A 144179-nucleotide genomic window follows, 5' to 3' on the forward strand; every position below is an offset into this window, starting at 1 on the left:
GAATCAGACACACATGTCTGCAAACTAACCACTTCTAGAAAACAGATATAATGAATTTGCGCACTAATGAGGATTCTCTGAGGAGAGCTAACCCGACCTAATGAACGCATACATCCTTAACAATAGCAAAAATACTGCACATAGGGAGGAGGTTGGGGTGGTGGTGGTAGCTGTGGCAGCAGACACAGTTGCCAGGAGCACATTAGCAGACTAACAGCAAGAAATGTCTGGTTATAATGGCCACGTAGCACACGTGCATGCATTTGATTGGATGTTATTAGTCAGCTGGTAGCTAAGCAGCTGATGAATGAGCCGATGATTGTGAAGGATGAATGAAGCGGTTGATGCCAAGCTAAGGAAGGCGAGCCCCCGCAATGTGACTGTGTAAACAGATTTATGTCCCCACAACATGAGCAATACACACACAGGCGCACACACACACACACATAACACACAGCCCCTGTTCCTTCAGCTCCACCATCTCTGACCCACATGTCTGCCCTCTTCTGTCCCTGCAGATTCTGGAGGATTAATGTCTTTTTCTCACTGATGACGGCACAGCAGCTTAATGTCAATCTGCCTCTAAACTCACAGACACATCCCCCCCACCACACACACACACACACACACACACACACACACACACACACACACACACACACACACACACACACACACACACACACACACACACACATACCTCCATAGTCCATAGTCCACTGTCCCTGTCTCACTTTAACAAATCAATGAGTCATTATTGGGGGTTGCTTAAATGAGTACAGATGGCAAAAATAAAAATGCACTTCTAATAATTAATCTATCTACTGAGGTTATTGGCATGTTGGTCAATAAATGTGACTCAAAGTTTTCTTTCGCCATATAGCAAGATCTCTTGGTTTCAAAACTGACTTTCAAGAACATCCTGGAACAAAAAAATCTCTCCTCCCACTGATATTTCAAGGCACTCCCAACATGAGCAGGTACAAACCTCTCACCACAGTTTCGTGATATTAGGCCAGCACTTACAGAATGTGTTGGGACACACACTATTGGCTTAGTATCAAGGTTGCGAGAGCTCAGCCCTGATGTAGTTTAGTTTGGACCTTGTCCATTGCCCACGTAGTGCGCTCTATCATCTGTGACTCAGTCATTCATGGGCATTACTAAAGTGTGCATCATTTCAGACAAAGCCATGCTCTAATCTTGGAGTAATATGCTGCAAAAGTCAGTGTGTGAAATCTAAATCTAAAGAAATGAAGACTTTGAACTGTGAATGGCAGTTTTATGAATACATTTTCCTTACTGTAAATTCTAGGTTGCGCATCCATTGACATGTTTTTTCACCTACATATATATATTGTGTACTGGACATTCATCATGTTACCTTTCCTCTGAGAGCTAATTTATAGTTGTGCATGAAGGTGTCACACCAGTTATAGCAGCCACTGCACCTGTGCCGTGGGTGGGTGGGTGGGGTGTGCCTCTTCAAAAATACAACTACACGCTGGTGCTATGCAGCTATGGAGACAACATGGAGACCATACAAACTGAGATTGGTCAAGTTGGGCTGCTTGTTTTACTCCTTTCTGATGCCAGTAAAGAGCGTTGATGGTGAAGACAACATTAAGGAAGATGAAGAAAGACTCTTTTTAGTAATACACATCTAAAAAAAAAAAAAAACATCTCCACAGCAAACCTTATGCTTCTCCTAAAATAGAAGAAAAGAAGAGGAAGAAAAGAGTTCCACTCTGGTGTAACTCCAGTTTAGTACGTGCACAGCTGACTGTCGCTCTATAACAGTGTGAATGAAAGAATTTGAACACAGTTGAGGGAGGAGGTGATGTAATTAAAGCATGGTACAGACTGATGTTTCACAATACATCCGTTTGGTGTTGCAGGAGAGTTATCAGTCAGTGAAATCTGATGCTGAATTACACATCAAAAACGACCAGGGTACTTACCTTCAACCGTAAAAACAGCTTTCTCCATGAAGATTGTGTGTAGTTTATGTTGTCATGAATTTCATTTCATTGTTGTTGCTGTCTTTATTTTATTTCTGTATTTAGTTATGTCTTTTTTAGAAAACTGAGACTGGCAGCCAGATATTCTTGAGAGAATCTTATATTATCAAAATGCTGACTGACAGACCCATAATATTGCTGCCGATTGGCAATCAAACCAAAATGAGCCTTTCTGCAGCAGCGCCTGCGACACTGACTAAATTAGCCAGGTGTGTACGTGATCTCGTATACCCTCTGTGCTTTACTCCTTACTTTAATGGCCACATGATCATGAAGTCATGAAATGCTTTTCCATCAGGGCATCTATACTAATATACCTCCCTCCTGTGATGGGTGGATACTCATACAGATCAATTCGTCCTTTTTCTCACCCTGTCATCTGACCTGTTTCAGTACTGACAATCTGGATCACAGCTGGGCTTCTCCTGTCAGATATTGTCCGTTACGTGTCTTTCCTCCTCGGCCCCTCCCCGCATCGCTTCAGCCCTCCCACCCCACCCACAGACCAGCCTTATCAAGAAGCAGCGGCTCTTTGTAATCAAGGCAGTGGGTTATCCTGATAAAATTAGTCCCTCATTCATTTTATCTGATAGCCGTGTGGGAAGGAAAGGGGGGAGTAATGCCTTCTGCAGTGAGGGATGTGTAACCTTCGTTTCCTCTAAAACAACCCAACTCTTCCCTGAGTCAGTTGGTTGAGGTGGCAGCCTGGGGAGTTACAGCCAATATGAGGAGTAAAAATGAAAGAAAAAAAAGAAATTGAGAGTCAAACCTCCCACATCCTTCTCCCCCTCTGTCACTGATTGGGGGAAGTTAGATGGAGATAGACAACGTATGAGTCACCGGCCAAGCCCCTACCTCAGCTCCTTTGAGAGATTGTTAAAGACTGGTATAGAAAGAGGAAATGTCAAAGCCCAGCTGATTGTCTGTATGCCCGATAAACACACAGCCAGTTCAGTGTACACAACCACCATGATTACACACGTACAAACACAGGAACAATGGGCGACAATATTTTAACTGGTTTTTAATTGATTTTAATTATGTCACTTTTGTCATGCACATGCGTGTGCAGGTCTTAAATAAAAAAAAAAAAAAATGGCGGCACACACTGTCAGCTGAGAGGAAAACTCCACCCAAAAACAGCTTTAGGTGAAGTACCTTCTTTCTTTCCATGTTTCTTCTTTTCCATGTCTCTTCTAGGAGGGAACTGAGCAAATGTAAATATGATGTCACATAAAGATGATGGCAGGGCAGCTACAGTGACGTCTGACGCTGACATCGTCAGCGTCAAAAAGCCTGGAGCCTCAAGCAGAGATAAGGAGCACCACACCAGATTTGTTCTGTAGTTTTCAGCCCTCAGTTTTCATCACTTAAGTCAGTGTGTCAGACTTCATGCTGCTCCCTTTTTATTAAGTTGTACAGTGAAAATCATTTGGCGCAAGATGACCCGAAATTTGAAAGCATGCTGTATTTCCCAATCAATGAACTTGGCTGACTCAGCATGTACAGTGCAATAAATGTCATATCAGAGCTATGAGTTCCTTGCAGTTTACAGTAAACAAGACTGATGTGTTTGTACTTCAGACATGAATGTGGCCCACCGCCTGCACCGTCCAGCACGGGAATTCTTCAATAAGCTGTTTTTTTTTCTGATACATTTTCTTTTCTTCTGTGCTGTTCTCCTACACATGCTCTGACTGATTGCATTATATAAACAACAATAAAGGGGTAAGACTAGATAAGTTTTATTAACTTCATCCTACACCCTTTCGAACAAGGTATGATTATCTATGTTACTACAGAGCTGTCTCTTTAATTGTTTTGTTCTATTTTTTGCCAAAGCACATTGTATATTTTTTGTTTTTCTTTTAACCTGTTCGAATAAACAAATAAATTGAAAAAAAAATGGAGAGAGGAGTACTGACTATAGATTACAACAAAAACCTATTTTAAGTTGGATACAGTGTGCTCCAAGACAAATAGTGTCATATATATATATATATATGACAAATTAAAGTCGGAGAAATATATGCCCACACCAGGTATGAAGGCCTGGGGGAGAGACATAGCTGAGGTGGAATGGGATGTAATGCGTCTATTTTTATTTACCACCTCTCATCGCTGTTATTATTATTATTTGATTATCGTTATTGACCTTTACCCTTGTGTTTAACAGTTGTTTTATGTTTGTTCATGTTGTTGTATTTGTTTTTTTGTGATAATGTTGCTGGGCTGCCTTCTTGGCCAGGTCACTCTTGAAAAAGGGATTTTAATCTCAATGAGATTTTTTACCTGGTTAAATATATATATATATATATATATATATATATATATATATATATATATATATATATATATATATATATATATATATATAGGATTTGATTTGTCATAGAGCATACCTTACACCAAGAATTGGGCATCAAATGGGACTAGTCCCTGACCCATATTGTTCTTTCTGGCTCCTTTATTCATGTTGTTTGGGAATGTCCAGGGATTTTTGGATTTCTGGGGCAAGGTTGTTAATACCCTCACAGGAGTATTTGGGGTGATATTACCAATGGATCCTGTTGTACATCTTCTAAATGATGATTCTCGTCTTTCCCTCACGGATAAAGCACACAAAATCTGGAAAAGGGGGTTGAGGGGTATGAAAACCAAAAACCTAAAATGTAAATGGCAGTTTGCTGTATTGGGTTTTAGCCTATTTGTTATTGTTCCAATAAAAAATGAATGATTAAAAAAAAAAAAAAAAGATTACGACAAAAACAGCACTCTGAACAGCAAAAAGTGTCTGCAGACATGTGGTTAAATGTGGACTTTACTCCTTTGGGAAGTTTATGGTAGCAAACCAGCTGGGGTTTTACCTTACAATGGGCTTTAACTTCACAATCTAAACACAATAGAGTTGGCAATAGGTTTGTGGCTCATCATGGAGACAAATAGTATGTGACCTTCATGGGAAGCCATGTCACAAACCCTCCCCCGCAGATGCACTGAGATAAGGGATTTTTTTTGTTTGTTTTATTAAAGACCGGAAGTTAAGAGTCACTCCGACACCCTCCCCCCATCTATCTGTCTGTCTGTCAGTCTGTCTCCCACTTACCCTCTCTCTCATCCTCTGTTTTACTTCCATCTCTCATTCTGTTGTTGTCCCCCCTCCATCCCCTTCATCCTCTGCTCTCATCACCTGTGTGGGAGGCACAAAGCCAAATCCACAAATCCACTCAGCTGGAATTAAACTCACTGGGACCTTACAGATTGTACTGCTCCACTTTAATCACACATAACACACACACACACACACACCTGCAGATGGAAAGACCAAGGCAGGGATGGAAAGATGTGATAGATAGGAACGGGTGGAGGCTGGGGAGTGCCCACGTCATAGGAAGTAGGTATAGATATTACTGACACACACACACACACAGCAAACAGAGTATAAACACACACACACGCAAACCGTTATCACTGGAAGCAGGTGCCAGTGTGTCAGAGACATAGAGGAAAAGCATCAGCAGAGCAGACTGTAGTGATTCTGGATACGCAGCAATGACACACACATCACTGGTCCGTTGTTACACTTATGCTGGTACACAGTGATCCCTGAGTCTCATATGTTCAGGAACTAACATTTATTTTGAGATCCAATGACTTTAGTTTGTGTACTTTCTATCAACATCTATATCAGTTTGAGATTTCCTACATTTCCCAGGATACCTTTTGACAACCCAGAGAACAATTGTAAGGCTAATGCTTTCAGTCGGTGGTGAGGGCATGAGCGCATAAATGCTAAAAGCTAGCCGAGTTGTTTACAAACACCAAGTAGTGTCAAGCATTACGTAACATGTGCTGTGGTTACATTTGTACACTGAGTCAGATAGACTGGCCTCATTGACCTCTCCATGATTAATTTATGACTGTTTCATTTCTGTTCATCAGTGTTCAATGCAACTTGTCTCCTAGAATTTACATTTATGCAGTACTAATATTTTTCCCAATTAAAACATGATTGCTGCCTGGTTTATGTTTTTGTTTCCTTACTTGATAGTTCTTAAGTCATTTCTTTGGCCGAAGCCTACAATCACAGGCTTCACTGCTTGCATACTTTCACCTTTGAAACACACACACACAGCTGCAGACACAAACATTCAATTGTCTACAGGAATGTTTTTGAGTTTCCAAGCGAGCGTACTTCCTTAGACAACAAAGGCCGGTTTGCCAGCCAACGGGAAATGCTCAGTTGATGCTGGTGGCTGTTTTGCCTCTTAATAAATTAAGTTTTTCATGAGGTTTTGGCAGCGAACAACGCCTGCAAAGGTAGGGAAGAAGGAAATAATGCATCCAAACACTGACTGGCACTCTTGCAACTACGTTGTGGAGTGAAAGTCCGGGGACTTTCCAAATGTAATGTAACTTTTCCAACATTTAGTGTTTTTTCCTGCATCCATATTGGTGCGTTCAGTAAGCGTGTAGCTCATCATTTTATGCATGACCAAAGGTAAACTATGACACGCAGCCACTGTGACTGGATGACTTCTCCACAGCGACCATGACATGAAAAGTCTTCAGTCTCCCCCATAACCTCTGCATTCATACAACCCAGACATTTTGTTCTTTATGCAGCAGAGCTTGATGTACACATCCATACTAAGAGCATTTCAGGATTTATTCTGCAGGATTCTGAAGTTGATGATCCATTGGCTGACTCACCACCCAAGGATTAAAGTGATATTTATTGCCTCCTCAAAGTAACATTAACACCCTCAGAGAAGCTACATATCCAGTGCTGCCCTCTTGCTTATTTATCTTCTGGCTTCCTTCCTAATTCTCTTCTGTGACCCACTGTACTCAGCGGAAGTGAGGATGGATAACAATATAGTGACATATATGTATATTTATAGACCCTAAAATGAGTTAGAGAGCAAAGCCGGAGAGGAAGGTGCAGTTTACAGAGGCATTGTTGCATATAATGCTGAGGGCGTGTTAGAATAATGCAGCGCAGGCAGACATGTATCCGAATGCTGTGAGTGTGTTCACACTCTCAACTTGATTAATTACTGAGGCTGAGAGGCTGTTGTCAAGTTGCATTTCTGCCCAGATTTTACACATCCTGCTGAAACAGGATGAGGCCATGTGGACCAATTTAGCACAAAAAGACCACATCTGTAGCTTTCCGGGGACACAAAATAAGCAATTATATACAGAACAGTATCTGAAGGGGTTTGATGGCATTGTTGATTGATACCAACGATAACTCACGTCTGGCTGGTGTCATACTATACTTTTTTACACTGTCGACAAATGCCATGAAAAAACAAACAATGTGTGAGTTCATCACTCTTATTTCACTACGTCGTCTGTTGAAACAAGAATTACCCGTCAATTGGCATTTTAAGACACTTTTATTTTCTGTAACCCTTCCCTCAACAGGAATTGAGCTCAGTGCTGTCAGCAGTGTATCAGTTTTGCAACAAATTGGAGTTGCAAAAGTCCGAATAGCCTTCTTGACAAGCCAAAACAGGAAATGACACACTATTTTGTGTGATGATGTTTTACTTCTTCACCACATTTCTGTTAGATCTCCACTGGAAATAAATTCCTCCTCTCTGTGTAAAGGGCAGGGATAAAGCACACAGCGTACTCAGTGCAGTGCTCTGGGCTTATGAGCGGCTGTGACAGGAGGCAGTACACTGTTTCCAGATATGGCTGCGCGTGAGTGTGAAGCGAGTGAAGAGCATAAAATCAGTTTTTTTCTGAGTTGTCATCTGTTATGGTAAATTTCACAGATCTGCATGTGCAATTTGTGTTATTTTAAGAGATGTGATAAATTGGGCTCTTGTATGAAACTCCTCTTCGATAGCCAGCATCTTGTCAACATGAAACGTTGTCTGCATTGTGGAACATCTGGACACGAATGGCAAAATGGGGCAAAAAAAAAAAAAAATCAGACACGTTTGTTGTTCTTTATAGCTTACACGCCACAGAGCAGCATGACAACACCTTGAGCTCCACAGCGAATTCCCACAGCACTCCTACCTCTGCATTATAACCAGGACAAGCCAAATTTATCACCACCTGAGGCCTCAGCTATTTTTATGCAGTGGAAATTTCACTGCAGACCCACAGTGACTTTCTCTTTGGAACAATAACTAGGGGCAGAGAAAGGGTGAACTACCTTCTGTTTAATCTGCCTCACACACACACACACACACACACACACACACACACACACACACACACACACACACACACACACAGAGTCATGTTTCCATCTCTTTCGGGGTCATTACATAGACTTACGTTCATTTCCTGGAGACCATGACCATAACCGCTGCTTGCCTAACCCTTACCCTAGCCTTAACTCAAGTCTTCAACCTAAAACCTAATGATGTACATTGTGGGGACCTTATAAGGAAGGCGAGTCCCTGCAATGTGACTGTTTAAACAGATTTATGTCTCCACAACGTGAGTAATATACGTCCACACACACACACACACACACACACATAAACACACACTCTGTCTCTCTGTTTCTCTCCCTCCTGGACTGTCTTGCCCAAGAATTTGTCTTTCCTCGAAGAGTCATGACATGACGGTGAGCAGTGGGTGGAAATAGGGGGGAGATGAGTCAAGCCTTTGAAGCGTGTGTGTGTGTGTGTGTGTGTGTGTGTGTGTGTTCAGCATGTGTCATCTGGGCCATCATATCATGACTTGAACAGGAATACCAAACATTCCTGTTTCATACTGAACTTGACAGCCATTGGCTGACGGGTGCATTTGATGTGATATGATTCGAATGTGTGGTTACTCACAACGCTGACATTTGATGTTGCTGTCTCTGATCAGACACTGCATGAACAAGAACTGGCATGCCATCAGCAATCCCTGAAATACTTTCTGATTGACTTTATTGAGAATCCCATCAGGGTTACTAATCTTTCTTTGCTGACTTGTTATGAGCTCTATTTGCTTGACTTTCTGCTTGTTTTGTCCACACTAATTCTGTGACTGCTGCTTTTGTCTGCTTCATACAGGTGTTGCCAGATTGGGTGTTTTTTGCCTAGTTGAGCTACTTTGTATTCAGGTGGGTGTTTAAAATTGTTTAGGGCAGGTCGTGACAATGTGGACTTCTTTTTTGTTCATGGGCATTTTCCACCAAAGAAAGTTAGCTATAAATCTGCCCCTCCTCTCACCTGAGGAGGATGATTGAGATTGACAGGGCGCTAAGTTTGGTGAGCTCAGCTTGACATGCACAAACTGATATCTGATGACCATCAAAACCAAAGGTTTTTTTTCCCAGTGATAATTCAATTCCATAAAACACTAAAATAAAGGTAAAGCAAAGTATATAAAATAAATGTAGAACCTTAAAGTGCCAAAGATTTACATTACAAGAGTTGAATAACCCAAACATATTCAAATACGTAAAATGCCACAATTAATTACAAAATATAACCCTAAAGCTAAATGTACCTTCATGTTCCAGTGGGTTTACCATTCAAGACAAACAGCCTCAATGTTCTTCTTGTCAGACTTTGAAGCTGAACTTTTATAAGTGAACTCAAGTGAACGCATTTACTGTCTGTTACCAGCAGCAGTACGTAGCAGAACGTATATTTACTCTGAGAGTACATGTCATAATTTCCCCTTTTTTTTATCAGCAATGGCCACGCCGACTTTGATGTCATGGGACTTTAGTGCTGTGGGGGACATTGCCAGAAATGACTGCTGCTTTTACAATAACTGCAAACTGTTGATTGCAGTTGTCCACTGAAACTCCTTCTTTGAGTCATTTTTGGGACCAGAAAGGCATTCCAGCCTGCTGTACTCAGTGGTCAGCTGAGGTGAGATGAGTAATATGGGCCTTCTTAGGAAACAGCATCATCATCTGGAGGCTCTGTCAGCAAACCAGGAAGCACCTGTGCAGCTGAGGGGGGAGGCGGGGTGAGGGGGTGAGGGAGGGCACATGTCCCAGCGAAGGCGACCTATTGTGTTTTGGTGCTTTTTATAAGTCACATGGAAAAAGGGACATTCTGGACAGGAAGTGACTTGACGCATTCACATACCGCGCTAATGCAGTCTGGCCAAATGTTATTGTCTGTGTACATAAAAAGTCTTGCGGCAGAAGTTACATTCACCACAAAAACAGACACATAAGGGTGGCTTCAACTATTCTGTCAGCAAATAATGTAAACAAGCAGCATGCAGAGGAAATCTTTTATACAAGACTTCAACATAAAATAACCCACATAAACTGTTTAACACTTTCAACTGGATACACGGACATTTTGAGTTTATTATTAGTTTATTAGTGTTTAGTATTTTTTACTGTTTTTGATAGCAAACAACAAGATAAATGAAGACAGCGTGACTTGATATCAAAATACAACAAAGTTACAATGAAGCTCAATAGCAGGAAATATTTGCGACAGCAGGGATGACCTGGTGACATCAGTGACCTTTAAAACGAACTCACAGAGGTCAAAGTAGACCTCAGTTGACAATGAGTATCACATGACTCGTCATTTGAAACCGTGTCTTTTCTAGAGAAAATGAAATTGTTCAGCAGTCATACTGAAATGCTGGGGAAGATTTTATGAAGCTTCTGTGGCTGGATATTGACAACTGCAAGCCGCTTGTCACTCACACATTTAACAATATTTTCTACCCTTTATGACTGCAACTAAGGATTATTTTCATTATTGATTAATGTACCAGTTATTTTCCCTGTTTATAGAACATCAGCAAAAAGTTCCCAGAGCCCAACGTGACATCTGAAAATGTCTTGTTTTGTGCAACCAACACTCCAAAACCCCAAAATTTTCAGACTGACAAAACCAGAAAATGTCCACATTTGAGAGGCTGGAAGCGTTTTGGCATTGTTGCTTTAAACACTGCCATCCAAATAGCTATTATCTGTTGATCAGCTCGATTAATCAACAAATTATTTCTGTTCCACTCTAGCTCAGCTGGAGTCTTGTGAGTCAGAGTCTTGTGTATTTTTCCTCTTTTATCTTGTCTTTATTCACATGTGATGTCTTTGACCTGTTACACTTGAAGACCTCACCACACAGATGACACACTTTGTGAAAACACTCTGTTAGACACAGTCATAGTCGGTACAACAGAGTCCTAATAGCTGACCAGCTGACTACAGGACTCTGTGCAAGCAGGATTGTGGCTGGCTTAAAAAGTGCCAGCCTGCTTCCTAAATATATTAGCGATACCACAGAGCCACTGATACATTGAAGCAATCCTGTTAGAGATGTGTATGAACTCAAACAATTGATGTGACACGGAGAGAGGGAGGAGAGGGAGGGGTGGAAAGAGAGAAAGGGGGAGAGGAAGAAAAAGAGGGAAACAGAAATAAAGCCAGTTGAATACACATCTTGTTTATCTGGCTCATCTGGGTGTACTGTCGTTATTTACAGCTGACACTAACATACCCCATAATGAAATGAGAGCTCGGAAATGGATGGTGGGCCTCCCCACTCATCAGCCATGATGTCACAAGCCCAGATTAGACTGGACCATATGGCACGCTGCCTGCTGTCCTGCTAATCCTCAGCCGCCATCCAGGCATGTCTCCACCCAGTCCCAACCAACCCATCCAATTCATCTCAAATCTATCTATCTATCTATCTATCTATCTATCTATCTATCTATCTATCTATCTATCTATCTATCTATCTATCTATCTATCTGTTGTTCTACCACACATTCATTTGACTGCCTCTTTTTTTTTTTTTTTTTGCTAATCACAGACAGGCAGTTCACCAGGCACATCACCCCAGTCCTTCCTCCACTATTGAATGAGACTGTTTGTGTCCCGAGAGAGGAATCTATTGTTTTGTTTGTTACTGGGGTTTTTTTGGGGGGGAGTCAGGGTTTTATTTTGTCTGCTGTCTGTCCATCTGTGTCTGTTACAGGAGCTGTCACTGCGTCTGTCCCACTGTCTGTCCATTTGTCACATTTCTCTGTCTCTCTCTGTTTTGATCCTGTTATCAATTCCCACGCATCCATGCAGCAGACGCAACATGATGTAACATATATTTGTTGGACTCATTCGACCAAAGAGGCTTTCAGAGCCTGTTGTTTACATTATGCATAGGCTACAGCTGCTGGCTGTGGATTCATATTTACCATACAGACTTGAGTGTAGAGTTGATATATTCATATAAAACTGGGAAAAAGTTAATAAGAATATTTCCCACAGTGTCAAACTATTGCCAAAGATATGATTCTCTCCAGATTGATGCGAATCACTTGTTTTGCTCTTTGGTTGAGAATCTATGAAATGAATAACATCTGTGGACACAATAATAGGACATGGTAGCATTCTTTTCCAAGTATGACAAGGTGTAAATTCACATTTCATGGTATCAGTTGGATTAGGGGCTACAGTTATTCAAATCCAAGCACACACATGCAATACAAAACTTGAACACAGTCCTGAGCTCCGTGTCGGGATTGATTGCACGTCATGTGAGTGCATGCAGTGTGACGTTTAAACCTGTTAATTCATTTGAGGGATTAGGCTTACATGCTGAGGAATATAAAACAGGTTCACTGGGCTATACATGGGGCCAGGCGGAAGTTAGAGGTTGCTCTTGTCAGCTACTTGTTGTCCAGCTCCTGAGCTCTCTTTGTCAAGTCAGTTTTATTTATATAGCCCAGAATTATAAATCACAACTTACACAAGGGGCCTGGCATATCTGAACAACATATACAACACCCTCCGTCCTTAGATCCTTGATAGGGATAAGGACTTTTTTCTCTGAAAAAACATTTAATGGGGAAAAAAGGAAGAAACCTCATTAAGAGGAACAGAGGAGGGGTCCCTGCCCCAGGATGGACGGACATGCTAGAGGTGTTGTGCACAGCAAAAAATCACAATGTATACAAATTTTGATGACAAATTCACAGATAGACTGTGAGAGAGTGAAGAGTATTAAAGTTATTGAACATTATTTATAAGCAGCCTTTACAAAAGTAAAATAAATAAAATGCATTACCTTTGGGGATTTATAGCCAAGTAAGTACAGTACCCACTGATGTGTTTGTTAGCATGAGATATTATATAGCATTTTACATTTACTACTCTATCTCTGGAAATGTTATTTTGGAAGACCTTCGGTATGCCATGTCACATTCTAAGTAATATAACAGAAATATCCTTCTGTATGTTACCTCATGAGTGTGTATATTTAAGTCCATTTGTGTGTTGGTGTCTGGTGTGTTTGTGTGTGTCTTCTGCAGTGTGTGACCATACCCACCTTTTTGTATAAGGGCTAATACAAATTGATGAGTTGATTAACTGAATGGTTAACTAATAATCAATTAATTGTTTTTCTAATTTTGTGAGCAAAATTGCCAACATTCCCTAGATCCCTGTTTAAGATTTGCAGCTTTTCTCTGTTTGATATCATTGAAAATTGGGTTTGGACCGTGAAAATGTGTAAGGGGCATTTTTCACGATGTTCTCATATTTTGTAGACAAAACAAATAATAAATTAGTGTAACTGATAAATACAAGCAATCATCACTGCCCATATTTCATAAATTGGCATTGTATGATATTTCTGGGATACCTACTTTGAAGGAGCTCTGTGCTTGTGTCTCGATCATTCATCAACTAGCCTAATATCTATACTGTGCTTTTTCATGAGGACGTTTGCAATCCTGCTTGTGATGTTTGTGAGCATCTTTTTTTCAAAACTTTGCATCCTTTTACCGGTTAATATGATGCACATTATGTTAGCTGTAATCGTTTTTCTCAAGAAAAAAAAAAAAAAACACTCCAATTTTATGTCCAACAAATAATATTGGCTGAACACAAAGTGGAGCGTGGAAAGGAGAGGACGGGATGGTGCTGCTGGAGGACACACAGTGAGTAATCCTTGAATCCGGCGCTTTGCAGGAGCGGGGTTTATTTACCAGCACCGGGGGGCGGGGTCACAGCTCAGTCATTAGATGTGGGCGGGGTTTTCTGTGGCGGTCACACCTCGCCGGTGTCCATATATGGTTCCTGACGTCACTCGCCGGAGGTTCATTCACATAAAACTGATCGGCCGGAATCCCCTTGGAGGACATGTAGGCACAGACGCGCGCGGGACTCCTCGTTCGCCCGTATCTTCCGTTTAGGAGTAATCCAGTTTTTTCTTTAGGCAATAATAACAACTCCTGGACGTCAAAATGAAAGTGTCCAGCATAGACTGCCGGCGTCTGAAGAAAATCATCAGGAAGGAGTGCGGCAGCTGCCTTATTGTGGATTGCCGACCTTATTTCTCATTCACGAACTCCAATATCAAAGGCTCTGTCAATGTCAATCTCAACTCCGTGGTGGTCCGGAGATCTCGAGGAGGGCCGGTGCCCCTGCAGTTTGTCATCCCGGATGAGAGAGCCCTGTTTCGGCTTCGGGAGGGCAGCATATCGGCTATCGTAGCTCTGGATGACCGGACGTCCCACTGGCAAAAGCTGAAAAAGGACAGTGTAGCACAAATAGTAATAAACACTCTCTCACATCTGGCGAGCGGGGCAAACATCTGTTTCCTGAAAGGTGAGATATTTGGGACTATTTAATCCAGAAAATGAAGATGGTCTACCAGTTTGCCGAGTTGCTCTCTCATAAAATTGACCGCTTTAAAAAACAAAGTGAAAGACAGCCAGCACGGCAATTCACTATTTCACGTTTGAGAAAACTTTTTTATGAGATTGTTTTTTAATCAAACAGTCTTGTTTTAGGATTCAGCTTCAGATAGTTTGTGGTTTCTGTCACCTCCTTGATATGTATTCTACTAAACCAATCTTGTAGTTAAGTAGAATATTAATACTGTGTTATTCATAAATCCTCACAAACTGCGGTCAGTGGGGTCCAAAGAAATGGTTCTCCTCTTCGGCCAATTGTTTTAAGGATTAACTCATATATATATATTTTATCTTCTATGACTTTCTCTATTAATTCAGATGCCGTTATGGCTAAGTCATCTTTCTCCCACTACTCTTCTCGCCTGTCTTGAGAACATTTTTGTCTCACTTCTTTGAGGGACAAATGTCCTGCGTGCGTCAGCGATGAGTCGGTGCGGGAGAAGCGCAGCCAAATTGGTGGTGCACTGGCTGTCATTAATGAAATAACATTAAATCTCCGCAGACCCATTTCTTTTAGCCAGACCTAAATAAGTCTATCGGGTTTGTGATGTGTGGAAACACATCCATTTCCGTCTGTCACCTCTGCGTCCTCAGGATGTTGCTCTAAAAGGATTACCGGTCCTTCAACCGCGGGCTCCTGTAATTAATTACGCGTTTATAATCAGGTTATAAAGGTTATAATCCGGTGCTAAGGCTGTTTCATAAACGCTGCTATTTCACAAGATGTGTGTGTGTGTGTGTGTGTGTGTGTGTGTGTGTGTGTGTGTGTGTGTGTGTGTGTGTGTGTAGAGAGAGAGAGAGAGAGAGAATTATACTAAGCTTATTTATAACAGTATGTACTCATGGTGCTCCCCCTTTCTCAGGAGGATACGAGAACTTCCACTCTCAATACCCTGAACTTTGCACTGAGGTGAAAACCATCGACCAGAGTGGAACTGAAACCGAGAAAAGAGTCAGCAGCCACAGCGAGAAGCTTTCTCACCACAAACCAGATTACGATCAGGTATGGAACACCTTTTACAATAGACCACAGTCCTTCCACTCTCCCAGGCAGGGCACACATCCTTACGCTGCTAGTATTTTATTTTTAACCGTAAAAAAAACAAAAAAAACAAAAAAACACATCCAAGCCCATGCTGACATCAGAGAGACTCATATTTGGCATGAAAAAAAATCTAAACATAGATATTCTCTGACCTTCACTGCTCCCCGGCCATCTCATGTGTTGCTCACAAAAGGGGAGAAGCCAGTCCATGATGCCCAGCTGACATCAAGACAACTCACAGAGAAAAACCCTCTTTCATCTCTGACCTTTCTTCTGTCTCCTCCTCTGCCCAAACAGAAAGCATGTGGCTGCTTCACATTAGAAACCGCGCTCTATTGTGTCTGCAGCTGACATATTGTGGCTTATTTCACTCGCTGTAGAGAATAGGGGAAACGCATTCCTCCAGCTGCGTGCATCTGTGTGCAGCTTATTGGGCTGACAGGTGTCTGGGTGTTGTGGCTTGTACCGACCAATGGTGCATTCTCTCAGGGGTGGGTTATGGGTATGTTAAGGCAGATGCATCAAGGTCAGGGGTCCAGTGTTTGTCTTGTCACCTTGTTGTATAGTCTAGTCCTTGTCAACATTAACTCACGTCCCGTCCCGTCCCCCCTCCCTGTTTCTCCTTCTCAGGGTAAACCTGTAGAGATCCTGCCTTTCCTCTACCTCGGTAGTGCCTACCACGCCTCCAGACAGGACTATCTCAGTGACCTTCAAATCACGGCCTTGCTGAACGTGTCGCGCAGGGACCTGCAGCCGGCCAAGGGCCACTATGACTACAAGTGGATCCCAGTGGAGGACAGCCACATGGCCGACATCAGCTCCCACTTCCAGGAGGCCATAGAGTTTATTGGTGAGTAGAAGCGAATGAACGCCAAGCCTGGCTCTCTGTTCTCTATTTTCTGATTGACGGGGTTTGCACTCAAGGGTTTGAAATCTAAAGTCGCTGCAGGGTGGGCGAGGGGATTAAATACACCACCACCAAGATAGTCTTTCCCTGGAATAACATCAACCTCAGCTTCTGGATATTTATAGTGCAACATCATCCCAAGGAGTCTTAAAAAACTCACCTAAACATAGATGTGTTTATGTTTGCGTCCTCAAATAAGCCCCTTTGTCGATGCCTCTCACCTGCTGCCATTCACAAATAGAGGGCTATAAGAAACCCAGCTGTAATCAGTTTAACTTGATGGCCTGCCTTCAATCCCTCACCGACATATACCAGCCAGCCTGCTTTTCATTCAGGATTTGCTCACTTCCCCCATCCCCTTCCGACCTCCCTCCCTTCCTCCCCCGTCTTAACTTGAAAAGACGCTCCCATGCCGTCATCGCCTCCTAGGCCTAATCTCAACGACTTACTCTGCCGGGTGTGGCCAGCCAGTGTGACAACTGGGTGAGCTGTCCGCGTTTAGTAATGGCTGGGTGGAGGAGGTTAGGGGGCTGACTGACACACACACGTACACACACACACACACACACACACATAGACTCAAACACAGTTGTTTACGATGGCTCGGTGGAGGATAAAAGCTAGCTGACTGACACACAATGAGAAAGCAGAGTTTTTGGTTGCTCAAAGGTGGGAATCATTGATGGACCTGAGGGCAGCAGGTAGGCTAATGTGCTACAGAGGAAGAGAGAGTATGTGGGAGAGGAGAGAGGTGCTGGATAATAGCAGCAGGAGCAAAAGATGTACACAATGTGCTGATTGCTATTTATAGCCAGGCATAACCAAGGACAAAGCTCACCCACCAGCAGCTTGGCTGACCAGCACTAGGTGCCTGCTATTATTTGTATTGTGCATTGTTTGGGGATGCAACTTGCATGTAAGGTGTCTTTTGTGTAAGCCTGTGTATTATTACATAAGGCCCAAAATTGTTCCAGGGGCAGGTTTAGCCTACTTTCGAAGAGGGCCTCCAAAATTCATCAACCATTCCAAGTGATTAGAAATGTGATGCACACAAATCCTCACCAAGCTGCAGCCGGTCCCCAAAACGAAAATCAATCACTAATCAGAAACCCCTCTGACCTGGTGGCTGATGCACAGTCAGAGAGGAGATAATAAATACTATCGACTTCCTGGATGAAAGCAGCTGCTGAAGCGTGTCATGACATCTCCAGCCAGTGAGGGCGCATCACTTGAGGACGGTCATTTAAACACCCACTGCCGCTGTCACTCCTCTTCCCTCTCTTGTTGAATCCTTCTCTCCAGATGGGAAGTTTGTGATTCATTTATGTGATTTATTGAGGATCAGCGCTGTCACAAATCATCATCGTTCCCGATGCAGTGGCTCTTGGGAGCAAACAGAAGTGGCCCTCAGTGTTTCTATCTAATAGAAAGAGAGAGGCACATGTGTGGGTGGAACTGAGCGTCTGTAGGTACATCAAACTTTAATGAGACAGACAGAAAAGGAGACATGTAGGTGTTCGCAGTAGTTCTAAGAATTAACAAAATCTTGAAATGTGTCATGTGTGACACTGAAACAGACGACAGAAAGATTTTTGTGTTGGCATTTGAACCTACAGATAAGCGTGTAGGAGTGCTACAGCACTGAATTAGAGCCATGTCTCTGTATCACAGTGAACTCTGCAGTAGCAACCAGCGCCTCCACAGCGGTGTAGGAGATAGAAAGTCTGATGTACAGCTGCGCTCCGTGACTCACACAAGCCTCACAAGTGTGCGCACAACTGAAACTGGTATAGGATGTGTGTTTATTTCTGGGCCCCTGCAAATGAGGTGCAAGTTGATGTTCCTGTTTGTCCATGATATCCTGCTGCTGTGAGTGTGCGTGAGAGACAGAGAGGAGAGAGAGAGAGAAAGTAGATGTGTTAGAAGTGTTTGCATTAATAAGTGAGTGGGAGTAAGGAGTAGGCAATGATTTTTCATTTATTATTATTCACTGCTTCAAAGCCACTGTTGATTCATTGTAACCTCTCCACCTCATAACTTGACTTAAAGTTATAAATAAATTACAAACACACTCACAAACAAAACAAAACTTGACCTGCATGTGACATGGCCTAAATTATTCTGTAATATTTAAAATGATTGTATGATTTTGTGCAACAGTTTCGCCGTTGATCACAGATCCCGTCTCACCACCGATCATTAACATTTGCTTGTCTACGTCTTGTTCTTCTTCTTCCAGATCACGTGAAGCAATCAGGGGGAAAGGTCCTGGTCCACTGCGAAGCAGGCATCTCACGCTCACCTACCATCTGCATGGCCTACATCATGAGGACGCAGCAGCTGCGGCTGGATGCGGCCTTCGATATCATCAAACAGCGTCGGGCAGTCATCTCCCCCAACTTCAGTTTCATGGGTCAGCTGCTGCAGTTTGAGTCTGAGGTCCTCTCCACAGCCCCGGCTCATGCCACCACACCTGAGCCGGCCACACCCTGCGCCCCAGAGTCTGCGTCCTTTTTTGCCAACGACTTTGCCACAACCTTCAACACCAAAAACTTTGAGCCATCTGTGTTCACCCTCCCTACCTCTTGCCTGCAGACCCCGGTCCACCACCAGTTCAAACTGAGCCCAATAACTGCACTGCCTTAAAATGAACTGTGACTGCTTGTAGTCTTACTTGAAAAAAAAAAATGCTGTCTGTGTGCCTGTTGTTGAAACCAGCAGAGCAGATAGACTGGAGATCAGCAGAAACAGAGAAGAGTTGAGATCACAGTATTCAGCTCATGGGTCTGTGAAATCGATGGACGACAGATATCGATGCTGTTTTCCTGTCTTCTGAACTGCAGTGATCAAACTCAGCACAGTGATAAACTACAATATACATGCCTTAGGTTGATATTGTGATTTATTTGCCTATTCACAAATACAGTCAGGCATTCAAACCTAACTTATTTGAAAATTACAGTCTGTCTGTTTTGTTTTGTTTTTCAATAATGTGGGTGTTATGTGTTTAATAAATGTTTTCACCACAAAAATAAAGTTGTTATCATGCAATCATTGTAATGTTGTGTTTGTAGTGGCAGTTGATGGGTCTAAGTTTAAATGAACTTTTTCAAGTAAGCTAGTGCAGGCCTATTCCTGCAAACATCAAGACAGAGGAAAAAACAAGACCATGCATTGGTAGAGAATAAACTGTGGAAGGATGGGACTAAATAACAGGAGGGGCAACAGTGACACCTGCAGTGACTGAGTTGGCCTTAATGAGTGGATTCAGATCAGCATCTTTGTTTCCATTCATACTCAGCATATTTCTAGTTTCTTGGTCAATGAACTGGTGTAACCCAGTACTACCAAAGAAAATTATGAGTGAAAACTGCTGCATTAGATTTAGGGGGGAACGCCACAGATAAAACATTTCAGTCTAAGTTCCCATTAGAGAGAGTAATATTTTGCTTACTTAATATATAGAGACACAATTAAGCGTTTTGTTTCGTAATTCTCAATTAAAGCAACCTTTGCGACTGAAAGTTACAGCCTCTAAGGTCTCAGTCTGCACTTACTTTGGTATTCGGTCTTTGGCGCCTAGAAGACAGCCATCGAGAACGTACCAAATGTAGAAATAGGGGTGTAAAGAAATAGCAAACGTGTCAAACTTATTGTTTACGTCCAAACATATAGTGACTAAGATGTAAATTATTGGACTTCAACGTGTGGCATGTCTTGTTGTCAAATTCTGTCTAACACATTTCACCACTCATATAATTTAGCAACAATTTTATTGTCACATCCCTGTTTTCACATAATGGTGTGGCCCATTCTATCCCGCCCCCGCCGCCATTTTCCATGTTATTCTCTTCCCTCACGGTGTTTGACCAATTTTGAATGCATCGGTTTGTAATATTTTGTTAAGTTTGGATTATTAAATTCCCGGCTTCTCCAGCTCAGTGGAGGAGGGGGGCTTATTTCCAAATTCAGTCAAGGAGAGGCCCTGCTTAGACAGCCATGTACATCAAACAGGTAAGCTAACGACACCAGACTTATGCATGTTGCCCACTCTCTGTGGCCTAACGTCAATCAGACTGGATATAACGTTATTCCACTGAATGATTATGCCTGCAATACCGAGTTATTTTACCGTCTACCGTTGATTTGATTGCGGAGCTAAGCAAATTCACCCCAAAGACGGTCCAAAGTTATATAGCTAGCTTGCTAATGCTAGCCAAGGCAACCTGGAATTAATTTCGATTGCCCGTCCTCCCTTGCAGGATGCTAAGCTAAAGCTACAATGCTAACTTTATGTGAGCGGATTTGTCGCTAATTTGTTAACGTTGCACAATACCACCTTGCAGTCGATTTCATCACGTGTAAACATGAGCTTTGCTAGCAAAGTGGTTGTTTAATAATTGTCTTATCTAATTAGCAAGCTTACAAACCCGTTAACGTCCTGAATGAAAATTGGTCCTTACAGTCGCCGACAGTAAAGGCCTTATTGTAAGTCGTACCCCGGTTATGATACAGTTGATACTGTTTATGCAGTTTGATTGCAATTTATATGGGAGAGACAGTAATATTATTGCTTTAAAGAAAAGTGACCTGATGCTAATAGTCCCTTCACATGACCACGTCTAGCTACAGTAAGCGGATATTGTTATCCTGAATGGGAAGATGTTTGATGACAATGTGCTCACGGTGGTGTCTGGCTTCATATGTAGGTCATCATCCAGGGGTTCCGAAGTTACAGAGACCAAACGGTGGTAGACCCGTTTAGTCCAAAACACAATGTCATCGGTATGTATGTGCCCACTTCACCTTTTCTCACGTTCTTTTTTTTTTTTTTTTGCACTAATATGTAGATGTAAGGGGGTGTGCTTTGAATGATGGCTCCTACATTGCCTGCTCTGGTGTACCAAAGACTTGCCTCATGTTGGTGTTCATGTTGTGAACTTACATCACCATGTTCTCATTTATTTTTCTATTACAGTCGGAAGAAATGGGTCAGGAAAAAGTAACTTTTTCTACGGTATGTGAGCCTCAGAGAATTTTATCTTACAGCAGTCAAACATTTTCCCCTCCGGTGTGTTTATTGTTGTTCTCTATAACTGTGGCTCCTCTTGGTTTTCTTAGCCATCCAGTTTGTGCTCAGTGATGAGTTCAGTCACCTGCGACCTGAACAGCGCCTGGCCCTGCTCCATGTAAGTGCAGGCCAATGTCACACACATTACACTTCTTGACTACTGTTTTGGAAATGAAAAACCTTTCTGACACAGAAATCTCTTGTGAGATATGCTTATGCTGACAAAAGTAACTTCCTGATTACTGGTGGATTACACATTTTATAGGATTTGTTGCATTTCTGTTAAAAATACAAAGTTTGCATTTATAGAACTCCTTTGGTTGAAATACAGTGGAACATTAGTATTCAAACATTAGTATTATTATTGAGGTGTTTTTTTTTTTTTTTATTGTGCCAAATGATGATAATTCTTCCCCTGTCACTGTAGGAAGGAACTGGTCCTCGTGTCATTTCGGCTTTTGTGGAGATTATATTTGACAACTCTGACAACCGGCTGCCGGTAGGAATTGCAGACATTTCATATTGACCCTTTGACTCAAACTTCAGACACACTGATTGATTCTTTCCAACGTTCAGTAAGCCTCTCTGGTATTTCCGTGTCCTCTCCGTGATATAATACAGTCACAATACAGTCAAAAAGGTGACTGTGTTATATTATGGTACTGCAATAATAAAAGGGATACTCCACTAAAAACACGATTCTACCTCCTTTCACTCTATTAGCAATTTAAGGTAACACATCTTAAGAAAGGAAAATGCTTAAAAAACAAATGTGTTTATTGGCTCCAAATAGGAATGGAAATGAGGTATTGGCCCACATGTGTTTTGGCATCAGCAACCTGCCCTGTAATATAGGTTAACCAGTAAATGTAATGTGATTCATCCAGGAGACCCAAATTAGCACAGCACGCAGCAGAGGAGACTTTCCTGTAACAACAAAATGATGATGAACTTGTGTTGTAGTGTGACATGGAGATAACGTTAGCTCTGGCTATGTGAGACTACATAAAGAGCGATGTGAAAAACAGTTTCCCGCATCCAACCTATTCTTTAATTGACTTCAAATGAGGCTTAAGGTTCGCATAGTTTCTCTTGACTGTCATGTGTTGGTCCACAACTGATGCCACATTAGCTGTGGAATGTGCCAATGGCAAGTTCAACGGGCTAACCAACAACATAAACAGTAAAGCATCATAGAAATGTCAAAACTTACAGGTTCTAAGTTTGAAGTTGTTATCGAGCTGTCCTTGAACTTCAGTTTTGAAATCAATTTTGCTTTGTATTGACCCTCAAAGCACTCTGAAGTAAAATGATTCGCACACACATATAGCCTACAGTTTTCCAGTTGTCGTTGTCGTCATTGAGGAGACCTTTCCATCAAGTTAATCCACTGAGTCTTTGATTCCTTGGATGAGCAGATGAAAGCTTTTGGTTCTTGCAGCCAACAAAAGAGGACTTGGTGTGTGTGTTGCTCAAAATGTTGCCTTGCACATCTTTGTTTCACTGGGGTTGGCTTTATAGTGAGGAAAACAGTGGATATAACTCCACGTCTATCAGTACATGCGTAGCCCTCTACCCTCATGTCATAGTAGCCACAGTAAAGCACATTCAATATGCTTAAACATTCATCACGGAAATGACAATATTGCAAAATCCATGTCGTGACAGAACGTAACACCTGTGACAAAACTGGTGTACTGCCCACCCCTACCACATTGTTGGATGTCCAGTTTAATTTTTTACTGCAGATACTTGACTGATAGTGGACTCCACACTTTTGTGTACAACTCTTGTGCTGAGTCACCATCAAAGTATAACATTTAACTTCCAAATTAGTGATGGAATTGAAAAAGCTTTCAAGATGGGCAACTGAAAAGTGCGCTTCAGTACAGTCAACGCATGTGGAAAAGTACTAGATATGCACCACCTTTAAATCAACTTTTCTCAGCAGCCATAGTCCAGGCTACCACTGGAAGTCGTCCATTATCACTGTATTATGTTATACAGTACATATTGAACTGTCTCCCCAAAATTGCTGATAACTGCTATGACCATTGATTGTAGTCCCTGTGCCTGCAGTACAGACCGTTCTTATTATTCTGAAAATGAAGGCCGGATGTTTGTGCCACTTAAGCAATCCAAAGATTGCTTTCACTGGGTGTGAAACTGTGATCACGCAGCCTGGTAGTACTGTGTCATAACCAGACAATTCTGCTGCTGTGTGTGATTCTCCTCTTGACTAGTGATAAATTTCTCTCCCTCCAGATCGACAAAGAGGAAGTCTCCCTTCGCCGCGTCATTGGCGCAAAGAAAGACCAGTACTTCTTAGACAAGAAGATGGTGACGTAAGTATCGCTGTAGGTCGACTGTCCATGTAATCACAGGAAATAACCAACTCTGTGAATGCTTGTAATCACTTATTTGATGGTCTCTGTGATTGATGCAGTAAGAATGATGTCATGAATCTTCTGGAGAGTGCCGGCTTCTCCCGCAGTAACCCCTACTACATCGTCAAGCAGGGAAAGGTGGGAAAGGAGTGTTTTTCAATTTCACGCTTGTTTAGTACATACTGTCTGTTTTTTAGTGTAGTGCATGGTAGTATTTAAGCTGGGCAGTGAAAAAAGAGTGGTAACTGTCCTCAGCTGGGTGTCTTGGACTGTCGTGTTCAGATCACAACCTGATTAACATCTGTATCTAAACTGTATTTTTTTCAGGCAGGGAAATGTCAGCACTGTATTATATAGCAGATATTCCATCTCACGCATAATTTCAATGTCTCATGCAGATCAACCAAATGGCCACAGCACCGGACTCCCAGCGTCTGAAGCTGCTGAGAGAGGTGGCAGGGACCCGTGTGTATGATGAGCGCAAGGAGGAGAGTATTTCTCTCATGAAGGAGACCGGTAAAACCTTGTTAACATCATTGTTTGAATGAATTATTGTTGTTATGCTACAATCATAACATTTTAAATTAGATAATTATGCTGTATAACATACTATCATTACTCTTCCAATAATGAAGTGCCCTGTTAATTGTGATTTACATTTAAAAAAAAAAAAAAAACAAAAAAAACCCAACCTGACCTTTCTTTTCCTCAGAGGGGAAGCGAGAGAAGATCAATGAGCTGTTGAAGTACATTGAGGAGCGTCTTCACACCCTGGAGGATGAGAAAGAGGAGCTGGCTCAGTACCAGAAATGGGACAAGATGAGAAGGGCCTTGGAGTACACCATCTACAACCAGGAGTTGAATGAAACCCGTGCCAAACTGGATGAGGTAACATACTCAAGAACGAAACAAAGATGGACCATATACATTTGTACATGTTAGACTTTGTGATTGGTGTTTTGGTACCAGGGTTAAGAAGTCATCATACAGGATGTTACATATGCACAATATGACACAGAGTATTGACCTTAATTTGGCCATAACTAGTTAAACAGCATTTTTGATGGTAGCTATACATTTGAAAGTTATGCCTGGTTCAGACAACACGGTTCTAGTCTGATTTTTGAGACGATTCTGTCATCTAGTAACTGGTCCTACTGTGGGAATATACGTATCATTAATTCAGGTCAAACATTAAAGTAGCCTGTTTGATGTGGCCATGAGAAACTCGTTGTTCCTGTCCTGATTGTTATCCTGATGACCCCGCCTCTTGCAATTGCTTTTAATGTTATAGTGCATTGATTGACAGTTGCTTCGGCCGCCTTCCTGAACTCGTGCGTGATCATGAGATAAGACGTGCTGTGAGCAATATGGGATCATACATGTAGTCTGGCCACTCACCCGACCAAGGCACGGCACGGGTTTATGGCACTGTGATCGTGACAGCAAGCTTACATGGTGACCAGTGTGCAGTCTGAACCAGGCCTCAGTTGATGGAGAAATCAGGTCTTTGTTTGAATGCAAATGAATGTAAGAATCCACTAGTCAGTGTGCCCTGTGAACCGAAATTGTAGTTTCCTTGCCTGTTGAGTTCAGCTTCATTACCAGGACTCTTTTTTTTCCTTTTTAAAATACAGCTGTCCTCCAAGAGAGAGACCTGTGGAGACAAATCCAGACAGCTTCGTGATGCTCAGCAAGATGCCCGAGACAAAGTAGAGGTAAAGAATTCCACCTTGGCAAAAAATACAAATATCTGACATTTGAAAATAAACGTTGTTGTCATAGCATGAGCTCTAAAAAGTCACAGTATTTAGTGACTTCTTCAAAATTGCATAAAATTTCAGATGCTCGGTATTTGAGTTTAAAGCAAATAGTAGAACAGTGATTTATGTGTTCTAACTAATTTATGTATTTCTAACACATGAAAAGGAATCCAGATAAATTCCTAATTCATTCAACATATCATCTGTCCTGACAGTATGTGGCCTTGGGAAATAAACTGATCACTGAAGAGAAAGGAATTTGTTGTATTTACACTCCTGTGAATTACAGCTTGCAGCTAGTTTCTTGATTTTGGCTCCCTTTCTGTAGGAGACAGAGCGTGTTGTACGAGAGCTGAAGTCCAAGATCTCTGCCATGAAGGAGGAGAGAGAGCAGCTATCGGCCGAGCGCCAGGAGCAGATCAAGCAGAGGACCAAGCTAGAGTTGAAGGCCAAGGACCTGCAGGACGAGCTGGCAGGCAACAGCGAACAGAGGGTACGGAAGCCTCCCATCTGCGTCACTCTGCACACGTGGTCCTGCACCAGCAACAACCCCCCACCCCACCCCCTCTTCCCCTGCACCATCAGTGTATTTAGAGACGGGTGGTTGTCTTTTTCTCGTTTCACAACACTCTGCTCATAATTGCAAAGAGGGTCACTTGTACACAGCTTCACTAGTATTCAAGTAGTGAATAGGGCGTTTGTGGCCCTCACAGTTCTGCTGATTTGATCTGTGGATTTTTAGAAAAAATCATTGATCAGTTTTGCAGTCCATTAAAAAAAAGACAAATGAGTTTACCAAATCCTTAAAAGCAATATTTTTGGCTTTACGGTAATATAAATCAGGGAATGAAAAGGAAAACCTCACAGTTTCAGCCAGTGTTACTGTTGAATTTCATGCTGATTGACTTCATGAATTCAGCTAATCAAAAAGCACTGGGTTTTCTTCTCATGCTTTGCTAAACAAGTCTAATGTTAGGGTTGATAGTTGTAAATTTGCTGGTCCAACAGTGGGATGAATTGACAAATGGAGGAAGCAGCGGCTTGTGTATCTGTATGGCTTTGTGTGTGTGTGTGTGTGTGTGTGTGTGTGTGTGTGTGTGTGTGTGTGTGTGTGTGTGTGTGTGTGTGTGTGTGTGTGTGTGTGTGTGTGTGTGTGTGTGTGTGTGTGTGTGTGTGTGTGTGTGTGTGCGCGCACGTGTGAGTATGAAGACGATCATCACACCGGCTTCAGTGGCTCAGCCTTTGTATGAACTGTGATGGGTCCCAAGCTGCATGTTGGATTAAGCCCACCTGGCGATGGCTCGTACAGCATCAGCCAAAACTTACTGGAGCAAAATGAAAAGCAAGGGAAGCTGAACTGTGTCACTTGCTGCTGTTGGTTCTGATTTGAGATGGCCTTGACACAAGGGGGGAAGTAGAGGCTTTCATATTTATGGGATGACAACCCACCATCACCACCCACACAGAAAATCTGTCACTGTGCAGGTCTGCTGTTGGGAAGATGCAAGAGCAGACATACATCTTAGATATGAGCATAAAATCTGAAAATACTTTTTAAAATCGGCCCTTCACCGTCTTCCTCTCACAGCAGCTTATCCAGTTTCATCTCCAATTTCTGCATTTTGAAGATTTGTTGTAAAATAGCCTGCTCTTGCTCTTCCAGAAACGCCTGCTGAAGGAGCGTCAGAAGCTGCTGGAGAAAATCGAGGAGAAGCAAAAAGAGCTTCAGGAGACCGAACCCAAATTCAACATGGTGAAGGAGAAAGAGGAGCGGGGCATATCCAGGTATGGATGACTCATTCTCAGCTATAGTCCCTCGAGCAGCCTGTGACCAGGTATAACTTGATGAGTCAGTTTTCACATTTTTAATACATTGTGATAGCGAGAGATCAGGAGGTGGATGCACAGGAGATATTTGTGGATACTCCAGTGTACCTTCATGTAAATGATCAAAGCAGCAGGCATGAAGGGAAGTGAGGAACTATAAATATGTCGCTGCCTGACAAGGCTGTTGGCAGTGCACATGTCAACATGCAGAGTTTGTTGAGAAGTAGCATGAAGATGGCTCAATGATACGGCTTTCTGTGTGAACTTGTGATTGAGCTTAAGACAGTTTATAACTCCCTCCATGGTCACTCCTTGCAGACTGGCGCAGGCCACACAGGAGAGGACAGACTTGTATGCCAAGCAGGGCCGTGGCAGTCAGTTCACCTCCAAGGAAGAGAGGGACAAGTGGATTAAGAAGGAGCTGAAGTCTCTGGACCAGGCCATCAATGATAAGAAGAGGCAGATCGCAGCCATCCACAAAGACCTGGAGGACACAGAAACCAACAAGGAGAAGAACCTCGAGCAGTACAATGTAAGAGAACTCAGAACCCTTATACTGCTGCACCAGTTCCATGAATAAGATGTGGATTTCAGTGGGTTTTCAGGCCCATTTTCAGGATCAGTTTTAGAGGGAGGTACGGTTTAAGAATGGTACCTTTTGTCACACCTGTGGAAACTTTTGATTACTAAATGATTTTTTTGTCATGTAATTCCTGTAAAAGCAGTGCTGCAGTTTTAATCTAATGTCTTGGCAGGTGAGTGTATCTGACCCACTTTGGATTTGTCTCTTTAGAAACTGGATCAAGATCTAAATGAGGTCAAGACCCGCGTTGAGGAACTGGACAAAAAGTATTATGAGGTGAAGAACAGGAAAGACGAGCTGCAGAGTGAAAGAAAGTAAGAGCGTTATCTGTCCCTCTACCCTTCTCTTTACACACTTTGCTGTGAATTTGATTTAAAGTGCAGCCTTGGCTTGTGCTTATGCTTTTTTTTGCATATATAGCACATCACTTGATTTAGATGAATCTCTCCATGAGTCATGCTTCAATCTTGCATTAAGATGGAAGGTTGAATTGTTTACCCTGTCTTAAAGCCAATTTGCTGTTTCCGCTTGGCAACCTTTAGCTACATACCAGAGTATTGTCAGCTGTGAATGTCACCGGGCCTTCTCTGTCCACTTAAACAATGAGGTTTATTTATATAACAGAGGATGGTGTTTTGGGCCTCTGCTGCAAGATACCTTTTTGCATGTAAAAGGTCCTCCAGGGTGGATGAATCGTGTTGTGGGTTAGTGGTGGAAATCTAGTCCAGACAGCTGCTTCTCTGCCTCTTGAAACACAAACATCGTTTCCATTCAAGTCTCTCCTACTACTAATTGAGATGACACAGGCCATGATTTTTTTAATTGAATTACATTAAATTCAGTAACAGGCCCTCATTATCATCACTTAATGAAAAACCGATTTCATGAATATGTTTTTGTTTGTTTCATATTGACTCCATCGTGAACCTTCCAGTTCGCTGTGATCCATTGTTAAGGTGTAATGGGTGAAAAGGCAGCATAATGACAGCTTTGATAGGAAGAACACATCATGCAGAGCCCACAGCTGCAGGCTGTTCTAAAAATATGAATGAATGCAAATATTACCTTAATGGAAACAAGAGGGAGACTGTTTTGGCACTTCTATTGTTTTTATTTATTTAAATTTGATGAATTAGCAAGAATTAAACAAATCAATGTTTCACTTGAGGATCAGTCAAGGGAGTGGATCCTTTTGTAATTCACTTAATGTTGCACATACAGTGAATCTGCAGTGATAGATAAGCCATCTGCTGTTTCTCCTCACTTTAATGGAGAGAAATGCCTCTCCAATATTAAAAACAACTGGAGGTTTCCTGTCTTGTAAGATGTTTGGATTTACCCATCAATTATTTAGATCAAAAAGATTTCTAAAGACATGAACAATTTAGTATCGTGTCCTAGTTTTTGGCTGCTTTTATCAGCGACTATCTCGTTTTTCTGTGAGTATCATGGCTGCTTTTTGGTTTTGGTCTTTCTGGTGACATAAGTGTAACAGTGTGTGATTGTGTGTGTCTGTCCAGCTACCTGTGGCGTGAGGAGAACGCAGAGCAGCAGGCCCTGGCAGCCAAACGAGAGGACCTGGAGAAGAAACAGCAGCTCCTTCGAGCGGCCACTGGCAAGGTCCGTGTCACTGTACATGACTGCGTAATTACTGACTTGCATAACGCAGCGACGGGATACCTAATGCTTTTGTCTCGACACAAGTCAAAGACGTGTTTGTGTGTGTGTGTGAGCATAGAAATCCTAAGAGGATTGAAATTCTTGACAAATCTATGGTGCACACTCCCTCGCCTCCCTTTTCCTCAGGATGACACTCGTAAGCTCGAGGTAGACCTGCCATGCCACACATCTATTAAACCCTCACACATGCACTTGCTAAACTGTACTGTGAGAGAGGAAAATGGCAAGTGAAGATAAATCAAATCCCAAGTGCAAAAGTGCCTCCCTCTCCAAATGAGCCCACCTGAACACAGCGAAGGACTCACTTTGTGACTCAGCCAGTTGTCAGGATAGGTATATGAAATGGAATCATTCATCTTCCTCGCTACTGGCACCTTATCATAGCTCGCTAAATTTACATATGACTCACTCCTCTCTGCCCCATCCGGTACCTGCCAGTCTTTTCTCCTGGCCAGATACATCAGTCAAATATCACTTCTGAATAATGTCTGCTGAGATGAAAGAAGGCTGTTTGTGGCTTCATGGACGAGTATTCTGCATTTATGTTTCTTTCACCGGCCCCTGCTGACTAATCCAGTCTCCAGCCTTTGATGGACTCTATCTATCCTCTCTCACATTTTGTATTTATAGTTTACAGTTCATAGTGTTGTAAAAAATAACTTTCTCTTTCTATACCACCCAATATTGCAGAGGTATATTTGGAGGTAGCAGATGTTGTGCTCAGAAATCCCTCTGTAGCTATGTTCTTCTTTCAGAGAGATCATGCCTGCTTTTGTGGTTTAACAAGTCAATAGTTATAATGAGAATATAATAAGGATTTGGTATGTTTTTAGTTTTGCTGGGTAGTATTAATTGTGGCATTAATATTCTTTATTTTTGTATTTAATAGTATGTAACTTATTTTCCAATTTTAAGTGTTATGAACCGATTTTAGGTGTTTTCATTGAAGTGAGACTTCTTGCTTCTCTTGTGGTCCTTCAGGCTATTCTGAATGGCATCGACAGCATCAACAAAGTCCTTGAGCATTTCCGTCGGAAGGGCATCAACCAGCATGTCATCAATGGTTACCACGGCATCGTCATGAATAACTTCGAGTGTGAGCCAGCCTTTTACACTTGTGTGGAGGTGACTGCTGGTACCAGGTGAGGGCTGCTTTTTATAGTTTCACTACTACGTCCCTGTATTATTTGAAATGAAAATGTCACTGCCAAACATTTGTGACAGGTATGAAAGCTTTGCAACAAAAGACACATAGTTTGATTGAAAAACAATACTGGTTCCACTTCATGCACGCTAATACAAATGTGTCCTGTGATTTGAAAGAATGGGTTGTTGCTCTGGGCTGCATGAAGCCAATAGACAAGTTTCAGTGTTCAGAGTCCTTGAAATATTGAGGCATTTGAACACTTTCTGTGGTCACCTACGAGATTTGTGTCGATCCAAGGAGAAACTTCTGGGGGCTTGTGTTCAATCCATAGCATGGAATTTTAATTCTGTGCTTCACTCAGTGCATCATTGGTTCATAACGACTCAAGCATGTAAGAGTAGTTAGTAGGCAGTTATAATTAATAATGTGAACTTAGTAACGTGATGACAGTACCTAGTTTGTGTTGGCTGTCAAGCTACCTCAGTGTCAAAGTATTGGGTAATACAGGTAGACGGGCATACCATGTAAACAGCTAGAGCTAGAATAAGCAGCTAAGCTGCAACCAACTGTGAGTGGAGCGAGTTATTTCTACGTATAAAGTTTTTGGTCCTATTTTGAGCGTCCTCAACATCAACATCAAAACAAGCCAAATCTCACTTTCTCTTAGTAGTGATGTAGTCCGTATCAGTTACGCACCATGTTACCTTTCTGAAGTGTACCCAGCACAGTCAGTGATGGATGGGTGGGACCCCATATTTATCTTGATGCTTGAAGTTTAATCTCTCTGATCTAATGGGTTGCTGTTGGAAAATAATCATACACCAGACCCTCAGACCCTCCTAGTTGTAACTTGTTTTCTCTTTCCAAGCAAAGTTCTTACATTTTTTACTCTTCACCTGTTTGCATGCCTGAATATTGTGTCGTGTTAACTTGTTCCTTTCTATTATATTTCATCTGCTCTGAATTTTAATGTCAGGAAATCAAAAAGGTGTCTTGTCAATACAGGAACAGATATTGTGTTTATTTTGTACATTGGATGTTTTTGCAGATGTACAGATATTTGTCTTTTGTTTATGATGAGGCGGCCTTGATTTGTAGTTATAGTAATGATATTGCAAACCTGTCCACTCATACGTCTTTATCTGTGCCTGCCTGCCTGCTCCCATGTTTTCCAGATTGTTCTACCACATTGTGGAGACTGATGAAGTCAGCACCAAAATACTGATGGAGTTCAACAAAATGAACCTGCCTGGAGAAGTCACATTCCTGCCCCTGAGCAAGCTGGACGTCAGGGATACCGCCTACCCAGAGACCAACGTAAGGAGCACACATAAATTGCATCTGATACTTTGTAGGTAGTAAATTTAGACCTTGACCACAAATGGGTATAACACGCAACAATTAAAAGAAATGAAAAGGTATCCATGTGTATTAAAACACACCTCTGCTTACTCTTAATCCTCTGTCTTAATTTTCACAGTCATGCAAAATATATATTCCACTCTTCCCCGTCGTACGACGGACAGTTTTTGTGTGGTTGATGAGAGTTAAGTGTTTGCCACTTCGTTCACACCAACATGTTCTTGACCCATAAGGACGCTATCCCCATGATCAGCAAGCTGCGCTACAGCTCCAACTTTGACAAGGCCTTCAAGCATGTGTTTGGAAAGACCCTGATTTGTCGCAGTATGGAAGTTTCCACCCAGCTGGCCAGAGCGTTCACCATGGACTGTATTACTCTGGAGGGTAAGATCACCTGTGATACACAGTATGGATTAACCCTGGGAAACAGAACAGAAATGCGATAATGGGGAAAAAAACTGACTTTTTTTTTTAATTTAATTTTTTCTTTTTAACATTTAGAACATATTGCAATAGATGTAGAAAATATATAGACAACAACTTTAAAAGAGATGCAAAAGCTGTGTGTGGAACCAGCTGAAAACTTATCTCAGAGCAGCACTGAAGACAGACAGCCAGAATCTTTCACCGAATCCAACCAAATAAATCTCGGACCAAGTGATTGAGACGTTTTTTTGAGAGCTTTGCTTTTTAACCTTTAACTGATCAGTGACTTTGTTTTCACTTTGTTTTCCTCCACTGTTTCTCTGATGGCCACCCTGTCTTTACTTCCTCTCCCACTATTTCCACATTTAACTTTGTCAACTAAGGGTTCATTTTGACTGAACCAGAGTTGGCGGTGATTGTTGGAACAATGGAAAAACAAGTTTTATTAAGTTTCTCTCAAGTTTGAATGAAGTGTGTTTTACAATGATAAAATTAGTGATACTGTTAAAGGAGTCTGGTGGCTTTGCAGAGAGCGATAACGGCTGTTTCTGCTTAAGCAAAAAGAATTTCAGTCCCGGGGATCCTGAGATAATGTGCTTCAGTTCACCTGTAACACTGACCTTTGTACACCCTTGTTCAGTTTTTACATATCACAGATTACATTTTTAGAACTGCATGTCATTGAAACTGCAGCATTGTTGAAGCCCTTCATCTCGTTTATGCAGTACATTGTGATGTGACCTCCTAGGTGACCAGGTGAGCCACCGTGGAGCTCTGACAGGAGGCTACTACGACACCAGAAAGTCTCGTCTGGAGCTGCAAAAAGACATGAGGAAGGCTGAGGAGGAGCTGGGCGAGCTGGAGGCCAAGCTCAACGAGAACCTGCGCAGAAACATTGAACATATCCTTTCTGTTAAAACAGATATGGCTTTGTTCAAGAGAATGATGCATCATTGATGCTCACTGGGAACTTTTGGTGCCATGTGGCAGTATGGACAGCTGTGCTGCAGACAGTCTGTGGATGGCTCGTTCCATTGAATGATTTGCTTTGTTTGGGACCAGTTAACCCAAAAGTGAGTCATGCAGCTTCTTTAAAAGCTTCGCCAAATGACCATTTCATCAGAGAGTTTTTTATTCTCTGAGATATATTGATGTGTGAAATGTGTTGAGTCACATATGAATACTTAACAGTTATTTTTTCAGTCTTCATCCCATTCGGTATACAGGAAGTACATAAAATTAGAGCAAATATTTCAAGCCAAAACAAAGAATTTGCCTTTAATTATACTAACCAGGCTTCATCCTCTTTGAAATATTATTATTATTTTCAGAAAGTGTTTTGGTTTCGAGTTTTCTGACATATTTCCTCCTTTGACGTATAAGGTAAGCTTTAGCCTGTTGGTATTCTGCACCCAGTTGTGAAGAATTGAGGAAGTCATTATTTTGTCACCAATTGTGGGGGAAACTGGAAACATCAGATGGGAAAAAAGACAGTAGTCCTGTTGATAAAGAAATATTTTAATTCGTATGCCATCTTGCAAGGGAGCTTTTAACCTGCGAAGGAGCCCTTGGATGAAGTTGCAACACCCCTGAATGCAGGGTGTGACATGCTGCGTCTGTTTTTAAATATGGATTAAATCCATCAGGGTTATGTAGCTACCTCAGCCAGCAGGAGGCCGACTCAGAGACAATGAGAGGGTCTAAGCAGGTCAAGAAGGATTAGTCTATGTTAGGTCATTTTGGTTGGAGCCGTGACTCACCGCTGGACGCCCATGAAGGCAAAACAGGCAGGTCAGAGAGGATTTGTGTGTGCTTGTACAGTATATTTATGGATACGGTCACTTCCGCCCAGGTATGATTATCTGTGTGTTTGCACACCTGTTGATTGTGCGTAGCTTCTCGCTCACAGCCAGTATTGTGTATGCGGTTTAACGTGTGCACCTGGCGATTACGTGTATGTGTGAGTAGGCGGGGGAACGGATGACTGAGCTGATGACATGGCGCTCGTCCTTCACTCCTGCAGCGGTGAGTCAGAGAACGGATCAATTATTTAAAAGCCTCTTGTTGTTCGCTGTCCACCTCTGCCCTGTCGATAAGCGTGAGATTACGAGCACCTCATCCATCCCCCCTCTGTCTATTTTGCCACCAGCACCACGTTGCAGTGGAAGTATACAGATCAGGCAGAAAGTGCACTTGCGTTGTGACGGATCAAAACTGCTACAACTCTCATTGACTTTATGTGAAATAATTATTTTATCTGTAAGAGTCAAAGGAGTAATCAGAGATTAATACAGGGTTAAATCATTTAGTTAAGGAAAGATTGAGGCCTGACGTCAGCTGTTCCCACGAAAGGTATTACCAAATGGTCTTAAACAATCTGTTTTGTCCATCTGCGCTGGGCAACAGGCAGGGAAGTCCTCTGACTTTGGGTAGATCAGATCGATTGACTTCAGTGTTTATTGAGTCCTGTTAAATCTGAAAGGCCCAGAGGAGCACTGTAGTCCTGGAAGATCAATAAGTCTGTCTGCTAAATTAGCCTAATGATGAGTGTGTGCAGCCCTCCTTAATCCTCCACCTTGATATCAGTGATGACACAGTCTTCTGTGGGAGGCCCAGTCACTCTGAGCCCTGACCTTTTTATTTACTGATGAGAGGAGCCTCTGCAAAAACAGTTGGTTTTTTGTTCAATGCTTTTCTGTCCTGTTCTGTACTGAGAGGAAAGAACGCAGTTTCAGCTGTCTGACTATTGCGTAAGGCAATAATACAATGTGCACTCACAATAGGAAAGTGCAGGACAGCAGAGGTAATATGGACAGCTGCAGCCTGGTGAAATCAAGTTGGGAAAACTTAAGTCTGACGTTTCAGTTCAACTTTAAAGTTCCTTCTTATAAATGAGTGCTGAGAGAAAATGCTCATCCCAAATAAAAATGGACGTATACTTCCTTAATCGCTGCCTCCACGCATCAACAATGAGATCGACCAGCTGATGAACCAGATGCAGCAGATTGAGACGCAGCAGAGGAAGTTTAAGGCCTCCAGAGACAGTATTCTGTCTGAGATGAAGATGCTGAAGGAGAAGAGGCAGCAGTCAGAGAAGACATTCATGCCCAAGGTGATCAGATACTGATGCTGTCACAATATCTGAAGTGAAAATTCCATGTTTTACACGATCTGACTAGAGTTCACAATCAGTCTGTGCCGTCCACTCACGTCTGACTCTTTCTTCGTCTCCAGCAACGCAGTCTCCAGAGTCTGGAGGCCAGCCTCCATGCCATGGAGTCCACCAGGGAGTCACTGAAGGCTGAGCTGGGTACAGATCTGCTCTCTCAGCTCAGCCTGGAGGACCAGAGGCGTGTCGACGACCTCAATGATGAGATCCGTCAACTCCAGCAGGTCAGGAGGAAGATTTGACAGTGGTTTATGATCTGTGTCTGTCTCTATGCACAGCATCTGTGTAACTGACAGTCACAGGGATTTCTGTCCCTGGTATAGATTTGTTTAAATTAAGCATAAATAAGAAGATGTTTAGTAACAAGGTGGTCCAGTGCAGTGAGGTACTGCTCACTGAAGTCCCAAGAAGATTCATTAAAAGCCAACCTCAAAAACACTGGTAGTATTAATCTTGAGGACAGTCAGTGCTTTCACCTGCTGCTTGCACAGTTAGAACATATTGATTTGAGAGAAATGATCTGCTATTTTAACACTTATTTTCCAATAAATGTTCTCAGTTGAAATTGTACTTACTTATTTATTTTAGTATATAGGGTCCTGTATTTGTATTGAGATTCAAAATAGATAAAATCCACATTTGTTTGTGAATGCAAGCACTAGATTCAGCCACAGATTTCTGTCCATCCTTATTGTTCGACGTGCATTTAAATGGGGGGTGGGGGGGGTGTCTGTATTTTCCGTTTGTCCCCGCACAGACTGGATCAGACACATTTCAGAATAGCATCGTTAAGGTGAAATAGTGGATGCACACACATCCTTCCCCCTGTTTTTCCGCCTCTTATCGGCACTTCGTTGTTTCTTCGTGCCCCCTCCCTCTTTGCCTCCTGCTCATATATTCATATGACCTGACTGAGATGACAGTAGCAGGCAGCAGCTGTGAGTGGGATGTTCCTGTGATCCAGTGTTTCCTCCTCTTTCTCTTTCACTGCCAGCTGCCCTCAGCTCTCACCTCAATGAACCCTCAGCCATTCTGGGTTGCGCAACAACTCCGCCCCCGCAACATAGAGCCTTTCATGTACCGTTGTGCAGTGTTGGCGGTTGTCAAGTTATATTATTTGCAACATAGCTCTTGGTTAGGAGTTACTGTTAATATGGCATGTGCTCGTATGTAAGTGAATGCACACGTAGGGGTGATTGTGGCAATCAGATACAGTTTTTAGCAATTGTTTAATTAAATGCAGAAGTGCATATTGTCACATTTGAGCAGTCTGGGTGAGACACAGAAGGTGGATATTGTTCTTAGATCTATTATTGCTGCCATTACTCATGTTTCTAGCCGTCTGGTGGTGCCTTTCTGTGTGGCAGATTTCCATGTGATACACAGAACAAGAGAAAACTGAAGAACTTGTAGATATTGAATTACTGGGAATGTACTAATGTTTGTTTGCACACAGACCTCACAGGAGTAACTATTTTACTATATTTTGTGTGTCTCTACACCCACAGGACAACAGGCAGTTGTTGAATGAGAGGATCAAGCTGGAGGGCATCATGACCAGAGTGGAAACATATCTCAATGAGAACTTACGGAAGCGTCTCGACCAAGTGGAGCAGGTACACTGTCCCTTTAAATACCCTAGAAACAGCTTTGCACAAAGAATGTTTTCTTTTTCTGTAATGTAAACTAAGGCTGATGTTTGACTGCTGCGTTGTTCTTTGATGTTAATCCTGACAGTAAATTACACATCATTACTTGCATTACCAGCAAGTTCAAGGTTTTTTGTTTGTTTGCAGCCTCTTAGATAATTCATTCAATGTAATCTGTTGAAATTGTGTGCTGTCGTAAATAGATTCAATGGTTTCATTCATACAAATCAGAAGAGAGGTGTTGAATTTGCATCGGCCTCTTTCATTTAATGTGGCCTAATTTTCTTTGACACAGGAGCTAAATGAGCTGCGAGAGACTGAGGGAGGCACGGTCCTCACAGCCACAACATCTGAGCTGGACGGCATCAACAAACGCGTCAAAGAGACTCTGGCTCGATCAGAAGGTACACACTAAAGCACTAAAGACACAGCTTGTAACCACAAGGTGAACTGTTAAAATCCACACAAACTGGAGAGCAGTTAAAAAAACACACACACACACACACCCCCTTTGTCCTCAGGACCCTTCAACAAATCATAGATCCCAGTTCTTCGAGCAGAGCTCATCAGAAGCCGGCATTGGTTTGTTAGTGGTGGTGGTTGAAATTTGAAACCTTGTATCATGGTCTAGAACAAAGATTGACAGCTGTAGGTAAGATCACTCTGTGAAGGGTTAGTACAGCGTCTGATATAGATTGTTGTGTACCAGTATTTTTTTTAGTTGCTTTTCAGCTGTTACAGATAGATCTGCGTTGGCCTTCGCTGCATCGTGCACTAGAATCCTCTGTGACAAACTTGGTACAAAGCCAGCAGCAACATTTCGGGTCGCTCATCAAGATGTGTGTTGATGACAGACTTTTACATGAATGCTTGAATAAATGCTGGGAAAACATATCAAAATGCATTAAAGAAATTCTTCACAATAGAGACGGATTCAGTGATTTCTGGATCATATAATTCACTTAACTCAGTCAATGCAGTTAATTAACTCATTACGATTAAAGAGCTGAATGGGATATCTTCTCAAGCAACTAACAGAACAAAGCTTGCTGCTATTGTCTGAAACCAGTAATCTTTACAGATTTTTTAACTCAATTGGCAGTTTCTCAATAAATTGAGAAACTGTCTGACTGTCCTCAGCCGGTTGGTGCCACCAGCAGACTGCGAGAACTGCTGTGAAGTGTTTGACTCATGGTTTGGATAATCTGGAGTTCCAGAGTCGGTCTGTCCACACAGTTGTATAAATGTTCTAGTGGCCCCGTGACTAAGATGAGGTTGATTGAATGCAGTTGTCAGAAAGCACTTGTTCCTGAATAGAATTCATTTGCATGGATTCATAGTTAATCATTGTCACTAACTTATTAAAGACACATTCAGAGCATGAGCTTATTTAAGTCTTCATTATGTTCAATCCTTTTCTCTGTGGTCTTTCATTCAGGGAACGTTCTGATTTTCTTTTGTCCCTCTCTTCTAACAAAGTGGGAGAAATAACCTCCACATTAGTAGGTTGTTGAAGGCTATAAAAACAAATCGTTCAAAGCTCATGAAGATGAAACTGGTATGTCAGAGTGAGAGTCCGCCCTGTGACAGTATGTATTTTTCATATGAGCCAGGAACAACGCCCGCACGTGCACACACTAATGCCTCATCTGCGATGAAACCCAGCATTTATACTGCACCACCCTTTACTCACCTCTGCCAATGTCTTTCCCAGATCTGGATTCTCTGATTGACAAGACAGAGGGAGAGATCAAGGACCACATAAAGAGCATGGAGCGCTGGAAGAACATTGAGAAGGAGCAGAACGATGCCATCAACCACGATACGAAGGAGCTGGAGAAGATGACGAACAGGCAGGGCATGCTGCTCAAGAAGAAAGAAGAGTGCATGAAGAAGATCAGAGAGCTGGGCTCGCTGCCTCAGGAGGCCTTTGAGAAGTACCAGACCCTCACACTCAAACAGGTACACAGACACACACACACAGACACACACACACACACACACACACACACACACACACACACACACACACACACACACACACACACACACACACAGAATCCTTTCTAATGTCCTTTCAGTGGAAGTGAAGGGGGACAGACTGCACAGTGTGCTGTACATATGGTGCTTCAAAGTTAGACAAATCAAGTGGATATCGTCTTGAGTTGCTCTCTCTCCCCCTTCCACTGACACTGTTTTTGGAACAAGAAGAATGATGACAGCAAGCTGCCACTGGGGGGCAGTGAAGCAAGCTGTGAGCGCAGCATTGACATATTATTACACATCATCTTGTGAAGTTGTTACGGTAAATGTGTTGGCCTCCACCTGACGCAGAGCAACTTCAGCATCCATTTGGAGTCGTGCTTTTGTCCACCTGATAAATTTAGGCCAAGTATTCACTTAAGCTCTGGTCTGCTCTTCACCAAACTAGTGAGGATAATATCTGCTCTTTAGTGGCAAAATGCTGCGCTATGTTCACCTGCTAGCTGCTAATTTAGTCTGCCTGCTGCAGAACTGTTAAGAATGGCCAAAAACCACATAGGTTTGAACCATCTCTATTTTTGTGCATCATGTCCATCCATCCATCCATTATCTATACCGCCTATCCCTTTCGGGGTTGCGGGGGACTGGAGCCTATCCCAGCTACAATGGGCGAGAGGCGGGGTACACCCTGAACCAGTCGCCAGCCGATTGGAGGGCGCATCATGTCCATAAGAGGGCAAAACAATACAACAAGAAACATATTACTTGTATAATATGTCAACGCTAACATTTATTTTAAAAGATCAACATTGCAAAAACAAAAACACACATAAAATAATGTCCAAAACAGGGTTGTTGAATTATTTGGTCGCATCACTTTGACCTTCATTAATATCTTCAATCTATGAAAGGGATGTGTGCAGAGTCCACGTGTTCTGGAAGATTTCAAAGTCATGGACAAGTAGGTTATCTGTTTATAGACCTATTTTTGCATGTCTTTGTGTACAAGTCATACAATTTTTGAAACTGGTCCAGTATTGAAAGCTTTCAGCCGGCAGCTGCGAGAGAGGGTACATTGCACACTGTCAATGTATGTTTGCTAAAAGTGTTTGTTTTTGCCTCTGGGGGGCTCAGATTGGTAATCTAAGTGTCTGTCTGAGCATTAATTTTCATAATTGAATATCTTGATATTTTTACAATTCAGTTATACATTCAAATGTAGATTGTCCGTTGGCAGCCCTTGTCTGCTGTGGGCAGGTAGTGTACATGATGTTTCTGCTGAAAACAGCTGTTTCTTGCAGCTGTAAATTTGCTCGCCATAAAACCAAAAGAGTCAGCTAAAGAGCGCTCAGCCCCTCTGTATCGCGGAGGGGGAACTGCAGAGGGGTGATAATTCTCTGTGAGATTGTCACCACCAGCTTTTACATCGCACATAGCCATTTGAGCAGTTGTTAATATATAAAAAAATTAGTGCAGCTTTGAGCCTCTTAAGGTGTTAGGTGCTCTGAAGGAAAATGATTCCAGTGCCTGAAATTTGGAAAGCCAGCCCTGGTTCCCACTGTGTAGACATGGCGCTGTCGTTCCCTGAACTGTCTTGCCACCACAGTAACATTGACACGTAAGACATAAATACAGCAGCACTAACAATAACTAACTAGGTCTACCAAAGGTCAATTTGTCTGTGCATCCTAACTTACTACCTGAGTCAAACTATGAGTGTGCACACACACACACACACACACACACACACACACACACACACACACACACACACACACACACACACAGACCCAGGTCCCCGAAGGAATAAAGCCTGAGGCCATCACATCTCATCCCACCCACCCACCCACTCATCAGTGACTCAGACACTCGTTGGGGCTCTGATTTTTTTTTTTTTTCAGCCAAGTGCCTCTGGGAGCACAGACTGTGAGTTGATTGGACTTGGTTGCCTCTTTCATAAGTGTTTGTGTGTCATCTCCCCTCTCGGACAGTGCTGAAAATAGCCTCACACTTTCTCATACACACTCCACATAGTTAATCTTTCTCCACGGGCCTCTGCTGAGGGCAAGATGCTGCCATTGATTGCAGAAGTGGATGAAGGGGCCAAGTAATAATGGCACTTGCTCATGTTCCCTCACTCATCAGTGATTCATACGGTGAATTTATAGTTTAAGAGTTTGGAAAGTGCATGTCACACTCGAGCTGGGCTAAGCTGGTTCTTAATTAATCAGGCCATGTCCTCTTCAGATATGAATAGAATTTGGCAAAGCACATTTAGATACTTGTTCCGAAATGCGTAATGGATCTGAATTTATGTCCCTGTTGAAGTCAACAAGTTGTATCGTTATGCAGTCTAATACTCCAGGATACAGCTAACTTTGTGTCAAAATGATGATACACAGGTTTACCACAGCATTTTTCTTATATACTTCAGTGGGGAAAAATCTGAAAATAAACAAATCAATTGTGCAAAGTTTTCTGGCAGTGCAGTCGTAACAACAGCAAACATGTTAAATGAATGGCAGCTCCATATGCTGTATACAAATGATCTCTCATGTCTCCTTCTGGCTGCTGGATCCACATGATTGTAGGTCTCAGATCTGTCATTGAGACATCCCAGTTGCACTGAGGAGTGCTGAGTTTTTTTTTTATACGACCTGACTTCACCTGGAGCTAACAGTGATTTAATCTCTCCTTTAACAGCTGTTCCGAAAACTGGAGCAGTGCAACACAGAGCTGAAGAAGTACAGCCACGTGAACAAGAAGGCTTTGGACCAGTTTGTGAACTTCTCTGAGCAAAAGGAAAAGCTAATCAAGCGTCAGGATGAGCTGGACCGCGGCTACAAATCCATCATGGAGCTCATGAACGTCCTGGAGCTGCGCAAGTATGAGGCCATCCAGCTGACCTTCAAACAGGTACGTGGCTGTGAGACCCAAAGATGGGCACCCGCATCCATTGACATAACCCGGCTCCAGCAGTTTAATGCTTGGGTGTTAATAATCACTCTTATTGTTTTCTCGTTTTTGGACACTTTGTCACATGTCAGATTAATGCTGTCACAATTCCACAATTCTTTAACAGCCTGCACACAGTGCTGGTAGAAAAAAGTCACTGAACACACACCAACACACACATATATAGCTTTGGTACTTTTGACACTATCAAATAAATAATTAATGGAGCTTGTAGCACTTTGAACAGTATCAGTACTTTTGACAGCCTCTCATCAGATGCACATCATCTAATCTGGCTAATATTCACTTTTTGAGCCTCCTCTTGCCATATTTTCTCCTCAGGTCTCAAAGAACTTCAGTGAGGTTTTCCAGAAGCTGGTGCCAGGCGGCAAAGCTACGCTGGTGATGAAGAAGGGTGACGCTGAAGGCAGCCAGTCTCAGGATGAGGGCGAGGGCAGTGCTGACAGTGAGAGGGGCTCCGGTTCACAGAGCAGCGTTCCTTCAGTGGACCAGTTCACTGGAGTTGGCATCAGGGTAAGAGCCTTTTTCACTTATTCCTTTTATTTCTTTTGACTGAATTAATTCACTTACACCCACTGATGAATATAATTTCGAACATAAGAAAACTAATTTCTGTCCGTGTTTGTGCCTCGGGTCTGATAACTCCCCTGTCTTGTGTAGGTGTCGTTCACGGGGAAGCAGGGTGAGATGAGAGAGATGCAGCAGCTGTCTGGAGGTCAGAAGTCTCTGGTGGCTCTGGCCCTAATATTTGCCATCCAAAAGTGCGACCCCGCTCCTTTCTACCTGTTTGATGAGATCGACCAGGCCCTCGACGCCCAGCACAGGAAGGCCGTCTCGGGTAAAGTGCTAGAATAATTAGATTTAGAGATGGAATGAAGTGAATCTCATACATGAATTTCCATTGTTTGTGAGAAAATAATGACTCATCTTTCAGTCTTCCAGCATTAGCAAACACAAGACCGTCCTCATCATCGTCTTTGCGTTGCGTTTCAGACATGATCGTGGAGCTGGCAGGCCACGCCCAGTTCATCACCACCACCTTCAGGCCCGAGCTGCTCGAGTCGGCCGACAAGTTCTACGGCGTCAAATTCAGAAACAAGGTGAGTCTCCTGTGGGAGGGCAGGATTTCATCAAGTTGAAGCTGATCTGAAGAGGCTCTCTCACAGGCAGGCTGTGGGGAATCAGTGCCAGGACATCTGAACACGAATGCACTTTTTCATTTTGCATGTTTTTAAGGTGTAACAGGCGATATAAGTTCAGGAGAATCGCCTCAGCAGTACATTTGTAGCAATAAGCTTGTTGCAAGTATATGTTGTAAATATCACATTTGTCCTGTGTAACAATATTAACTTTTTGGGTGTCTTGGTGAGGAGGGAGACTGGGTTTGGACTCCCATCATACTAGCAGCTTTAGTCAAACTAGGGTTCACTTATCATGACTGTAGAATCTGAAATATCCAGTCCTTGGATTAAAAAAGGCCAAGTTCTACTTCAGTCTCTGTCAGTGTAATATTAATAAACTTTATTGGTATAGTACCTTTCATGCAAGAAATGCAGCTCAAAGTGCTTTAGAAATCACATGCACCAAGTGCTTCACATGAAAAGACATGAATGACCATAAAGACAGGGATATAGCCAGTTAAAGGCTAGGTTGAACAGATAAGTTTTAGCTTTCTTTTGAAAGTATTCAGTGAGCTGCTTCCTTGATATTTGTATGTTAGTGTTTCAGAGCTTTGGGGCTTCATGGACGAAGGCTGCATCCCTGGTTTTCTTTCTACTGTTGCTGGAAACCTCCAGTAGAGCAGCAGCAGATGATCACAGTGTTCTTGAAAGGCAAATAATAAAGGATGGAGTTAGCGGTGTAGCTTGGTCCTTGTTTATTAAGGGCTTTGTATACGAAGAGGACCTTAAAATAAATCCTGAATGTTACAGGAAGCCAGTGCAGAGCAGCTAAAGATGGACTGATGTGTTCTCTCCTCTTGGTCCTCATTCCTTGAAACACTGTCAAACACCCGCTTCAAAAATGCTGTAGGTACAGGGTGAACACATGAGGTGGACGAGTCAGTGACACCTCAGTGACGGCCTATCCGAGCTCAGTTGATGTTATCCAGGTGAATTTTCAGTGCATCATTATCACCATCACCACCATCATCCCTCTACAGACTTGCTGTCGATAGATAATTGTGAATAGTGAAAATATCATGATCTGGGCTCACTTAAATGAATTTAAAAAGGGGGGGGGTATTGATGAGCAGCACTAAGAGTATCATTTAAGTCCTGACAGGTGTTAGTTTCCCTTGTTGCTGTTAGTGATTCTACTTTGAGTTCACTGTTTTCTGATGACTTCTTCACACCGTCTCTCTGTGGACCAGGTTTGGGTTGTGCTGAGCTGCCTCGGTGAAAAGAACACGTTCCCTCTTGAGTTTTTGAGCTTTCATAACAGAAAAGATGACTGATTATTCAGCGTGGCTGAAATGGAGGCATTGATTGGTCATTAACTGTGTGCGCGCATGTGTGTGTGTTTTTAGGTGAGTCACATCGATGTGATCACAGCGGAGCAGGCCAAAGACTTTGTGGAGGATGACACCACCCATGGTTAATAGTCTTCGCCTCTTCATCATCCTCCCGGCCCCCTCCTCCCCCGCCTCTACAGTGCACTGCGTAGCTCGAAGCCTTCCACAACAGGGAACAAAGACAGAAATATCTCACTCAGTCCACCAGCCTTTTTTTAGTCCTCGTGTTAAAGATAAACGATGCAGCGCGTCCAGGCTTCTCAGACCACCTCTGGAGCAGGAGACTGAATTGGACATGATGTTCTGAAAAGCTCAGCTCAAAATTACAGATTGAACTGTTTACTTCTTGACTTCATTTCAGGCTGATTAAACTAGAAATTAGAGCGGGAAAATGTGGTTTTGGTGAAGATCTGCGAGCAGGGGACTTTTGTTTTTGTCACATGTTCCTGCTTTGCCTGTTCTTTTACACTGAAAAAAAAAAATCCTCTTTTTGTCTGAAGAGGTCCTGAAGAGAGTGCTTGTTACCTTTTGTTTGACTGTGTTGAATTTTTCTACCAAACAGTCGTTTCGGGCATCTGTCCTTTGAAACGGGGAGTGCCAGAGAAGCTCATAAAGAGTAACAAACCTTCATGATCTTTCCAGAAAGCTAATGGTCTTGTGTACAGTTGAGACTGTTCTGATGTGTCTTGGGTGAAAAATGTTGAACTGAAACCCTGAAGCTCGGTGGAGATGGAGGCTCGAAAGCTGATCTGGGTTTTGTTTTCATTGCCACCCTTGAAGCAGAGTTTTTGGTCGCTCTTGTTTCTTTAATGTGTATACTCTTTGTACTCATGAAACATTGCTAACTTCTGTCATAACCAGCCACATGGCTTTAAATGTTTAAAGGTCGTGGTTCCTTATTATGGTTGTTACTGTATTGCGTTAATTCCTGTTTTTTTTTTTAGGTCATTTAAATATATGAAAGGTTTAATTCCAAAACACCAGATATCTTTTTTTGGAAATCAACACAGCTCCCTGCATTTAGTCAGTCGATATTTCAAAACAGAAGTGATTCAGTGTTGGACAAACGCCGTCTGTTTGGGTCACGGAATGACTCACAAGTTCAGTAATAAGCCAAGTTGTTGTTTTGTGGAACGACAGGATGTAAGTTATCTTTTGTGTGTTTCCTTACTGGATGTATTGTTTGGGATTAAACTCCTCATATGTTGTATCTAGTTTCATATCTGCTTTTCAAATGTTTGGGTTCCTTTTTATGTAATTAGAAAACTTATAAAAATAATAAAATGATTTCAAAACAACCTCTATGATGATGTCAGTGTTACATCTCCAAGACCACTAGGTGGTGCTGTGCCACTGATACCTGACAGAAAAGGCCCATCTGAAGGTGGAAATATTCTGTATGATGAGTTCAGAGGGCCTCAGTGAGTTACTCTTCTATTGAAACATTTTATCCAAGTAATTTCTCAGAATACCAGTACAGCATATTATTTTGAAAATGTATCTAAATTATTATTATTGTCATAATTCATACATAGTAAATATATTCTGAATTGATCATATTCTAAATGCTGATACTTTTGGAAACATCTTTTAGTGAATCTATGAACATGAGTAATTGACATATTAACCAAAAAGTTTGAAATCTACAAGCACAAGTACATGTGCTTGTGTTTTATGATTGTATTCTCTCATCAGGTTTTATATAATTTTCTGTATTTTTGTTGCCTATTTTCTATATAATTCCTGCGCCTGTATTCAATCCTTCAATTTCAACACTAAGTGGACCTTTTTGGATCAATTATATTTCATCTTGATATAAATGAGGAGGGAAACTCCACTCAGCTTTAGATCCTGTATCAAACCACAGCGGACTCAATGTCAGCAGCTGTCTGGCATCAAGGTCAGAAGCCGGCGCTCATTACATCTCTGTTATATCTTGTTTTTGATATCAGTGATCCTGTTGAATCACAGTGTGCCAGTGGAGATCCCACATCACACAAACATGGCTGCCATTCTTGTGTAACATCACCTTGCACTAAGTGCATCTGAAAGACCGTGACCTCCTCGGATGGATGGTAGAGCCCTGTTGTAATACCGCAAACCTCCAGAGCATCTGGCTCTGCTGCGTTCGCCAAGACTCACATTATGTCACAGGTTTCTGACCTTTCAGAGTACCAACAATTGGATTTTCATTGTACTCCTCTTTACTACACCAGTTTTATTGTTCCCTAAAGCAGAAGTGCTTTTCTGGCCTGCTGTTGGAGGTAACTGTAGTCATCCTCAACAAGGTGAAGCAACACAATCAGATGTTTTGCTTAATCCTCCCTTGGCTCACTGTATCGTGGTAACCACTGCTTCACATCACACTCTGTGCTGTCACACAGCTTCATCCACAACTAATTCACACTTCTGAAGTGAATTATAGAAATAACAAGGCCCCATCTCGCTCCTGAGCTGTTATTCCTCCTCTCATTTTCTCCACCGTACACATTATTCTGGCATATAAGGAACATTTATTTCAGGGTGGGAGCAACACTAATTCACATGTTCATATGGCAGCGTTGCATAGAGAGAACAGAATAAGAGAGAGGACCTGGTGCAGGATGCCCTAATTTTGTCACAGTTCCACATAATGATGTTAGAGAGATGAGAGCAGTGCAGCTTTCCAGCTAAAAGGGAGATTTCAGATATAAAATATGAGAGAAAAGTTCTGTACTGATGTTACTTTTCATAAAAGAAGCTCACCACTATATATAAGTGTATACTATTATATAGAAATAAACTAATGTAAAGCAGATTTAGTTATTTGAATTATTGAATGTTATTATAATTCCCTAATTTGAATTTTTATGCTACTGCACACAAAATCAAAAACAGATAAAAAGCACTGACAAAAAAAAGAAACGAGTATTCAAGAGGAGAGATACTGATATACAGTATGTGCATGTTGTATGACTTCCCCTTTCACTGTTGTGTTGTTCTTCTATTCAGCATAACACCCATCGTATGTGCAGCTGATGTTTTCCTGACTCCACTCCATGTGAACTGCTCTGACCCAACAGGCAGTTGGTTAGAAAACACACCAGTGAGCCTGGTGCGACGCTGACAGCACACCTCATCCCTCTATGTCCGGGCCTGCCGGCAGAGAGACAATCTGTTGCTTCCAGATATTAATAACCCTGCACCCAACCTTTCGCCAAGTCAGCTGACAAATGATGAGAATCAGGAAGGCCTACACTTCACATCTGTTCTGCCATATTCCTAAAACTCATCTCCTGCAGATTTCCATTTCCGTCAATGCATCAATATCAAACTGCCTCCTCTCCTCACCGAAAGGTGGAAAATGTGCACAAAGAAGAACGAGTATTATTACTTTAATAGACAGGAAAGACATTTTCTACACCACAACCATATGACCTTCCAAGATTATGCTGTAGGTTTGCTGGTTAGTGGTCACGTTAAGAGGGAATGTGATGTGTTTTGGGGCCTCTGTTACTGCAATTTTTTTAAAGTCACTGTGGTAAAATTCAGACAGTTGTTACAGATGTTGTAGAGGCTGAAAGCTAAGGTTTTAAAGGTTTTATTAATCAGCTGTTTTACCAAACAAATGGGAAGTAAACTTAATGCAGTACCAATTAAGTACAGATCAGTATTTCTAAAAGTATAGAGGCAGGCAGGACTTTTCCTCTAAATCTGTAGTTTATTAATTCGATTTTGTCCCCTCTCTAATCTATCCTGTCACTCATCAATCATTGCTTGAAATCTATTCATGTAAGTAGATTTCTAAGTTCTGTTTTTTCATGAAGATTCCTTCGCTTATTTTCTCTACTCGCCCACATAGTGCGCTATATCCTCCACTACCTAATCCACCCCTCCCTCCTTGGCATCCCCTCTTCCCTCCATTCTCAGACAATAAACACCATATCCGTTTAACCATCTGCCTGCCTCTCTGCCCTCTGGTATCAGAATGTGGACTACAGTAATGAACAGATAATACCCACTCCCATAATCAAGCTCCTTATCATAAAAACAGGCATAAAGCTGTCCCGGTTTTTACAGTCAACAAGTTAATTTGTTGTCCAACAGGTGCTTATTAACTGCGGTGGAGAGTGGGGGGAGGAGGAGGAGGAGGAGGAGCAGGAGGAGGAGGAGGGTGCCCTGTGAACAGATTCTGTCCTTGCACTTCATGGTGGTCCATTTGCCATGCAGGCCTGACGGGCTCACTATCTCTCTCTGTGGCTCCAAAGTCATCTCTATATCCGTCTGTTTTATCTGGCTGTCAGATGATGAGTCTGTCTGTCGTCTGTCTGCTTGTCTCACTGCCTCTCACGGACATGTGATTCTGGTCTGTGTTAAAATTCCTCTATAAACACGCTACTGTCTCAAAGCCTGAGCAGGAGCCTGGATGTGGTGGTGAGAGATGAGCTGCAGGCTGCAGCGAAGGATCACTGCTGATATTTTTCGCTCTGGGGAAAAACATTCTCATTCAAGAAGTTCCGCTTCAGGAAGCACAGCTCAAAACCCACAGCTCTAACTGACTGATAGAGTCAAAACTGGGCTTGCAGCAGCGGTATGTGTACGTACAGTATGTTCAGCAGTGTGGAACAGCGTGCTGTCTTACACAATGGAAGGTCAGGGTGAAGGCGATTTTTAAACTCCTGGCTGTGACTTTATGAACTCTCTCACACATTACTAGATTATGGTGGAATTGTGGGTTTAGACAAATTCAATAAATAATCTGAACTTTGTAAAACCCTGGAAAAAAGTTGATGTGATGGTGATGATCATGTGAGTTATAATCCAACATGGTAAACATGGCCCTCAGACATTTTACTGGAACTGCTTCTCTTTGATAAGGCGTCACATGTCAGATGATGATGGTGATGATAACGATGCTACTCGCAGCTGGTTTTCCAGGTTTGGGTCTGTCAGTCTTGAGAAGTCTTTGCGAGAGCCCGTTTTGAAAAAAGCTGCTCACAGTAGAAGGGCGTTGCTTTGCAAATTTCATGTTGAAGGTTGTCAGGCACATCAGCTGGTTCCACATAAACGGTGGAGCAAATATGTTCACTTGTTTTTGTCTTGGAAAGGCCAGCACTCCACGCCCACTTTCGGCTTGATGACAGTCACCATTTTAAGAGATAGTCTTTTTCACAATGCTAGATAATATTTTATGTTATTTTATTAATCGCTTTTTGTATTTATTAATTACCACAAGGGCCGGATAAGCCGGCCCCATAAAATAATGATAAGCAATAACAGTTATCAGATATGCCCTTACTTAAGGACCCCACATTTCCTTGTTTATTTGAACGCAACTTGCACGGAGCGTCATACTTGGGTCGCGTGGACTGCAAAGTAAATGAAACATTAGCACAACTGCCTGCTTTTCTACTCAAGGTAATGCATGGAAATGTCCAGATTTTATACTTAAATCACTTCAGTGAGAACTATCCACTTCGTTCTGTCCTCCATAATTTAAGATACAATTTTATTCTCGAAACACAAACAAACAAACAAAAACTTACATAAATTAAAAGATGACCCACCTGTTGTAGTGGTGTAAGTAAAGCTAACTTGCTAACACTGCTGTCAAGCTAACCCACAAAGGCTACATGTGTACACGTACATGTAAAGTTACTCTTCTGTTTTTTTAAAAAAATCTTCTTTTGCTCAGCTTTCAGTACTTTTGTAGCTTCTAACTGAATGCTGTGGTTTTTGAGTTTTGAGGTAAGTATGTGCCTAACCTTATGACCTCTGCAAGGTCATGCTGGCTAGTGAGTTAGCTAGTTAGCTACAACGACCATATAAGCCTTTTTCAATAAAGTAATTTAGCGAGACATTTGACGGTCCAAGATTAATTTGATTTCTCATCTTTTTAACAAAGTCAGCATCAAGCTTTGACAAAATGCCAGCGTACATTTTTAATTGAAAAATAATATTAGTTTTAACTCCAGGGGTATTCTCAGAGTAATGTTTTTTTAGCTGACACCAATCTGGCTGACAGGCAGACAGACGTTAACCCCAGCTGGCCTGCTGTTGAGCCCCGCAGGAGGCCCTGGCTTAGACACCGTGGAACCAAAGGTCACCAGCCGATCTGGCCCGTGACTTCACTACATGACCCCAGCCTGAGGTAACAGCTTTTTCTGTCATTTACATAACTCTTCAACCATCTGTAATTTAGCCTGAATTGCTGTAAAAATGACAAAAAATTGACTGAATTTATAACTGTTTGAAGTAGGCGTTGTGGCATTTTTACATTGACTTCCCAGAGACCACCTCTCAATCGAACAACGCACACAGCATTTGTGAGGTTTTTCATTCATCTCTGATAATGATGATGATGATGAAATTTGAAATGGAATTAAAAGAAAAAGGCAGAGTGGCCTGAATGTTACAGGACATTTCCCGGTAAAGATGTACCCAGTGTAATCTTATGTGATTTCTGCTACCAGTGGGCTCTCAATCAAAAAAATGAACACAAAAGATGTAGTTTGAAGATGTTGTGACTTACTGTGGGGTCATGAGAATTGCTGTCTTCATCATCAAACAGCCACCATTGCAGAAATGTTCACGGATGAGGTCATGCGTCAAAGTTTTATTGATATTAGATTGAGTCTCGTTCACCAACTTCCCTCACTCTCATCTGGGGTGTCCCGTGTCATCATTGACAGGTGACCAAATGGAAAACACGGTTACCGTGAATAAAATTGCGGAATTTATTTTAGATATTTTAAAGCAGAAATGCTACATATTTTGCATTTAAAGGCTTAGATGTCACCTTGAGGGATTTCTCTGTCTGCTAATAATGCTAATGTGGTTTATAACTAAACAATTAGAAGAAGTGTTGTTATCTCAGAGGCATTTCTACTTTGCCTCTAAGTAGATTTTTGATGTCATTAACTCATCAACTCTGAAAGGTGAACATTACTCAGTAGACTATTGTAATGAAGAATATTCCACTGAAGTTCATGTTAATGTCTTTTCTGTGATACTGCTGTCTCAAGATTCCACTTGGATGATTTCACAGAAATCTCATGTAACTGAAAGCACAGATACTTTACTAGCATAATAGCATTTTACACAAGTTATTTTAATTCTGCTTGATTGATATTTAAGTCATTGTACTTCTGTTTCAGAAAAGTGTTTTGATAATCTTTTCATCCCTGACAGGAACCTCGACGGTGAAAGCCATCTTTTCTCGCCTTTGCCCATCAAAGGATTGTCATGGCAGTTTTCGGGTAAGTGTGAAGTTGTAAAGTCTCAGTTTAATTTGTATTCACCCCGAGAAGTTAGGCTACCAGTTTCACTGCACAAATCTGTACAATCTTTTTATGAGACATGCCACTTAGTTATTTGCAAGTTGGTGTTGGGGCTGTTCAAGTCTATAAAATTTGAACGTGTTAATAAACTCTCTCTGAATCTGAGCTGTTTAAAGCTTCTCAGGTTTGGGACTAGATCCATTTACACAGGATCTGATGCAGGTTCCACTGCTGGTGTTAGTGTCGTTCAGGTCTATAAAACTTTAACTGTTTGTAAACCCTGTTTAAAACGCACCTTTTTATTTTCCTGTGTGTCCTCCATAAAGCCAGTAACATGATTGGATAGCGATTCTGTATGCTGTGGCACGGCGGCGGTGTCACTGTGTAATTTTAGTTCAACAATAAAAAAAAATGCAACTGCTGTCATGAACACTGGAATTTACAAGCTGTTGTCAGTGATTGCTGGTGCCTCATTCCTTTTTTAAGCTCTTTTTATGAGGTCATATGTTCTCTGGATCCTTGGCCAAATGCTGATAGCTAGCCATAACTTCTCTGAAGTCTGGGTTAGCCACAAGGGCACAATGCCTATACTGCAAATGACATTTGCCAAAGTCTTTGTAGTGATTTAGATTAAAATGGTATGTCATCTTGGCTGTGTGTGTGTGCTTGGGTTGGGCAGATCTGTAAGTTGATCAGTTGGCCGCCTTATGATATGAGAGAAATGAAGTTACGTTTTTAAGCCAAGCAGCTTCAAGACTTGCAATGAAATTTGCACACCTTTAATGAGATGGCAAGAAACCCAAGAATTTTCTCGGCCCTGGCATTGATGTGACTTTAGTTTCATGTGATTGTGTAAACAGATAAACTCAAAAAAAAAAGTAAATAAAAATGTGTTCTATTAAAAAAAAATGAGTCAAAAAAGATAGAATTATCTTAAACAGCTTCAGCCCAAAACCTGAGACACACGATGCATGTTTGTGTATGCCAGTGGTGCTCTGTGGTGTGCCTGTTTCTGTGTGCACACAATATACGCAGCCTGCTGAAATCGATACCTTCATCTCATGCAATCACCATAGCCACCATTTGACCTTCAGTGCGTATGTGTGTATGTATGCATGTCACATGTGTTCATGAATGAATTTGTGAGCTTTGGCTTGTCACATACTGCAGCCTGCTCAGTTCTCAACATAGAGGTCTCACCCTAATGAGGCTAAAGGTAGAATATTAGAATGGCTTTAATTAACAAACTAAGCCTGCTTAATAGCTTCACACATGTCAGCTTAAATCCTCTGCAAAATAAACATTCCCCTCTTCATGGGAATGCTCCGCTCCAGAGAGGCATTCTCAGCTGCACTGGGAGCAATTCTGGAGGACTGATCGCCTGGAAAGGGAGTTGCTTCTTACTTAGCACAGTCTTACTTCGGCATTTGGCAAATGGTGCGGATTGTTATGGTTGTCTTTGTTTCACTGAATTATTGTGTCACAAAATATAATGGTGATACTGATACAGAGAAGTTGTGGTGCCATTCCTTTTTTCATCCAACAGGATTAGCACAAGGGACAAACCCTCTCCCTGTTCCCTTTATCCCTGTAAGACTAGAGACACTCTAAATACTTCTTAATTTCCTAATAATGACTTCATGCATGGCTAGATAGACTGTATTACTTTCAAAGCCACACATACCAATTTGGACACACCTATTTTAAGCTTAAGCACGGACGCACACACACAAGATACGGCCTCATGTCTTTAAAGTGTGTCATTAATATTTGTCAACATAATTTCTGGTATAGTTTCTTATAGTTTTTTATAGCAGAGGTTTACAATATATCTCCCATCATATAAAACCAGCAGGTTGAGCTACCAAAGCTGTATGTTCCTATTTTTAACATTTATCTGCACTTAAAATCCTTGGACGTTTTGTGGCTTGCACGAATATTGTGCAGCAGGGACATAATATCTTTAAGATTAGATTTCATTATTTCAACTGTGAAAAACACAATACCAAAAAATAAAAGGTTTAAGTCATTCCTCTGCATACTCTGTAATGAATGAAAGACTGAAACAAACACATTTGGAAACAAATACTGTTGAGTGATAAACATGTTCAGTGATGAATAAAGTCCTGTCGACCTCTGAGTGCTGAGAACTTGGGACTTGGCCTTGCACACTTTGCCGTTGGTTAATTCTTTGCGTGGCCTCTTGCTCGCTCTCTCACTCTTCAAAAATGACTTTGCCTCACTTTTCAACCACAGCTGCCTTCACTGAATGTGACAGTTCACTCATTGGGTTAGCAGCAGTAATGTGTGATGTGTGCATGGGCGTTAGATTTCAAAAATATTTTTTTCCCGTTCCCTGAATTGCAACGGCTGCAGGGTCGCGGCTCATAGTTTTTTCTTTTGGTGGTGGTATGGTGTCCAGTATATGATAACATGCATGCATGAAGCACATTTTTTGTTGAGTTTTTAAATGAGTTTCTTCCATTGTGAACTCCACAACACAACCACAACATCCTGTTTAATGTGGATACATGCCAAACCAAGCAAAGAAGTGATCATCTGCCGTTACCTTTTCTTGTCCATCATCTGATTTTATTTGTAGATAATAAAAATATCAGAATATTGATTTGTTCTATGTTGTTTGACATTTAGAGATGGGAACTGTTGCTCTGGATGTGTAAGAAGGCTACGGTTACTGTTGCAGTGTGCATGTGGATTTTGATGGTTTTGACAGATTGCAGGCGATTCTGTGGACAAACAGTTTAATTGTAATTCACCTCTGGTACAGCCAAGCTCAACACTGAGTCATTCAGGCATGCACCATTATAGAAACCACTTCATGCTACAGTGGTATCTGCTTTCTCACAGGGCCAAAAATAAATGGGGGGATTGTTATGTAGAGTTGTCACATGAATATATGCAAGCACTTGCACACACACAACGCGTAGTAAAAGTTTCCTGGTGGTTGTCAGCGAGGAATCTGTCAGATATTGTTTGAGTTTTGCCATTCATCATTGAAGCAGACAGTGTGAAGACAGAGAGAATTCCTCCTCTCTTTGTTTATGGTTTACCATGATTTATAAATCAGGCTCTTTCACTCTGATGGAAAGGAGGCAGCATGCTTTTGTTTGCAGTCTGCAGCTGAGGTTTGAGCTGATCAGCACACTCACATTTGAGAAAGACCATAAACGTGTGTTCAGACAGAATGCAGGCAAAAGCCTTGCCTTATTTGACAGCTGAACTGTTTGTGCAGCCAATGTGTCAACAAATGTTAGCGTTGAGATAGCTAGCAACGTACAACGATGTGTGTGGAGTGTGTGTTTGTGTGTTTGAGCCAAATCTTTGTATTTTCTTCTAGTTTGTCTCTTTTCTCCCTTTCGTCTCTGTACCTGGTTCATAATTCATTTCTTAAAGCCCCGGGAGAAGTCCAAAAGCCTGATTACACCATAAGAATGCTTGAGTTATGCGAACCATGGCCAGTCTTTACAGCGTTTTGTTCACATTTTATAAATCCATTCATTGATTTTACATCACTTTTATATGTTAAAGCATTAGCCGAATGCTAATCCTTGCTGTTATTATGTAATCGAGTAGCCGTTAAAAGGAGTCAAACAATCCTTTTTAAGCTTATATCCAGTTTCAAATGGTTATTTTTTTACATGGGGTACAGGGTTCAGGGTTCAGGGTTAGGAAGTTCAAACTCATATTCTCAGGCTGATCCTTTGGAAAAAGTCTTTGTTCACAGTCACAATATCGGTTCCCCTGCCAAATGACATCCGGTCGAAATAAATAAATGAATAAATACACTTGAAGGCAGACCCTCTCTTCCTTTTGAGGTGTGATGTAGTCTTCAAGGATCGCTGATGTTCTCTCACTCAGTGCTATTCTTCCCCTAATCATGATTTACTACCAAACATGCCCCACCTTTTGGCTCACAGATGTGAAATCTCAGACTGCCAGACCATTACAAAATGTGAATAATCTGACACTGTGTTCCAGGGCTGGAGACTGGACTCCTCCAATGATTCAGCAGCTAAATTGATCCCGACACCTACTGAGTGACTGATGGCATTCCCAGAACCCCAGTGCATCCCTTCATTGGCCAGACTATGTGAGGGTGCGTGTGTCTGTGGTTGTGTGTTTGTGTGGGACTGCAGAGGTGATAATCAGCAGTGGCAAGAGGGACTTTCTTGTCCCTGTTGTTGTGCCGCATGGAGCTGTCCCGGGCAGGGACTCCCAGTTGGTTCCTTTCAGCTCACCCCCCTTCTGCTGTCCCCTGAGTCCACCTCGTCTGTTATTCCCTCTTAAACGTCACTCAGTCAACCTCCTGTTTCCCTTTGAAGAGGCTCTGCTCTGATTTCCCCATCTTTTGGCGCAGCAGAGAAGAAAGGAAGTTAGGGCAAGTCTTGTCAGGATATATAGCGCAGTTTATAGGGAAGGAGAGTTGGAGAGAAGAGGCTAAAGGGGGCATTGGTGCCTTTGCTGCTGTCGATCAGGAGTAGCTGAGTGGAAGAGACCCTGCTGAAGTGCTTAGTAGCCGGTCTTTTCCCGCCTGCTGGCCTTTCTGTCATCTGCCCACGCAGTAAGGGGAGAGAAGAACAGAGCAGGCTAGAGAAAGTTGACCCATCACGATTTGCTGTCTTTGGACTGTGAAAGTTATTTTTGAGGGGGGTGTTTGGTGAAGTTAGGGGTGTTAAGTCTGCAGGTGGTGCTAGGGAGTTGGTTTTGCCATGCAGCAAGCTTGGGATCGGACAAGTAGCACTGACAGTGTCAAGAGAGACCATACAAAAATGCTGGGAAAAGGACAAAGTGGTGGATACCCTCCTGAGACGAGTGAGCTCCTGCAGAGGTAAGAGCAAGTTATGTCCACCACAGAATTAGGAGGTATGTACAGTGTAGGCACATGCCTGGTGGTCACATGACTATGAAAAATTCATTTGTTCCGCAAGGATTTGGGTGCTGGTATTCATGAGCACACTGTAATTTCAAAAAGAGGCTGTGCTGGTGGGAAGTACTCCTGGAAGATGAATTCTGTCTGTGCTGGAATGTCTGCTCGCATGAAATGTCCCGCAGTGTGTCTGGTATGAGTTTGGTGTTAATAAAGCCATTATCTGCAGCACCAAGCATTTGGATATTTCCAAGAAGGCTGTATAGTGTGGACAATAAACGTAGTCTTAAAGTAAAAATCTAAATTTAAAGAAACACAATAAAACTCAAAAAAAAGAAGAATATAAGCCCTCCATTAACCCGTCATTTGTCTTATCTAATATTTAGTAATCTCATCTTTTGAAGTAATGTTTGTATTTTAAAAAAGGAAAAGAACATTTCTGTATGTCATACAGATGTTTGTGTGCAAGTAAAAAGTGGCCTGAGTGAAGGTGAGACTTGATCAAGATCACTTGATCTGTTACATGTCGTTTGTTGTACAATTCGTTATTTAATTTCTTTAAAGATCTTAAAATGGTGACAAGGTTTTAAGTAAAGAAAACGTAATTTTTCTACAAAACATAACAACTCATCATCTTAATTTTAACTGCCAGTCAATCGAATCAAGTCAAATCTTTGGTAGTTGTTTTTTACAAAGACGAGAATTTTGAACAGTTTGAAAAGTTGAATCTTATTTTCTGTTTTTACATTTATTATAATCATTGTGTACATCAAGGAGAAAAAAATAGAATTACTATACTTTTTTAAAAGCCATATAAATGCAAAAATGCTAGAAGCACATTTTTAGAACACTTATATACATGTGTTAAATTGTTTGATGGTCACAAATTAAATAGAATTAACTGCACTGTTTGTTGCTCTGTTATCTGTCTTAGAGTTTACCCACAAGGAAATAAACATTGTTATCTCAAAATACAGCTGTTAGCCAAATTAAAATGATTAAAAGATGTCTAGAAGACTTCAGAAGATCATTTTAAAAAGATGTATTAATGTCATGTCTTTAAAACAGAAATACATGTGGAGAAGTCATTTTTCAGACCTCCTGCTGTGAAAACATGGCAAGGCCCAACATCCATTCTGTCAGCTCAGCGATACAGCTGTATCTCCACACTGTGAGGTTACGACACTCATCTCGCAGCTAAACTGCAGTCAAACGCTTTGCAGCGTTGCATACTAATTGAGGGCTAAATGACCCTTTTTTTTACATTTTTTAATTGGGTTGTTGTCCACATTAGCAAACGGTGACGGATCCAGTCTTGTTATTTGTGTTAAAGATTGAATATCTGATTGTTACCATGAAAGAAAGTGCAGTCCCGTGCAGCCTTTCTGTGTGCTACTGGAGGCAGGCTTTATTGGTCAGATATTTGTCACGGACCCATTAATGAGAATGAATTAGAGCTAATTGTGTGTATTTAGTGTAAATGTGTTGGCGGCGACATTGCACTGGATTATTTGCTATGCGACAAAGTGAAAGACTTCAGCAGTCCATACATGGATTTTCAGTCCGCTGCTTATTTTAGATCGTCAACAAATTAAGGATGAGCTGCCCCACCTGATATCCTGCAGGCTTGTCTTGTCTGAGCTAATAAGATTACATCTGAGAAACATTTATTTATGAAGGTCTGTTCATTGACAACTGCTTAAAAACATAGATATTGAGTTACATGTTTATGCCCTTATAATTGCACATATTGTGATGTTACTATTTCTCTCTAGTTGCTGTACTGAAACAATTAATACAATATAACATATACTGCAGTTAATTTAAGTTACACTCCAATTAATTGTTTTGCATTAAATTGCAAATCCTTTAGACTTACAGTATAATTAGTGAAGTCAAATCAAGTCAGTTTTATTTGTATAGCCCAGTGTGATAAATGATGAATTTGCCTCAAGGGACTTTACACTCTGTACAACCCTCGATCCTTTGACCCGACTTGTTTTTATGATTTTCCAATACTTGTTGATTACTTAACAGTAAAGTACTGAAAAATCTCAAATTCCAAAATTAACAGATCAAAAATGCAGCTCGGTTTCGTGTAAGAGAACACAAATTTGAATTATTCTCCTGTGTGAGAGGTTTATTTGTAAAGGCCAACATCATGAGGCCCACTTAAACAAAGACTCCTGGCCCAGCGCAAGCTTTCTAAATAAACTCCCTTAAAGGGCCTAATTAAAAAAAGTAAAAAAAAGAAACTTTGCAGTCCACTCAAAGAGAGATTCTCATTCTTGGACAATCAGGAGTGCTGTAGGTGTCGTAGGTAGACAAAAAAAAAACAAACAATTACAAAATAACAAACAAGAACAACAAAATGAGCATAAAGTTATAAGAAATACAGTATCAAACTGTTATTATAGTTTGTCAGTCCACCGGTCTTGGCTGTCAGAGACAAGTGGCATGTTGAATAATGGGAGCACTGGAGGATCCAGGTGGCTTGAGTTATGGCCGAGGACGCTCCTTTTCCTTTTGTTTTGACGGTGAGTGCTCTGTGATGGATTGTGCCTCCAGAGATTTATGGTCAAAGAGATTAGTTGAGCATGGTTAACATGTTTTGTCTCATCATTTTCACATTAGCATTCATTCCGTCCCAGTTTTTCCTATTTCACTTTCCTCATCTCGCCTCTCTTTCCCACCTGCTGGTGCTCTATCACTCTGACAGCATGTCAAAGAAGGGAAAGTTGTCTAAGCAACCTTGTCCTTTGTACTGCAGTCTCTTCTGCTCTTTATCAGTACACTGGTGTGGGAAATGCCACAGGAAAGGTAAATCTCACTGAGTTGCGCTTTTATGACATTTATTCTGCTTTATTGGGGCTCACACTTCATGTGTTTACGGGTTTGAGGTGCAGCTACGCTTCATAACCTGAAGGCACCAAATGTTTTTATATTGCTTTTCTGACACTCAAAGAGTATAAAAGGTAAAAGGTTTCTTTTGCTGTAAAGCAATTTAGAATAAATCCTTTTGGTGTCATGGTACCTTCTTTTTTTGCAGCTAGTTGTAAAGTTGCTAGTTATTTCACATCACTCTTATTTCTTATGCCAATTTCAACAGTATTAGGACGATTCAGTAATGATGGAGTTATGGTCATATTACAAAAATAATGCACGAAATGTAGTTTCGATGTTTTAATCCACTTTTCAACTAATTTGATATGTTTAACCACGGCTGGATGAGAACACTTAAAGCAGTTATTTTAGTCTACTCCCTTAAGTTAACAATATTTGTTAGTTGCACCTAATATTGTTATCATGAAAGGTGATTTTTCTGTTTTTTTGTTCCAGTGTGTGATCAATGATCTGTCCATCTGTTTGTATCTGTCTGACCAATGGGTGGTTAAATAATTCAGAATATTACAGCAGGTATCCCTTAGATAACTCAGCCTGACTGAGGAAGTGAGAGTTTCAGTCCTATCCCTTTGAAGGTCATTAACAAGAGCTAATCTGGTGGGCTCTCCCGCACCTCATGTGGCTCTTCCCAAGTGCTTGTCTGGACTTAGATGTGACGATTGATTACTGAGTTGGCTTTACAGCTCTGTGACATTGGGGAAATGGGAAAGGAGATGAATCTGTTGCCTCCAGCCTCCTTTGGGTGTTGTTTGTGATATTACCGTGAAATCCTCACTGCCACAGGCAGCAGGTTACTTGTGTCCTTGCCACACTTTGTAGGTGAGAAGATTTTTCTCTCCCCTTGCTTTGACGAATTGTTTATTTATTGTGTCACCTTCTGCAGTTTTACTACCATCTCCCTCCCCCACCACCACCTTAAGCATGTGTTCATTGCTGTGTTGACACGTGGCGGCAACTGTGGCTAATCTTGATGTTAAATGGCTGACAGTTGCATGGCATCAGGCAGGGGCCTCTGAGGCCTCATAGTTACCATGGCCATGTTGGCGTCTTCTTTCAGGGTGACATAAGACAAGTATAGGTACGTCCTGTGATGACACCATTAAAGCAGCATCAGGCTGTTATGTTAAAAATACCCATGATGTCAGCCGTAAGAAGAAGAATGTCCCTTTCTGTCCAACTGAGACATCGTAAACTTGCCTTGTTTGTCCAAACTAAATTTGAGTGGCAGGTGAAAAAGCATAACAGCAACCGTCCGGCACTGCACAACAAACATGAGCTCAGAGGTTAACACTGAGTTTGAATGCACTTATTGTCAGACACTTTGGACAAAGGCACCAAATTCATTTAATGTAATATAATTTGAGCAACCGCTCCATTTAGGAAAGGTGTGTGTACATATGTTACCAACTCTGCTTCAGCACTCCCAAAAAGTGTTTCCCTGTATGGCGTCCTAGTTATGGTGGATGGAATAATCTTCTCTTTGTGTCTACAGTACTTCTCTTAAGATCTGCGACACATCACTTGATTCAGCACACATCGTTCCATAGCCAAAACTATTGCATATTCTTAAACTATTTTAGCATACAGCTTGTAAAATATGTAACAAAACACAATTATACTCTATTGTACTATATTGTGGAGACACCTCTCAAATCATTTTCAAATAGAAATCTTGGCCACTGCGGCTTTAAAGGCACTGGAACTCTTCTGCTTGGTCTCCCTTAGTTTGGTGTGGTATTTTACACATGAACAGTTTGGAGTCTATTGTGTATTTGTCATTTGCTTTTCTTTTTACTGTAATGCCAGAGATTTGCAACCATGATGATGCAGATTTGATGTAATCTGTGGGTTTCATCCTGCATGCAGTATTATGTTGACGTGGAAAAGGGTTTACAGGCGTTGAGTTGGTAGACTTAGCAGGGCTAACTATCTGGAACAATGAGAGTGGACAGAGTTAAGGAGGCTTAAATGTCTTTATTTTTTAAAAAGATAGAGTGTTAGATAGATGGAGTGATGGAGAGAAAGAGTGTTAGGTATTTTCATCTATATATATTTACCAATCAGATTTGCACTTAACTCGGACAGGCTTGAGCAGGATACACCAGTTAATCCTCAAATCAAAGCAGTTTCAGAGTTTTGGTCTGGGGCCGCTATAAATGAAGCTGTAATGTGACTCAAGTGGCGTGACGGTCTTTTGATGTGATACAGACAAATTGTCGGCTTGTACAATGTTAATACAATGAGAAGCTGTGATATCATTTGTATGGCTTCATTACAGTTGCCCAGAGCCGTCAGTAACGGCAGCAAACTCACATACAGATGAAGCAGAAGGCTGTACAGCCATCTATGCATGCTAGTGACCTAGAACTACAACTAGCATACAAAACTGTCACATTGCTGTGTATCCTATGCACTTTTGCTCTTGAAACTGTGTTGATCACAATCCTACAGTGCTGTCCTCTGCCCTTTGACTGCCCTTAAGGCTAGCAGGATGATTAAGAAAAACAGTTGCACTGAATGTTACAGTTTTGTCAGTGCAGTGCTCCAAATAGTAAGTATGTATGTAAACTTTATTTATAAAGTGCCTTTCCAAACCAGAGTTACAAGGTGCTGTAGAATGCAAACATTTAAGAAAAAAATAAATAGTCAAAAGTGAGTTTTACTTTATTGCATTGGAATCAGATGTGAGATTTTCAGGTGGTGAATGAACCAGTCGTTAGTATCGTTAGTTATGGGGACAAAAAGTTAACGCAAGTTCATTAGTCATTAATTAGGGGACGATCAGTCCTTTGGGATCATCTCTTCATCACTACCTTAGCAGTCTGTAATGCTTAAATATATGAGCTGGCAGAGTTTAAAGGTCTTGATGTGAACACCGTCTAAATTTAAAGGGTTGTTCATATGAAACTGGTGCACTGCCCCATGGGAAATCTGAAGTGCAGGCTGCAGGACTGGTGTTAAAATGAGATAAATATACAAGTGTAAATTTTTAGACTAGATTGAAGAGCTTAAATTCACGTGTGTGTGTGTGTGTGTGTGTGTGTGTGTGTGTGTGTGTGTGTGTGTGTGTGTGTGTGTGTGTGTGTGTGTGTGTGTGTCCGTGTGTACATCGTGTTTGTTTGTTTTTTCATTTTCTGGTGTTGTGTGCATGTGTGTGTTTGTTTTTTTAATATGTGCATGATTGAAATTCAATATATTTTACGCATTTTTTAAAATTCTCTCCAAATCTACATGGCAGTACTGATCATTAGTCATTTCTTTACAGAGTATAGGATGGCATACTTGTATATAATTTTTTTTGAGATAGAAGGTGAATGAGACATTAGTGTCTTCCTCCCCTGATCAATTCTCAGGGACATTCAATGATCCCATATTTTCCAAAGTTTTTGAAGAACTTACTGTGCAATGAACCTTCTCTATGTCTGAAATAATATGAGGTCCCAATTGACATGTTTTTGCATTTGTCATTGCAATGTCAGCCCCTTGGACTCTAATACCACTACTAATACTACTATTAATAATAATAATCACATGTATTTGTATACCACCTTTCATACAATAAATCTAGCTCACAGTGCTGTACAACAGAGAAATTATATGAACCAAACGCTTCAGATAAAAAAGAGAGAGCATAAAACCGGAATAGAAAATCAGTGTAAGCTAAGATGAGGAATAAAATTCACTTCATGATAATGACAGTAAAAATAAAACTATGGAAAAAAAAAAAAAGATAAAAAATGAGGATGAAAGTAGAATGAAGAGAATGCAGAGCATGAGATGGAAAATAAAACCTGGCCAGTAATAATAAAGTGAAGTTACAAATGGAGAACATAGAATGCATAAAATCAAGTAAATTACATTTTAAAAGAAGTGCAGTAGCGTTTAAGAGTGAGGTGAAATGCAAACAGGAGTGCTGGTGCTGAGGTCAGAGGCATAAAACAAAATCTTAAAAATGGCAGGCAGAAATGACAACAGTTTTGCACACATCTAAACCATGTGGCATCGGCTTTTCGGATTAGCGGAAAGCACAAGTCATTCATTCCAATAGAGGGTGAATGACAGACCGTGAGGGAAACATTTGATTTTTTTCAAACTGTTGAAACGGGACCGTCGGTACAACTGGAAGGAGAGCAGGAAGTGCTCTGCTGGGCTGCTGCTGTAGGGATTTGGTTAAAAAAAAACAAAAAAAAACAAAATAGCAGAAGTAGTGGATGCGGCAGCACTGACTTTGTTATTAAATAGTTGAATGTAATACTGTATATTCTTTAAAATGCATCATTTCTTGAATGAATTTGGTCAAAGCTTTGTACATTAACTTCTGTTCCCATTGTGCACCAAGAACCTCCATTTCTTGCATCCTCTATTCATTTTCAAGTGGGATAATATTTTAAATGTGTAAATCCTGCAAGTCTTTTAGTGAGACTTGAAAAATAAATGTAGAAATTTAAGAAAAGTTAAGGATAGTAGTAGGAAGTAGGAAGTTAGTTAACTTTGTAGAGGGAAATTTTTTTTTTTAATTTTTTTTTAGAAATGTCCAATTGCATTTTGTCAGGTAGGTACTGCAGGTACTAGGTAGTGTAGGTAGGCTGGAGTGTGTGGGCTCTTTGCCTGAATTAAGCATTATTAATTCCCACATTTGGTTCCATGATTCATGAGTGAGTCAGATACAGTTTTAAGATGCTCTCAGTACTGCCACTGCTGTTTTCTCCCGTCAAGGCTAACGTGAGTAGGAGGCCTCTGCTTCCTGATGTCAATCAGACACTTATTGGTATTTGTTCATGAGATAACAAAGGGAGGGAAAGAAGACGATTACATGCTGCTGCTGCTTTGATTGCCACGTGCAAAGTCCCTTTATTGACATTTGTATTTGTGTTTTGTACACCAAAAACACTGGGACCTGTGTTTGAGCATGCTATGACGATCAGACGAGCAAGCCACGGCCTCAGCCTGCCGTCTGCCTCGCCGTGCAGAGCCACTTATTTTTCTAAGCTGAGAGAAGTTTTCTGCGTGCGAGGATGTGTTCCACAGAGTAAAGTTGCAGGCACGAAGAGTCAGCGTGGTCACAAATGTGAGGGGGTGCATAGAAATCCACATGGGGTGGATTGACAAAATTTATGTCATGTGGCCCCTCAAGATCTCTTGGAACAACCCGGATGTGAAAAGTTAAATTTAGGCTTAGTTAACAAATCATATACAAATCAGAATCATTTTTTGCCCCGACTAACTATGCAGAGTGAGCAAATAAACTAGAATCTAGATGTTTTTATGACATGTTTCAGCCGTGTGTGTCACCCTGGCTGTGTGTTTGCAGTTGATTAATCTGTAGGTTTTGACCTTGAAGTGAGTAACATGCTATTTCAAATGAGACAGCTTGGGTCAGACTAACATTGTAAATAAGTCACTATTGACCTTAGTATGCTAAAGCTTATTGTGTCTTCCAATTTTTCTAATTAATAGAAGACAAATGTCTTTGCTTTCACCCTGCGAGATTGCTATGTGGACATCGCTGCAAGGTCACACATCACACACACAGTTCACAGAACTGCCTCAGTCACAAATTTGGAGAATGTGCTGGAAGCATGTTGCCCTCCAGATTTACCAGTAGGAGAGTAGGGGTGTCTAAGTGACACATAAACCCACCTCCTGTTTTAATTCCCAAGCAGCCACTCTGCTCTGCTCTGCTAGGCCGGCACCGACAGCTGAGGCCAGGGGAGACTGTAGCACGTGTGCTCACCCCAAAGGCATTTTGCTGTTGTCCACACGGTGAGCCGGCCAAAGTACAGGAAATCAAATTCACTGTACCTCCACCACACACAGGTGCAGCACACACACATGCACGCGCACACACACACACACACACACACACACACACACACACACACACACACACACACACACACACACACACACACAGAGTGTAAAATGGATTTGTTCACCTTGGAGAGATTTGTTTCCGTCCATTTCAGTTCTTTATGAACATCATCTTAGATAATCTGCCACAGTAAGTGTGGCAGTCTCATTTCATGGCTGTCTTCAATCCCTGGATTAGTTTTGTATGTAATCTGTGGGTTTGCCAACACTGTCTGCTGCTTCATGCTGTACATTTAAAGCCTTCCATGAATCATCTGGTGGCTCAGAGGGGACAGTGGGCACATTCATGAGAATTTTTGAATTAAATGACTCACTTGACGCATGGCAGGCTTTATACTTAACAACCCGAGTCTTGTCTCAGACAGACCCAACCAGGAAACGAGTCGATGCGTACGAAGTGCCAACTCTGAGTCGATTTTTATAGCTTGCTTTGGCTTTAACAATCACAAAAGCGCCTATCAGGTTTATCCTCCTGTTTTAGGTGAGCAGCTCATTTTTGAAAGATGTTATATTTAAGAATTGGCCACCTGTCGAATTTATACTGTAAACCACCAAAAGCTGTCTCCAGCAGTGGGAAGCAACACTGATGTTGCCAAGAACTTCAGCAAACGTTGTTTTTACTGTTACATTCAGTGATTTACCAGGTGCACTTTACTTTCAGCATGATTGACAAGAGGTTAGACGAGGCCCTCGGCGCAGTGCGTTTTCTTCATCCTCTTATGTTGGACTGAGGGTAGACAGGATGCTACAGTGACTCACTTCTCTTGAGATACAAAGTGGTATTATGAGATAGGATGGGCTGGGGCTAGCTGGTTAGTATGCTAACTCTCTGCAACACGATACACAGACGTCTTTGATATAACGTCAAAACTGTTATTTCTTTACATTCGTTTGATAACTGGAGGTAATTTTTCAATGTTTTAAACTCAATTTCTTACACACACACACACACACACACACACACACACACACACACACACACACACACACACACACATATATATAGTAGTGTTTTAGAATTTACCTGTGTGTATATGGATATTATTTGGGGTATATTTTTGTATACGAGTGTGTTGGTGTTTTGTGGTGTTATATTGAATTCAAGCTTGAATTCTGTCACTGTCAGGGTGAAAGTAAGCACGAGGCCTCCCATCCCATCAGCAGGGGTTTGGCTATGTGTAATTGGCTTTGATTCACCATATCAATATTTGATGGATTTGATTTTTTCTTTGTCTTTTTTGTCATTAAAATACTGTATCATGCAGCAGTTTACTTACTTTACATGAATATACTGTGTGTGTAAAGCACTTAAGAAATACCATACTGACGTGTGTTTTTTAGGTCGTAAAACAGCATGTGTTGGTTCTAAAACGAGTGTCGTACAGATCCAGATTTATGGATCTGGGGTCATTAGTGTCCCACAACATTATGGAGGCTCTTTTCTATCAAAGAAAGGCTATTACCAACATCAGTGTCACTCAATCCAGTCAACAGCCTCTGTGTTTTCACCAAATTATTACTCTGTATGTAAACTTGTAGCAGAGGCTGTATCAGCACTGTTCACACATATACACTTTGGACCATATGTGGCAATGAGTGGCAGCTTGGAGAAGCTTGGTGATTTGTGGCAGTATTAAGATACAGTTGGACATGTAATAGGGTTGGCTCATGTTGCTTTTCGACCCATTCCTATTTGTTTTTCCTCGTCTGAGGGAAAAGGGAAAGCTGGTCTCAGGCAGTAGGTGCTAGTCTGACACATTGAGAACATATGCTGTCTGGAGGGCACCAGGTGGGCAGTGTATAAATTATCAAGCCTGCCATATCTCCAACCCACCCTCCTTTATTTACTAGCAGGTGTATTTGGAATGCTGGGGTCAGGGGGTATGGGGGAATGTAATGAGAGGTTGAGGTTAATTTTTAACTGTACATTTCAGCAATTGTAATTTGTAAATATGACCAACAGCAATGTTAATGGATAGAAATGTCTGTTACCCACTGTGGAGTATTGCATTTTGTGAGCAGCAGCCTCTGCCACCAGAGGAAGCAGGCGAACAGAACGTTCTGTCGTGTTGTTGACAGTGGAGAATGCTTTGATACTGTGTGGCATGATGTCAGAATTAGTTTTCTCTTTTCTTTTCATGGAGTTCAGTCAGACAGTTTCCTGCACAGCATTTGAAACGAAACAATGATGTTTGAGCATGAGGTGCTGACTTTTAGCTTCAAAGATGCTTGTGGGTGTTCACATACTGTACATATCAGGTGAGCAGTGTAGGTCGTCTAGCCCTATTTAAACACCCAATTTTTGGACAGTGCAGCAGAACAATGATCAGAGACTGTCAAAGTAATTTGAGACAAAAACAAGCAGATACCAAGTGTGATGTCTTTGGTTTGTACATTTCATGCAGTCATTGACTGTGAAGGATTTGTGAAAACTAAATATGATGACTTTGTCTCAGTTTATCTAACTTACTAGAATACAAAGCCAGCACAGCATCAGATGAATCAGAATCAGAAAAAGCTTTATTGCCAAGTACGATTTTACATATACGAGGAATTTGCTTTGGTGAGGTTGGTGCATGACACATCTATTAGAAAGAAGCTATCAGAAAAGTAAAAAATATAACAGTAAGTAAATAATATAAAAATAAGTAAAAGATATAACAATATTAGAAACTGTAACAGTAAGTAAAAAATCTAACAATATAAATATATGTACACAAGTCTTTTTTTTTTTTGATGTCTTACTGTTCTCCTATTTCACAAGTGTACAGTCTGTTTCTTCATGTGGAGTCTTTAGCATAATCCATTGCATTTTGCACTTTAGATTTACATCCTGAAAATTCATTTTACATCTTCTGCAATCAAGTACAATATAGGTATTACTTTTTCAATGTCCCCCATTATGTGAACATGCATTCCTTTGGCACTGGTCTTTTCCTTTGTGCAGCTTAAGTTGTGTCTGTGGGCAAAATGATGGTGCTGTCTGCAGTCAGTTGCTGTGGCAAGAGAAGAGTTTTCTGTTCCCACTTTTCCAATAAGAAACTCTAATTTTGCAGAAATACTGCGGCTACAGTTACACATCAACTTAACCACTCTGTTTCACACTTTAGCTGCAGGTTTTACACCAGTGGGGTCCCACAGAGCTTTAGAACAGATTTACATTAAGGGATTAGATTTAAATGGCCTGTGCGGGATGGCAATAAGGAGAGTGACTCTCGTGAGACCACATTGCCACCAGTGAGAACCACTCAGTCTGTCACCAAGCCCACTTTGTATTATCTTTCCTGTAATCAAAAACCATGGCACCTTGCCAAACTCTCTGTAACATAATAGCAAATAAGTTGAGGGCAGTCATTTATGAATATGTTTTCCAAGCTCAGACACTGTGCTAATTTCACAATGCACCTCTGTAACAGTGGCTCGGCACCAGAGAGCATCCAATGTTTTTTCAACTGCTTACATTTAAAATCAATCAGTCAATCAATCAATCAATAAAGAAGTTTGGAAGAAACTAGGATATAGGAAAAGGAAATGTGAGTATGTTTATGTACTGTGTAATAACACTGTCATGATATGCATTTACATGCAGTTGGCTAGTCATAATCAGAGGCTGGTATATTTAAAGTGTGTTAAAGTAATGCTCTATAAATTACCTGTAGTGATATATGACTCTGCAACTTCAAGACTTTTCTCTTTTTGGTCGGAGCCATCAGACTAATGGCTATGCCAGCATCCTGCTCGGCTTTTAAGTGAGGCTTCCACACAAACTGAATGTTCATTCTTGATGTCATTCTTGGCTTCATATAGGCAAAATGAGCAATGACACATGATTTACCTCAAGATGAAGTAGAAGCTATGGTACAGCAGAAAGTTAGTAGTAATAGTATGCAGTCGCACCACCAAAGTTTGAATAAGGAGGATAAGTGGCTTGCTCAAGAGCATCTAAGGTGTGGTTATGACAAAGGTGCTTTATTTCTTGTTTAAATTGAAATATTTCAGGTAAGAGAAAATCCAAACCTGCCTAAGTTGACCACCAAGAATTAATGCAGTCAACACATGGTTTCCACCCATGCAGCCTCAGCATATAGATATCTAAGGAGGTGAATGTCGGTTCCAGCAGCAGCAGCAGCAGCAGCATCACCCGGGAGGCTGCTTGCCTTTGCACCCTGATACAGAAGCTGAACTCTACCTATTGTCTTCAGTCCTCCCTCAATTGAAGAGGCAGAGAGAAAAAAGAAGTCAGGTCTGTGATGAAGCTCAGCCTCTTCAATTGAAGTGTCTGTGAGTGTCTCAAAGTGTGGAGCAGTAGTATATTTTGAGTGTAATGGTGAGTCATATAAAGGTTTGTGGGTATGGAGTGAGTCACTGCACTGTCTGTTAACACAAACCTTACATAACACGAAAACAGTTATTCTGGAAACTAGGTCAGGTCATGCATCATTGTTGATGTAACAAGTTTGAAGATCACAGTAAATCAGATTTCTTTTTTCTTTTTTTACAGATTGTTATTGAAAATGCTTGTCCTCTTTAGCTTTAATAGCGATGTTCTAATTGGTCTTACAGATATTTGGTCAAGGACAAACAAGTGAATGAAAGCCAAAGAATCCTCTTCATGTTATCACTGCACCTGACTCATCTCTGTTATGTAACTGTGTTTCTTTCACTGTTTGACACATTGTTCTTTTTCAACATTATGTTTTTCTCTCAATTTCACTTCCCACATACATTCACATTTGTATACACAAAGACTCACCCACACTGGGTCAGTCGACCACGTAGAAGTGTGACTACACCTATTCTTTGGCCCGACCCATGTTGGACAAGTTTGTTTTGCTTTGGTCTGAGATTTTTTTGGAGGGTGTAGCTCAAAAAATCTGATTCATCCGGCATTAGGCAAGAATGATGGACTTGCCATAAGGTCATCCTCTCGAGTGTTCATACTGGACAAGACAGTTATGCCATCGCCTGGTGATGAGGCAGGATGTCGGCTACAGCTGAGACTGTGAAGGAAAACAAACAAGTGCACTGGATTTACTGCAAGAAGCAGCTCACAAACTAGTGTATTTATATGAACTTTTACCAACTGACAATAATAACAACAACACAAGCAATTGTTTTTATTATTTTCAGGTGTTAGAGACAGCTTTGCTTTCCCAAACTCCAACATTAGTTCATGTTGTGGGCTCCAAGGTAGAAACTATCTTACGTCAACTTCTATTTCTGGCTTCTGCTATCAGCCTCACTCCTGCCAGTATCAGGGAGTGTCAGAGACGGTGAAGGGATGTCTGTGTGTGCGCGTCTGGGGAGGCATGGCGAAAGAGAGAGGAAGAAAGTGCGAAGACGGAGTGGGTGAAAGAGAAAAAAGCATCCAAGAGGCAAAGAGACGGTGAGAGAGGGTTCTAGATGCATGCACAGACAGAAAGAGAAAATGATCGCGCAGTGCTGTAATGCCTGGCAGTACAAGGAACAGATTAGAAATCAGGCACGCTAATTGGCCACCTAAAATACCCAGTGTGATGAGAGAGGGGGGCACGAGGGTCTCTGTTTATCAGCAGAAGGTCAAAACCCATACCAAAAAGTTTCCTGTCATTTAACCTCCCAGGTAATTAGTGGCAGGTGGGAGGGCACCGATGGAGGCCTCTGACTTCCCCTTTCAGATAGTTGTTGTTAAGTAATTCAATATAATTGCACTGCTGATAAGAATCTGTTATTCCACATTTATCTAAGTAACATGAACTGCCATAGCAAGTGCAGTGCACATGAAATAAATAAAATGACATTCGTGTTTTTGTGTGTGGGTCTGGAGCAGCTCAGACACAGCTGTCAGTGACTCATCAGTGTGAAGATAGCGGGGCAGTGACCTTCCTGCCTCCCTGCGGTGCAGATTTGCCAGTTCCCTCCCGCAGATAAACTGTAAAGATAAAACTTCTCCATCTCAGATTGGCTTTCTAAAAGTTTATTGTCTTGCACAGGCATCAGAAATACGTCCCCATGTAATGCACGAGCACTTTGTGAACACAAACGTCAAATCCTACCATGTCATTTTTCTTCGGATCTGACACGCTCGCCCCTCCCCTGGCCGGCTCTGGTTTCCCCACTCTCAGATGATGTATGGAAAAAAGGTTAATTAATTTTTGGTTTAGAGTAGAATTCTGTGTGCATGAAACCAAAACTAGATCTTGATACTGTAAGTTTGGAGCCATAAAAAGATAAAACACAAAATTACTAGTCTCATTTTATCGTTTCTGTTTTACGGGTGTGTATTATTTCAATGACCAGGCTCCACAGAGAAATCCCTCGATGGTCATTACTCCAGGGCATAGCCAACCCATTCTGTCCACCGGCTTTGAGGGGGATTTCTCACTTACACTGGGGTTTTGCTGTGGGCGACTTTCTCTTTTTCCTTTTCCGCCTTTTGTTCATTTGTCATTTTGGGGGTTCTGCAGAGCAGCTGTTGGAAAAGTTGCTGAGTTCACTCGCTTTCATTGTTTTTGTAAAGTGTGCTAATGGCTATTTGAGCAGCCTGTGATGCCAGCAGCTTCTTGGGATGAGACATGTTGAGCCATATGGCCGCAGTGTTTTCCCTGTCACTGTCAGACCTGTATTGTATTCACCATGTGTGCGTGTATGTGTGATTGGCTGCTTCACCCATCTGTTGTCCTCACTTTGAATCATTTGTCATCTTCATTGTCTTGCCTCGTGGTCTGCCTGTTGATTTAGCATGCTATCATGATAGCAGGATACTGTATTTCCACATTTGAAGGCACTTGAGACAACCATGTGAATCCATTTTCATTGTTAATTAAAGCTGACTGAACTGTACTCAACAGACTTTGGGTCAAATCTTCAGTGTTAACAGTTAATTTAACAGTTGGACTTTTAGCAGAAGTGAACTTTGGATGTGCAAATCCAACAGATTCTCAAATATTTGTATTAGCGATCTTATTATTTGCTCTATAATCCTTGTAACCTTCTCTGCGTACACAATGATAAGCCGTACTATCATTCAACATGTCTTTATCTCTCCCTGTCTTGCTTCAGACCTTCTTGCACGGGACCAGTGTTACGAAACAATATGCGTGGAAATAGTCTACTATGTGTATAGTTTTATGCCGCTCACTGTATTGTAAAGTGTTTCTCTTGATAACTGCTTATGCATATGCATATGTTGCTTTACCAAATTATATAGTTGTAAAATTGTTACCATAGGCATCTTGTGTACAGATTTTTTTCCTGATCCTTTGAATTTTTTTTTTTAGGGCTGAACATAATTCACCATAGCTTCCCTGAATGGCTGGCTAAATTTTAAAAGATAGATTTTTTCTTCTCTTTCTCTTCTGCTTTTTTCCCTCTGTCTGATTTAGTGCTGAGAATCCGGTGCATGCTTGCTTTGGTTCACTATAATTTTCAATCACATGCTTGTCGTAAAAAGTGAATTCACCAATTCTATATTATGATTTTTTTTTAAATTTTAAAGTTTTACTGATTCCCAATAAATACACAATATTTTATTATTAGACTAGCCTAAGTACCAAGGACTATGAAGTCATTTTAAATGATGCAATGTGAGAACGGAGCTGCACTGCCATTGGCTAGGAAGTCAGTTAGTGGGACGACGTAACTGTGTTTGATTGGTAATTGTGGGTGCGACAGCAGTGACGGTAAAATGCAGAGCTTGCTTTGGACAGAGGACAGTGGGAGTGAGGTAAGAGCTGGGAGAGAGGGAGATATGAAAGGAGGGAAGGACGGAGAGAGGGACTGAAGGAGGGGTTGAGGGATTCATCGCTACGTCACCGTGTACACCAATATAGCTCTGATGTTGCTGACCACTGCTGGGGAAGACTCCAGTTATGTGATCCTTACTGTACCCTGTAGCTGCTCATGAATAGAGCAAATTAGCAAGCCTGTGGAAAATGTAATGTCCGTTTCATAGGTTTATAGATGGAACTGCAGAATTTCATTAAAGAAGGCTATTTATTATTTATTGGACAGTTATTGGACAGCCAGTGAAAAAGAAATTTACAGTCTACAACCAGGCAGCAGCTATAAATAACTATTTCAGAGCAGCAGGAAAAATGGCTGGTCAGGCTCAGTTGTCAGAGCCAACACAATCTTCCCCCTCACCTCATATTACTTCACCTCTGAGTCTTGTGACGCTTCCTGTGCTTGAATCTCTGCCTGACTCCTCTAATTCAAACTACATTAACTTGCTTTGGAAATTCTGTCTTTTGTTTTTCTTTTCTTTCTTTTTTATTGACCTGATTTGGGATCTTTCCTATAATTCTCCGCCTTCTGTTGTTCCCCCAGTGTTTTGACTGACTTGAGGATTAAGGAACGAGGACTGTTTTTTCTCAAACTCTTGGCTACTGTAACAGGAGTTATACCCGCTTAAAGTTTAGACTTTCCCCTCAGCCTGTGTGGTCTTCATTCTTCTTTTTTGCCAGCAGCGACTTTGACAAGCCAGATAGATCTCTGATGTCACTCTGTCCAAAGTCCAAGCAAGCTGTTGGGAGACTTAGTCACCTGGCCCCCAGCTCTCAGCACCCAGTTTGACACTCAATGTCAGCAGATCCCAGGTAACTGGAGGGCTTTTCTTAGCTCTTGTCAGCACTCTCATATCAAAACTGACCACAGAACACCTGATAGGCCACAAAAGAGGGGCAAGTGTTGATTATCTGTCAGAAAATCAGTGGTGTTGGAATTTATGGTTTACATTTGAAAGCTTTGCAGATTAACTTTAGAAATGTAAATGATGAGTGCAGGCAAGAAACCTGTGAATTGTTGTGTTTTACATAATTATAAAACATTCTTCTTCTATCTTTTCATTTTTAGAGATCTGTCGTCAAGCTTCCAGTGATATTTTATTACTTGGCAAATACCCCAAACAGGTGTCAAGCTAATGTTCTCAAGTGGGCACTATGTCAGCAGATCTCTAAAGACGAATTGCTGTTTTCCCGCAAGGCGACATTTTTGTAGGAATGCTCCTATAGTCCCACAGTTGGGAGGCAGCTGTCAAGTCAGAAGGTTCCTTCTGACCTGTATGTTTCTCTGTGACCCCAATATCCCTTCTAACACTGGCCTAATGGTTGAAACGCGATCACTGACAGCTACCATGTGTATGCGAGAGAGAAGTGAGGGAAAAATGCTTCTCCAGTGTAAGCCTCTCAGGGTTTAGTTGCATGTCCCTGGGTCCAAAGGTGTTTGTGTGTGACTCAGTCCCTGACTTAATGTCAGGCATGTGACATCTTATGGGCTTATTTGACAGTGATAGGCCAAGGCCGGCACATGCGATTCTAGTTAAACTTTAGTTTGCGTTTTCATACCACTTCATAAAACCCTTTGATTGATCCCCAACATAAATATAACTGTTTTACAAGCATCACCAGAGAGACATGGTATGAATCAAAGTGATTCCTCTCTGTGGACGCGCCGGCCTTGTGGTGGTGGTGGGGGGCCAGACCCTATGTCCCTGTGGCCAAGATATCTCACCCATTGCTAGGGCGCCATAAATCAGGAACCACCCCTGTTTGCAGCTCTGCCAAATGTAGAGCGAGGCAAGCTGACCCTGCTTCCTCACCCATACCTCGCCCCATGAAACCGTCTCTCATGGCATGATGGTGTCTATATGTTGACTATGCACACCGCCAGTACATGTCTGATTTGCTGAAAAGTTAATTTGAGGCTACGGAATGTCAGTAACTGTTTATACCATATTGGGAAGAGTAAAGGTTGCATGGTCCCCTCGTGATAAGTGTCTTGAGTCACGTTTTCTGAAGTTCATCCATCCGAGTGCATTTGATGTCTGCAGTGAGCATTTATTTATGACTATAAAGCAATCTATAAGCCTACTGTGTATAAGGGATTGGCAAAGGTGTCTCTGAAGGACTGACATGATGTTTTAAGTCACAGTATGTAAAGCACTGCCTGCAAATGTAAACAATGTGAGTCCCATTCTAGCAAGCTGGAGAGTCGCTGCTGATGAAAATGAGTGCAGTGCCCTCATATGGCAGGCTGATACACTCCTGTCAGACCTCCTGGGGCCAGTTATGGTAATATATGGCACCACCTAGTGGGCCATGGAAAAAGTGTTCTATAAGACACCTAAACTGTGTGTGTATATGTGCTTTTCTCCATGATCTCCCTTCCCACGGTCATAAACTCTGGGGTGTCCCACTTCACAATGGCAGGAAACCGCAGATTTGCTGTTACAAAGGAGGAGTTGAATGGTTTTGCTAAATGCTGGTGATTTTTCTAAGACTTCCAGCTGTGAAAGCTTTGTTTCCAGCTGTAATTATGCATCAAAAAGTACCTCTACACCGGTCCCAGTATCACAAGACGTTTAATTTGCAAAAGCTTAAAAGAACTGTTCTCAAGTTGAACAAAACAAAACAAAAAAAAACAGCACAAACTGAAATATACAAGACAACAGTAACATAGAGTTGTATTTATTGGATTTGTCTTTTTGAGCTCAGCTCTTGTAAGATGTGTTACTGGTGCCAATTTCAGAAATGTACTTCTAAAAACATATCCTGGCATACATACGTACTTGTGTCATAATTATAGTCATGTGTTGGTCATACAAGGTCATACACATCAGTATTAGTGTTGGACAGACATGTCATTGCATGAGGCGGTATGTGTCCAGGTCTGATTGTTGTTGTTATTTATGTAACTGTAACCCTTTCTCCATTTTTGTATTAGTTCAATGCATTGGCAGGCATAATAATGATTCTAATAGTAATAATAAATTCAGCTGACATCCCTTTTGGTTATCATATGGGACTTGTGGTGTTGGCACTGGATAAAAAGTGCCGTGTTCTCTCTTTGCTCTCTGGGTGTGATATTAACAGATGGAGTGACTGTAAATTTGTCATGGTGATACCTCCCTTCCCTTCGACTTGAATGCTTGTGTGGTTAGGCAAAGTCCTCATTTACAGCTGTTAAAAATCTACAGATGGAGCTCTATGGAAGATGGCAAAAAAGAACGATTGAAATGAATTACAGGCTTTCATGTATTTTGCTGTAAAATAATTTTCCAGTTTTACACTGTGCTCTTGTTTTGTTTTTGTGTCTCCAACAGACTGCAACACACTGTGCAAAATCTGAATATGGTTGTTTTGCCAATGGGAATCCCGTGCCATAAAATAACAAGAAAACAAGATAAAGGGGAAAAAAAAGTATTTTACATTTTCGTTTTATTTCCATACTTGACTAAGGAGTGATGGAACACAAAAACAGCGCCTTTATAAAATGGTATATCAAAAACAGAAAGAGAAATTAATTACAAATGTATGCAACATATTACATTATTACAATTTTAGGATATTAAATGGGAAATAATTTGTTTTCACTTGAACAGACAGTAACATTATATTCTTACACATAGAGAAGAATTACTTTCCATTAAAAACTTAGACTACTCTGGCTGCTGGTGTGTTTCAAGCTGGTTACACTCCTAAAGAGAAAGCACACATCAGGGATGTATCATTAAAAATGACTTCTTTCAGTCAAGTCAGAAAACCACTTTGCATATATTGTTATATGTGATTATATCATATTATTGCATATATGTATATCATTTTATTCAAATTATGATTGTACAAAGAGATTTCAACGTGAAAATGTGATGCTTTATCTACCCAACAATTCTATAGCTTCAGCTTGCCGAATGCTCCGCATGTCTCATTTAAAATGTCAGTATGAGCCACCAAATTCATTCATACAGAGGAGTCAGCAGTGGGCTTATTTATTGACTTTACTGGATCTGAATTAGATTTAAACAATACCCTTCTGTTTGAGGTTATCTGCTTTTGTTGTTAACAATTGATCCTTTTTAAGGTTTGAATGTTTTTTATTTATTAAATGTAGAAAAAAGCTACATACAGTTAAACAGAGAGTTAAACTTGATACTAAAAGTGCAGCAAAAATCTGAACTGCACATTTTAACTTGAAGAGATGTCTTCATTATGTCCACTAAAATAGATTCATACACTTAATGTTTTTCAAATAAATATTATTCCACATGAACTTTTTTATTGTAGTTGTTCAAACCTATAAGAGTGTTTCCAGTATGTCTTGATAAATTTGGGCCATATTTACTTTTCCCTTTTGAAATAGTTGGTGATACCAGAGAATTTTTTCCATTGCTTGACGTCTTATGGGTACTTAGTTCACTCGACTGATATGACAACACATTATGTTCTGTGTCTGTCAAACACCAGGCACACTGAGGAAAAATGAAAGTCTCTGCCAGGAAAGAGTCCATCAGAACCGCTGTGCCTGTGTCTGTGAGTGGCGTATTGTTTGGTGTTTTTTTTTTAAAGACTTTACAATTCATACAACTTTGAGATGGATTATTTGATTTATTACATGACATGTCAGGACAAATCAGATTTGCTTTTCTCTGCTTCTTTGAACCTGTCTGCTGATTGTCTGTTCAGCTGCCACTGTGGCCGCAGCAGCTTCAGGATTGCACGGCGTTACCCCGAGGCCTCCTCTGTAAATCCTTTCCTCCCTGTGTTTTGGTCTACCCCGTCCTCACGCACACATGCTGACCACTTGTGGCTTTTCATCACATGCGTCTCCTCTGCCTGTCCGGTGGTCAGAGACACAGGGACGCAGCGTCTCTCACATAGGGTGCAGACCACTAGCCGTGATGTTATGCTAATGTACATGTGCTTGTATTAGTTGTCACGTTAGAGGGTAGAGACACACGTCGTTTCAGCTGCTGGCCAGAGGTCAGGCTGTAGAGAAGCAGTACGAAGTTTCGCTTCAGAGGTGCAACTTGGACCTCGGCTGCCTGTCTTTTCAAGGTTTGTGTGTTTCTTCAGTAGCTCCAGGTGTGCTTCTCAGTATAAGCCTGTTTTTAGCGTAGTGTATGCGGCGATGAGGCTTATCAGCTGGACTGTGTCGGGAATTTGCATAGATGCAGGATTTATTGCCGTCTGTGGTGCAGCTGTAGTGTGTTTGGACGTTGTGGGATATTTTGTTGGATGTCTCGGTGGAGGGATATTCTGTGGCTGGACTGAACTCGAATCCTTCCTCTAATTTGTTACTTCCTCCGATGAGACTCTGCGGACTGATCGGGCCCATGTGGCATTTTGTTATGACTAAGGAGCCGTCTCTGATCTCTGTGAAAGTGAGTGTGTTTTTGTTGTTGTTGTTTATATAGCTGAGAGTAAGGCTTTAAAACGGAATGTGTTTGTTCTCCAAAGCTGTCCTGACGAATGATTTGTTGCACCATAGCTTTTATCATGTTATTAGGCCACTGGGCCACCATTTGACACATACTGAGCTTAAAGATCAGCAGAAATGTTTTGACATATTCATGCATGTTTAACAATCTAGCTGAAAGTTGGGGCTGTATCCTGAAAGCTTTTAAGACAGGAGAGGAAACCATTAGCCACCAGTATCTATTGATGTTGATGTCAGCTGTAATTTACATGACTGTGTTAAAACCCAGATGATTTTGGTTTTTGCAGACTGAATGGTGCAGCATTGAATGACGCTTGTCTGTAATAAATATTTGTTACCAGTAAATTTTCACATTTAATTTTTACATTACATACATACATTTTTACATGGAGTCGTGAAAAAGCTGGGACATCATGATGTGACGTTATGCTGTAGGATTCAGCAGGATTGGTGCTGGATGAGAATGAGTGTCAGGAACAGACATGAATTGAAAGTCATTTCAAGTATGGCGGCCATTTCCATGATGTATGATTATTTGCTGAACAAACTGCAAAAATGTAAAGCAGTATGAATATTTACAATTCCCAATATTCGTTTAGTATAGACTTTATAAAACCTTGTTAAAATAAGAAAAATTTAGCCTGGCAGAATTCACAAAACAGAGGTCACATTACTGATTGAAGACCCAGGCCGAAGAGATCAGTCTTTGGATTAAAGACAGAGTGTAGCATCACTTTTACCTCACATTATCCGCCTGAGGCTTTGTTTGTATCAAATATGCTCCATAGATAATTTGACTTGACTTGATCTGTAATTCTTTCTGTCTTAGCTTCATGAACTGCAGGTTAAAGCATTGTGAGCTGTGAAAGCACAACACCCTGAACACTGCAAATGACTTGCAGTGGTCACGCTTTAATTTTGATATCACGCCTTCACTAGAATGATACATGGGTTTTTATTTCACCAAGTCTTTATGTTTTTAATTGTGGAACACAACAGAAAAAGCTTAAGGCCTGTAAATTTACAAATTCCTTTTTAAATGACAAGCTATTCTTGAGCTAGTTCTGTCTGTTGGCAGAGAGGTTTTGCTGTGCAGCGGCTTCGACTGTTGAGGCTTTTATGGGCTGTGAAAGGTTCAGTCTGAAGAGCAGGCCGACAGTCACACATGACAAGCAGACCGGCATTATGTTTGCTCTTCTATGTTAGATCTTTGGATGTACCAATGCAAGTGTGTCGTGGAGAAAGGGAACATACATGCCTCGATCCAGCCTCCAACAAGTTTATACAAACATTGAGGTTTTTGTGTGTCCCCTTCAGATAATTCTTCAGTATGCATGAAAAAATTTAGTTTCAATTCTGTATTTCTGAACGTAGTAAAATAAGTTTGTTTCCTTCCTCATAAACAGATTTGATTCTTCAGTCATTTGTTTTTGTTTGCGACTGACTCCCCTGCATTTCATAAATGGGCAATTATTCTTCAAAGTGAGCCTTCTGGGTTGCTCAACAATTGTCACACATGTAACACATGTCAGTAATGACATTTTTAAAAAGCCATTCATATTGCTGGTCGGAGTATTTAGTAAAAAGAGTTGCTGCTGCATAAGTAACACGTTGCTATTTTAGCAGATCTGAGGTCTGTTTTAAGAGTTAGTTTTGCCCATTTTCTGAATCATTGAGTTTACCAATTTAGCAATTTGTCATTTGTCAAAGAGCAACAAAGTATATACTGGAATATTGTAAAAACGCATTTTAACGTGCAATTTAATTTCATGAGAAATTCTAAATACCAAATGAAATGGAAGTAACAAAAGGTTAATATATTCTGTCAAAGAGGTCAGTTTGACAGCAGTTATAGTCAGGACGTATCCTGGTGTAGCTGTGTGGACTCTTTCAAAGAAGATAATTAAATCACAGAGGGACATTGTGAGACTGATTGTCTTCAGAATTTCATTAGCAAGCTTTCCTATCTTCATCCTTATCTACATAATCTCCTGTGTTACTTCCCTTCCACACCTGGTTGCAGTTTATTTGACACCTCTTTTCCTCTCTTCATCACAAGATTGGTCTGAAGTGTCTCACACACTGTGCCAGCTGCCCAAGAGGCCATATTAGTCTATGGCAGAGGACAGCTCCAGTATTTATAGCTTTGAGTCATCAGCTGGAATGGTCTAAGAGTATTTCTACATCAGCATGCTCGCTCACTTAAGAATGTGTACAATCGGTCGTGAAACTGTCCAAAGTGAGCCAATTATCATCATTAGGTGTGTAACTCCTGAGACTTTGGTATTTTAATTTGGTGTGATTTGTTCATGTTGTTTCTATTTTTTGTTTTGCAAATATGTCAAACCTGAACCGAACAAAAACAATATTAATCATAAAACAAGTGCAAACACAGTAAACTGATTTTTAGTCTAAATTAAACATCAATCAAATGTTTGTTGTTCTAGTTAGATTTGACTGAAATAGAGCACCCGAAATATATTTTAGATGTAATTTGACACAGCATTTTGATGTGTTTTTCAGCAGTCATATTTTATATTAGTGATAGTTTTTGTGACTGAAGTTGCCCTAAATTAAGTTTTCCTAAAATGTTTGTTTGTAATATTATCTACAATTTGTATGGTTTCATATGAAAACAACAGCCTGAATAGATTTATTTTTATTTGTTTTTAATATTTAGTCCAGCAATATTCACAGATCTTGTTATAACACCAGTTCAAAGTCTTAACTGGTGAACAGCTGGACTCCCAGTTTCTGTAAATGGTAAATGGCACAAGTATGCTGAGAGCCAAGTTCTACTGATCTAAGTCATTGTGATGAAGACTGCAGACAGGGAAAATGTCATCAGTGGTCTCTAAGTTAATTTTGGATTTTTTGGTTCTATTAAGGTTTTAGAATTGCTTTAATGTGCTGTTGTTATTTAACAGCCATCAAATGATTATGAATGATAGAGACCAACATAAGTTGCATTAAATAACCTTAAAAAGCAGTGAATAAATGCAATATTTTAACATTACATCTTAAGTAATTCACAATATATATGTTTTTCAGTCATCTCAAAAAGCTAAACATACTTCCATTGTCTACTTGAATTTTCATTTTCCTTTCTCAGGGTTGTGATTTCAGGGCCGTTTGCCCTGGATAGTTTACAGCTCAGGAGTATGAATGATGGTTGTGATATGATCAGTTTATGATGTGGTAATGTAATCGCAAGTCCACATCACAACTACAGAAGCCAAAGGTGATAATCCTCCGCAAGATTCAGTTGCATAAATTCATATTTGAAAACGCCTCTCAAACTTTTTTATATTGAAGAAGCACAGCCACAACCCATTTAATGATCTGTGTCTCCACATGTGCAGTACAACCTGTCGGAAAGGATCTGTGTGTAAACAAGATCACAAATAACCACAATTCCAGGCCGTCAGTGTCTCTGCATGCAAATCGTCATGGCTGACAAATCTTTGTCTCAAACAATTTGGGCTTTGGCCATGCCTAATCTGATTGCTCTGTCACCTTTCAGCAGGGTTGGTAGGGGCAGTGGCTAGATAGAGCAGTGTCAGGTGCTCAGCATAGATGATGTGATGAATAGTTGAGTAGACTAAGTTTAGACAGCATGTGAGAGCATTCATTAGAAATTGAAAGGACAGACCAGTCAAGCAGGGTCATAGCACCAGTGGGCGATGTGGTTCGAAGTGGTTCACTTACAGCAGTTCAGTGTTGTAGGAAGCTGGTGTGCGGTGCAGTGCAGCCGGAGGAATATAGGCGCTTCGGCAGCTAACCTCTTGATATTTGAACCATGCTCTACAAACAGCTGTCCCTCTTTTACTTCAGCCACTCTCTTTATTCAAGGAATTTAAATTGTCCTACGCCACCTGGTCCGTGACAGAGGTGCTGTTGACCTCTGTGGAAGATGAAATTCATCATTTTCCATATGTTGGTGAGAAGTAATTGAAATAACGCTTGAACTACAAAACTTTTCAGAGCATTAGAATTACTCTTGTTGTATCATCTTATAGTCTGATCTGGCAAAATGAAGGCCAAATGTCCTCGGATACAAATTAGACACTAAAAGTAGCACTAGACTTGGCTGCAGGAAAGTTATTCCCCACTAATTTACGTTTGCATTTCCATGTAAGTGATAGCTGTGGTTTCAGCAGATTAAACTGATGCTGTCAGCCATAATTGTAGCAAGAGCAACAAGACTAAACAATGGAGCAGACAGCCGGTCTTTCCATGGTAAATATGCCCGTCTAGTGATAAAGCATAGTTGGTCTAGAGAGACTGCTGTCTCCTTGTCCCTCTGGTAAACTGGACAACCATATCTGTGAAAGCAGAAGACAGGCAGGAATTGAGAATCCCAGCATACAGTATTCTTGAGTCCACAACTTCATCATGTCTTCCATATTCACTGTATTCCCATCTTAGTATGCCTCAACAATTGGCCCAGGTTCTACTGCTTGATCAAATAGCCTTGTGACTTTCGCTCAGTAGTTCACACTATACAGCGGAATAACATTCTGCAGCTCATGGACAGTGGTTGATAGTGACTTACCCGAACATGTGTACAAAAAAGAAAAATGAAATTATAAAATTTGCAAGTCGCAATTCATAATATCAAGTATTTGCTAGAGAAGAACTTCATCACTGGCAAACTGCTGTGTAAAACCTCTTGGCACTGATTATTTCCTTTGGTTTGTCCTAAACCCGGCAGCAGTGACAGCCAGCTGATGGCTGTGCCCAACTGCTGGCCACCTGCTGGTTGATTACTTGTAAAATTTGTCTTGTTTGCTGATGCTAGCTGTGAGGAACACAGTCGTGTGAATGTAGGAAGCAGTAGGAAAGCAGTGGAGTAGTGACTATAGGTGTTTTTGGAATTCCAGTAATATTGTTTTTTCAGATCTAATGTCAGTGAAAGTAGCTAATGTAACAGCTGGCAGTCGCTAATTAGCAGAGCCTCAGGTAAATATGTCATGAAACCATTCCAACTGTACAAAACTTATCATTGTTTGGTTTTCTAATGGTACACAATTTGAATTGTTTATATGTTTTTACATAAAGCATTAACACTTGCTCCAGCCAGCACTCCAAAAATGTAGCAGAGCCACAGTAGTTACATTAGCATTCACTAATAGTATTCTAGTAATTTTTGTAATTACTTCAGTCCCATTGCTTCCTCCCGGCATTGTTTCTGCATTCATGGTTCCTGCAGTTTACATTGGCTGGATTCATGCAACTGCTGCTGTACATCAAACTTGTGTGGTAACGGGTCCTGGGCTGGCAACTCTGAGTTACAGACTTAATCCACATAACACCATTTATAATGAGGATTGGAGAGAAGCCACAGGATCTGATTCGTGACAGTCTGTTAAAGGCATCTAGTCTGAACCCCACCTCAGGAACATGCATGTGATCACAGACACAAACATTATCAGTTAACTTGTCAGCTATTGGGTGACATAGCTAGCACTAGACAAGACAAGTACTTTAGTCCTTTGAGATTCCTGAAGAATGTGATGTTTTGTTTTTCTCTATAGCATCGGTACAGTGCCTGTGGACAGTGCTGATAAGAAGGGCGTCCAGGTGGGGGGCCAGTTGCCAGGTGGTGTGCAGCAGCAGAGCCAGCAGCTCCTTCTGACGCCAGCCAGCCTCCAGCTCGCACAGCTCCAGGCCCAGCTTACACTGCATCGTCTCAAACTGGCTCAGGGGGGCAATACAGCCACTGCTGCCACTGTTCTCAATCAGGTTCTCTCCAATGTTGCCATGTCTCAGCCCCTGTTCAATCAGCTACGGACTTCGGCTATGGTTGGGAATCCTCAGGCTGCCTTCCCCTCAGGAGTTCTGGGTTTTCCTGCTTCAAGTTCAGCCTTGGGAGCCTTGGTGGGCGGGGGATTCAGCCAAAACCCAGGGAATGTGAGACTAAACCATCCAGGTGGAGGGGGCACAGTGAACCAACAGGGTGCAGAGTATGGTAAAAAGTCAGGGTCAGCTTACCCCTCTGATACTGACAGGCGTCTTCAGTACAACTTAGCTGGGGGGACATCTGCAGCATCAGCCTCTGCTGGTGATGGACAGTACTCAGTGATTAACACTCAGCCAAAAAACATGAACAATGTTGGGTTTCAGAGAGAATTCTATGGGCATGATATGCTGGGGCAACCAAGTGGGTTTTGTGTCAATGAGCAGAACATGAATGTTTATAACTCCACTGGGCATAAGGAGCAATGGAAAGGCCCTGCTAACCTGAGTCACGCTGGGAAGGCAGATATGGTTTCTAATGCTGCCAAAGTGTGGACAGCAGCTGGGCAGCCAGTTCGACCCAGAACGGAACTGTATAACCCAGAGGAGCCAACCCCTGACCCCAAGTTCAATCCCAGTAGTGGGGTTTCCTCTTTTGGTTCAAGTGGCACACAAGGGTTCGGGGGCTACCAGCCCCTTCATGGAGGTGAGGAGACCTTATCTTCAGGCACCAGGACACTTCAGCCTTACCAAGTCAGTGATTACCATGCTGTCACACCCACTCAACTGCCACACCAGTGTAGCATCTGTGACAAGAAGGTCTACAACCTCAAGGTGAGTGAACGGATCAGTCAAAACATAATGTTTGTGAATGTATGAGGAGGTGCTTATTTCATAAATGCAAATCTAGCTGTAGAACACCCAGTGAAACAAAGGGATTAACCTGAATATGTAGCATTTGTCCACTCACATCTTAATTAGTCATTGTCCAAACCCTACAATGTGGGTCTGGCCTTTGCTTAGAAAATGGGCATTTCAGCCTGAAAATAGCTGATACACTTTTACTAAATGACCTCATGGTGCGTTCCATTTGAACTGGGAAGTCGGAATTCTGACTTGGCACCAACCCCAACTTCAAAACCCACAAGATCTCTGCTCCATGCATCAACAAGCGAGAGCTGTAGTAATTTACGTTATGATGTGTTTGTGTCACATTAAATCAGTCATACACACAGCACAGTCCAACTTCTATCCATGGACATGTTGCTACGGTGTTTGTATTGGCAGAATACCACATCATGCATTGTTATCCTTGATTTCCTGGAGGCATCCATCTTGATTTTCCGACTTGTACTGGAAATTGGTCAACTCGGGTGTGACTTCATTCCATTTTCCGACTTCCAAGGTAAATGAAACGCACCATTATACAAGGGGTATGTAAGAGCTACCATGGGAGGGCAGGCAGTGAGCTTCCAGTGTGTCCAAGTCATTTGAGTCTATGTTTGGATGGTGTGTCCATGTGTGTGTTTTTAGGACTGGGACCAGCACGTGAAGGGAAAACTACACCTGCAGAACCGAATGTTGTACACAAACGAAAGGTGAGTTATTTGCAACTCTAAGATTAAAGTGAATTTCATCTGTTGTTTTACTACTGAGTGACCATTTAAATGCTAACAAAGTTTGTGTCGTCACTTGGTTTAGGCTTTTTTTGTTGATTGATAAGTAAAAATGTTTTCCTTTTATTATCCCTGACTGTGGTTTTGTCATTTCCCCACATGCTTCCCAGCTGTGTTTAAATGCACTGTAATGATCAGTTCAGAGCAAAAAACTCTCTTGAGAGTCGGATGCATGGTATTTTCCTTTTCCCTGCTCTGTATACAGCTGTCTTAATGTTTCTATGAATATGAGCTCTGTCATAAGATATGAGTGAGCAAGGCAGGGGAGAGGCAGCTAAAATCAGCCTTCTATGATTGTTGCAGCTCTGCAGCGGTATCAGCTGGAGCTGTTCACTACACTGTCTGCAGGCCTTCTGATGGAGGTCTGAGCACCGGAGGGTCGAACTCCATGGTCTACTCTGCTGCAGGTCAAGGTAAGATAACCCATTAGTCACTACAAGTATCCCTGTTTGCTAGCGACACTGTGAATGATATTTTTCTGGTCGTTGGAAAAAGTGAAACATAGTGATAGATGGAGCTCAGGGAGTATTTATAGAGTTGTGTGAGAGTATGAGGCAGCGTGTTTTTCTAACTTGGCACAGTGTATTTTGATATTTTGATGTATGCTGTTAGAATAAAGTGTTTTGAAATCAAAAATATGGTGGACCACAACACAACCCATGATTTAATTTGCACTCGATGGGGCTTTATGACCACTGGTGCACGCTAAAACGGCAAACCCCCGAAGCTAATGACGCATATGTAGTGCTTTTCTACACAACAAAGTCAGCACCTGTTCTCGATCATGTCAGCAGTTTTTGTCCACCCTCTACTAGGGCTGGGCGATATGGCTGAAAACTCTATTGCGATATAAGTGTTTTATATTGGTCAATATCGATAATTAGTGATATTTTTTATGACCTATTTAAAATAAGGACCGGGAGAAAAATACATTCAATTTAAACATTTTTATTTTAAATTGAACAGTCCTCTGATTATAATCCCCTGAGCTATCAAGGCAGAAAGGAAAGGAAATGTCAACACAACCATGGAAAACACTCAAATAATAAATGTAAAAAAAAAAAAAAAAAAAAGCGTAAAAATGTAAACAGAGAGAAACCTGAGAACTTTTTTCTGCAGGTTTAGTGCAGGAAGTTCACAAATTGATTCACCTTCTGCTGAATAAAATGTTTCAGATATGTGCAGTGTTTTGGAAACATAGCTGAGGTAGACTTGACTGAACTATAAAACCAGCCTAGACATATGAACAACTTTAGTCACTCTTCTTACTCTAAACATACATGAACTATTCAATTCTATTTTTATTGCAAAAACACACAAAAAAAAGCACGTGAAGGAGATGTTTATAACCTGGTATCTCCACAGTGCTCAGTGAAGCATGTCTTTAGCTATATGATATGCCGCTGCCTCCGTTACGTCTTCGTGCCTTTTAGATGATTTGTCATCAGGCACTGAAGCAGATACCTCTGCATGGTGCTGCGGTTGGCGGACGTTGGCGAATACGGCTGCGCTCCAAAGAGTGAGCGCGGCTAAGGCGGTTAAATAAGTTTGTGGTCTTACCGGTCTTGGTGGGGGCGAAAGTCTTGCATAAGTTACAGACCACATTGGTCTGACTACGGTCCGACTTATAAAATCCAAAAAACTCCATACTGGCAAGCTGACTTTCCTGTTTTATCGACAATTTCTTCGCTCGCTGCAGCACTTTCTATTTTTCATTCTCACTCCTCGCGAAGCATCAAACACGAGACAACGAGATGGCGCAACTGAACTGATAATGTTACATGATTGGCGTGTTAGCGTGTCTATCTCACTGATTAGCGATTACTCCCTACGTTGCTCGGTTACCTGAGAGCGAGTGCCTTTGCTCATGCAACCAACCTCGCTTCGCAACTTCACGATTCTTCCGACAAAGAAAAAAAATTATCGAATGTTTTATCGAACGCATTTTTTATTGATATTGATGACTTGTCTATCGCGAGACATATCGCTATCGTTTTTATCGCCCAGCCCTACCCTCTACCTATATCCCTCCCTGTCTATTCCCCTATGTAAAATGACTTTAAGGCAAACCACATGTGGGTGGCTGCGGACAGCATGAAAGAGGCTTTGTGCCTAACCCTTTTCATGGAATGGATCTCTGAGCCGCCACATGTTGGAGAGATAGTGTCAGAGAACCATTGTCACATATGTAATCTTTTGTTGTTGTTTCCTCTTTAAATGAAGTATTCAGTATTTAGAAAGGCTGGAAAACAATAACTGTAAAAAAGAAGGGAAAATTGTGTCATCTTTGAGATACCCAAGACACAGCTGTTGTAGTGAGCCAGCACCACTGGCCATTTAGAGACACCATGAAGCCATGTCATTATAAGCACAGCACATTCAACTAAGCTTAAGTTTAGTTTAGTAAGTAACTTTAATCTTGTCTTCAGACATTTGGATGTTTATTATTGAGGTATCCCAAAACTTCAAACCATCCGTTGTAAGCACCAACACATTCCTGGAACAAACTGTAGGGTTTAGCAGAGAGCCTCAGAGTATATGATATCACAGCAGAGTATCACCACACTTAAGCGGTTGTCAGTTCTCAGCACTGATGCATGTTTTGTTTTGCATCTGTTGTTCCAAAGTAGTCTTCTTAAATTTCAGAAATATACAACAAAGAGCTGATAAAAAAACAAAATAATGATTTTGAATGATACAGTTTGTAGTTAGCATTTCTGACATTGAGCCATGAAGTCAACAAATGTAACTTTTTCCCCACACATTGTTTTCACAGATGTATCCTCAGGAGCCAATACATCATACTTACCAGCTGCAGCCATGAAGACTTATCCCATGTCAGACACAGGATTTGCCTCACACCAGCCAGAGTCAAAGGTCAGACAAATGTATGGACTTTTTTCTCAGGATTAGTTTACCCTCGGCATATAAAGCAAATTTTGTGACAGGCCTTCAGAAACGCTGGTGATAACGGAACAGTTGTCATCCTTGAACGTGAATCGAGCCATACCTTGATTGTATCTTGTTTCATGGAAATACTCAAAACGATTAATGATTATGTTTAACTCAGCAATAATCCTACGGTACTAGACTTTTTTTTTAGGTGCAGACTGATAGACTGATGATATGTTATCATATTTTATCTGTAGTTAATTTAACACTGCATTTTTTTTGGGGGGGGGGGGGGAATCTATAAGGTGGGTAATGAATGGGCCCTGAATGTGTTCTGCAACATGAATGGACCTGGACCCCCTTGTTGACAGCTGCTGGGGCCCAACGGGAGGCTTTGTCTGACCTTTGCAAGTCATTTCCATTCAACTTGATCGCCTGGCAGTTACAATGTTGGCTAAAAACTATGTGCTGAGATTTTTCATATAGCCTTATTTTACTAGTTAATGACTGTCCGACCCCCAGATGCAATTTAAGTGGCAAAATGGAGGTATTTAACAAAGTATCTTATGTATTGAGGAAGATGTTATGCAGCATATGTGAAATTATTCAGAATTTGGGATTTTAGTAAATGTTCTCTGCTGCTTTATACTTTTTATTGCAAATCACATCATCTGTTCCATTTTAGGCAGTGGGGCACACATTTCACATTTTAACCGCGTCCTACTGTGAAAACGTGTTTAAACTGTACACGACTCAGCTGTGTCTTTAATCGTCTGCCTTTCAGAACAGAAGCAGTTTCGTGTTAACTAAAGCAGCTGTCCACATGCGCTATGCACAGGCCCATGCTCTGGCTACATTGCATACATGTACTGTAACTGCAGAGCTAAGTGAAAGTGTTTATTTTGTACTTCAGAAATCTTTTTTTACTCTACTTACACATAACGAAGCCCTCATGTAATCACTGTCACTAAATATAACTGTTGTGGACATTGATGGAGGATTTGAAGGGTTGCTGCAGTTATGCTCCCATGACAGGACAGAGTTGGAAGAAGGAATAATGGTGGTTTAACGACGACAAACTACAAGCATTAGTCCAGATTGTTTTGTCCATATTACGTAAACAGAATTTTATTTGTGAAGTACTAAACAGGCAATTTTTCAGTTCTCTTAGTTGTATTGCTCGACCAGACAATATTTAAACAAATTTAACACGTGGATTACAGTGGAGGGTGCAGTTATAATAAGCTGTAGGAATGTGTAGTAAAGTTGTCAAAGTATTGATACATAGATACTTTTTCGATGCCACCTGTTAAAAACAATGTGTTAATTGTACATTCGATAGTATCAAACGTACTGAAGCTATAAAGAAAACAGATGTGCAGTCAGTTAATAATGACGTAAAGAATGTGTAGCCCTACAACACAGGGGGAGCATTTAATAGTAAAAATAATGTTATTCACTGTTAACATTATTACAAATGACTTTTTCTGTACCGGCACTGTGTGTAGGTCTTTAGTTAAAAGTTTTTTTGTACTTTTTTCTTTTGCAAGACCATATTAATTGAAAAAGCTTAAATGTATCTTGAATTATTTCAGGAATATTTTTACCTGTGTTTCAGCCTGATGTATTCGGTATCTTTGGACATTTTGGGATTTTCACAGAATGTGAAATCTTTGCATTTTATACAGTGTAAAGAGAAAATAAGTAAATATGACACATATTTATACAGATAAATAAGAAAGGGAAAAAAGATATAGCTAAAAAAGAAATTGTTTACTGAAGAGTAAGATTAAAATACACAGACATACATCCTGGGCCTCAAAGAAATGTATTTCAGATCTGAGAATAATGTATAATTGATGAGGGCTGATCCAGATTCTTCGGCCATATTATTTAAATTACATCCCTGTCACTGTAAAAACTGCTTCTTCCATTCCAACAAACAAGCTTTTTCTGTCAGCCATTTATTCTTTTCTTCGTTGCCATGGGAGCCTGTTTAACAGGAGCGTTAACTCAGTGATGTGAAAGTCATACGCTTCATTGGTTGGTTATTGACAACCGCTTTTATTGTATCAGCGGGAAAATATTTATAGGCTGTGCTACACAAGCTAATGTTAGTTGCTATAAACACACACCTGTCAGAGCAGAACAGGTGGGGCTTTACTGCGTGTTGAACAGAGAACACGCACACATGCACACGCATAACCACATGCCATGATCAATTGTGTACTTATTTTTTATGTATTAAGTTTTATTTGTGTATGTACACATTGATAATTAAAAGGTAAACACGTTCAACATATCACTTTAAGAAACATACTCTGGAAATCAAACTAAAAGAAAACCCTTTTGATGAAAACTGTATGTAGAAGTTCACTCTTGCATATGCCTGAACACATATATACAGGCATACACACATGCATGCTTGCACATACACAGCCCTCCTATTGTCCACCAGTCCAGCTTGAAGTAACACGGTAGCTTCATGTGATAACATAACTCAAGCGGAGATAAACACAGGATTACAGCTAACTGCTGTTAGGAGCACAGACCTTAAGACCCCTGGGTCACACCCCCAGGCGGCGGTATAAAGTTTCAGACTGGTGAGAGACTGGTAAAGCAATCTGACGGATCAGCGTGCGAGCACTCTGTGTAGGAACGTGGGGAGAAACTGTGAAACCAGACTGACCATCTCCCTGGATCCTCCAACATGGATCCTGCTTTGCACACATAAACAGACATATCCTGAGGAGAGATTCCAGCGTATGTCAGTCAGCATGCTGTTAGTGAGAAACAGGAAAGCACTGTGCGAAGTGGTTGTTATCCTTTACACTATTTAGCCCTACCTCAGTTAGGGCTAAATGGTGTTGAGATAGAGTTGAGAGTGTGCCACGGTGTGGCTGCACACACTATGGTGGGTAAAGCCATTACCTCTGTGGACTGTAGTGAAGAGTGCACATTGTCTCATCAGTAGATTTGTGGAAAAATACATTAGTTTTCTGTAGGCTTAATTCAGAATAACAACAGAAAAGTATGCGCCAACGTTATTATTATTTAGAGCAGACAAGGCAAATTAGCCTCAGTATGACAGAAGCGTATGTCACATATTTCTTCCTGTGTTTTGTTTTTTAATCCTTATTTTTCTTTTTTATTATTTCTTATTTTTAAAGTCAGTTTTTCCAAAAGGTTTGGTTCCCTACATTGAAAGTCCCATTTGCAAAGCCAGTTAAGGAGGACCTGGCAGTGTGTGGTGCCTCCTTGTGAGTAGGCATTGACATGGCGTAACTCTGCGCCTCTGGTTTGCGGTTAACAGAAACAGCTACTGTTCAAAACCTGAGCCAACCTTGACAGTGATATCAATGCTGTGGTCAAACCGTCTGGCCTGTCAGACACAGACGACATTTTACAGGTCAGGCATTAGTGAGTACAGTGAGCAAGACTCTTGTTCTCTCTAATATTCCAAGGACATAAACAGCCTATTCCTGGATCTGTTTATTGAGCCCAACCTGCATTGACCTTTATGTATTCTGTTGGTGGCACTGGCACTGGCACAGAGCTGTTGAAAGAATTATCACTCTTATATCTGAAGCTGTCGATGTCGTCTTGCTGGCCAGAAACCATTAAGTTGTGGCATAGAAATTCAGTTATCAGTTATCCAGATCATCTGTTGGTTGGGGCTGTATGAACAGTAACAGTCCACAGTCTGTGAATAGACATAGTTTGACTTGTAAAAGAGGTGTATCATTATCCCAAAGTAGCCTTTTAAAGGAAAGTCTGAGTCCTCAGTTTATTAACTGCTGCCCGTTTTGTCTAAACCAGCAGGTTTTTGTAAGATACAATCACACATAATTTATGGACTATTTCGGATTAGTACTTAATGTATGTTTTGAATACTGACACACTTCCCTCTGATTATGTTTCGACATGCATAGTAAAGTGATTTTGAGATTGTAAAAGTCTCCTCCTCCCCTTTATTCATTCTACTCTTGACGGCCATTGGACCCAGTGTGAAGTGTATGTTAGTGTTTGGCTTGCTCTGAACAAATTCCCTGTAAAAACAGAGACCCTGGCTGCTGGTCCGAGGTGGAATTAGGACCCCAGTCTGTCCCACACATGGAACTGTCTGTCAGGTCCATCGGCCAGAGAAGTGGGAAGAGGAGGAGGGGCACTGGAAAAACTGCAGTCACAGCACAATGGTTGCAGAAATAGGACTCCGTGAAATGACGAGCTGAATTTACTACTGCTCTGCAGTGATGTTAAAAGGAACATGAGGTGTCCAATGGTATGTCCACTGCCTAGTTTGATGATGAATATAGATAGATGAAATCAGAAAGTGGTGCTTGCCGTAGTGTTTTTAAACTTGTGATGTCTGGTAAATTGTTCAGTGGAACCAATGGGAAAAGTGAAACAACCACTAAAAATGTGTGTACAGAACACTAAAGAGGATGCATACTATACTAGACTTCTTCTCCACACACCTCTGAACCACGGCATTCAGAGTCCCTGCTATGATGGAGCTTCTTCAGTTTAACTTTGTGAGCGTCTGTTCTCTAAATTCTGCTTTGGATGGAGGTAGAGGTCAGACAACTTGGTGGTTGTGAGTCAAAAGAGGGAAAGAAGGAGGTAAACAAAAATTGTGGTTGAGCTGGGAAAAAGAAAGGATGAATAATAAGACATCTGAAAGAGAATGAAGAGAAGAAAAAACAGCAATAATACAATATCAAAAAACCAAAACGTATTAAATTACTTTCTCCTTCTCTGTACTGTCTCTGTGCAGCCTATTATGTGTCTCCATGTATAAAAGCATGATTAACTGGTCATTTATGCTCTTTGTTTTCCATTAAAAAAGGGGACAGACAAAGGGATGTGGAGCAGTGCAGGTCACTACACTTGGCAGCTTAGAGGGATTTGTGTCAAATGTGTGAAATGTCTGGGGACAGTCAGCTGACAAGTCTCTAAATCCAAACAAGAAAACTTTCATTATCACTGCTGCAGGACTGCCAAGGAGCTATTAATAGAGGCAGTGAGGTGGGCTGTATCAAGGAGGTGTGTTGTGATCGTGTTACATTGATGCTAGACAGACTAGCTTCCTACAGTACAGATTGTGCACAGATCTCACAGACGTTTTATCGTGTATGTTCGCCCACGTCAAAATCGAAAAAGAGATGCTGCAGCTCGATTCTTTGACCAGAGACAGCTCAGTAGGGGTTTGGCAGGTTTGCACACTACAGTTAACAACAGAGCAAAACCAGATGATCAGCCCACGATATACTGGTTACAGTGTTACTGTCGTGTTATTTTGATTATGGTTTGGTTTAAATATTGATATGCCATTATGAAGATTGTTGACCCAATTCAGCAACAGTTGTTTTCATGTTTAAAAAAAACAAAACGAAACATTGATTGTAATGTTTTTTTTATTATTTGCAGCCATTTCCACCCAGGAAGGCTACAGCAGGGCGAGTCGTTCACATCTGCAACCTCCCTGAAGGCAGCTGCACAGAGAATGATGTCATCAACCTGGGACTACCGTTTGGCAAAGTCACCAACTACATCCTCATGCGCTCTACCCATCAGGTACAATAATGTTACATGAACCCTATAAAGTGTCCAGGGTGACAGTCATCTTCTGTATTTTCTATATATTGCGTATGTGCTCCTGTACGTCCATGGGCTTTTATAACCAATGGCAGCGTCTTTAATTGCATACTACCTTGAGTCAAACTCCAGATCATCTTAAAAGTCTTGTGTGTGTGTGTGTGTTTGCACAAACTTTAGTGCTGGTGGGCTCCTGATGATCCTGCGAGTATTTTAGAAGAAATGTATCCAAATGCAAATCACCAAATTATCTCTGTGCATTGTTACAATCATCAACAGCTTTTTTTCTGCTGCAGCTGTTACGTGATATCATGTACTTTGTCATAACTTACTGGCTGTTTAACTACTAGTACATGACAGCTCACTCAGGCTCGCAGGTTTCAGTTATCAGAACTAAACTGCAACACTAATGTCACCCCTATCAAATTTATAGCATTCATACTAAAATCATGGTTTTGGTTACGAGGACTAAAGCGACTGTTCTGCTGATTTATTGTGGTCATGAAATGTGATTCCTTGTGATTTTCAAAGATTTGTTCGCATCCCAGTCTGACATGTGAGATGCGAAACATGTTTGTGCAGATGTCCTGCGAGACAGACCATATATCTGTCAGAGGGGGATTATTGTTAAAAGCAATTTTCTCTTCTCCCCTCAGGCGTTTCTGGAGATGGCTTATGTTGAAGCAGCTCAGGCCATGGTTCAATACTACCAACTCACTCCAGCTATGATTAACAATCAGAAACTTCTCATCAGAATGTCGAAGAGGTACAAGGAGCTACAGCTCAAGGTAAGACTGCAGCATGATGTAAACAGCTTGTCATAGGCTGCGTTAACCAATCACTGAACTTGAATTTCTCCTGTATGTAGAAACCAGGTAAAGATGTTCAGTCGATCATCCAGGATATCAGCTCTCAGAGGGAGAGGGATGAGATGCAAGAGATTGAACAGTAAGTCAACTTTCTGTCTTTGAGCCACCTATAAAGAAAAGCAAAGTGGAAATTCAGTGAGGTCGAAATGTCATTGATGATTTTTACCTAAGCTGAATCAAAATGACAACACGAAGTACAGCTCTCTAAGATTTTTACCCATCATCTTCCTCCAGCTACATGCCAGAGAGGGCACGCTCCCGCAGCCCAATCAGCCGCTCTCTGAGTCCTCATTCCCACAGCCCCAGTTTTACCTCATGCAGCTCAGCCCACAGCCCCCAGGGGGCACCGTGCAGGGGTCCGGAAAGAGGCAGCAATGGCATGGGCCCCCGCCGGGGCTCTTGGGATTGGTCATCGCACTTAAGACGGGGTGAGGATGAAAGGGAGAGGGATGACCCGTGGAGGAACGGGGGCAGCGTGGATGATGATCGGCCTAATGGACGGGTAGCTGACCGTCGGAAGGCTTACCAGAAACCCTTGGATCATATGAGCTCGAGATGTGTAGATGAGCGAGGAGGAGGAGGAGGAGGTGGAGGTGAAGGAATGAGGGGCAACAGAGACTGGCACCCACGAGGCAGCCCTCAAGGCATGTCCTTCAGCTCTTACAGGAACATTGAGGACGACTTCTACATGAAGGAACAAATGTACAAGTCAGACAAGCCACCCAGACCTCCGTACCAAAGACATGATCCAAAGCCAAAGAGGAGGGATGGTGGCGACTACCACAGCAGATCGAGGCATTCGGAAGTTGAGATGACTGAGGAGCCACCCCGCAGAGCAGTAGAAGACAAGAGGCCGAGTTCACCGGGCAGGGGCAGGAGCAAAAAGACGAGCAGGAGGCACGCCACTGCGGAAAAACATGAGAGAGAAAATGCTCCTGAAAATACTGTGAGTAAATGCTGCAAATGTGTCTTATTGTTGAATACCTGCTTTAAATGGTGCATCCTTCCAGCTGCTAATCGTTTCTTTTCCCAGGATCGCCAGTCAAAAGAAAAGTCTGTGTCACCTCAGCAAAGCAATAAGCTAAAAGAGGCTACTGAATGTAGTAAAAATAAAAGCACAGTAAGTCAGCATTCTGATCTCTACTCCACATTCAGACTACTTCAGACCCTTATTTAACCCCACAGATTAACCGTAAACATGGTCATACCCTCCTTAAAGCTGGAGTAGATTATTAACAGCTCTTTTCTTCCTCCATCCTAAGGTGAAGGAGTGGGAAAGTGGAGATGACACTGATGAAGAGTGTTGGTATCCTAAGAACATGGAGGAACTGGTCACAGTAGACGAAGTGGGAGGAGAAGATGATTCCATTATAGAGCCAGACCTCCCTGAACTGGAAAACGCATCCTGCTCCAAAGAGTCTGCAGAGGAAGAATCAGTGGAGGAGCACATTGTACCACTGAGCCCCACCTCGGAGGCGCAGGAGACGTCCAACGAGAAGTCTAACCAGGGAAAGTTCTGTGAGGACAGTGGAGACCAGGCAGAAGCATCTGTGACTGAGAAAGCAGACAGTGTTTTATCTGTAACCAGTCCTGAAGACCAGAAGCTCCAGTCACCACAGGGTCCAGTGGCTCCTGAGCCACCAGCCACTAACCTCAGTGACTTCCCCAGTGAGGAGTTCAAAGCTGCACTGGAGGAGACATGTTTAGAGGATAAAGCAATTAAAAGTGGGCCATCAGACGAGTCAATGGATAACCACATTTGTGCATCAGAGGACAGCAAAACCTTGGAAGTAGGACAGATCACAGAAGCAATCAATAATGGGGTTCAACACAAGGATGACAGCCTTAAAAAAGGTACTTTCTCTAGACAAGTCTAATGTATTGCCGTCCATTATATTATGTTAATCAGTTGCATCCTGAAGTTCAAAGAGCGAGTGGATGTTTTTCAAAGTTGTCTGTAAAAGTTCCCTCTCAGTGTTTTTCCTTGTTGCGCTGTGATGAAGGGATAGTGAAAAAGAGGGAATTTTGCTCCAAAAAGACTAACTGTGGAAGTTATCCCCTTGACTTATCCAGACTGTTGTATCCCGACATGAGCCTCAGCTGAACTCTCGATTGTGTCTTTACCCAGAACCAAACTCTTAGGCTGAAATCTGTTTAGGAAGGGATCTCTTGATGTCAACTGTGGGCAGGATGAACAGTTACAGCAGCCATAGCATCGGTTACATGCGGTGCTCAGTGCTTGCAGAGTTTCACAGACAATGTATAGGATGACAAAATGGTCTGCAGTTGACAAACTAATTATTACAACTACAGAATACATACATTGCTTGCATGAATGTTTGTTGAAAAACAACTTCTTTTTTTATTTGCCAAAGAATTCTTTTCACATATTTCCTATATTTCCCATAAGGCATCCTCCATAATTTGTAAGATTTGGTTCATCCTGCCTTTCTCATAATCTATATACCTTTTACAGAGATTGAGGCCCCCGCACCGTCTCGTGAGCAAGACAAAGCTGTCAGTGAACACAGCATCCCTTTGGGTAAGCATAACAGACTTTATCATCATTCTGAGTCTACCTTAACTTTACTCTAACTTTAAAAATACACTGAGCATAAATAAAACTGTTGAAGATCTCAAATTTAGTCCGCGTAGTTCTCATTTTGTCAGCAAATATCAGGTGATGCAAAAAGGATTCAACGGTAGCCATGATGATGAAGACCATATCAGATTTCTGTGGCTGGATTAAACTGAGACCAAGAGTCCTTGAACTGGTCTATATTTAATTGTTGCCACAGATACACGCTCATGGAGAACTGAGCCTGTGGTCTTAGTCGTAAAGATAAAGTATTATCATGGACGCCATTAATATGTGCACCAACAACCTGTTGCATTAGCACTCTAATTGGCTGGCATTGCTTGGCCACTTGCTGGCCTATTTCCACAGTCATGTTGTGAAATGCACCCCTGAGAGATGAATCCATATATTAGAGTTAGAATGACACAGCCAAGCATATGGCGAGCATTGGGCCTGCTGCATGGAGACTTACATAAGCCCTGGTGCAGTGCGACAGCAACAACAGACCACAGTCCAGACAGAAGAGTGTGGCTATTTCTGCTGTATGATGCCCCAAGAATGTGTGTGTGTGTCCAGAACAAACTGTCCATTGGTGGCATGGCTGAGACAAATTTAACACCGATGACTCATCTGGTTGTTGTTGTTGCCATTTTGTTAATTGTTTATTGTCGTGTTTGTCTGGAACGGAAGCTGGCAGCCAGATATGTGTCGCTGAAATGTACCTTGGTGCTTACCTGAACTCAAATAACACGTGTACATGTTCGTACTGTCTAATTTTTTTTTTTTTTTTTATTTGCTTGTTTATGCAACCATTTTTACATACAGGTGAGCAACAAGTGTCAACAAGAGTCACAGTTTGTGTGGTTAAGGACAGTTTTCTTGGTCCTCCATGAATGTCCATTGTCAATTTCCTTAGAACATGTCCTTGTACATTTTTCTAATTATGAAAGTTTTAACACATTTACACTCAACAAACACTCTTCAAGATATAAGCTTACACCCTTCATAGTTGCAGTTTATGCATCCATGTGAAGCAATCCTAAAAAGACAACTATATACATTGAGGTGAGGGAACTTGCTTATTGTTATTCCTACCAGGGATAGTAAGTTGACAAAAAGAAAGGAAAAAAAATAAAAAGATAAAAAAATATTCAGAGGGATTATATAAAGTCTGCTCGAGTCGGGGTTATAAAGTCGATCCATTTTTCTCATATTTGATAGAATTTAACCTTTTGGGTTCTCAGACAATAGGTGAGCTTTTCCATTTTGAATATTTCTAGAATAATACCATGCCAGTCCTCAATTGAAGGTGGTGTTGGGTTTAACCACTTCCTGGTAATGGATTTTTTACTTGCAGCTAGAAGAGCCTGGAGCAACTTTATGTCCCTCCTTAGTTTCAAACACACAACATGTCACAGATACAGATTTTCAAAGTTAAGGGGGATATGACATTTGAAGACTTTATCCAGTGTATGAATATCACTCCAGTACTGGTTCAGTTTGGAGCAGCTCCAAAATACATGGAAATGGTTTGCCTCTGAAGAGCCACATTGTCTCCAACAGGTTGCATTTGTGTTCTTGTATTTTTCTTGACATGGGGTCTTAAAATACCTTATGACATTCTTCCAACAGTGTTCTCTCCAGTCCATAGAGTTAGTTGAAGACCATTGAAAGTACATATCTCCCCCCACACCTCCTCAGAAAGCCTCGTACTGTCTAATTTCATGTAATCAAGGTGTAATTGTAAACGCATTAGTGTCTCAGCTGGCATTAGAGGTAAACTTGTTAATGGAAGGATATTCATTTTATCAGCATCAATCAAGTAAGACAGCAGTGTCCCACCCTCTCTAATTCACTCAGCACTGCAGAAAGTAAATTTGTGGTCATATGCAGATTACATTTAATCTCATGATTTCAGAGCTGATTGTTTTCACATACAGCACATCTTTCTGTTAGAGAGTGAAGTTCATCACCAAACAGAGTTCCCTTTTAATTCTGTTTCACTTTCAGTGATATTTGTATGTATTTGTTATATCGTGCTCTTTGATTTAGAACATTTTTTGTTGTCTAGAATCAGTCACATTGGCCCTGAAGAAGGTGGTGTAGTGAGGGTGCACCCAGAGAGCTCACTTTGTTCAGCCTGCCATTGACAGACGCATACTTTACTTTCTCTGTGTCATTGTTTTAAAATGCTTAAAAATGGATGTACAGTAAATAAAAGAAATAGGATATTTTATCAGAATCAGCTTTATTGGCCAAGTATGTGTGCACATACAAGGAATTTGACTCTGGTTTAAACATCGCACTCAATGTACCTGCATAAGAAAAAAGACATAGAAACAACTGAACCATACGTTAAGTAGTGCAAAACTATAAAATAAACAATATATACAATCCAATTTGTATTAATTAGTGCATACATAAGACATTTACAAGCATGTATTCAGTTGCAGTATTCATCGAGCTCTACTGCAATAAATGCCTTTTGGGAGAAGCCTCGTCTGTCAGGTGCTGATTCTGGGATGATTGAACTCTAATTGCTGCGTTTGCTGTCTAACAGGAGTGGAGTTCATTGTGCCGAGGACCGGCTTCTACTGCAAACTCTGCGGACTGTTCTACACCAGTGAGGACACAGCAAAGACCGCTCACTGCCGCAGCACTGTGCACTACAGGAACCTACAGGTACACACTGCACGGAGACGCTCTCTCAGTTTGCTCATTTTTTCCTCCCTGAATGTTTTGAGCATGCTAACCCTTGTGGGTGTAGATTTGTGTACCTGACAGTGAATGTTTGTACTGTATGCACATCTACAACATGTCTGCCTGAGCGTTTGCTCTCACTCTTTTTTACTCTTTTACACCAGCGAAAGCAGTATTGAAAATGCTAATCTGTAGTGAGGACACTGCTGCTGTGGTACACAGTCAGTGTGGTCTGGTAACAACATTTTTTACACCACCTGTCGCTGGGTTGATGAGCAATTCTTCACACTCATACATTCAGCACATGCGGCACTGCACCATGTAAACTGTGCAATGTTTTTAGACACTCAGCATAATAATCCAACTTGCTCTTTGTTTTGTATTTTAACTCTTTGCCTGCCAGATTGGAGTTTGACAGTATACGCAATGCAGTGAAATAACAGACAATCAGCTGAGGCAGCAGAAAAAATGTTGTCATTTATATCATTAATTTTGAGAATTTACCAACTGTTGAAGTCATTTATCAAGGAAAATGCTGTGGTCCTGCTTTCTCAAATTTAAAGATGCATATGATTAAATGTCTTTGTGCTTTGTACTGTTTGTTGGACACCTGGGACATCTGTTGGCCATTTTTACAATTTTCTGACATTTTATAGACTTATTGGTTATTGAAAATATGATTTGTTCAAGTTTGTTTTTGTTGTTCATCTATATATTTAGTACACAGGTAAATGAAATGTTGTTCCTCATGGGCTGAAGGTGCTACTACACACATAAGAATAAGAATAAAAAATAGTCAACTGAAACAGGATAGGAATAAAATAGAAGAGACATATAAAAAGCAATACTGTAGTTGTTACACTGAAATAAGATAATATAGAAAAGCTTTATCTATACCTGAATAGACAAGGTGAACAATTAAGTTAAAATACAGCCAAAACAATACAAAAACACACACAATAGTGGTGATTGGACATAGTACAAATATGATTCACAGCAGTGATGATGGACCAGTATAACGTGTCGGTGCAGTATATTATGTACATGTGCAAGACAAATGATATAATATAGTTCAGAATAATATAATATAGAACTTTACAATGTACATGATAGTAAGTAACAAATTAGTCAGAAATGAAAAATGAAGGGATGCAATCAGATGGGTAAACACAAACTCAGACAGATGTCAACAAAATCCTATCATACACACACACACACACACACACACACACACACACACACACACACACACAAACATAGACATCGCATGTAAACTTGCTGTATTAGGTTTCTGATTATTGGCCAGTCAGTGCCAAGCCATCTTGCATTTCTCTCGTCCCCGGCAGCACAGCTGAGGCAAGGCGGAGGAGCAGCGATTCCCTAACATTTGATGGATTACATTCCAAGAGGAAAAAACCTGTTTTTAACAGTTGTGCTGTCTGTCAAGGCTCAGTGTGTCTGTCTGCGTGTGTGTGTGTATGGTGTGTAGTGGTGTTTAATGGCTTTAGATTAGTTTTTGCCATTTTTCCCCTGTATATAATGTATTTATTTAATTTATTTACTGTAATTTTTCATCTTTTCTTCGACTCTTCCACAGAAATACCTGTCTCAGCTGGCAGAGGACAGTGTCTCCGGCGCGCTTGCTGAACCCTCAGCAGCACAGTGACGTACATCAGCTTGACCTCTCTTGTACAGCACACGGCAGAGGAAAGAAAAGATTCTTTCATTTGTGATGTTGTGATCTACAGCACAGAGAATGTGACACATGGAAGCTTGAGCATGTGGACAGTTGCACTGGCTTTGAGGTTTTGGGGGAGAGATGCTTGGATGGATGTCTTGCATGGACAATGTTAGCCTTAGACACTCTCAATCTTGTACATACCTGAAGTGTAATGTAAAGTGAGGCTGCAATATTTATTTATTTGTTGATGTTTATACATTTTCTTAAAGTGTTCTCATTGGATTGTGTGTGATGACATTTATTTGTTTAGTTTTTTGGGGGAATAGGAATGTATTTAAGATGATTTCTAATGACTGAGAAAAGTTTAACAGTAAGGGCTAATGTTAGTCCATTTGCTGAGTTAAATTGTACTCATCCTAACTACAGTACATTTACAGCTGCAAAATGACTTGAAATATGTGCCACTGAATTTTTCTTCTCAGTTACAGAACTGAGGCCGACTCTCAGGTTTGTTGTATTTGTTGAACAGATTTCGGTGTAAAGCCTATTACACGACATTTTCATTTTTATTTATATCTGGGGCTTTAAAGGGTCTTGCTGTTTTTCTTTTGTGTCAGTTTGTGCACTAAAATATCTGTCTGTCAGGTAAAATGTACATCATTTGGGTCGATAATGATGCAACTATGCCAAAGATCTTTTCTTGAAGTTTTATGTTGGCTTTAATTCATAAGACAACCCCAGTCATATCTGCCAACATATGTAATGCCTTAAATATTGAAGACCTTAAACTGGACCATGTTTTTAATTTATCAGAGTTAAAAATGCAATATTTCATGTTACAGTGATTTGCTCAGAGGGATTATTAAGACAGAATTTGTTTTTGTATACTGTGAATACTGATCCTGTGACGTTAATGATAGTGTTATTTTCTTTGACAAACTTTTCATATGATTTCTGATTAAATAAAAACTTGAATAAACATTGTAAACTTGTGTCAACAGGAATTTCCTTATAACTCAAATGAATATCTAACATATTGTGTATGCTATGTGGTGAGAGTAATACAATCACCACCCGCAGATGACACAGCGCTCCATCTTTCCGTCCATTTTCTGCTGTTGTTGGTCGAACTTGAGTGGGAGTGTTGTTAAAGAGTGCCCCCAAGTGTTGGGGCAAAAAACATCTGGGTGCTGCAACAAATAAATCTCTAAATAGATGTGTAAAGCTCAGTTTGTATTTTTAACATTAATCTTTTCCAAAATTACTGTGCTTTTTATTAAAAAAAAAAAAAAAGCAATCCAAAGTGTAATATTCTTAAGTGAAGTACCTGTTCAGGATGATTAACAAGCTTTGGCAAGAAGAACAGAGTCAATCATTATCATCATCATCATCATCATAATTAATTAACCTGAATGTTGGAGTTAATGTGTCAAACAGGCAGTTTCAAAGAATAGAGGGAGCTGTTCTACAGTATTACCGGTAGGGGGCAGCACGCTATCAGCCGCACAGAGCGAACAGAACATGCGAGAAGAAAATCCCGTGTTGCATTTTCATTGGTTCTTTGTTTTTAAAACCCCACGTACCTCCAGCCAATCAGAGATTGAAAACACAGCCCTACGTGTCTGAGTTGCTGGGTAGATAAAACAAAAACAACAGGGTTCGTGTCAGAGTTTGGAACGTGAAGCCAACAGACGGTCAGTGACTTTATTGTGAGATATTTCATCGACGGAGCAAAGGAGATAAAAAAGCATATTGTACATGTCAGTGTTGTCGAGGATTAAACGATTTTAACGATGTAGCTCAAAGATGTACTAGCAATTTAACGCTAATCTGGGGCTTCCACAACACAAACGACGAGTCAGCGGTGTACATCAAGGTCTTCAATTGTAACTGTATATTTAGATTATGTATATTAGCAGCAATAGCTTTATATGTGCAGTTAAGAACTCAGAGTTTGGTGTTTTGGTGCAGCTATTCCTTGTGGCAGCGAACATTGAAGCTAACGTAACGTTAGCCATTGTTTACCAACACTGTGACTTTGAATGGGTGGGGGGAGGGGAGGCTGCTGCGTCGCACCGTGTCTGGACATGTTATCAACGCGTGTCTTCGTCTAAAGTTTCTCTTTCCTCTTCAACATTGCAGGCATCATTTGAAATAAACTCCTCTTTGCACGCTGCTCTGCTGCAAGATCTCGTTTCTACTGTAAAACATGGCAAATGACTGCGAGGCCTGGCTGAACGCGAACCCCGTCGGTAAGTGAGAGCCTGTCACTGCGATGTAAATGCTTCATCAGCTGCCTCTGATGTGGGGCACTGGGACTTTTTCATGCGGAAGTGGTTGACGGCTTGTTTCTTGCACTGCCTGAAGTGTTTGGCGTTGTTGAATTCGCACATTGGTTTCATTCTGCTTCTTATCTTACGTGACTATTAAACCAGCTGCGAAAAGCGTCTGTCATCTTTAACATGAACCACACTTTCCCTTGTGATCCAACAGAGGCCGGGGACCTGAGCGACTCCTTTGCGTCTGGAGATGAAGACAATCGAGAATTAGTTATGGGCAACAAAAACATCAACAACGAGATCAATGGCAACTGGGTGTCCTCATCCAGCAACAGCATCCATGAAGCGCGTCTCAAGGCGAAGGCCAAGCGGAGGCTGAGGAAGAACTCCTCCAGGGACTCTGGCAGGGGGGACTCTCTGAGCGACACCGGGGACGTGGTCAGGGGAACCTCGGTGGCACCCACCAGCCCCAAGAGCAAGCTGCTGGACAGAAAGTCTCGACTGGGCAAGGGAAGAGGTCTGCCAAAGAAAGGCAAGAGGATGTAACATTTTTATAAATGAAGAAGTCAGTCCAGTTTTTTTAAATATGGCCGTATGATTATGTTTTATTGCCATGCAACACTGTGATGCCAGAGACATCAAATGTCTCAGTTTCTCTAATTTTCAAAGGATAACCATTTGCTGGTCATTAACACAGGCGAGTAAGAGGCAATCACAGAGCCACTGACATGTCAGTGCTTCAAAGGGAAAGTCTTTGTCACAGTGTGACCTCATGTTGCCGTCAGCTGGTGGCTTTCCTTCGAGGAGCCATAAACCAGTTGGCATGTACACAAATGGCTTGGTGATATCACACCAAACACTTGCAGTCTGCTCAGCCAAGCTTTTCTGGAAATTTCCATTAGAGGTCAAGGAATAGTCATGGCAACATTTGTGCAACCAGAAGTTAGTTTCGTCGGAGATATTCTGTGCCTGCGTTGGGTGGGATGTGAATATTTCACCATTAAATCCTACAGAGGCAGCTGGCTGCTACCATAAGGGAAGATAAATGATAAGTTACTTTCATAAGGTCTGTGGAACATTTGATTTTCCTGTGCATGACTTAGATTTGTTAACTGTTTTTGATTCATTGAAGTGAGATGCTCTAGTCCACTAGGGCACAGCGATAGCTATCGATAAATACTTATCGGTGTGATAATATTGCTTAATGGCTTGCTGTTACCGTGGCTCCTCATCCACTTTACATAACAAACCACGGATCGCTCCTCTGACCTGCCTTCTCCTTGCTCGTCATTATATTTAACAAGCAATTGTGATGCATCACAAGAGCCTGAATAGATAAAAATTGATCAAGTGTCCACATCTTCTGATAGTCCGGCTGTTTCACTCTATGCGTCTGCATTCAGTGATCTAAGCGTGCATGTGTGTGTGTGTGTGTGTGTGTGTGTGTGTGTGTGTGTGTGTGTGTGTGTGTGTGTGTGTGTGTGTGTGTGTGTGTGTGTGTGTGTGTGTGTCTGCCCCAGCAGACTGCAGAACAGTTCAGTCACTGTGCTCTTCCCATGGGCAGTGGAACTGGAGCAATTGTAGTCTCTTGGCACCGTGTCTGGAGGTTTTACTTGTTACATAACACAATTGCCGTGCCAGTGGAGCCCTGTTATCTGAGCTTTCCTGCATTAAATGTTCATGCATTGCATTTTTGAAAGACAAACGCAGTGGATGTGCAGAATCTTTGTTGAGAGCGAACAAGAACGCCTCAAAGTGGGACGGGTTCGCACAGCCGATGTGGGCCGAGCTAAATATAGTGGCATGTCATATGCCACATATCGAGCTGGGACTAATGGAGGTTTCGAAGCATGTGACACAAGCTGCTTGGTTCAGGGCTTCTTAAACTGTCTGCAATCTGCCAGCGCTGACCTCAGACCAAGCAGATTTGTTTGTGTGACACATTCAAAGGCATTACCTCCTCAAATAGAGGGATTATATCACAGCATGTTGGGTTCTTGTGTTAAAGAATCTATCACGGGAATTAGTACAGATTACACACACACAGACAATGCTCTGTATATTAGTAATATTACTGTAACACCGATAGTATTACATCTGTGGCCAGTGGACGAGCTCTTCATGAAGTCAGAGATGTGCTGCGTGTGAGGATGTGCTTAGAGTGATTGTGGGGTTGGTTTGGATGCAGAGCTCTGACACTAAGCAGATCATCACCTGAGTAAAGCACAGAGCAGCTGTCTGTACATTTAATGTTAAATCACTGGTTGACATTTTGTCAGAACGAATCTCACATTTCTTGACTGTCATTTCGTTCTTGGTGCTAGAACTGAACCTACACTTGAAAATGAATCAGTGAGACCTGACACAACGAGGCCTGCAATGAAAACATCCATGACAACAAAACATCAGGCTCTTAGTGAGAAAATGTCGTATTGGGTTTAGTCTGACAAATGTTGCAAAAGCACTTGAGATACGAGATGTTTCCCTGCTCTAGATGAGGTCACCTTTCTGTTTCTCTCTCAATATTTGACACCATGCTCTGTAACCCCCACCGTCCTATTATTACTACTGAAAAGGGTTTGAAGGTGTTTGTACAAAACAACTCATCTTTCAGGTAACCAAGACATGTGTGCCACTAAATCTTTGGAACATGATGCTGCTCATGGCTTTGCTTTTCTTCCATATATCCTTGACATGTGCGAATGGGACGTTATCAGATATCATGTCTAACATTGTCAGTGACCTTTGTCTGCAGGTGGTGCTGGAGGAAAAGGTGTATGGGGCCGATCTGGTGAAGTTTATGAACCGGAGGAGGTCGATGAGAAAGACCCCAACTATGACGAAGCTCAGGTACTGACTGCGGGGTTGATGTTGTACATCTTCATAATGTGTTTGAATCAGCACAGTCACTGGGAAAATCTAATGCGATCCAGTGCACAAGCCTGCAATTAATAGTTCTCATGTGGAGACTGTAATGCTGTGGTGTGGCCACTGGATCTCATCACACTCACTGTAGACACTGTTTAGAATTCCACCAGATGTGCTGCAGCACATTTCAGAAGTATCCCACAAGCGTCTCTCTGCTCTGCTTAACGTACGTGACTAGTTTGTTTTTGGGTCAAACTGCGCAGGGCAGATTAGATCGGCAGGAAGTCAGATAAAGGGACAGCAGAGAGAATCTGCTCAGTTTTCAAAATAAAACACCCTGTGCAGAGTCCCGAAGCACAAAAATGAAGGTAAAATTAACAAAATCCGAGCAGGTCAGGCAGGCAGAATGGTCTGTTTCTGAAATGTTTCCGGTGGGGTGTGCAGCCACGTGGACATAATAACTGTGTTCTTTAAGTAAGTAATCTAGGCGTAATATGTGGAGTGTGACTATGTTTTGACAGGAAAACTGTGTGTATGAGACTGTGGTTCCCCCGCTGGATGAGAGGGACTTTGAGAAGACAGTCATCCCCATTGTGCAAGAGTACTTTGAACACGCAGACACAAATGAAGTAGTGGTAAGGAAACAGCCTTTAAATCTGCCGATAGCAAGACTTGAACACAACTTTAAAGGCCGTGCCAAGTTGACGCCTCTCTCTACATCCAGGAGCTGCTTGCAGAACTGAACCTGGGGCCCATGCGGAGCGAGGTGCCCTCGCTGGCTGTGTCGCTGGCCCTGGAGGCCAAAGCTAGCCAGCGGGAGCTCACCTCCAGGCTGCTGGCCGACCTGTGCGGGCCCGTTTTGTCCCGCAGCGACATGGAAAGTTCCTTCGACAAACTGCTCCGAGAGCTGCCCGATCTGGTCCTGGATACACCCGGGGCCCCACAGGTGAGTCTCCTGGCGATATGCGTGTGTACACCTGTAGCTCAATTAGCAGCTCATTTGCAAAAATAAAGCGAGGCCCTGGAACTACTGTAAATCCATGTCATATACTCTTTTCTTACTTGTGTTATGTGTTTTTGTTTTTATTTTTTTGCCACGTCAGACATTTTAGCAAACTGATCAAGAGAAGTGGCTCATATCTGTAAATAGTAAGCACACAACATTACAACATAGGCTTTCTATTTGGGTTTTAACTTGGTCTGTGGTGAAGCAAAAACAGTGTGGTTTGACGTGTGAGAGAGAGAGAGAGAGATGGTGTGTGTATACTTTCCTTTTCAGCCTGCACAGACATGAGATCTCTGGCCATTGTCTGTCTGCGCTGGCAAAATGCAAGCTCAGCGAAGGACGCTCAAAGGGTTATCGGTTGCCCTCCCCCCACAGCCCTCCTTTCATCGCTTCATTTGGGCTCTATAGTCATTTCTCACGGTTCTCTGTGGTTTTAAAGAGGCATAATGACTCGGCACTGCCCCCACCTCCTTCCCTCTCCCCCTCTCTCTCTCTCTCTCTCTCCCTCTCTCTCTCTTTCTCTCTTTCTCTCTCTCTCTCTCACACACACACACTCTTGTGCCTGCCGGTCTGGCCGCAGCCATGGGTCAGATGAGATGTAGCTGCCTCTCGTCTGAACAGGAACAATGATCAGCGATGAGCGCAGGCTTTGTGGAGGCCAGAAGAGCAAAGCCAGCTCTTTTCGTTTCTCTAAATCATGTGCTCACACTACTGTAAACAAACACACATACGCACACACACACACATGCCACACAGGCCACTGTCAGACATCTGTGATTTCAGTGTTTCTGTGGGGCCTCCAGTGCTTCAGACTGTGTAACAGCAGTGTTACAGATCTTTGCTCGTTAACTTGATTTTTGTTTGTTTGTTTGAATTTACCAAGTTTTTCTTAAAGGAGCGGATGAAATTTGTGACGTTTTATTTATTCTCATGCAACAAAACCAACAAACACAGAGTCACTGTCTCCCTGAACAAATGTTCATTCCTCACTGCATTCCTGAAATGCCCCTGCACAGAATAGTGCTGTGTTTTAAATGTCAGTTATTCATGAGCACGAGGCCCTTGACTTTGGGCTACAGGCTGCATCCCTCACCCTCTGACTTTGACCCTTTGTCTGTCAAACTGCGCTGTGTTCGATGTGGTGCTTTGCATTTTGTTCCCATTTGTTTACATTTTTTACCCTCTTTTGTGTTTGCTTTCCAGCTGGTGGGTCAGTTCATTGCACGTGCTGTTAGCGACCAAATATTGTCCAAGAGCTACATCGAGGGCTACAAAGGCAGAGTTGACTGTGAATACACAAGGTGTGTGTGCTTTTTAATTTCGGTCTCCTTTTTTACGCTCTTATCATGAAAGTCTTTAGAGATTACGAAAGGGCGTGAAGTGTTTGCAAGTGATATTGACTGCTGAAGATAGGAGAATGTTCATTCACCAATATCATACAGAAGCTTTCATGTATCTGTAATACTCATAGCGTTAAATAAAGCATAAAGAGTGGCCACTTTCAGGAGGGAAGGTGAGAAAGAACATGAGAACCTGAACTGTTCTTTGAGTTTTGTGTGTATGCATGTAAACAAGAGAAGAGTTGCATTAATAAAACAAACCAAATTAAGATGTTGTGAGTTTTCTAGATCACAAATAAGAATAAGGTCAGACCAAACAAGTGTTTGTGTTTCAACTACCCCCCACAAACTTACTCGTCTTTTCTCTTCCAGAGCGGCATTGGACCGGGCGGCGGTGCTGCTGAAGATGAGCCTGGGTGGCCTACGCATAGACAACCAGTGGGGGACAGGTGGGGGCCAGAGGCCTGTCACACAGCTCATCAAAGAGGTAAGTTACATAAAGCAGACGTGAGGAGACACTGGTAGTAGACCATGTCTTCGTTAGCAGTGTCAATTTATTTATGTTTTTGTATTGTTGTTTTTCATTTGTCTTTCTTCGCAACTCTCTGTAGCTGTAGGAAAAATGAACCACAAGCTTACAATTGTCATTTCCTATTCTGTGTGCTGTCAGATGAACCTGCTGCTGAAGGAGTACATCCTGTCTGGAGACAGCAAGGAGGCTGAGAGATGCCTGAGGGATCTAGAGGTTCCCCATTTCCACCACGAGTTTGTCTATGAGGTAAAGTTTGAAGCAGAGCGTCCCAGCTGGGCCTCAACTAAAATATAATTTGTATAACTCCTAGGAAAGGTTGTTAGTATTAATACACGGCTGTGAATATTTCTGCTATCTCGCTCAGGCTATAGTGATGGTGTTGGAGTCCAAAGGAGAAAAAACCTTCAAAATGGTTCAGCAGCTACTCAAGTCTCTCTCTGCCTCTTCTGTCATCACTGTGGACCAAATGAGAAGGGTAAGGTGCCACCTGGTGTTTGAATCAGGCACTGCACACGCTAATTTATATTCATTTGTTTACATACAGTGTTCTTGTGTTCCTTCACAGGGCTACGAAAGGGTTTATATGGACATTGCTGAAATCAACATCGATGTCCCTCGTGCGTACTTCATCCTGGAGCAGTTTGTCGATAAGAGCTTCAGTATGGGAATCATTGATGTGAAGTTAAGAGATCTTTGTCCCTGTCGGTAAGCGCACGCTGCTGATTTTGACACACCACCACACTCATCTCTTTTTGTTGTTAATGTGTTGTGTCTCTTGTCAGGGGTCGGAAGAGATTTGTCAGCGAGGGAGATGGTGGTGTTGTCAAAGTTGAAAGCTTCTGAGGAGCCCTTTTGTATGTGCCAGTTTTCCTGAAAAGACGGAGATAAAGCTACATTTTTACTTGCATATTTTTCAAAATAGTCGGGTACAATTTTTCCCAGTCAAAAGAATGTACGTTTCGGAAATTGAGGTGAGGTGAACAAAAACAAAACTGCACTTTTGATTGAAACTGAAGTAGATCGCTTTCTCCAAGGTGTTTCAGTATAAACATTTCCATAAGCTAACCCTTAAAGTGCCACACCTCTCAGTGTCAGTCATTCCACGTTGTTTTGTACAGTATTTTCTTGATTTCACTGCCACTCCTTTTGTGTTTTCTAGAAAGCAGTGTTTGTACAGAGATGACTGGTTTGTGTCAAGAGCTTTATAAAGGGGTATAAAAAAGGGGGGGTCAAGTGCAAGACTGGCTCCCTGACTAGCTGCTGTTTCTATGCTGTGTTTGACCTTTTTTTTTTCTTTTTACCCTTTAAATTGCACAAAGATGTCATTATTGAAGGTGTCGAGACATGAGTACAGTGCAAAAACAAATACCAGTCGGATAACTTCACAAAATGGTGTTTAGAGTGTTTATTTTTATATCTGGGGAATACTGGTGTGTGAAATGTACCACGTATTGCTCCTTGTTTGTTCATTAAATCAATATTGAATAATCCAAGACTGTTTTTGTGATGTTGTCATGTTAACACACAATACTAATAACATGTTACAACGTGCAACTTAACACTACTTTCTAGGACTTAACTCTTTAATCTGACACATTAATTGCTTTACCCTACAATGACTCAACAAGAAGGCAGTTAACTGCCATTTTCTTGTGTGCATTCATGCCAAATTACAAATGCAATAATACAAATAGAAAGTCTAAAGTCTTAGGACTTAGTGGCTAACAGCACTGGGAAAACTGGCAACCACCAGATGTAATCCTGACTAATAACATGCAGTAGATCATGCATGAATGACTAGCTCAGGTGACTACACTCCCAGCTCTTCCTGAGCTGATCTGCTCTGAAGCCGAACATCGCTGACTTCTTGGCCTTGCACTCCACTGTCCCTACAAATGCTCATTCTACCAGTGCTTGAAAAAGCTGGGTTTGTGCCATCCATCAAGAGGAATTTTCTGCCAATTTGACCGTTCCTGCTGTTAAAAATCCTCCATAGGGAATCTACTGCGACTGCTCCCTCATTGCCAGTTCCTGCTGCTTGACGGCCTCTTGGGCCTCCATCTGCATCTTCTCCAGTTTCTCGAGGGTGACTGATTTGAGTGGGAGCAGTTTTGGCTTGCACAGAATCATGGTAGGGACATCTTCCATGGAAAGTTGCCCTGTGGATGTTGCCAAAACACAAAAAAAGGGTCCACATGAATTCTCACATTTAATCAACTAATCTTGGCTTAAATGCAAATGATAAGACTTGGCTGGATTGTTGCTGTTTTTCACAAAAGCCTCTTGCATTATTAGCAGTGAGAAATGTTCTAGCTTCAAATAAACTTCTAAATAAAGTACTGTGACTGAGAGCAGTACTTCCAAGGAGGTCCACAGTTACAATTGTGTCACTCTGGTAGCCTGCGACCCCCAGGATTTTAAAGGTAGATGCAAACGGGAGGCTTGTTATATCTGTTGACCCTCAGCTGTAACTCATTATGCAATCACTCACCAATGTTTTACATTTCTGTTGCACTGATGGTCCGTTTTTACCAATCACTGTCACTGCATGAAACATCTGGACATTTTACACATCTGGTGCTCTGCCCCTGGACTGCTTGAACACATTAAAAAGCATTGCCCTTTTAAAACCACAGACATATTGTTATCCTGCTATGGTGCAACAATGTAAATGCTGTTGAGCGGTGAAAGAGACTGTAAAGAGGGAGCACACAATACTGAACACCCACTGACTAATTTTGCGAGCTTTTGCAAATTTCTAGACAGTTTGTATGTTGTATTGAGCTCCACAAACAATCTTTTGTTTGTGACTACTGCTGTCCAAATAGCTGACCATTGTGGTACAGACCTTGTTTAGGCAGAACTTCTCTGAATAGTGTCTTGACTTCGGGCATTGTGTCTTCTGAGTGCTCGCTGAAAGGTAAACATATGAGTTTATTACATTTAAAATATTTTGTCTGACGTATATTCATGAAACCCAAATATTGAAGGGGTAGTGTACTTAATGTCTGCGAATGTAAGCAACACTGCATTCAGGACAGGTTGGAGCACAAGCTTGATCTTAATTTAACGAAGATTAACTTAAGCATATTTACATTCAGAAATTAGTTAGGTAAAATGTAAAATTTTGGTTGCAGACAAGTGTATGTGCGTGTATTTCTTATTTTACAACACAGGAGAACTCGAACACAAATTACGGAAGGCCATCCTAAAGGAGAAATAACTTCGCATCGCTGATGTCCTGTGGTATATTTGAAATTTAGTTAGAGGTTGCAACATGTCGAAAGTTCACTTTTCTATTCTATTTGGCTGGGTTGATGATTGACATTAACATTAGTGAGTCTGCATATATAACCTTTCATCTTAATACACAGTGACTGAGTCGTTGGGCTAGCTTTAAGATTGGGAGCAAAAATTCTTGTAATAGCTTGCTAAAGGTAACGCTAGCTAGCATCTAGCTAACTAACGGCAATGATGGCTTTCTATGAGTGAACTCCGAGTCAAATATCGTTACTACTGATGACAATATACTTCAATATCTTTCCGTTGTCGTTTTCGTTGCGCTGTGTTGGCGTTAACACCTTGAAAAATAAATACTGCTTATCAAATAGAGTTCTTGGTAATCTCACCTTTAGCACCAGGAAAAAGATTACAGCGGTTGTCAAGCCAACGCTTCCGTAAAAATCATATGACCTTCTTCTTCGCTCTATTTCTAGGCACAGGGGTTTACTGACATCTACAGGCGGCTCGTGAAAACAACACAATTAAAAATCATGACTGTAATGTTTGATCTTTTCACTGCTAATTAGTTTCATGAAAAGTTTTGCATAAATTAAATATATAGAACAAATAAAATTAAATATACACAACAAATAAAATTATCATTTATTCCACAGGCTACTTCTTTTTGTTGCTATTATAGCCTTCATGTGGGTTTCATTTAGGATGCTTAGAGGTTGACTGATTAGTCACATAAAATCTAAAAAAAAAAAAAATCATTTCCAGTGATGAATAAGATATAAAGTCGCATGTTTTTAAGTGCTTTTATTAATTTTATTTATCATATTTATGCAGTCATTCAGTGGTAGAAGGTAAGTACATTTACTCAAGTACTGTTCTTTATGAGGAGTCTTGAGCAACTGGAGCTTCACTTGAGTATTTACATTTTGCTACTATTATGCTCCTTTATACTTGAACTCTTCTGCATCTCAGAGAAAACATAGTTTACTGTTTACTTTACTGTTTACTCTTGTACCTTTATTTGACAGCTACATTAATAAATAACTGCACAATATGTAATAATACAAATTTGTTCAAGCTCTACCAGCTGCAACATGAACAGGTTACTTGCATGTTAATGCATCAATAATAATATCCAATAGTATAAAATATAATAATATAAGCCATTGAAAAGGACCATTTACTTTTACTTTTGACACTAAAGCTTGTACATATTAGCATGCTGTTGTGTGTTGGTGTGGTGGGGACACTTGAAACACCCAGGTCACTGAGAATGGACTGACTTTTCAGACATATTGTGAGCAGGAGTTACACTTTTGAAAGTGAAATATTTGCATTTTTATATATTTGGGATTTTTCAATGAGGAAGAGTAAATGTAATAAAGTTATATTTTGAATTTAGGACTTTTACTTATAAGTAGGACAGCTATACTAAACTGAAACAAAACGAGTCATTTACTTGTGAAATATGTAAATGAAGCCAGTGTTTATCCAGGAATATTTGATTGTATTTCAAAGTCTCGTGATAACATTGGTGAGGCGTGCGAATGACGCAGTTTGGTGGCAGGGGAGGGAGGGGAGCAGAGCAGCAGTGTAGGAAAAGAGGAGGAAGCAGCAAGGATGGCGGAGTCACACCTCTGAAGGTAAAACAGTTATACTATCACGTTAACAGTGGACGTTTTACCTCCACAGCACGGTTACGCATAGCTCCAGATATAATAACACTCGTCGGTCTCTCGTCGCAGCGTGTGTACCGCTTATGTGTCATTTTGCGGTGGCGAGTAGGAACACACTCTTTTGTTCAGCTTCGGAATGGCCGCTGTTTTTCAGAGTGTTTTCTTTTTTTCCTCGGCTAATATTCAATACGGGAACGGCGTTTAGATACTGTGCCACTGTTCAGTCGACACCTCGTGTGCCCTCAGTGGCTGCTCTGCTGGGATGTGAGCTGTCTCCACCGGCTGTCCTCTTTGGGTGTCTGCTGCCCGGTTGCGCTCAGCTGGCTACAGCAGAGGTTTCCCCTCTTCGGTCGAACTCACGGCGGACGGGTCGGTCCGCGTCCAATAGCCGCTCTGCTCGGGCCTACACACAGTTAGCTATGCTTGGGGTAAAGCTAATCGCTGAGTTTGATTGAATATGTCAAGGAAGACCTCGACATCCTTTGTACCATCTAATACGCCAAGCAATAGACGTTTGTTTTATTATCTCATCCTGGCCGCGCTGTTACTCTTCCTCGTTTGATCGCTTGCTAAAATACTGTTAGCTGGTGGGCTAACTTGCTCGCTAGCAGACGTTAGCAAGTTAGCAGTCTGCAACAACTGACGTTTGCTGTTGACGTTTAGCTTAGCTGGTTTTCTTTCCTGCCTTGTTGTCAGTCGTTTTAGTGGGTTAGCCAGTGTGTTTTTCTCTTATTGAAAATTGGGCGCTAGATATATGTATTGGAGGTGTTTTCCCCATTCAGTCTGAAGGCTGGGTTAAGTTAGCTAACACTAATCATTTTAAAATTTACGCGAATCAGCTAGCTACAATTAGTTAGCTAGTTGATGTAAGGTTAGCAGTCACAGCGTAACGCACAGCACTATTACTATTCCGTGTCAATGTAACGTTATTATTGTCATTTTCAGTGTCCTGCTATGGCACCAACCCTGGTATCTTTTTCTTAGTTGTTCACATCATGTAAATTTATTAATCTCGAAAGGCGGTTTGATCTCCCGACCCGGTAACGTTTTGTCGGTAACGTTAATCGGTTTCTAAGGATTTGTCATTGGCACACGTAGCCATCAAGCTAGCTGCGTCCTGTGGAGTGCCGTGTAGTAGCAGTAGCTTTCTATGGCTGATGGTTGCCACCTCACCTCTGTTTTGCTATTTCCCCCACAACATTACACGGATAACCATTTAAACCGACAGGCCAGGTTATCCCTGCTTTCTAATTTGCATTGATGCATTTCTTAATTAATCCTAAAGACATCGTCCAGCACAAACAAAAGCATGAGAATAGTAGATAGCTCTGCTTCGGCCTAAATGCACTGGCATTATCAGATGGGCCCAAGATATCCTTAATGGAAACTTCATTAGTTTCTATGTGGGTTGCAAGTGCCATGAAGTCCAAGTGTTTAGTAGCACTTTATAGTGTTGTGTTAGTGTTGATGGAAATGCATTAGCTTTTCTCCAAAGCTGTATTTGAGTTGAGCTTCATATTTACATCCACTAAATGAGTAGTCCTGACTTCGTGGAACTCACAAAATGCTTGCAAGTTTTGTGATAGCAGGATCACTTTCCTGTTGAATTTAGACCTGCAACGATTTGTCAGCTAATCAATTTGTCGCTCCAAGGTAGATTAGTTGTTAACTATTTTGATAATCTGCCTTTTTTAATTTTCAAGCAAAATGTCAAATATTTACTGGTTTCACCTTCTGAAATGTGATGATTTGCTGATTTTCTTTGTCATTGATGATAGTTAATGAGGAGTCTTTTGGTTCTGGACTGGTTGGACAAAATAAGCAATTTTGAAAGTGTCTTTGGGCTCAAGCAAGTCATCAGTAGACTCATTGATAATGAAAATAATTGTTAGTTTCAGTGGTTTTGACCTATATATGCCACCAGAGACTCCTGGATAAATGGTTTGCTAACACAGCTACAACACAGTTTTTTTTTCTCTTCCTTTCTGTCTTCAGAAGTCAGAGCTTCATTGGTCACCTGAATATTAAATCATTTTGCTGTTACATGCAGAAACCTCTGCATGAATTTGAAGCTTGCTTTTAAGAGTATGCTTGCTCTCGTTTAGTTAATATTTTGTTTTAATGACCTGAGCAAATTCCACCATGGGCTACTAAACTTGTTTTCTTTGCTAAAAACGTCAGTATTAATATCATAGTCAGAAATGTCATTACAAATGGTAAAAATGAACCTGCTCAACTGGATGTTAAACCTTTCTTCTGGTCTCATTCTTTCTTTGTTTTAAGCTTAGGCAGAAGGCGTCAACTTTTTAAATACAGAGATAAATCTATACAGATAACATTTACATGCAGTGTCTTTTAAACGCAATGATGTATCAGGGCAGGGACATGGAGAGTACAACCATAAAAGGAAGTGGCTTGCACAGTTTGATTTAGATGGACCCAGCAATTGGGCTGGCCTGGCTATTCTCATTTTATGTTAATAATTATTTTGTAGACAGGTATGCCCGTTACCGCCAGTGTAAGACGTTAACCCTCTTATTTATGACAGGCTGAAAGAGCAGTGGATACCTTTCTTATTGACAGAACACACTGTCAAGCATTCTATCATGCAAGGGGTGCTGCTATTGACCCAACATTTCTTTTACCTAAAAGGTCATATGACCTGATGTTGTGGGGGCTTCATGCTTTGAAGGCCGCTTCTAAAGATTACTCTCAGCAGTCCTAACCTTTTCACTTAGCTCTGATCCGTATCCAAACCTGCCTTTCTTTTTGCCACGGCTTAGCTTGTACCAGTGCTGGAGAGCTTTACACAGTCACAGAGACAACAGCAACAGAGACTAAACAGAGACAGGCAGCCAGAGACGTCCTGGCTCAGTTTGTCATATAAAAATCCAAAGGGGTGTGTGTTTCGTCTGGATGTCTTTGAGACGTAAATATTCAATGTGATTGTGGCTTTACAGACTATATAGAGGATGGCTAAATAGCTGAATGCATGTTTAGGTGGGGCTGTAGGCTTACAGTAATGTCAACACCCGCTGGGCCATGTTTGTTTAGTAGGAGTAAGGTGGTGTAAGGTTATGCATTGTACATTCAACAGATTTGCTTGGACTGGCACAACACTCTGGATACCACGTAAGTCATGGTACTGACAACCAACCAAACTTGTTTGAAGTGTGCTTTTTGTCTTATGTATAAGGAGGAATATTGTCAAGGTATTAAGGCTCCTATTTGTTGGATTTGGGAGATTTTTTATACATAATGCAGCACACATTGCACACTAAGCCCACAGGAGGCCAACCTTAAAATGAGTTTGAATGATAGTTTATTTAAATATATTTGTAATAGTTCATATAGTATCTTATATTATTATCATAGTATGTGTTGAGAGAAGAGTATCAGTGTGGCTTTGTTGTGGCAGGATAGCTTGGACAGACTCTACTTAGCATGATGAATGTTTTCAACTAAGAGCAGTTCTTTGGAGGTGTGGTGAACCTGCAAAATGTCGCTGAAATAAGTGCAAAACGAGGAAATTGCCAATGGTGTGTTCCTGCATGCATCTATTGCGGCTACATGTCGTCAGTCTTTGGTATTTGAAACTGCTTATTGGTTTGATTTCACTGACTATGCTATTTTGTTTTAACACAGCAAAGCAGAGATTTTTTGAATGCTGTCTACCCAAGCAAACAAACAACGGCTCAGAAATTGGCCTTAATGTAGCCAGTACTGTTCATCAAAAGTTGTTTGGATCAGTTCTGATGCTGTGGAGGAGCTTGTAAAGTCACTTGTTACGATGATGGTAGGGGGCCATACGCAATGGCAAGAAGTCACTCTAATCGCCAAACATTTTAGCCGCGTCAGATCTATATGTAGCATAGTTGCCACCTAAATATCAGAGACACAGGTGAATCTACTGAAGATAATATGCATTACATCATGGAGCTGAAAGTAAAAATAGCTGTTTTGGAATATATAGGGCTCCTTATTTTTACAATAGATTTAAAAAATAAAAAATCAGTGTGTATTTGAAGGAATCTGCGGTGGTATAGGCGTCTTATCTGCATTTTCTTCATAATTTCCTCAGTTTCTAATGCATATTCTAATCTATGTTTTCTGTAAGAGGACCGTTTACTGTAATTTCTGATGTGCAGTGTCTTATTTTAGTTGGAAGCACATAAGTTGTGGGTGCATAAGTACAGAAAATGCAGACAAAAATAGTTTTGTTCTTTGTGTTCCTTTGAAACAGATATGTTTATTTCTCTCAGTAAATTGGCAGAAAACAAAAGGGATATGTATGAGGAATTTATTATTTCCTAAAGAAACAAGTGACAAAGAGTGCTCAAGTAGACCACTCAATTGTTGAAATTCAAAATGCTGAGGATGTCTGTAAAGTGTCAAAATTGAATTATAAGTGTGAACAACATTTTTTTTTCTTTCCCCCAACAGCAAGTCTTGGAGGGATTAAAGAAAAACCTTGATGACCTTTGCAGCCTGAAAGAACATCTATCCGAAGGTCCTGGGATTGTATGCAGTTCAAATACTTAAGCATGTGGCCCATGGGTGCCACAATCCAGCTACTTCAAAGCATTTTTTCTCCCATGGTATTTTAACAAAGGAACAAAGTATCAAAAGTATCAAAAAAAACCTTTGGATCACAAGGCCGTTATTCGAAGGATAATCATAAATGTGTGGGCCTGCACAGGGATGTTTTCTCTAAAAGCCTTCTTGGCTGTCTCTGTCCCCTTTTTCCCGAATAAGTAACCTGACAAGAGAGACTCCCATGAGCAACTCTGCAGGAGGCCCGATAACGTCGACATGAGTAGTACTTTAGGCAAAGAAAAAGATTCGAAAGAAAAGGACTCCAAAGGTGGTCCAGCGGGGAAAGAAAGGGAAAAGGAGGCCAAGGCTCTAGCCAGCTTAGTCAAGGATGGTGGCAAAGAAACGAAGACCAAAGGGAAAGATGCCAAAGAAGGAAAGAAGGACACCAGCAGCTCAACACCGGGTGTTGCCTTCTCCGTTGACAATACGATAAAGCGGCCAAACCCCGCACCAGGAACACGCAAGAAGTCCAGCAATGCCGAGGTGATCAAAGAGCTTAATAAGTGCCGGGAGGAGAACTCTATGAGACTAGATCTGTCAAAACGGTCCATTCACATGCTGCCCACCTCTATTAAGGAGTTGACGCAGCTGGCTGAACTCTACTTATACAGCAACAAGCTGCAGAGCCTGCCGGCTGAGGTGGGCTGCTTGTCAGGTCTGGTCACTTTGGCCCTGAGCGAGAACTCCCTGACCAGTTTGCCAGACTCCCTGGACTCCCTTAAGAAGCTTCGAATGCTCGACCTCCGGCACAACAAGCTGAGAGAGATACCGGCTGTTGTCTACCGACTGACATCTCTGACTACGCTGTACCTGCGCTTCAACCGCATCACAACAGTGGAGAAGGACATCCGAAACCTATCCAAACTCACTATGCTCAGCATTCGTGAGAACAAGATTAAACAGCTGCCTGCGGAGATAGGTGAGCAAAAACCTCTGTGTGAAGACAGGACTGATTTCTCAAATGTAGGCAAGAGAAATAATTTTGGGAGTTATTTAGTTATCTTTGCATTTATAATGTTTGGCTAGTGTTGATTTCAACCCAGAGTGCAGCTCATGTTGTGCTCATAATTCATTTTACGCATCTTGTTCTGGCCAGTATAGCATTCTTATGCTGTGCTGGGCCTTAGCACTGTTACTGAATGAATGAATTCAGGTGCCCATTGTGCGCTGTCTAACTGTGCTCTAAGAGAGAGTCCTGGGTACAAAACTTGGTAAGGTCTCCCAAGATCTGCACCAATGCTGTGCTGATTCTGTACATAGAGAATGAGACAGATAAGATGATAAGTCTTCAGTGGGGCAAAGACTGGGTAACTGAAAGCACTTTCATCCTGAATTAGATTCATATCTGAATTTGGTGTGCATCTCTCTGCAGGGGAGCTATGCAACCTCATAACTCTGGATGTTGCCCATAACCAGTTGGAGCACCTACCGAAGGAGATTGGGAATTGCACTCAAATAACCAACCTTGACCTGCAGCACAACGAGCTCTTAGACCTTCCAGAGACTATAGGTAATTTAAGTGTATTGTTTCTTTGTTGATATATAATATATGCCTTTTTGTTTTATTCTACAAGTCTAGGCTTCTCCATTAAGACTTGTTTTTCTTTTGTTGTTGTAGGCAATCTGGCAAGCATAAATCGCTTAGGTCTGAGATACAACAGATTGTCAGCCATCCCAAGATCATTAGCCAAATGTAGAGAACTGGAGGAGCTAAACCTCGAAAACAACAACATTTCAGTGTTGCCAGAGGTAAGTAAAACCAAAAATAGAAAATAATTTTAAATATAATTGCTACATAATAATGAAAATAATCATCAGTTGCAGTCTTTATTTCTATTATGCTAACATCAAAACCATTTCCTGCAAGCAACAAATTGATGTTGGAACCATGAGCCCTCTGTATCTGTGCTCTAGAATTCATACTTATCTAAAATACCTGCAGTTTGCCTTTATACAGAGATACAGAGAGAAAATTCTCGTGTATGTCCAAGGGACACGAGCGCATCCAGATTAACTATCACAGCCCACAGTGACCGTCCTGTTCTGATCATGAGGTTTTTGTCACATCTCTGTTTCTGTGCTTCACCAGGGCCTATTGTCAAGCTTGGTTAACCTGACCAGTCTAACACTGGCAAGGAACTGCTTCCAGTCGTATCCTGTGGGTGGACCATCCCAGTTCTCCACCATCTACTCCCTCAACATGGAGCACAACCGCATCAACAAGATCCCATTTGGTATCTTCTCCCGGGCCAAAGTGTTAAGCAAACTTAATATGAAGGTATATTTGCATGTTTATCTGTGAATTACTGACATCAATTGTTTAGTCAACTTTGTTTTTTAAATTCTAAACTATTGAAATTATGAACTCTGAACAAGAATCATTACCTCATTAATGTTGTTTTGTTATATTTTTATTTTGCCAAAGTCAGGTGTTGTCACAGTAGGAAAATCACAGGTGTTACTTGTAACATTAACAGTGGTTCAAGTCCAGTTCGCCATGGTAGTGAGCCGGCGTGGAGAGTGCTAGGATGCTGAAACTGAAGCAGCAACATGGAAATCTGTCCTTTTTTTTTTAAATGTACACCTCTGCTTATCCTGCTGTGACATGTCAAAATATATTCAGTGGAAAAGGCTTGTGGGAACATGAGAGACTGAATTGAAGTTTGAAATCCTGAACAAAATGTACGTTGTGGGAAATGTAAATCTGAAGTGGTAAATCTTGTAGGTCTTCAGTATTGAGTACCGTTGGCTTGGCTAAATGTTGGTACTGTAAAAAGCTGGTACTATAAATGCCATTTGAGCCACATTAGTTCAGCAATGTGGCGTGTCTGTACAGGCTTGACAGACAGGCATTAAAAACCCTTAACTTGTATGTTCATACTGGATTTAGTTTGAATTTAAATCTCCACCAGAGGCAGTTTATACTGGCGCCAGATTACATAGCTAGAATAGTGAACAGGTATACTCAGCCTCTTGAGTAGCACTGTCCTAGTGTTGTCTGAATTGTCACTTATTTTGCTAATAGACGTGTCCCATTGACTTCTTCAGGACAACCAGTTAACATCCCTGCCATTGGACTTTGGCACATGGACTAGCATGGTTGAGCTTAACCTGGCCACCAATCAGCTGACAAAGATCCCAGAGGACGTCTGTGGTTTAGTCTCTCTGGAGGTTAGTCTTGCATACACACACAGACTGAATTTACCTTGCTGGTGCAGTATCCAGTGAGTCTCAGAAATCATAAATCCTGTCATTTGTGCAACCAGTAATTACAAATTGTGTTGGAGCCATGATGTCCAAACATTACAGCCCTTATCTTATGAGTTAGCCTTTTACACTAATGGCTAGTGTAATAACCATAGATAGCTGTAAGGCTTTGCTTAGCAACCCTGACTTGTGATATTAAGTTTTTGATTTGGTTAAAAACACATAACTACTGCACACACCTATTTCCTCAAAACTATAGTGACCTGAGTTTTGGTTGAAGACAGGCTCTGCAAGTAAGACTGAAAAGTCTCTCTCACAGAGTTTCTGTGTGAGGAGTGATTGCTTTATTGCTTGTGTCTTGATGCCAGACAGTCACTTTAGATCTGTTACTGATAGTAAAAAACTTAATTGTCTCAACAGGTTTTAATATTGTCCAATAATCTTCTCAAGAAGTTACCACATGGTATTGGGAATTTGAGAAAGCTAAGGGAGCTCGACTTGGAGGAGAACAAGTTGGAATGTCTACCTAATGAAATCGCTTATCTTAAAGATTTACAGGTAAGTTTTCTAGAAATGCGGTTCTGTCATTATACTCGAGGGTCTTTGTTTTTGGTTGTTAAAGTATTTTATCGTATCTAGGTTTACGTGCATATCTGTTGCTTTGGAAAACAACAACTTCTAGAGATACAGGGACAAGTTGCACAATATTTTTATCCCCCTTTAGTTCTCAGTCCCTCAAGCGTCACATCTTTTTGATTCTGCAAGTCCTGTGATTTGAAAAAACTCTGAAGCAGATGGAGATGTGAACGAGAGGGAGTGTGAGAGCATGATCAGAAGTCTAGATGTTCTCTGCTTTGTCAGTCAAGTGTATTAACTGCACTGCAGCCTCAGTGGTCTACTGACAGACAGAGTGACGGTTGACTCAAATGAACAAGTCCAATGCGGGTCAATTGTGCACCAGTTACATCCACATTGTCCACATCTCGTGTATGAAATGGCTGTATCTTCACTACGCTGCATATTTAGAAACCATGGATCCCCTCTCTCCTGCGTCCAGGCACCCTCTCACTCCCTTTTCCTCTCCTTGGGATGGATAAAGTCTCTTGAATGTAGAGTAACATTGTGTAGGAACAACCTTGTATGGAGCCTATTGAGGAAGTGGATTAGATAATTCATATATATAATTGTTTGTGATTTGGGGGAAAAAAAAGTTTATTGAATTGCTGTGGTGTTCCGTCATGGGGACATATTACTAGAGGAAACACTGCTCCTGATGTTTCACATGATAGTGAGATAGCTGCTCCTAGTAATAACATTTAGTTGCACTCTAGAGATGGTGGCAAAGTGCAGCTAAATGGCTGCAGTCTGGAGGACTGCTGGCCAGTAATTAGGTGAATGAGTACCTGAATCAGTTTGCAACATCAACACAATTTAAACAATTGTCCAGTCCCAGGTTAGTGTGTTGAAAGATGCTCAAACTGATGTGTCATTAAAGCTAACAAAAAACCTGAGAGGACAGGTTATTGGACGTGCTGTCATCCACAGATGAGTCTCTGTGAGGAATGGACAATGTTGAATATAACCAAGTGTTAAATGGTTTGTTTGTACTGACAACCAGAGGGATCTTTTTATTTCCATAGAAGGTTTCTGAGGTTCCTTTTGTAATTATACTATGTGTTTGGTAAAGGCAGCTGTCATCAAAATGAAATGTAACGACTATAACTTCAGGTCCCCTGAAGGACAGAGACATGGTTCAACACACATAGTGTGGCATGTCAGGCCTTCGGGGGCATTTTGTGTTGCACTGAGGGAATCGACTAAGAACACATAATAAACTTCCTGTGCTCTTCTTCTCTCAATAGAAATTGGTGTTGACAAATAATCAGCTGACCACGTTACCCAGAGGCATCGGCCACCTCACCAACCTGACTCATCTTGGTCTGGGGGAGAACCTGCTGCAACACCTTCCAGAGGAGATTGGTAAGTATTTTCCTCAAACCCTCAGCTACTTAGATCAGTAACACGCTCAGCTAATCTGTTCAGGGCTGGAAAAATCCAACCTTACTACTGGAAGGATAGTGCACTTAGTGATAGTGGAGAACCAGAACTGTCTGTCTGAAGACCCAATCTTGAATTTGGCACATAATTCTGTCAAAGCTGATTATTAGTTAGAAATACCTAAAAAGTACCTCCAGTATTTTGTCTGCATTGTTATTATGTGTATGTAATAATTTTCACCTCAGTTTTCCCTCATGGTGTTAAGACGTCCACATTGTGTGTTTATATACATGTGATTAGTCTCATTATAAAGGGCACGAGTTAGCTAATCTCTAACATTTTGCCATCATTTGGAGCCACTTTTTGAAAATCCTAGTAACTTTTTTTTTTTTTTTTTAAATTTAGCGTTGTTTCCTTGATAAAAGCTAAACTTAACCATTGGGATTTAAGAGCTTAACAGTGTGTCCCACCTCTGACCCTTCCTCCCAGTGACTGGTCCAACATGGCTTGGCTGGTTACTGCTGAGTTAAGACAGAGATTAAAATGGGTGGAGGAAGAGGCTAATGGTGGGTGTATTTTTAGTATTCAGGCCAGATCCAGTATTGAATTCTACCTGTTGGTTTGACGTATTTGGGTTTCCATTTGTAACAACTACACCTCAATGCATTTTCAGTATGCCAATAAAAACTGTATAAACATTATCACTAATAGTTTGTCATGTGAAAACAATGTTCTTGCCGTAACTGTGACACATACCAGAGCCTTGAGGAAGACCGTGCCAGTCTCTTCATCATCCCTTCAGGGTCATTACTGACATCTCCTACTCTGGCGCTGTGTTTTGGTGTTAGCTAGAGCTCGTCCACACCGCGGTTCATGTGCTGGAGTTGTTTTTTGTCTTTCCAGGGGTGGCGAAAATCATTTAAACAGCAATGAAATGACTGTTCAGTAGACAGGGAATTAATCAGTGACTATTTTGATAGTGTTTCACTCATTTTCTAAACAAAGACATCAAGTATTCTGTGAGAATGTGCTACGTCATAGTATATTTAATACTTTTCGGCTTTGTACAGATTGAAAAACAAGGAATTTGGAGACATCATCTTAGGTCTTAGAAACTGTGGTGGCCATGTTTTCCATGTCTTTGTTGACATTTCAGACTAAATGATAAATGGCTAAATAATAGCTATTGATAATATTTGTCACATGCAGCCCTCAGTATGACGATTGAGTAAATTGCCGTGCTGCATTAATTACTATTGCATATGTGCAGTAACTTCCTCACAGTTAATGTTTGCAGTCACTGAATTTCAGCACAATTTGATATGACAAGAGGAATCAGAGTGGTGAGGGGCAATTTTTTGGGGATTGTATTGCACTGAGGCCAGATCCTGTTTCCCTGAGTGAGAGTATGAGCTACAGTGCTTCCACTAACAGTGACATCTGTCCTCAGGTACACTGGAGAACTTGGAGGAACTGTACCTCAACGACAACCCCAACCTGCACAGCCTCCCGTTCGAGCTGGCCCTCTGCAGCAAGCTGTCCATCATGAGCATCGAGAACTGTCCCCTCAGCCACCTGCCGCCCCAGATTGTCGCGGGAGGCCCCTCCTTCATCATCCAGTTCCTCAAGATGCAGGGACCATACCGTGCCATGGTCTGAGCCAAGAGCAGCTCAATCCCAGTCCTACTCGACTCCAAACCCGCCACTTGCTCTGCACCCTCTCGCCTGCCCGCCCCCATTACGTGTATCATACACTGTAAAGAAAACAGACTCGCCACAATCAGTGTCAGGGGCAGTTATGATGAGGAGGGGGAAGAAAATGCTACTTTCACCATCCTCGGGCAGAAACGAGGCAAATCTTTGGAGACTTGACTTCAGTTGTGCTCTGGAGTTCATCACGGTCATTTTAGGACCCCCTGCCACCCCCCCATCTTTCATTCCGAATCATACAAGAGGAATATGTTTCCATCTCTTTGCCAAAACTGAAGATATATAAAGTTATATATTGAGTAACTGTGAGCTAAGTGGCAAGTCTTTTAACCATATACACCGTGCTCCCATTGCCAATGTATTTACAGTAATTAAAAGCATCTGTTATGTGAGCAAGGATACAATTGTATGCAAAAACAAACAAAAAAAGTCTTTGAAACTTCATATTTACTGCTGCTGCCGTAATTTTAACTTTGTCATCTTGTTATATTTTCTTTTGATACGCCCATTTTTTTACATCACCTTCACTCAAGATAACTTATGTTAATTGCTTCTTGACCACAGAGAACAAAGGTCTAATGATGGTGTGTTTCTAATTTCTTTTTTGTATTTTCTTTCTTTCTTTTTTTTTTTTACCTTTTATGTTTTTTTTAAACTGTGCCTATGTTTAGAGTGATCCAGTGGTTCACGTCTAAACACAATTGTCCATGAGAATACAAAGATATAAATTATTTCAATAATTCTTTTTTTTTGTATTACTGCTGTTTTACCTGAGTTTTCCTCTTTTTTTTCTTTTTTTTTTTAGTGTTCCTTTTGCTGTTGCATTAATCTGTCAAAGCGAGCGATATCAGTTGTAACATAGGGTGATTGGAGATCTTTTTTTTTTAACAAATAGCAGCAGTAGTCGTTAAACATTAAGCTAGTAATGTATACATATGAGAAATGCCAATCATACGTGCTTGAAAAAAAAACAAACAAACGAGTTGGACTTCTCTCCGAAACGGGTGGCGCGTGTGACCCCCGTCTGCTTTTGTGTGACAAAAAGGTATTGAAAAAAGTCAAACGTACACAGGTGATGGGATAAATGATAAATGTTTTTATATATGTATACAAATCCTGGTTGTTGCCTTGAGTGCAATTTTTAGTTATGTTTACTTATTTGATATTATCTTCAGTGTTGGGCTGCATAGCTGTCATTCAGATGGTCACTGACCAACATATCAAGCAGTTTTGAAAAAGCCGTCTGGGTCTCTGGAGCGGGTGACGAGTGTATCAGAGCTTCAACACAAAGTTTGATAATAAAACATTGACAGGTAACACTTCCTTTTTTGTTAATATCCTTAATTTTTCTGTATTTTTTTTTAACAGGGTCTCCTCAGAATCTTGTTACATGATGGAAGATGCTCCCGTGATTTAGATTTGTAATTTAATTTTTTTTTTATCTTTTGTCCCACACTGTCCCAGCAATGCTGCTGCTCTTATGCACTTTTTAAAACATATTGGCATCCTCTACATTACGAAAAAACACACAGTAGCCTCTCATTGGTTGTTTTGAATGGGGGCATTTTGTTTCATAAAGAAGTATTTTATCTGTTAAACAAATGGTTTATCATGTAAATTTGTATCAATTAAATATAAATGTCAAGTTTAGCGGGCTCAGAATATACTAGAAACTTTATTTGGGGAAGTTTTATCTTGTCAATCTTAAAAGGAACTTGCTCTCCTGAACTGTCAGAGGGTCCATGTGGCTTTGGGATGTTTAAAGATTCCCATATCCGACTCTCCCCTGCGAGAGAAATGGCTCTTTGCAGTTCAGATCAGGATTGTTTATTTTAAATCAATTTACAGTGAGTGTTTTCTTTTTTTTCTAAATGACAAAATGTGTATTCAGTTAGTATTATTTCAAGTGACTGTACATTAAAAATCCCAACTAAAGGTAATCAAACCAAACATTTTTTTTCTTTTTGAAAATGTGTTGCATCCCAGCTCTATATTCAATCATGATTCTGTTTTGTATTGAAATGTGTGGGTCTACTTTTTTTTTTGCAGCAGCAGCTTGGCTTGTTTTAGCGGGCTGTGGTTCGGCCTCCTGCACGGGGGGGCCTGAGCGACGAGAGCGCCACAGCTCGCCTCGGGATGGGGCCGGTTCAGGGGAACGATGTACCACTGCTTCTAATTTACCAGCAGAACCTGTTGCTGCTTTACGTGGACTGAAACATATGCTGTACAAGACGAGGGGCGGGGGGGTGGGGAGGAGGGCCGGAGGCGGGACACGATCCACTCCCACACTGATACAGACTTCACTCAAAAACCTGACGAGAGACAAATCCGCTGACCTTTTCGATTTGCTGTCAGGCCCGGTGGTTTTCTCACAGATCAAATCGTTTGGACACAACGATGAGACAACACAACAAGGTGCATATTTGAGCTTAACGCAGTTACAGTACAAGACTGTCAGAAAAAGACAAAAAAAAAAAAAAAAATGTAAAAAAGGGCTTTCTGTGTTCACGCTCAACAACACACCGGAGGCATTGCATTCCTGGGTTTTCTATAAAAGCTTTGGAAGTTTCTTTTTTTGTGTATTTACTTTTAGCTGTAAACAATTGTGTGAAAAATGCCTTCAATGAGTACTCAAAAGTGAGATGTGCATTAGGTATGCAGCGAGAGTGCTGTGACCCATTTTTACATTCAGTCTCTCTGTTTTTCATGTGCCATTTTGCGAGGTTGAGAATGCCTGTGTATGAAGACGCAGAGGATGATGGGAGGTGGGGCGGAAACTGAACGGGGCTGATCGACCGGAGAGCATTTATCTGATCCTGGAATGTAGTTTTCACGTGCTGTGGAGGAGGTGGAGGTCACCGGCTGGCCCGTTCAGTTCAGGGTGTGACTGGGTGGATCAAAATGATGACGATGTATTGCGTACTGGTGCATCCAAAATAATTGGAGTGTAATTGGTGTTTATTTTTCTATTGTCTGTGATTTTGGGCCATGGAGAGCATCGCAGAATCAAAGTCATTTTGCTCCTTTAGCTCTTCTTTTCTGGATCATACAACCTGTCTTTTTCTTGCCTGGTTATTTTGTACAGGAAACAAGCATGTTGAACACATATTTGACATGATTTGTCTGGGTCAGAATGGGGTGTTTTTGCATAGAGGACTTCGATTTAGTGGCTATTTGGTGTATCTGCAAATGCTCCCTTTTTGTATATTGCAAAGGGTATCGAAGCATTGTGTGGCAATGCTTATCCTACTTAATCTACATTGACAAGCAGCCTTAATGGTCTTTTTTTATGTGTTTGTTTGGCTATTCCTTGTGTCTATGGCCACTGACTGTACTTGATGACAAGCAACTGGTCGTTATGATGTAAATTTGGGTCTAGTTTCTTTCTGTCTTATTTTTCCTTTTACTCTGTACAGTAATCTGACATTACGGTAGACTCAGTATTACAAAACCTGTAATGTGATGAGAGTTTTACAACACAACAAAGAGTGCAATGGAAGATAATGCCATTATGCTACCAAGTGGATGTGCATTAGCTTGCGTCTCACTTGTCTTTGGCATTAAAGGGGAATTCCACCAGAACTGACTTGCATTTTTATTCTGCAAAGGCAGAGCTTTGCCAACAGGAACTGCTAAGATTTCCTTTTTTTCTCATGTTTTTCTCACAAGTCATATCAGGTTTGAGTCATGAGATTGCGAGATCAGGGGAAATAATATTATTAAATAATAATAGTCTGGGATTGTTGAAACATTAATTTTTTTTACCACATTTATCTCAAAAATGGCAGTGACAGGAAGGAAAAAAAAACTTGTTTACAGAGGAGACACAAACATGACTTGCACTTTTTAGATAGTTCATCACACATTCTTCATCTTTAGAGCACATAACTCCATAAAATGTCTGCTTTTCCTAATTAAACCAAGTCGATTTTGGTGGAATGGCCCTTTAATGTGAAGCCGCCAGATCTTTATCTTACGGAAAACCCTGAATCCCACCCACGCACCCCCCACTCACAACTGCCCCACTCTAGTATCTCCACACATTTACTCGACGGCCTTATGTGCACCAAGCAAAACCTTTATGACCGTTTGATTTCATCAGCTAAGACAGATAATCACTTTTCTTTTAGTGTCAGTAAAGGGATCTGGGTCCACAGATTGAACAGATGTTGAAAGCGACGTTTTTGGGTCAGTTGTCTCTTGACTGGATGAGCAGATGCAGACATGACTACCTCTATGTGAGTCTTCATTGCTAACCACAGTGACCAAGATCCAGTCTGAGGCGTTTCTACCTGTGTACATACAAAGCCGCGTGTTGGCAGCAGGAACTTGGATTTGGACCAGCAATTCAGCAACAATTTGTTTTACTAAGCATCCTTTTGTTCTTTTCTTTTGTTTCTACACCTTTACTAAGTATTGTTTGGCAAATGAAAAAGAGGAAAAATACACTGATTTGTGTGCTTGGTTGTAAATGACAAACTTAATCAATGCCGCCCCATTGTAAGACAGTTATCCTGAACCAACTAGTTGCAGAGTGCTACTTTGCAAATGAGTGAAAATGACCATGTTTGGTGATGTTCTGTATGTACATACATCTTTTTAACTGTAATAAACCGATAAATATTTACAAATTTATGACGTGTTGGGTGTATGCATTTCAGTTTCATTAGCGCCACAAGCAGAACATGATGAGAAGAGTTGTCAGGTGTTTCTCACCTTTCATGTCCATGCAAAGAAAAAGTCATGTTTTGTTATTAAGATTCATGTTTTGAGAGAGATTTAAAATCAGATTCGTCATGTATGGATTTGTCTTCTGGATTTTTCCTTTTTGAGAAAATATTCTGACGTTTGCTGACAGGATGAAATGATTTTGTCATCGTTCGCAGAACAGATTCAGTTTCACAGTAAAATGCTTAACCCGCTTTTCTCGAGTCAACAACAAAAACTAACACATTGACAGAAGCTGAAGATCCAGACATACTTCAGAAATAAACATTTGCTGGTTAAAATCAACGTGATCTTTTGTACAGCTGTTCATGTGATTTCATGATCTTCCTGTTCAGTTCCAGAAATATCATTCAGAGAATAAGCTTGAAAACATGACTGAGAATCAGATCTGTAGTAAAACTTATTGATCCTGTCAAGTCTTATTTTATATCCTCATATTCTCACATATACTGTAAATATGCACCTTCTGTTCTCCCAGTAGCCTGTCAATGATCTGTTCCATTCATCCATTTATTTATTCATGGTTCATATTTCACCTATGTTGTGCAGAAAGTGTAATGAAAGAGCAGCAGGCCACAGGTATGCTTTAAAATAAATATTCCAGGTTTATTGCTGTGCTCTTATGGCCTGAGCTGCGTCTCTGCTCCAGTGCAACATCGCCCCCTGCTGGTGAGGCGCGGTCCTAACATTAGGAAAGGTCGGAGCTGCTGGTGTGTGTCAGGCAGCTTTGCTCTCATGATTATCGTGACGCTGTCGTATGAAAGTCACCTCTGTCAGGCAAGTGAACCGAGTGTCATCCTGTTTAGTTTAGTTTCACCGAACTGTGTGCAGCTGCGGAACGATTTCACTTCGCCCTCCTCCCACCTGTGAAAGCAAAAGTAGGTTAACTTGAAGTAGAAAACCCTGAGCCTCCTCTCAGGTGTCATTACCCCTGAAATGGTCATTCCCCCCGCGGAGCCGTCCTCCTGAAACGGGCAGGCTCTTGCAGGAGTCGACAGGTGTCACTGTATCCTTGCGCTTTGTCTGCACCCTCATGCGTCCACATGCGCCGCGACAAAATGCTGTTTACCCCAAAACAGTAAGTCCAGGTGCTTTTTAGCCAGCCTGGACAGACGGGATTATCAGGCTGGTGTGTGTGTGTGTGTGTGTGTGTGTGTGTGTGTGTGTGTGTGTGTGTGTGTGTGTGTACCGTCTCACAGGTGGCCGCTTTGAATATTCACTCACTTCCAGGTTAAAAGCCTCACACATTTCCCAGATGCTTTGTGTTTTATGAGCTCAATCAGTAATCATCACTGGGCAAATGAATATCAAACAGTCCATTTGACCGTGTCTCCTGCTGAGTGTCACGTTAGGACAGAAACAGAGCTTCGTGCTCAGCGCGGGGTCAGCTGACACGCCTCCTTTCCACAGGCACAGGTGTGAGTGAGTCACTGAAGAAATCCTCTGTTATGTTTTAACCAGGCTGGAGTCATTTAGAAAAAACAAAACAAAACAAAAAACAACAACAAAACACTCAAATATATATATCTCATTTGTGAATTTATATGTATATATATTTCAGGGGTGCTGCATGTTGATCCTGGACTATGCAGACAATGGTAACTGCTCATAGTCTGATAACTACCAAACCCAAAGAAGTCAGCACAGTGGTGACCTGAAATCACTGAGAAGCAGTCCAGTGTCCGGATAAACCAAAGACTTTGAGTGCATCCATCAGCTGTAGCAGGTCGTGGCACCGCTTTCCTTTTCTCCAGCCACAACAGCTGAAGGCCAAGCTTTTCCAAGACAGTGCATGGCTTGTGAGATCCTCAAGCTTCCTGAGTTGGAAACTTGGCCAAGAAAATGACTTGCATGTTTACAGCACCAAGGTCGAGATAGCTGAGGTTCTCCCATAAGAAATACTCAGTTACAAATAAAACTTCTGCATTCGTAATTGTACTTTAGTAAAAGCGCAAAAGGATTAGCAGTGAAATATACTTACTGTACCAAAAATAAGAGTATTAATATTGTAGCATGACCCATTTTAGAATAATATATCATCACAGTATAACACCAAGTCAGTTAACCTTCAGGGATGTCAATCTTTCCATTGAGGAAGCACAAGTGATTGGGACTCAGTCACACCTGCTTTAGTGCAAATGAAAGTGACAACAGGTGCAATGGAGAGGCAAAGGCAAACCAACCCCCACAAAGGGAATGGCTCTGCATGTGGTGGCCACAGACAATCGCTCTCTCCTTTCCTTCCTGACTGATTCTTCTCTAGTTTTGAGTTATGTTAGTGTCCTTGTCATGACTGGTAGCAAGTGGCAGCACCTGCAGCCCAGTCAGGATGCACAGGTCGTCCAGCTCCACCAGGATGGCGCATCCATACATACAATCGCAAGAAGGTTTATGTCTCCCAGCACAGCCTCAAGAGCACGGAGGAGATACCAGGAGACCGGCTGTTATGCAAGGAGTGCTGGCCGGGGCTGCAGAGGGGCATCGACCCAGCAGCAGGACTGGTATCTGCTCCTTTGTGCTGGGAGGAACAGGAGGAGCACTGCCAGAGGCATACAAAATGACCTCCAGCAGGCTACTGGTGTGCATGTCTCTGACCAAACTGTCAGAAACAGACTCCATGTGGGTGGCATGAGGGCCCGACTTCCTCTGGACTTCTCACAGTCCAGCACCGTGCAGCTCGATTGTCATTCACCAGAGAACACCAGCATTGACTGGCCTTAATGTTCCCCTGACCTAAATCCAACTGAGCACATATGGGACATTATGTATCGTGCATCTGCCACAGACTATCCAGGCGCCCCCTGATCCAGGTCCTGGAGGAGATCCCCCAAGACACCATCCGTCAACTCATCAGGAGCATGGCCAGACGTTGTCGGGAGTGCATACAGGCACGCGGGGGCCAAAGACACTAGTGAGTAGCATGAGCAGTATATATCATATTATTGGATTCTGATTATTGATGCATTAATGTGTACATCAGTTCAATGTTGGTAAAGGTGGGGCAAATTTCAGTTCTTTTTTACAAACTGCTGGGCGGCTCGTGACTTGAGGATCGATAGTCTTAGATTTTGCTGTATTCATTTGAATCTGCAAAGCAGTCACTGAATTTATGTAATGAATGCTGAGGAGCAAAAAGTACAAAATTTTCCTCTACAATACAGTGGAGTGGAAGTACACTCAAACATAGTAGACTGTAAGTACACCAGAATAATACAGTACAGTACTTGAGTAAAGGTACTCAGTGGCCCTAACTCCTCTTGGGATGGCACCTTGAGCATCGCCACATTCAGACCTCGTGTCATCTCAGCTGGCTTCATCGTTCTCATGCTGCTATTCTGCTTTTAAATCATCCGATTCATGAATGACAAAAACACAACATCCCTCATCATCAGCGGCCTCAGGTGCATCCTCACCTTCCAGCTGCTGCCTTCAAACCCTCCAGTACCAAAGAAGCCGCTGCTCTGCTCTAAACCTGACAGCCAGGCGCTGCGCCGCCGCGTTGCTCTGACAGTAAACTGATAGAAACAAACTTCTTCATCATCGTGTCTGTATTCATTAGTAACAGAGACAGCAGAGCCATCGTGAGCGATCGCTTGCTCCCAGCATACCGTGAACGAGAATTGTAACCCTCTTACATCCGTCAGGTACTTTTTTCATATTCATCATTTTGACATTTTCACACCAGAGCATTGTTAGATAAAAACAAGTAGCTGGGATAGCAGACAGCGGAGTGTATAATTCAATGAAATGAGACAACTTCAACATTTTTGCCAATTGAACTGAGCTGTTGTATAAAGGCCTCGAACTAATTGGAATGAATTAAGTGGAAAAGTGCAAATTGAACACTGTCCTTGTTTTTCTTAGAATACCAAATTACATCTCCAGGAAACATCTTTGAAATTAGAATTTAAGGATGTGAAAAATAAATTGTTACCAAAGTAGAAATTACATTCAAAAACACCTAAGCAGTTTTTTTTTAAAGGTGTTCTTTATTTATGATATTCATATAATCAATTCAAAAGCAACCTTATACTTAGAGGATAAGTTCAGCTTGTATAAAGCAAACGGAGCCAACGTCATTACAAAACTGGAGGGCAGTCTGATCCCGTGGACCACATGGAGCCGCTCCCTGAATGTGACCACGTCCAGCACAGGCTGATGACGAGCAGGGTACTCCATGTCCCTCCAAAGTTCCTCAGGAATTTCCTCCTTCCCCCATGACTGACTTTGAATTTACCAGAGAAGTGGAACGCAAGCAGTGCATGAAATTGCGTAACTCAGAGTCATTTCTGAGCATTTCTGGTAAAAAGGGGCTCCACTTCCGAGAAGACAGAGAGAAAACGATGACTCCCCCGATGGATGACATCTGAGCAAACATTGTTTTATTTGTTGTCAGGATGCAAAGGAACCATCGGTGTGCTGCATCCATAAAAGAGGGGAGACGGTGTTACATTGAGTGTTCGGGCTTCATGGCTGACGCTGATGTTGTGATAAAACTGAAATGTGTAAATGTTTAAAAAACATTTTAGTTTCACCAGTAACTATTCAGCTAGTTTTTAAACTATTTTCTGGTCGAGTTTGATATTCAGTTCCATAATAACCAATAAAATTGAAACACACACTGTCTCGCTCAGCGCTGCTTTATTTCATTAAAGGTCTAATCCGCCATAATCCAGTTATCACCTGATGAAAAACACTGTTCACAAACTTGTTTTTAAGAGATGACGCACTCACACTGAGCAATCATAGCTTATTTTATGGAGGAAGAAGAACAAGATGCATTCAAGGGGCATGACACATGTTTAACGGCCATATATGATCTAGTTACACATTTCTGGGACAATGAATGTCATGTTCAATATTTGCCTTGTTATAACTGCTACACTGAGTTCAACAAACACATGACGTGTGTGACATCTTCGGCTGTTTGTACACAGAGAAGACAAACATGTATTTAGAATCATCAAACTTATCTGCCTTATAAAAGGCTGCAGATTGGCAAAATACACAGAGAGGAGAGCTCCAAGACCAGAGGCCGCTTAGAGCTCGGTCCAGTGAGGATGAATAACAGGCTGCACCTGTCCGTCACACACCTGTGAACACCTCTGCTCACCAAATACCAGACTGTGAATCACTCTGAGGTCTGCTCCGACAAAGTTTGGGGACTCCCTCATGTGTTGCACCTGAAGTGTAAAAGGGGCTAAACAAATTGAGTTTGGACAAAGTCATAAAAGGCTCCTGTTGATATCCATGTGGTGTGGCTCTGGCTGCTGCTTAGCAACCCAGTCTAGCAGCTGCACTGCAAGAAATGTCTCTCCCCACAGGTCAAGCAATTTAAGCCCTAAATGTCTGCAAACGTCCCCAAAAATGTTTTCAGTCATTGTTTTCAGTTCAGCGTCAGTTCAGTAGATGCTGATCCTCGATCTCAGTGTCAGCAAACATGAAAACTGACATTGTGCGTGAAATTTGAGCAAACGTGTGAGGAGAGAAAGATGAAACCAACTTAAACTCCGGCTGATCAAACTGAAACTGAAGCAGCTGGTAGAGGCTGCCCACGTACATTTAAACCACTGTGGTCAACCACACAACCTGTTTTATTCCATCTAAACACAAATTTAGTTTATGTCCAAAGTAACTTCCTCCTTTTCTTAAATGGGCCTTAACTCAACTCTCTTTCTCTCAGTGATTCATTTCTCTGTTCATGTAGATTTCTCTCTTTTAATTTGGGGCGCCTCATTACTGCACTGCAGCTGTGTTTGTCGGTGAATTAGCATTTCATCAAATTTTTTTTTTTTTACCCAATTTTATTCTACTTTGATTTTATTTTCCTTCATCATTATGTTTGTTTATCATCCCTAAATTGCATCCATGCTTGAAAGGTGCAACAGGAATAAGCTCGCCTTAATCATCTAATTAGCTCTCCTGTTATTGCTCATTGACATATGGCTGTGGCCATTATGCGCAGGGACAAAATAACAGAAACACTCTAACTCAAACCATTGTGACAACTGCAACCTCAGAAATGAACACTTTTATGAACATGGTGTCAAAACAGATAGTAATTACGGCAATGCAATTTATTTTCACTGCCATGATTATGTGCCATGTAAGTACACACTTAGACCATTCACACTTTGGCTGCATGTTGTCCACGTGCGTGCGCATAAATTCATTTTTCTCTCTCTCTCCTGATATTTCCTTTCTTCCCTCCTGTCCTGCTGTCATTCCCTCACTGGGCTGCGTGCTTCCGGCTCATGGTGTTGTCTGCGGTGTCACATGTCCGCCTGTGTTGACACTCTGTGGACGCACGGTGACCCGCTGAGCGCTGACACTTTTTGCAGCGTGCGGGCTATAAAGAGAGGGAGTGGCGCACTGGATAGCACTGAGGAGAGAGACTCCACACGCAGACAGCAGCACGGCAGCGCCCGGGATAACATGATTAGCGCTCTATTAGGTCCGCCGCTGAGCTCAAGTAGATGCAGCGCAGGGATCGTCGTGCGGAGAGAGAGAGGAGACGCAGAGGGAGGACTTCATCCGCCACATGGATCTTCTTTGCTTCCTATCGATCCGCTTAGAGAAGTTACACACTGACAGTTTTCTAATGCCCGTGCGTCTCTGGCGCTGGAGAGCTTGTGCTACCGCTTTTTGCCTCAGGTAAGGTTATTTCTCACTTCTTGCTTTTACTATTCAGGGAAAAGAGCTGACACAATGCTTGAGTTAACTCTAATAGTAATAATATAAAAAAAAGACTTGTCATAATTGATTGAAAAGTGCCAATAGCATTGAAGGTATCTGATTTTCTGCCTCATATTTTCAGATGAACTGACATAAATGATAAGAGCTTATTCTTGAGGAGACGGCACATGATGACAGAGAAAACGCCTCAAGAGGAGTGATTCAGTTGCCTCCTCTCTCAGTCCCGCTGCGAGCCACTAGCTCTGTCCTTCCTGGTCATGATATTTGTCAACCTCAGGTGAACTCACGTAGGAAGTGGGCCAGTCTGCTCCAATGGGGTTCGACAACGAGACCAACCGGACTCTTCCGGACGTGGCCCCTTTCAGCCTGCAGATCTCGCTGTCGCTCACCGTGCTGGTGGGGATCATGATCCTGCTGATAGTGTTTGGTAACGTGCTGGTGGTCATAGCTGTGTTTACAAGCCGGGCCCTGAGGGCTCCACAGAACTTGTTCTTGGTGTCTCTGGCATCGGCGGACATTTTGGTGGCTACCCTCGTGATGCCTTTCTCCTTGGCCAATGAACTCATGGGATACTGGTACTTTGGCGAGGTGTGGTGTGAGATATATTTGGCGCTTGATGTTCTTTTCTGCACCGCCTCCATTGCCCACCTCTGTGCCATCAGCTTGGACCGCTACTGGTCCATCACTCAGGCCATCGAGTACAACCTGAAGAGGACGCCACGACGCATCAAGTGCATCATCTTCATCGTGTGGGTCATTGCGGCAGTTATTTCCTTCCCGCCTCTGATCACCATGGAGAAAGAAAACAGTGAAGAGGACCCTGTATGTAAGATCAATAACGATAAGTGGTATGTCATCTCCTCCTGCATCGGCTCCTTCTTCCTCCCCTGCGTCATCATGGTCCTGGTCTATGTGCGGATCTACCAGATTGCCAAGAAGAGGACGCGGGCGCCACCGGGAGACAGGAAGCGGAAGGAGATGGTGAAGACGGCCACCACCGCTGTTTCCAACCAGAAGGAGAACGGCGTGGCCGCAGGGGAGGACCGCCTCTGCCACGAGAAGCTGAACGGCGAGCGGGACATCGAGCTGAAGGAGGGAGTGGGAGGAGGAGGAGCAGATGAGGAGAAGGGCGAGGTCAACGGGGTGGACCTGGAGGAGTCGTCCTCCTCTGACCACAAGGTGAACAACCCGTGCTCGATCAAAAGGAAATCGTCCAAGGGGAAAACCAAACTGAGCCAGATCAAACCGGGAGACAACGACATCCAAAAGCGGGTGCCGAGCACAAAGGGCAGCCGCTGGAAGGGCCGACAGAACCGGGAGAAACGCTTCACCTTCGTCCTGGCCGTGGTCATTGGGGTGTTCGTCATCTGCTGGTTTCCCTTTTTCTTTACATACATGCTGATGACGCTGTGCGAGTCCTGCCCGGTGCCCAACACCCTGTTCAAGTTCTTCTTCTGGTTTGGCTATTGCAACAGTGCGCTGAACCCCATCATTTACACCATCTTCAACAATGACTTTAGGAGGTCCTTCAAAAAGATACTGTGCAGGAGGGACACTAGAAGATATGTATGATGGACTCCGTCTTTATGTACATACTTTTTTTTAACTTTATTGTAAATTATAATTGAGCATTGTGCATGGGTCACTGGCTTGTGAACGCTCTTGGTGTAACTGCTTGGAAATCCCAGGATGAGCTTTACATGCGGCATCCTTTCAAACCTTCCACCACCCGCTGCTCCCGCACCGACCACCATCCCACAGAGAGCTCCAACAGAACAGAACGCCACAGTGAAACCATGCTTTTATTCTGAATGTTCTTTTTATTTTTATAAAACAAACATAGTGAAGTTGTGATATGTGCTGTGCTTTACAACAGTATGTTGTGCAAAACGACCTGTCTGAATAATTGTCTTTGTTTTTGTTGTTATGGATACAGTGTTGTGCCATTTTGTATCATGTGAAGACAATGATGGTTAGGATGATGATGATGATGGTGATGATGATGGTGATGATGATGACGATGATGATATAGTATGGGAAAAATGCTGGCTCTATAAGAATAAACCAATTTCCTGAACTGGTCTCACAGCAAGTTAAAGCATCAGGTTGGTGACGTTATCTCATTTTGTATGTTACACTGTGCTGACACACACCCTGTCACACACACACACACACACACACACACACACACACACACACACACACACACACACACACACACACACACACACACACACACACACACACACACAGAGGTTGAGAAAGAGGGTGGAGGGCAGCAGTGGAGTCTGGATTTGCTCTCAGAATGTGATCTGGTGTTCCGAGATTTGTCAAAAGAGAAGCTGTTTTACCTGTGATCTGTGCGAAGGTGTGAAAACTCTGGGACCAGGAGGGCAAACCTGTAATCCTCTCGCACCAGCAATTCAACAGAAAAGTGCAAATTCACTGGTCTGTTGAATCTGACCTTTGCAAGGGATTAAGAAGGAGCTCAGCTCTTAATGATCTTGAGTGGAATACGTGCTTTGGTCCTTGGATTGGTCATGTTTGTGATTCGATGTAGATATTTTGTCTTGACTGTCAGACTCCCAAAACTAAGTTCTTTTGTTATTCAAAGTGTGTGTTTGCTTTGGCTTTGGATCTCAGAGTCAGTTTATGAATTAATTGTGGGCCATGAATACAGTTGTAATGCGAGGCACTTGAAGTGGAGGAGTAACGGTTCATTTGCCGTTTTGTGTTACCACGGTATGCGTCATTAAGTAAAGACATGGAGCCTGTCAAACCAGAACCTGATTGACTGGTCTCGCTCTCGCTGTTCCCTCTATCATGTCTAGGAGAATGGCTGAATAAAACAAGAGAGCGGCTATCATCTGTGCAGTGAATACAGAGGATATAGCTGTTCCCAGTGGAGGAGGTGTAAGTAAATGCATTCGTTTTGACAGTCTGGAAGGTGCTTGAACAGCTCTATCCTAGCAAAGCGAAAGGGGTCTTCTGGGAGTTTCTCTGACAGTACATGCAGCACCTTGTCTAGCAGAGCCTGGCGTGGTGGAGTGCTTCCCAGCACGTTTACAAAGCGTGGAAACGTGTGCGTCTATGAGAAAGATGGAGTGTGTGTGTATGAGGATGTCCATGTGTACTTGCAGCACATGTAAACACATGGGGTGAGCTCCCACTGGACAGGCAAGCCTGCAGTCGTGCTGATGCTCCATGTTCGGTTTTGTGGGATGTTGGCAGGTTGCTTCAGAGAGAAACCAAACATTAGGAGCCATCTGGAACAGAGAGAAAGGTGTCTGACTGATGCTCAGTCATGAAGCATCCCCGTTCAGAAAACAGAGGCCATCAGAGAATACTGCGCATTTTAGGCTTCTTGCTGTCTGTTACTCAAATGAAGTGGGCATCTCTGTTCCAAAGTTAGTCTTTTCCCTCGCCTGACAATGTTTCCTTGTTCAGCTGTGGCAGGGGATTGGTAGTGCAAAGAGGGAATTTCACACTAAAAGGACTTTGGAAGCTATTCACTTAATTTGGCCAACTCAGTCCGCTGAGGACTCATTTAAGCTCCGGACAAAATCTTGAATGCATTTCTGCTCAGACTGAGGACTGTTGATTTTCTTCCTGTCACTAATAAATCTTTCCACATCCACATGGACAGCCTTGAAAAGATGTCAGCGTGTCCTTTAACATTGTAAAGCAGCACATGGGGTCCGTCAGGCTGACGCTCAGTGATAAATACGTGTATGTTTGTCACGTCTTGGCCTCCTTTTCCTCTGTGCCTGCCTCTCTTTAGCTCACACATCAACAAGCAGCAGTGATATCATTAAGCGGATGTGCTTGCTGACAGCCTATTGGAAGAAGCCAGCTGTTGAAGTCAGCAGACCCCTCTCCACGCACACATGCACACACGCTCATGCACACACTTAGCCTCTGGGAAACGGGGCATGGATCATCAGGTTAGAGTGCACATCCGTCTCCAAAAGGCTAAGCATGGTGGCTAAGTGCAGCTACCATTCAAAGAGACAGGGACAAAATGTCAGCAGGCACAAAAATCATACAAACAATAATTTGCGGTTAGAGGATTTAGGCGGCAGCTGGGGGAGGGGACGATGAAGTTATATTTGACTTGCCTGCCTCGCATTTGGGACGACTCTTTATTTGTTTCTGTGCATGTATTTGTGTGTGTGTGTGCGTAGGGAGGGGGTGTCTGCATTGTGCACATGTACTGGAGGTGGCTGGGGGGAAAAAGGTCATGATGACGATGAATGTCAACTGAGACACCCGCATGCTGCAACCCATACGTCTTTTTTTTTTTTTTTTTTTCAGTGTGACATCCACCTGTTTGATTGTCCTTAATGCGCCAATTTCACAGGAGGTCTGTATTCATCAGCTAAATGATACTTTACACCATCCAGGAACATATTATTGAGGTAGGATCATATTTTCTATTGGCCAGCTCACAGGCGACTGTCAGCTCCTCTTTGAGGAAGGACGCTTAGAAGTGTTTCAGAGGTATCGTTTAATATAGAGTCCCAGTTTCATTAACGGTGGTCTGATTAGCTGTCAGGCCTCTGGGTCTGGTTTGAGACACAAACCAAGGCTGGGCAGTGGATATTTCCCTGGAAAATAATTTGCCCAGACAAATCTATTTTCCAGGAGCTCATTATGATCGAGAGCAATCAGCTCCCACCGTCCCAGAGACCACACAGCATAATGCAATGTGATTATTAGACCTGCAAGGTGATTCGTTCTGGTTGAAGAAAGGAGACGGCGTAGGGTTTGGCATTGCCCGGCATTTAAAAAAACAAAACAAAACAAACAAAAAACTAACTAATGAACAAACAAAGCTCCAAAGCTCCATGTCACGAATGCTTGTGAGACAGAGCAGCAGGGGGTCGTTTCCTATAAGACCAGTGTTCAACCTGAAATTTGTCTTTTTGCAATCTGCTATGGAAATTTGCAATAAAGCCAAGAACGTCAATGAATAGCTTTGAATTGCAGAGACATTTAAACAACCTTAAGAGGCTGAAAGTAACAGTGACGCACATGGTTCAGGTACAGTTAATACACCATGCCTTACAGCCATGTGCAAACAACCTCATACGATATGAATGTATCTCTATTTTCATGCCAATCAGTCTTACAGTAGTTACATTAATAAGTGGCACTTTGAAGAATGTCGGACTGCAACTCATGGTGTATTTTGATTAGTTGATTCATCTTTTGCTCTGTAAAATGTCATAAAACTGTGAAACTGCCAATTAAAATTTCTCAAAGCTGAAGATGTTTTTCTGTTTTTGCCCGACC

At 41.6% G+C, this 144179-nt stretch overlaps 6 protein-coding genes across 9 annotated transcripts in view; all 6 read left to right on the plus strand.

Annotated features, from left to right (window-relative positions):
- The first annotated feature begins 14111 nt into the window (after positions 1–14111).
- Positions 14112–19675, plus strand: dusp5 (dual specificity phosphatase 5). The gene is made up of 4 exons (XM_070986598.1): positions 14112–14583; positions 15536–15675; positions 16348–16567; positions 18864–19675. Exons 1-4 carry the CDS (start codon positions 14220–14222, stop codon positions 19268–19270), a joined length of 1131 nt encoding a protein of 376 aa, XP_070842699.1. The 5' UTR covers positions 14112–14219; the 3' UTR covers positions 19271–19675.
- Positions 19676–20440: 765 nt separating this feature from the next.
- Positions 20441–46457, plus strand: smc3 (structural maintenance of chromosomes 3). Its single transcript, XM_070975939.1, has 29 exons — positions 20441–20638; positions 21334–21409; positions 21603–21641; positions 21746–21813; positions 22123–22194; positions 23961–24040; positions 24142–24220; positions 24481–24598; positions 24795–24970; positions 25720–25800; positions 26174–26338; positions 27509–27630; positions 27991–28204; positions 28466–28569; positions 29776–29875; positions 30917–31077; positions 32258–32399; positions 32678–32828; positions 33619–33771; positions 35831–35982; positions 36105–36263; positions 37548–37655; positions 37984–38092; positions 39403–39650; positions 42375–42587; positions 42969–43160; positions 43308–43485; positions 43641–43747; positions 45175–46457. Exons 1-29 carry the CDS (start codon positions 20624–20626, stop codon positions 45244–45246), a joined length of 3654 nt encoding a protein of 1217 aa, XP_070832040.1. The 5' UTR covers positions 20441–20623; the 3' UTR covers positions 45247–46457.
- Positions 46458–57148: 10691 nt separating this feature from the next.
- rbm20 (RNA binding motif protein 20) lies at positions 57149–103025 on the plus strand. Its single transcript, XM_070986657.1, has 14 exons — positions 57149–57267; positions 84813–85848; positions 86548–86612; positions 86994–87103; positions 89467–89567; positions 95013–95159; positions 95837–95968; positions 96049–96128; positions 96284–96995; positions 97083–97169; positions 97312–97903; positions 98526–98591; positions 101188–101309; positions 102925–103025. Exons 1-14 carry the CDS (start codon positions 57149–57151, stop codon positions 102991–102993), a joined length of 3438 nt encoding a protein of 1145 aa, XP_070842758.1. The 3' UTR covers positions 102994–103025.
- Positions 103026–104616: 1591 nt separating this feature from the next.
- Positions 104617–112526, plus strand: pdcd4b (programmed cell death 4b). Of its 2 annotated transcripts, none has more exons than XM_070987602.1 (12): positions 104617–104702; positions 105151–105260; positions 105502–105819; positions 108043–108137; positions 108677–108790; positions 108880–109101; positions 110365–110462; positions 110874–110988; positions 111172–111279; positions 111398–111508; positions 111599–111738; positions 111816–112526. In XM_070987602.1, exons 2-12 carry the CDS (start codon positions 105218–105220, stop codon positions 111874–111876), a joined length of 1425 nt encoding a protein of 474 aa, XP_070843703.1. In that variant the 5' UTR covers positions 104617–104702; positions 105151–105217; the 3' UTR covers positions 111877–112526. The 2 variants fall into 2 exon arrangements, with proteins under 2 accessions (XP_070843703.1, XP_070843711.1); XM_070987610.1 differs by lacking the exon at positions 104617–104702 and adding an exon at positions 104747–104768.
- A 3299-nt stretch (positions 112527–115825) lies between these two features.
- shoc2 (SHOC2 leucine rich repeat scaffold protein) overlaps positions 115826–144179 on the plus strand; it is a 370366-nt gene continuing 342012 nt past the window's right edge. For 2 of the 3 annotated variants that reach the window (XR_011603349.1, XR_011603350.1), the window contains exons 1-9: positions 115826–115916; positions 120393–121464; positions 121918–122055; positions 122164–122294; positions 122635–122823; positions 123594–123716; positions 124173–124310; positions 125615–125732; positions 127201–128125. Coding sequence is in view for 1 of the 3 variants with exons in the window: in XM_070987581.1 (XP_070843682.1) it covers positions 120762–121464; positions 121918–122055; positions 122164–122294; positions 122635–122823; positions 123594–123716; positions 124173–124310; positions 125615–125732; positions 127201–127409 (1749 nt within the window). In the remaining 2 variants the exon portion in view is untranslated. Of the gene's footprint in view, positions 115917–120392; positions 121465–121917; positions 122056–122163; positions 122295–122634; positions 122824–123593; positions 123717–124172; positions 124311–125614; positions 125733–127200; positions 132089–144179 lie in introns of those variants that run through there. The other variant, XM_070987581.1, reaches the window with a different exon arrangement.
- adra2a (adrenoceptor alpha 2A) lies at positions 138546–141070 on the plus strand. Its single transcript, XM_070991688.1, has 2 exons — positions 138546–138842; positions 139006–141070. Exon 2 carries the CDS (start codon positions 139197–139199, stop codon positions 140454–140456), a length of 1260 nt encoding a protein of 419 aa, XP_070847789.1. The 5' UTR covers positions 138546–138842; positions 139006–139196; the 3' UTR covers positions 140457–141070.

Source organism: Chaetodon trifascialis, chromosome 2 (genome assembly GCF_039877785.1).
Source record: "Chaetodon trifascialis isolate fChaTrf1 chromosome 2, fChaTrf1.hap1, whole genome shotgun sequence".
In the NCBI taxonomy this organism is placed as follows: Eukaryota; Metazoa; Chordata; class Actinopteri; order Chaetodontiformes; family Chaetodontidae; genus Chaetodon; species Chaetodon trifascialis.

Coding starts and splice junctions, on each gene's coding strand:
- pdcd4b (XM_070987602.1), top strand. CDS start 105,218: ATGGCAAATGACTGCGAGGCCTGGCTGAACGCGAACCCCGTCG. Junction 108,791..108,879: donor CAGACACAAATGAAGTAGTG/GTAAGGAAACAG, acceptor CTCTACATCCAG/GAGCTGCTTGCAGAACTGAA. Junction 110,989..111,171: donor TCACACAGCTCATCAAAGAG/GTAAGTTACATA, acceptor GTGTGCTGTCAG/ATGAACCTGCTGCTGAAGGA.
- dusp5 (XM_070986598.1), top strand. CDS start 14,220: ATGAAAGTGTCCAGCATAGACTGCCGGCGTCTGAAGAAAATCATCAGG. Junction 14,584..15,535: donor AAACATCTGTTTCCTGAAAG/GTGAGATATTTG, acceptor CCCCTTTCTCAG/GAGGATACGAGAACTTCCAC. Junction 16,568..18,863: donor GGAGGCCATAGAGTTTATTG/GTGAGTAGAAGC, acceptor TTCTTCTTCCAG/ATCACGTGAAGCAATCAGGG.
- adra2a (XM_070991688.1), top strand. CDS start 139,197: ATGGGGTTCGACAACGAGACCAACCGGACTCTTCCGGACGTGGCCCCT.
- smc3 (XM_070975939.1), top strand. Junction 24,221..24,480: donor ACATCGTCAAGCAGGGAAAG/GTGGGAAAGGAG, acceptor TGTCTCATGCAG/ATCAACCAAATGGCCACAGC. Junction 39,651..42,374: donor AGACCCTCACACTCAAACAG/GTACACAGACAC, acceptor CTCCTTTAACAG/CTGTTCCGAAAACTGGAGCA.
- rbm20 (XM_070986657.1), top strand. CDS start 57,149: ATGCAGCAAGCTTGGGATCGGACAAGTAGCACTGACAGTGTCAAGAGA. Junction 86,613..86,993: donor ATGTTGTACACAAACGAAAG/GTGAGTTATTTG, acceptor TGATTGTTGCAG/CTCTGCAGCGGTATCAGCTG. Junction 98,592..101,187: donor TGAACACAGCATCCCTTTGG/GTAAGCATAACA, acceptor GCTGTCTAACAG/GAGTGGAGTTCATTGTGCCG.